The sequence below is a fragment of the Cupressus sempervirens genome, chromosome 4 (assembly GCF_028749045.1).
Source record: "Cupressus sempervirens isolate cs-2001-9-10 chromosome 4, ASM2874904v1, whole genome shotgun sequence".
Classification (NCBI taxonomy): domain Eukaryota; kingdom Viridiplantae; phylum Streptophyta; class Pinopsida; order Cupressales; family Cupressaceae; genus Cupressus; species Cupressus sempervirens.
The window spans coordinates 320,414,259-320,516,932 of record NC_143121.1 but is presented as its reverse complement, the minus strand read 5'-3'; the positions used below and the strand labels follow the sequence as shown (position 1 = coordinate 320,516,932).

Genomic DNA, 102,674 nt, shown 5'->3' with positions numbered 1-102,674 from the left:
GTTTATGTGAAATAGCAAATTTTCATTTTTGGACCAAAATTAGAATATGTATTTCAATTTTATTCTTACAGAAAATTCAAAGAAAATTCAAAGTTGCCAAAAGGAGTCGTGAGTACAACATTAGTTTTGTGCACAAGAATATCTATAGCACAGTAGAAGTATTGTTGAGACATTTATATTATTTTTATCATTCTCTTTTATATTATTTATTTTACTGTTCCTTTTTTAGTATTAGGATTATATGAAGCTATAGAAATAGGCCTTTTACGTTTTACATCACCACATCCAGCTACATACAGCTGCAATTCGCTTCGTCTCATGGCTTTGGCCAAAACTAAGATGATCTTTCAATTCTATAAATCGATAACTTTAAAACTTGTATACGCTTGATCATCCTTGATTTTCTTTAGTCATACGATTGATTTGATTTATGATTAAAGAGTACAAGATCATGTTCGAGCAAGAATGTGAATGTTGATAATAATATAATTTTTTAATAAAGATATAAAAAATAATAATTAAATTTTCAACTGTGTCCAACATACTAAATGAGCTTTTTAGTCATTTAGATGCTTTAAAATCTTCAGCATGATGATCTAGATGTCTCTTTTTAATTATCATATAAAATGAACTTAGTTTTTTCAATCATCTAGAATTCTCAGTATAAAATATTTTTTTAATTTTTAATCTTTTAATCTTTATTATTATTTAAAATGTTTCTAACATATAACATAAAATTTCTATTTTTTTAACTAAATAAACTTTTAATATTTTAATCTTTACTATTATCTAAATGTCTCTAACATATAACATTTTTTTAATAAATAATTTTTTTAATCAGAATATATAATAACTTTTTAACATAATATTAGTTTTGTGCACAAAGATAGATTATATAATAACTTTTTAACATAATATTAGTTTTGAGTTTTGTGCACAAAGATAGATTATATAATAACTTTTTTAACATAATATTAGTTTTGTCCACAAAGATAGATAGATTTTGTGCTCTTTTTTGTTATGGACTCATTTATCTTGCTTTGTGGTCACTTTTAAACATAATATTAGTTTTGTGCACAAAGATAGACAGATTTTGTGCTCTCTTTTGTTATGTACTCATTTCTCTTGCTTTGTGCTCACTTTTTAACATAATATTAGTTTTGTGCACAAAGATAGATTATATAATAGTTTTTTAACATAATATTAGTTTTGTGCACAAAGATAGATTTTATAATAACTTTTTAACATAATATTAGTTTTGTGCACAAAGATAGACAGATTATGTGCTCTCTTTTTTTATGTACTCATTTCTCTTGCTTTGTGCTCTCTTTGGTTATGTACTCATTTCTCTTGCTTTTCCTCTTGCTGCTCTCTTTAGTTATGTGCTCATTTCTCTTTCTTTTACTCTTGCTTTGGAGGAATTTCAAAGTGCAAAGGTCTTGCACTAAACTTTGTTAAATATGCTCATTTATCTTGCTTTTCTCCCTTTTGGAGGAATTTCAAAGTTGAAAGGTCTCTAGTGGATGCACTAAAATTTGTTAAATGTATTGTGCCAATATATGTATACTTCGTTAATCTATTGTTCTTGTCAAGGTACTTGTACTAGCATTAAATCTATTGTACTAATATACTTGTATACTTCGTCAAATCTATTGTTCTTATATACTTCGGTAAATCAATTGTTCTTGTTAGGGTATTTGTGATAGTTTTAAATCTATTGTTCCAATACATGTTTACTTCATTACATCCATTGTTCTTGTTAAAGTACTTGTAATAGCTTTAACATGGGGCATACACTCCTCTTAAATATATTGTTTTAATGCATGTAACTTTCTTAAATCCATTGTTCTTGTTAAGGTACTTCTAATAGCTTTAACATGAGGATAAACACTCCTCTTAATATTGTTCCAATGCATGCTAAATCTATTGTTCTTGTTAAGATACTTATAAAGCTTTAATTTGTGTGGTATACACTCCTCTCACATAATGTGATTCATTGTTCAAAAAATAGGAACAATTTTTTGTGTGCACTTTTTAATAAACCTTAGTAGTTTAGAAATTAGATTAAGAGTACTACATTTTTTGCATTTTACACATTTTCTCATTTTGAGTGCATGACCCATTTACAAACCACCCACCCATGAGCACCCCCCTCCTCCCCCTTTGCACACCATCTTGGTGTAGTTACCTTGTAACCTATGGTTACAAATACGTATTTTTCTTTTCTATTTTCTCTTGAAAATGCTTTTAGAAGAGTGCATTCATCTTAGGGGCTTGGCTCCCACCAAGGTTTTCCCTTAACAAGGTTTCCTTGAGAACATATATGGTGTTATTTGTTGTGGATATTGCATTATTATTTATCATTCATATATAATATTGGTTGAATTTTTAGTTATATGCATACAACCAATTCACCCCTCCTATCAGTTGTGCTTGCCATATTTTGGGCCCAACACTTATAACCAAATTATATTGGTAATGGTTACCAATTAGAATTAGGTTTGGGCTTGAATTCTTGAGCATAAGTATTTAAGTGGAGTTAGCATTTTAAATGTTCCTTATTATTGTTTGGAGGCAAGTGGATCTATGATTCAAAATGCTATGAAAAATGAAAAATAGGGGCTCAACTTATTAAGAGTTGGGTTTTCTAGATCTGCAATAAGGGATCAAAGGATCTTTTTTGGCTTGATTCTTGGGACAATGATCCTCCTATTCTTTCCACGTAGCAATACCTACAATCACTATGTGATAGTATTATTGCAACTGGTTGGACTAAAGTCACAAATTATAAGATTGTTTAGAATTTGGAGATAGTTGTTGGTTATAAATAAAAGGATTCTTATGGATGAATGTCAAATCAGATGAGGCTCACAAAGAATTGGCTTAGATTCTTGCCTCTTGTGAGTACAACTTCTTGGTGGGGCAAGAAATTCTAGCCCAAGGTAAAGATTCATCTATTACATGTACTATTTTTCTACATAGTACTTAGAGCTTGCTTGACAACTTTTTGGAGATATGGAGGTGCCTTGGTGGAAACAAGTGTGGAAAAAATTTCTTGCTCCAAATGCAACTTTTTCATGTGGTTTGTGGTTCAAAGTTGATATCTTCCTTGGGATAGTTTGTGCAAGTAGACTCTCCTTGGCTTCTCTGTGTGCATTTTGTATCATAATAGTGAGGAGGGTGTTTCTCATCTATTCATACAATTTTCTTTCTTTAAGGAAATTTGGCTATTTTGGTAGAGAGTCTAAATCATGATTTTAACCTTGCTCATATTTGGTTGAGTTTTGGTCTATTGGGGTGATCTTTCACTTATGACTTCTTTTCTTAAGGTTTCTTGGGTTCTTGGACCTACTTTCATTATATATCATATTTGGTTGGAGAAAAATCATAGGATGTTTCATGATGCTAGGATAGTTGTTCAATGCTTGTGGTGGAAAAGTATACATTCCCTTCACACGACTATATTGGCAAATAGTGTGACTTTGCTTGAGGTGTGGATCTTAGAGATGTTGATAGTTGCAATCGGTTTGACTTCCCTTTTCATAGAGATGATACTTCTCTTAGGGTGATGAATGGTAGGTTAGTTATGAGGAATAGATGCAAACATCCTTTCATGGAAGATAAATCAAAAGGGTTAATGGATCCCTCATCTTCACATAGTTTTGAAAAATAACATTGATGACTCTTCTCAGGGGAAGCTTTGTCATATTGGTATTAGTGAGGTAGGGCATGTGATAGCCTTGGGGATGTTCAATTTTTTTTTTTCCTATTTATAAAAGGCCTTCAAATGAATAATTACATGGAGTTTCTCGTCATTTCCTATGTTGTGGAATAATGTTGTGTTCTTAGTTAGAAAAATAGATTATTGTGAATTTGACTCTCAAGTGGCTGCGACTCTATTCAAAGAGCAATGACTAGATGATGTTAGTTGACACTTAACTTAAAATACTAGATAGATTCTTAGGTTTTGTGGCTCTTTGAAATTTTCCACTTTTATTCACTCCTAGGGAGAGGAATGGAGTAATAGATTATATGGTCAAATGAAATTATGATCAATTTGCATAAGTAAAATATTGTGGATAAGAGACAATTATCTTTTGAATTGTCCCACATGTTAGATTAGTTTGTGGATATAAATGAGGTTATTTAATGCTTTCTTCTTCACACAATTGACCTTTCTTGTTTTGCACTTCTATTTGTTTTGAATATTTTTCCACCTTGTTTTGATAAACTTAATGTTTCATTTCAAGGGATAAATTTTTTATGACTTCCTCAACTTCAAAGTGAATTATTTTGTATGTTTAAGATTTTGATATTTGTAATCATTATTTAAAAAAAAATTGTGTCAATAATATCTATATCCTTATTTTATCTTTAAACTTAAGTGAAATAATCAAACAACACATTTTCATATTACCACAATACATACATTGAACATCTTTACCAACTTTTATATATCTAATATTTGTATTGTAAGCAATGCATTATAATTTTACAAAAATAATAAATAACAAACAAATGTTAAACATAAAAATTTATTTAATAATGCTACCGACAATATTCAATAATATAAGATATATAAACTATTTAATATTGCCAATTTCTAAGAATCATGTACTTTAACATATATTATTATTATTATTATTATATAATGTACTATTATTGAAAATAATACAATTAAAAATAAACTTTATTTTTATCTCAATTTTTATGACAAACACTAATTGCAATACTTTAAGATCTCTTCTATAATCATCAATATTAATAATAAACTATAATACAATACTAGAATCCCTTTTATTAAAATAATTAGAATAATAAATTTTAATATTTAATAGAAATATTTAAAAATGCTATCAAAATAATTGAAAAATTAATATTTATTCTATTTGTTTAATGATTACTTAAAATTTCTAAACTAGATTGTGTAACATTAATTACTAATAATATTATTAAATTCTATACAGTCTGTTTTAATATGAACCCTTCTAATCACCAAAAATCAATGTTGAATCAGAAACTTTCAATCAATGTTGAATCAGAAACTTTCATGCATACGACACTCGTAACAAACGCAACTTCAGGAGACCATAAGAAAATAAAAATAAAAATGGACACATCACTGTTCAAGCAACCCAATTTCGTAAGACCATCAAAAATCATAAACTGGAAGCTGAGAATGAAATTGGAATTCAAAGGACATGGTTTAACGGGCAAAGAAGACAAACCAGAAGAGTGGAGGGGGAAATCCCATTCGAAGGGTTTTGCCAAATTTGCACTCCCCCAACATCACAGCACATAGATCCTTTCTTAGGGAGAAACCAGCGTTTCATCGAGTGTTCTTTTGACAACACCCATAACTACTTAATTGCAGCTCAGGTATGCTTCTCCACCGTGTCTTCTTATCATCGCAATTTATTTTTAACAGTTTGGATCTAAAACATAGTAGGGCTATATCATAATAATAATAATGAAAATGTAACAAGAGTTTCCTTCTTGACAAAATTTAAGACAGGATCTAAACACAGTAGGACTATAACACAATAAAAACCTAATAAGCATTTCTTTCTATTGATTGACAAAAATGGGGAGCGTATAGCTGATAGCGCAATTATCCAGTGCAGCGCCAATATATTTTGTTTCCGACACGATGATGAAAACTTTTGTATTGAGATTGGGGGTTCTTCCAAACCTGCGGATGATTTAAATCTGGGGGTTCACCTTACGTTTGCATGTGATAGATCCATGACGCATGCCTAATGTGTTTACCAAACATCTGGATCTCGACTGACAAACTTCCAGTTTTATTTAGTCATAAGGTTGTTTCGGGTGTCACTACCAAGGGACTTTAGCAATGAAACTCTGTTATTGCAGCTAAAGTACCTGGTACACCATAATTGAGGTCGCCTGGATTAAAAAAGCCACTGGCGGATTTGGATTCGGGGTTTTCTCTAGGGCATTACACATGATATACACTTTTTGTCAAAAAGTGCCCTCAAAGTTTACCTTAGGTTATTGAACAAGATGTACATTTTTCGTAAGAAGAGAAACACCAATGTTATTAAGGTTGACCCTAGCACATTGCTCGAAGTTTTCTGAAGAGAATTCTTTCAGCCATCCGTTTGGTAATTGTGTTGGGTTTGAGATCTTTGTTGATGGAGATAGAGTAGAGACTCACAATTTCTAGGTTAGCATAAGGATATTGACACGTATAATAAACTAATGCTGCTTTGCTATTAACTGTCTACAATAAGTTGTAATTTATCATCGACTCTTAAATTAAAAGAGAAATATCTAATAACATAGACTAATAGACTATTAAATTATAGTTTCTAGGAGACTTGTATCTTGATCCTTGGTATCTGTCCATTGTATTGGAAACGTGTTTCTGTCTTGGAGAGGCGTTTCTATCATGGAAACTTCTATGAAATGTATTTGGACATTAAAATATTTTAGATTAAGTTTGTTTGAATCTTTATACATCTCTTTGAAGTTTGAACCATCACTTGAAAGTTGCGAAACAACCTTTTAGAATTTTTTAAAATATGTTTTATATAAATCAAAGAAGCATAAATTGCTAAAATCTGCAGAATGATGAAATTTTTTGTTTCCAAAAAAAGAACATTTCCTTAAAAGATGAACCTCCTTAATTTCAAAATCATTGGCTGGTGCTTTTAACTGGTTTTTGCCCATTTTTTGGATTTTTATGCTTTAATCACAATTCTCAACTTTTTGAAGTTTTCTAGATGCTAAATTCACCTGGCAGTTGGACCTCTTACGCCAATGATTTTCATGTTATTTGACTTAGTGGGTTGAAATATGGCTGAAAACTGAACATTTATTTTGTTTTGTTTTATTGTTTTGAAAATGCAACTTTTTGCCTATAAGGAAGCACGGTTTAAAGAAAAATAAATAGTTAAGTGGTGTTTTTGATTGCTTTTCACTCATTTTTGTGCATTTTTCTGACTGTGATCACATTTTTTTTGGAGTTTTAGATGTTGGGGTTCACCTATGCATTGTTGATATGGTTTATACCAGCAGTTATTGTTTTATTTTTTATTCCGCGAGATGACGGTTGGCTGATGCAATTATTTGTTGGAAATCTTAGTTAACAGCAACTTCATTTTGGAAAATGTATATGGTTTTATTCAATTTTTCATTAAATACTGCACCTTTGTCATTATATGAAAACATAGTTGCCGGAAACTCCTCTGTCCTTCCTTGGGCGCTCGTATCTCCATATCCAATTTTCCAATTTGGAAATGTATCCGATACTGCCTGGATACATGTTAAATATCGTACCCATGTCTGCCTAAAAAAACTTGATTTTCCAACCATGTCAAATACTATGGGATTTGAGTTTTTAAAAGATTTGACATAAATCTTCCCAAATTTGATTTCAAAAAAACTTTATTAAAGCAATTTTAAAAAAAATGGTTTAAACAAAACCTGCACCAAATGAGAAAGACAAATAAAATGTTTATCTATTTCAGCAACCCATTTTTTGGGTTATCTTCTAATGCAACTCTAGTATCTTTACATATTGTGAAGTGTCAAATTAACTTATAAATATTTGTGTCAATATCGCTTTTGAAGTAATGAAGATCTCCTATAATAACACTTATAAACTATGTTAAATATATGTGTATGTTTTATTTATTAATGTTGTGTCCAGCCGTATCCATATTGGTGGTCTAAAAAATGGCCATATCAGTACCCAATACGGTATCCGTATCAATATCCATGCAACTTTGTATCAAAATGAATCATGCTACAATGAAGACTTTTTATGTGATGGTACTTTGAATTGAATTGAAGGTAATAATGAAAAAGCAAGAAATATTTCTGGGCTATCCAAAAAGAAATCGGGGATGCTTAAGGGATGTAGTGGATGGCTAGTTGTCCTCAAGACAATAAGGCCCAAGGGATATCTAAACTGTTCTAGGGATGCCTGTCTGTGCCTTATGTCCTAGGCATTGTTTTGGCGCTTTTGATTAAAAAAGGGTTTGGTGGGCCATGAATATTTTTTGTGGTTTTGAAGGTTGTCCTTTGTGATTGGTGTTATGGGCTCTCCCCTACGCTCTAGGAATTGTTTTGGTGCTTTAAAAAAACAATTTAGATTTCAAAATAGGGATGGGTGGGCCATGAAAATCTATACACTTTTGAAGGTTGCCTGAGAACCCCCCAAAAATTTATAAGTCTAACCAATTAATAGACCAATGATTAATCATGATCACAAGATCTACAAACTACATGTAATTCCCAATGTTCATTGTGTTCCACCTCTTTGTGACAAGGCCTATTATTCTCTTTAATGAGTTGCAAATTCAGGATCTTTGTTACAAATTGCTTGCTTTAATTGATCAAGCGTGCTATCAAAGGTATCATAAACCTATGCAAGGCTAGGAGAGTCTATATTCACATACCCAAGTACTCCCACAATAGGTGATATGATAAATAAGATATATCTACAAGCAGCATTTAATATTTTAAAATAAAAGAAACATGACATTAACACTATAAATAATGAAAATTGATAATTTAAAATGAGAAGTAAAAGTAAAGCAATTCACAACTTGCTTACCTGATATTGGACCACCGAGTGTCATCAAGCATTCTTTCTCTCACCACCATCCCTTTTCTCTTTTTCTTCGATTGAACCCTCTCAACTCTGCTCAATCTGCCATGGATTTCAAAGCATCCTGCACGTCCAGCATTCTTTCCCACAAAATTTAATAGCTAGCATCTCTAGTTTCAATTGGTTTGAGGAATCCTATTTTCAAATAAGATCGGAATAGAGCAAGTGAAGTGTGATGGGTACATACAAACATTTGTATGTCTCTAGTTTTAGTGATTGCTACTTCACCCAATCTATTTTTTCAACGTCTTTCAAAGTACTACTTGAAGTATGCACACATAGAGTTAAAAAAAGATATCTGTAAGCAATCTCAACCATCAAATTGATTAACTAATGGACATGAGTCTCAATCTGTCACAACATGCACAAAATTAGTGTTACAAGATTCAAGAGTTGACAGATTAACGGAGTTTTGGAGGATTGATTGATTAACAGAGTAACAAATGTGTTCCTTATAAAGAATTACAAGGACGTTGTTTCTAAAAGAAACAATATAGAATGAAGACGAAATTAGAAACAAAACTAAAGACAGGATGGGAAACATTCCTATCTGGACTGAAGACAAAAGAGACAGAATAGGAAACATTCTTATCTAGACTAAAAGACGGACTACAAACAAGTAGTTGACCATTATAGAAAGTATAAGATATTATCTTAATACCCTCCCTTAATGGTCAACATACGGATGTCAGAACATTCTTGGATTACTGAGACCCTCCCTGGATCTACGGAATGCTGAAACCAAGAAGCTTTGCTAGAAGAGTGCTATGACTCAAAACAGATTACAAAACTTCGTTTTTGTGGAAAAAATAGTAAAACCCAGAATCTCACGCAACCTTGCGTATTACAGACAACATGAAATGATTTTTGAGGAAAAAATCAACAAATCCAAAAAAACAAAAACAGATTCAGAAGGCAAAAAATACAGCTTCGCCTTGATCAGGAAGCTCGACAACTTGTGCTCTTGGCTGGGAAGCATTTTGCCTTGCTTGGGCAGCCAAACGTTTCCGACACTCGATCTTCATATGGCCAAACTTGTGATAATAATTACACTATACATTTTGCTTCGTAGAGCCATCCAGGGATTGAGCAGAAGGTTGGTGCTAGAAAGGTTGAGAAGGCTGATGGTTGCCAATGTTCTGTTGAAAGGATTTTGCAGCAAATACCTGCTCTGAGGAGGCTGTAGAAGCACTGCTGCCAAACTGTTGTTTCCAACGATCCTACTGCAGAAGTTTGGTGCATAATTTTGGGAACTTCAGATCAACATTAGTTGATGTAATGTTGAGTGTTTCTATGAAGTGCTCATAAGACGATGGTAGACTTTTCAGAGTGATGACTACCATATCCTCTTCCTCCATTTTCAACCAATAGCTTCGAGTTGATCATAGATGACCTTAATCTTTGTCAGATGCTCTTGCAAGGACATACATTCATCCATCATAATGGAGAACAACTGATTCTTTAGAAAGAATGCCCGACTCTTGTCAGATGTTTCATGCAACTCCTTCAGATATTACCAAATTTCTGCAGCTAACTTGCCGGAAGGAATCTGTGGCAGCTGATCATCGATAACAGAGAGCTTGAGAAGCATAACAGCCTCTTGATTGCGATCATCAAACTTGTCCTGTTCTGCTTGGTCGGAGGTCGGACGAGTCTTTGTGCCTAGAACAAGTTCATCCAAATGACGATACTTGAAGATGGTTAACATGCACTACTTCCAGTGGTTATAATTGTGGCAATTGAATTGTCGACTGCCCTCCAACATCAGATTAGTCAAAGATGCCATTTGCATGAAGTTCGAGGCAATGTTGAAGCTGACCCAGGAAAAAATGACAAGTACCTAGAAGAGTAGACGAAAAACCCAGATCAAATCTACAATCATAATGAAAATTTGCTGGCCCGAGAATCAAGGCACGGAAAACTAGGTACCCAGAAAATTCTGACAAAGACCTAGATAGAAGCTCGAAAAACCCACAAGGATAGTTATGCTGAGTTTCTGGATTAGATTGTGTAAAGATTTTTTCATCCAAAAACTCAGCATAACTATCATGGATTGTGGAAATCTGATCGCATTAACCCACAAGGAGTCTGTTATTGAAAAAGGAATCTGATTTTGAAAAGCTAGGGTTTCAAGCAAAAACGATGCCAGGTCGCTAGCTCAAGAGAAAAAAAATTATTCTTACTTCAACTCGGCTCCTATAGAATGCGAAATACCAGTCAGCAATGTGAATGCCCAAGACACGAATGTAAGACACAAAACTTGGATGCCTAACTGCGAACACGAGTTGTTTGAAGAGCCGAATGATATAGGTCGTGCTAGTAAAAAAACAGGTCGCAAGAAAGAAACAAACGAAACCCTTGAATAGGTCGTGTGAACAACATGACGCAACATGTAAGTCGTGAGTGGAAAAGGAGCGTAGCTTGGTCGAATGGAACGTGAACGCGAGCAGAGAACAAATATCAGCAACCAGAACATGAGCGTGAGTAGAGAGAGGACAAAACACGCGAATGCGAGCAAAGCGAGAACACCAATAAATCGCGATTTTCTAGTTCAAGATTTTTAGATTTTGAAAAAAACCCTAGTTGACAAAATGTGATGATCTCCAAGATTCGAATACCCCCAAGATTCGGACAGATGAAAGTCTTAACAACAAAATTGAAACCCTAGCCGGGTTTATGTAAAAATCTCAAAAATTTGAAGTATTTGTTCAATACTGATACCAAGCTTTGATACCATGTTACAAGATTCAAGAGTTGGCAGATTAACAGATTTCTGGATGATTGATTGATTAAGAGAGGAACAAATGTGGTCCTTATAAAGAACTACAAGGAGAAACAATGTAGACTGAAGACGGAATTAGAAACAAAACTGAAGACAGGATAGGAAACATTCCTATTTGAACTGAAGACAAAAGAGACAAAATAGGAAACATTCCTATCTAGACTAAAAGACGGACTACAGACAAGTAGTTGACCATTAGAGAAAGTATAAGATATTATCTTAATAATTAGAAGACCTGACCTCTTCTATGGTCTTCTTCAGAATGGCACTCTAATAATCAGCATCCTTATGTTTCCTAGAAGAACCAATAGCTCTAAGAAAGTATGAAGCTAGGACATGTAATAATAATATTAATGAGTGATCCATGTCGAATATCAGTGCACCCCTCCATGACAAAAGAACAACTAGTTCTAATTAGTGTTTGTCTCATCACCTTCATTGACATGTTCACATTTTGAATATTGCTTGGCAAGGAGGGAAGTACACAATCTATGTTCACTAGGGGGAGCATAAGAGGTCCAATTGCCATTGCATCTCTTAACATGTTTTTGCAGAGTCAGTGGCCCTATTACTGTCCTTTTTTCCCCTGCAGTAGAAGTGGTCTTCCTCTTCTCTCTATCGCAACTCTATAACTGATACTTTGAAATAGTCATGCTGATCAATAGATGACCATTTCTTATTGTGAGTAACACTAATGATTTTATCTTCCACTCGGTCCAACCAACTTTACTATTCAATATATTGTTTCTGTATCTTTTAACAACCTCTAACTTCATGTCCACTCTTATCCAATAGATGGTTTCTAACCCTAGTATAGCTCTAACACTAGTTAGTTTTTCAACCATGACATTGGAAGTAGGAAATAGTTTCCACAAAAGTCAAATTATGATATCACAATTATGACAATGCTAGTGTTTTCCACCCCTTGTATTTTTACTCTCGTTGACAATTAAATTGGTGGTGAGTTCAAGAATTGCTTTTTGGGGTTTAAAGGGCCCTTTGCAAATTTTTTGATGAGAGGGTGAAGAGCATGCAAAACAGTATTGTGGATCTCCAATAGACTTGTGTTTGGATTTATAGAATGATAAGGGTCTATTGATATTCTCTTTACTTCATTTTCTTCCCTCCCATCATTCAAAGAGCATTATTTAATTTCCACATTTGTTAACATACTTATTACTTGATTTGATTGTGTATTTTTTTTAGTATCTACGTTTTGGATCACACTATTCAATGCATTATCAGGATGAAGGAGTGAAAGATAAGAGATAGAAAAAGATGTCATAATTGACACTACTGTTGGTCTCATTTTGTCGTGATATGATGTGATAACAAACTCAAGCCAAAGCATTTTTTAAAGGTTTAAATAAGAATTAGTCACAACTTACAAATTCTTTCTAACAAGCTAAAAGAAATTAAAAAAGGGGAAATTGCATACCTTGATGCTACTCTTGAACTTTGGCTTCAAACTTGCAGCCGTCATTTGGGCTTAAAGCTTTTAAAAGTGTACTGGAGAGGGATCCTTAGCCTCACCTAACCTCCTCCTTGAACTAGCAAATCAATGGCACTAATAGTCAAGCATATCAAGCACAACAAAATGTAGTTGGAATATGTTCTTTTTTGGTCGTTTAGGGTGTATAAGGGGCATGTTGGGTTTGTGAGAACTACATGCTCCTTTACAGCTTAATAAAATATTAACAAATTTAATGTTTTTAATTAAAATGAGTCAATTGTGTTTGGACATTGTGGGGGATGCTTAACCGTACTGAAGACAATTAAGGGATGTCTGTGACATCCTCACTGTCTTGAGGATGGTCAGGTACGCCCCCTTTTTTGGCAGACTCAAAATTGGGATGTGTTTTGGGAAAAAATCACAGATAGAGGGGAACAGCAGGGTAACATGCTGCCATCCTCAAAAAGGCAAGGAATGGGGGGTTTGGGGATAGGGTTTGTTGGAGATATAGCTTCGAGAAACATCTTTCTCCCAATTTGAAATATGTAAATAATCTTTTTTTTGTTGAAGACATTAAGGGGTCCTCAATTTGAAGGGGTGGTGTGACTGTTGATGAGCTCTTATCTGCAGTGCCTTCAAGATTCAAATAATAGAACGGGCTGTATCCAATTCTTAAAGTGGGCCTGGCAGTGCTGTATCCAATTCCTCTGTTCCAATATACCAGATCTCTTGCTGAACAAATTTGCAGATAAGTCCTTTTATTTAATCTAATAATATGTCTGCTTTGAGAGTTGATATTTTGAATTGGGATATTTTGCACTTGAGCATTATATGTCCATAGATAGATCTGTGACAAGACAATGCGAGTTTATTATTAGCCACATGATAATTGAAAGAAGTATAAAAGATTACAGCTGCCGTAGTTTAATAATTATTATTGTGAAGTACTGAGATAATCTTTGATTGTTATTTTTCATATTGTTTGATGTTTTGCCAGAATATTCTAATGAAAGCTGCCTTCTATTATTAAGTTTAATGGTTGTTGTCGGTAAAGGTATAATGTAGCCGATGGGTAGAGTAGTATCCAAATGGGCGCGTGACGCTTGAGTCACCCCTTCGGAAAGGTATATGTATAAGTTCGAGATGGACTTTAGAATCATCATTGATCATTGTAGTCATTGTTATCGGATTGTAATCAGCAAGTGCATACATAAATAAAATACATGTTCTCCATTGAGTCGTGTTATATGTGTTAAACTTCTTACCCTACGCGGTAAACATTTGGCGCCGTTGCCAGACGTACCTGGAACGAAGAAATGATATGAAGATTAATGCCGAATTTGCCAAACAAGGATCAGATCAAGGTAAAAGATAAAAATGAACTAAGTATAGCAAAAGAAATTTTAATTTTAACACAGCAAGCAGAGCGCAGACAGAGACTTTAGCAGATCACCGAGGGGCACCGAAGAGGTGAAGAGGCACAGACGGAGGGAGTGCACTCACCTAGTAGGCTGAGGAGTGCCGAAGAATTGTTGGAAGAAACTTGACAACGCTTGAATTTGGTGGAGGAAACAAGGGAAGAATTCCTTAACTTGTATACACTGAGGGGAGAGTGTCTGAACGGAAGGGAAACAACTCGCACGGCTTGGAGTGCCGAGGGAGCACGAGCGTGGAGTGATCTCTTCGTTCCTGATACACCAGACGAACAGATACAGGCGGAGAATAGAACGTCGCTTGAAGACTTTTCACCAGACAACGCAGTTGTTGGGAACAAAACTGTTATCCAGAACAGCACGGAAGTTCAGAACAGCGCAGGAGTCCAGAACAGCACGGGAGCACAGAACAGTGCGGGAGTCCAGAACAGTGCGGGAGCTTAGAACAACGCAGGTACACAAGTACCTCAGAATCAAAGACAAGTAACGATGGCTGGCCCTAAAGAAAAGTTACCCAAGTTTCACGGTGATGGTTCAATAGACGCTATCAGACATTGTAAAACGTGTGAAACCATATGGACGGCAAATGGTGTGACGGATGAGGATGATTGGGTAAGACAATTTTCAGCGACCCTACGGGGTGTGGTGATAGATTGGTTTCCTCAAAAACTTAATACATGGGAGAATGTTAAAAAAGAATTTATAGCAGAATTCAGATTACTCCGAGATGATAATGAAATAGTGGCAAAAATCTACAACACCAAACAAGGAAAGAATGAGACAGTCCGAACCTATGCCAGGCGATTGAAAGAATTGATCGGAAAGATGGAGTGTCAACCAGCGGATGGGTTGAAAAAACGGTGGTTCGTGGAGGGGCTACGATTGGCTCTTAAAAAGAAAATGAAGATTGTACCACTGGTGTCGTACGCTGATGCATATACTCGTGCCATGGATTTGGAAAACGAACAGAAGACGAGTAAGAAGAAGCATAAATCCTTTGATTCAGACGATTCATCCTCGGAAAGTAGTAGTAGCGATGAGGAATCGAACAAGAAGGTGAAAGCGCTACAGAAGACATGCTTTGGATGATGAAAGAATTCAAAAATTTGAAAAAGAATCCAGATACAGTAAAAGGAGAACTGTGGTGCACAGATTGCAAGGAGGACAGACATACAAAGGGTTCATGCTCAAAGAAGCAGTTTTGTGACATTTGCCATGTGGCGGGGCATTCCTTGAAAGAGTGCCCGTTTAACTTGAAAGTAAAAGGACACTACCAGGTGTTACTCATGCAAGAAGCATCGAACAATAGTAATAACACGGGTAATGATGCAACTTTAGGTGGATATCGAAATAATAATAGACGCGGAAGGGGTGGAAACAATAACAATAACAATGGAGGACAGAGTAGAATACAATGTGATGCGAGTGGACGGCCGATGATACAGTGCGAGGCATGTAATCTTTGGGGTCACTTCGTGAGGGACTATACTATGAAGGAGATGCCGCAGCTACTATGCAGATGGTGTGGTCCGGGGGACCATGAAGATTCAAAATGTCCAAAGCAAGGAGTAAATTTATTAAGTATTGAAACATGTGATGAGAACGTGTTGGCGATCACGTGGGAGCAGGCGAGGAAAGCAAAATATCCAAATGCGGAAGAAGCAAAGGAGAGGTTACACAAAGCTCGAACAAAGATAGAAAAGCAGATGAGAGCGGAGAAGTCACAAGTAAAAGACATTGCTGAAATTCCAAAAAGCAATTTGGCAGAACAAAACATGGTGAAACAGATAATGCAAATGGAAGTGCCAATTAAATTAAATGATCTTCTCACCATGCCACAGTTGCGTACGGCTATTATAAATATGACACCGTCCCCGAGAGTGACGGAGGAAGCAAAGGATAGTAAGAAAACAACCACGGCAGCAACAACAGACCCGATGTTACTAGCACTTACGACAGGTAGACACCCAGCAGTGGTGGAGATGGGCATTCTGGGTACGGTGCTAACGGATACAATAGTAGATGGAGGATCGAGAGTGAATGTGCTACCAGAAGATATCTGGAAAAAACTTGGACAACCAACACTATGGCCACCCACCTTTCAGTTACTTATAGCAGATCAACATGGGATTAAACCCTTGGGCACTTTGATGGCGCAGCCGGTAACAATTGGGACACAACCATTTTTACTGGATTTTGTAGTCATTCCATTAAAGAGAAGAGGGTACGACGCCATCCTGGGATGGGGGTGGCTGGTGCAAGCTAAGGTAAAACATGATTGGAAAAGGAACACTCTGTCAATGGAGAAAGGAGGTAGGAGATTTATAATCGATTTGCATATACAGATGATAGGAGAAGAAGCCGCGTCGTCGGACTCAGAAGGTGAAGGTGAAAATAAAGACGAAGGGAAAAAAAGGATGGAACCAGATGATGAAGGGGTATTGAGATTAGGAGGGTCAACTGATGACGACCTAGATTTAGTAAACGGATTGCTACACTGGCAAATGGAAGATTATGAGGTCTTTCCGAGTTGCAATATTTTGAGTATCGAGGAAGGAAGAGAAGGCCATGAGTTTCCGAAGGAGTATAGTGAATTGAAGGAGGGGGAAGCGTAGGTGGATGAAACACCTGCCCATATGTTCAGTAAAGATAAACCAATAAAATATGAAGAGCCGACATTGAAAACAATGAACTTGGGTGATGAGGAAAATTCAAAGAACATTCTTGTAGGAGACGATTGGAACCCAGTATTAAAGGCGACAACATTTAGAATATTCATGGAGTACAAAGATGTTTTTGCTTGGACGTATAAGGACTTAAAAGGAGTACCACCAGAACTATGTGTCCATCGGATACCATTAATTGAAAGCGTGGTACCAGTACGGAAGAGACCGTACCGAATGAACAAAAACTATGCAGCGTGGGTCACGGAAGAGATTGACAGGATGCTAGAGGTTGGTATCATCTTTAAAGTGCAAACAAGTGAGTGGGTATCACCGATCGTGATATCCTTGAAAAAGGATACGACATAGATAAGAATGTGTGGATTTTTGATGCCTAAATGCCGTGACAATTAAAGACCCGTTCCCAATACCGTTTATAGATAGCATTTTGGAGGAAGTGGCGGGGCATGAAATTTACTCATTCATGGACGGATTCTCAGGGTATAATCAGATATCCATCGTTGAGGAGGATAAATTAAAAACGACATTCATTGTCAAGGACGGAGTATATGCATACAACAGGATGCCGTTTGGATTATGTAATGCTCCGGCGACCTTCAAAGTATTATCTTGTATAAATTTGATAAGATGATTGTTGGAAATTTTAAGGCATTTTTAGATGATTGGTCAATTTTTAGCACAGAAGACAAACACATAACGGCGTTAGGAGAGTGTATGGAGAGGTGCAGGCGAGCAAGATTAGCATTGAACCCGAAGAAGTGCAGGTTCATGGTGCCGCAGGGGAAGCTGTTTGGGCATATAGTTTGTAAAGAAGGACTAAAGACGGATCCAGACAAGATCTGCGTGATCTTAGAGATGCCACCCTCGACGGATGTGTCGGAAGTGAAGTTTTTGGGGCACATCGGTTATTATCGAAGATTTATTAAAAACTATGCAAAATTTTCTTATCCACTGGACAAACTCACTTGCAAGTGTGAACCTTACAAATGGGAGGCTGGGCAGAACGAAGCCTTTGACGGATTTAAGACAAGGTTGGCTACGGCTCCGATTTTGGCCTATCCGAATTGGGATTAAAGAATTTCATGTCCATGTAGATGCCTCAAATTATGCCATCGGAGCAACATTGGCACAGACTGGCGACCACGCGTTGGACCATCCAGTGTAATTTGCAAGCAGATTGTTGTCGAAGGCGGAGAGAAATTACAGTACCACGGAGCGAGAGGCGTTGGGGATGGTATATGCAGTACAGAAGTTTAGACACTACTTGTTGGCTACTCCATTTGTATTCTACGTAGACCATCAGGTGTTGCTATACTTGGTCAATAAGCCGATTATTCAAGGAAGAATAAGCCAATGGTTGTTATTATTACAGGAGTTCACATTTAAGATCGTGGTACAGCCAGGGAAGAGTCATGTGAGTGCAGATCACCTATCAAGAATAAAATCGGGGGAGCCACCTGAAGGAGTTAATGATGATTTTCCAGATGCACAACTCTTTCATGTTACAGTATTACCAACCTAGTACACACGCATTGGAGAATATCTATCGATTGGGCAGTTTCCAAGCGACATGTTACCGAACGAAAGATGAAAATTGGTGCTGAGAAGCTGAACATTTCAGTTAATTAATAGCCTATTGTATAAAATGGGACTGGATCAGATTCTAAGACGATGTGTCCTCGAGGAGGAAATTCTGAAAGTACTCAAGGAAGCACATGAGGGCCCGACGGGAGGACACATGGGGCCGAATACTACTGTGCGGAAGATACTTTTGGCAGGATGGTGGTCGACTGTATACAACGACGCCAAGGAGTGGGTCGTTGCGTGTGATACATGCCAACGAGCCATAAACCCATTGAAGAGAGACTTTATGCCTCTGAATCCCTCACACGCACAGGAACTTTTTGAGAGATGGGGACTGGATTTTATTGGACTGCTGAAGGTAAGTAAAACAAGGTGCCGATACATCGTGGTAGCAACAGAGTACTTAACTAAATGGGTGGAGGCACGTATGTTACCAGACAATTTTGCAGTCAGCACAGCAAAATTTTTATATGAACAAATTATTACAAGGTATGAGATCCCACTCCAGTTGACAAGTATCGTGGAGGACATTTTGTTGACCACGTTATTAGAGTGCTCACTATTGATTTCAAAATTTACCATTCATTGTCGAGCCCATACTACCCAAGGGCTAACGGACAGGCAGAAGCAATGAACAAGATTCTGGTGGGAGTGATTTATAAATCCTGTGCAGTTGAGGGAGAAGACTGGGAAGAGAAGTTACCATCGGCTTTATGGGCGTACCGCACCTCGTATAAGGTAACTACAGGACATACCTCGTTCCAGCTAATGTACGGACAAGAGGCAGTGGTGCCGACGGAGTTCATGGTACCAATTTTAAGGATAGCGATCGAGAATAAACTAGGCGACATGGAGAGCTTACGGGAGAGATTGTACAAATTGAACAAACTCGATGAGTGACGGTTGTAGTCGCAGTGGGCAACCGAAGTTACGCAAGAAAGGAGGAAGGCATGGCATGACAAGCACTTAAAATTAAACAGATTTCGACTTGGTCAGTTAGTACTAAAGTATAATGTACGAAATGAAATAAGGCGTGGAAAATTGGTTGGACCGTACAAGATACGGGAAGTTGGATATAACGGAGCAATTAAATTGTGGACACTAGACGGAAAAGAAATACTAGATGCCGTAAATGGATCAAAGTTGAAAATATATAGAGAAAGACAGGATCCTCCGCCGACAAACAACTGAACAGATGTTTGTGAATAATGTATATATGTAGGAAGTGTATATTTTGAAATGAAGTTAGGATAGTTAAATTTTTTTCAAAAAAAAAAGAAAAAGAAAAGAAGAGAAGGAAAAAGTGTGTGGCAGGAAATAAGAAGTCAGAGGTGATAGTCAGAGAACAAGTGAGAAGGTTGAAAATAAATTATGATAAAAGTGAAAAGAAAATGAGATGAGAAGTATGTAGTTGGAAGTGGGAGAGCAATAAAAACATATATAACTCGATTCTTTTATCCAATTTATATATTCATAAAAGAAGTGGAATTATAATAAAAATATATATATAGTTTGATTTATATATATAATAGAGAGAAATAGAGAAATATGAAGAAAATCACAATAATATAAAAATAAACATAATGAAACGCTGAGCAAATAAAATGAGGAAAAGAAGAACAAGGTAAGAGCTTCTCATGACCGTACGGCCCCCTAGATAGTACAACTCCTTTAGATGACCGTATGGCCTTAAAAACTCGTATATGGTGCAGATATAAGCCGTACAGCTACAAAAGATAAAAGGAATATGCAAATAGAGGAATGAAGACTGTACCACACATTGCAAGGCCTGTACTGTGATACCGTACGATAAAGAGACCACATTAGATCACCGTACAACGATGAAGCAATTAAACGAGATACTCTAGACCGTACGTAGCCCAAACTAGCATTCAAAAGCGAGTGTGAACACTGGATATAGGCCGAACAAACATTTACACCATTCATGAAGCCAGCATCGATATTTTTTTAAGCATTCAATAAGGTTTTTTGTTTGCAGCAAGTGATAGGAGGTTGATAGTATCCCAACCAATCTATGGAAGAGTATAATACTTGGGATCGAGAGAATCCACAAGCGTACCATTCATCTTTTTTTTGTCTTCAATTGAAACTGATGAAGTCGATGCTTATGTTTAGGAAAAGGAGTTACGAAAGTTGAAGTAGACAAGGAAAAAGGTCTTCTGCATATAAGTGGAGAGCATAAGAATGACCAAGCATAACATTGTTGGAGAAAGGGAGGAAGAAATTTCACAAAGCCCTCATACATATTCAGAGTGGAGTTAATAATCAAATAAGTAGTTGGAATTTTGCACCTGAAACGTAGACAAATCCCCACCATTGAGGCTGCATAGTTCCAAGTTATTGAAGCCGTAGGATATAGAGAAACTCAAAAGCTGTATAGATCGTACAGACGGCTGGAAAAAATGCAATTAAAGGACCGTACATAGGAAAGGGTTAAGCAGATTAAAATACGGAAGGGTGGACAGCATAAAGACTGAGAGGCATTGAAGCAGTGTCAAGAAAGGTAAAAAGAAATTCTTTTTAAGAGCCGTACTGTGGAATTTTTAGAAGCCGTACCATTAAAGGAGTAAGCCCTACTTTTCTAAGTCAAGAATGTTGTACTAAGAAAGCCGTACCATTACCTGGGAGGTTGAATCCAGTCAAACCGTACTCTAGAAATTGCTCACAGGATTGAAGAAGCCGTACAATACAAAAGCCGGCAAAAATTGTGAAAAGTAATTGCCATAATGGTGTGACATTTATTCACAAAACGACAAAAGGGTGACAGATATGTTGTCAGTTGGAAAGAGGGCTTGGAAGAGAAAACTGGACGAAGACATGAACAAGAACGCGAAGACACTACCATCTGGAATTCGTATAGCAGGAGGGACGTATGCAGGGACCAGTAGTGCAGGTGCAAGTAAGAAGAAAGCAAAGCAAACGAAGCAACCGATAGAACTTCCTACAGTACAAAGTATCACATTCGAAGGGTTAAATGGTGCAGAGTGTCGGAAATGGTGGCATGAGACCCTAGACAACCACCAGGTGAAGGCTAGTGTCCGAAGAGCACAAGTTGAATGGGTAGTGCAAATGCCTGTATTTTGCATCAGAGACCATGAAGGGTTTTTTCGCATTATGATTGAAACATATGATAGGTTCTCTAGAAGCAATACATTTGAATATCTTGGTTGCAAGTTAATAGTATCATTCAGATCGACGGATTTTACATGGGTATTTGGCATACGTGGTCATGCTTAGGGTGGGAGAAAAATAGAAAGCAAGCTGAAAAAGTTAAGCCGTGAAGTGAAGATGAAGTTGATACAGCTTGTGTGCGGAGACCTGTCACAGGTAGAACAGGAGGCTCTCTCAGACACGTCCAAAGGCAGAGGACTAAAGAAATCTAATATCCGGAGGGGCATTGGCATTGTTTGATAGACATAGTTAAAAGCCGTCTCACAGGTTCGAGCCGTGCTTCAGATATCTCTTTTCCCCACGTAGCCATGATGAACGGAATCTTACGCGACAGAGTTTATGATTGGGCAGCACTATTGGCCGAGCGGATGTCAGAGTTCATGACATTACAGCACAAAACATTCTATATGCCACATTATGCTATTGGTCTGTTTTTGGATGCGATGACGCAGATGATTCCGAATGATGCACTAGAGGCAAAACTGGGACCACTCGCGCCTGGCGAACCACCTATAATGTAGTGGAAGCACTTGGATACTCTTGGCACCAAAATAGTAGGGCAGAAGCGACCAAGGCAGGATGGTGGCGACACAGATGGTGGCCGAGAGGAGACATCTTCAGAGGAGAACGGGTTTGAGGGGGAAGAGGAAGATGACGAAGAGGTAGAAGTGATCACGGCTATGCCCTTGAGATTTCCATGGCCTGTGCTTTCGACTACGACACACTTGGTTCCGGTGGGTACACATGGTATCCTAGGGTTTGGACAATTCAGACAGCTGGTGGTGATGATGCTAGTTTCAGCTACGACGCAGCCCACCATAGAGACGAGCTGCAGCGGAGTCACATCTAGCACCGACGGAGATAGTAGCTTCGAAGGCACCAATGGAGCTGGCTCGTGAGACTCTACCAGATACAGGAGAGACTTTGGTACTGATCATGGAGATAGAGATAGACACAGAGATAGGGGTGTTGGAGGTACCTATAGGCGAGGAGTTGGGGGCATCAGGTGTCCGACTGGATATAGTAGGATTTGATGTGGTGGTCACAGTAGACACGGCACTGTTGGTATCACCTGAGCAGGACAGCGAGAGAGAGGATAGAACCCAGAGGGTGAGTGCTTTTCTGAGTACGAAGTTCCACCGAACTCCAGCACCTCGAGTGACATACTTGCCGACACCCACGTGGGAAGCAGTTTTGGAGACTCCATTTTAGGAGGTTGTGCAGGCACAGAGTGAAGGAGTACCGCATAGCCCTGTTGAGCATATGGCAAATGTAGTGGAGAAGGCTATGGGTATACAGCAGGAACACCCATTAGCGTAGGAGCTAGTGATGACGGAGGCAGTTTTTCTTGATGATGTCGCAGCTCTAGCATCTTGGGCTTGCGAGGTTTTGGCTTCGGCAAAGACGCAAGCATTGGAGTTAGTAGGGAAGGAGCTAGAGAGAGTCATATCCTTCATATGGACGGGATGTCCAGCTGCCTTTACGGTTTGTTTTGAGGAGAGGGGATGGCCCGATCTGGAGACCACGGAGATGCGACAGGATTGGTCCATGACGAGGGAACCTGAGATGGAGGGTCGGATTGAGATACTGATTCAAGAGATTGTGAGGTTAAGCTTTTTACCCTATGCAGTCAGCCCTAGAGCTCCAGTTGGAAGCAGAAGCAGAGCTGAAGATCAGGAAAGAACAGGTCTACAAGCTAAGGGAAGAGGTGAATGAGTTGCGGACGCAGACGACCACTTTGCCAGGGACGCATCCCTCTGTCTGGTACTTATGCATTGATGCATTTTGTTAGTAAAATTTTGTAATGAATTTTGTTGTACTGTCGTTCAGAGACTACTTTTCTTTTGGGGGGATTACGTTGTCGGTAAATGTATAATGTAGCCGACGGGTAGAGTAGTATCCGAACGGGTGCGTGATGCTTGAGTCACCCCTTCGGAAAGGTATATGTACACATCCGAGATGGACTTTGGAATCATCATTGATCATTGTAGTCATTGTAATCGGATTGTAATCAGCAAGTGCATACATGAATAAAATACCTGTTTTGCATTGAGTGGTGTTATACATGTGTTAAACTTCTTACCCTATGCAGTAAACAATGTTTTAATGTTTATTGCCCATACTTTCTAATGTTGGAAATTGGAAATTATATGCGTGTAGAGACACTGCAGTGGTATAATTGAAGAATTATTGAACTGATTATCAAGGAAACCTTGGTAGAATCAAGAGAGTCACCATTTTGGGCATTTGTATTGTGTTTACTACTATATCAGCTGCTAGAGATGGAAGCAAAGTCTCATCAATAGAGCCATTGAATATTCATCTTGCATGAGTTTTGGGCAAGAATTTATAGACAAGTGGGCTTGTATCTAGATGTGACTGCAATCTGTGGGTTCCTCCTTTGCATTGGGCAAAGCATGTCTAGTATATTGCTTGGTTCGAGTGTGCAAATACTCTGCAGGGACACACACTTCATATTGGGCTAGAGATTTGGAGGGAGCCAAGTCCTTTGCGGAGGGGATCAGCAAATTCGCGAAGCAGTGTGGCTTTGAAAGTTCCATGTTTGCTCAAACGTTGGAGCCAACTTTAATTTAGTGATAGTCAAAGCTGTGAGAATGCTGCTTTTGTTGAAAGGGAGTCTTAACTCTTACTATGTGCTAAAATGCATATTTCGCTGTAAGAGAGAAATGCGAGGTGAAAGCCCTTGCAGTGTATATTTCTTTCTGAGAGAGAAATATGAGGTGAAAGCCCATGTAATGCATATTTGAGGTTAAAGCCCTTGTAATGCATATTTGAGGTTAAAGCCCTTAAGAGATGTTGCTTTTCCACACACGGGAGTAGCCATGGTGGATGTTATGTTGAGAGATTCCATGACAACATCACTTTAAGTGATTTTGTGATGGGCAATTGTATGGGTGTAGCCATGGTGGACATCAAGTGGAGAGATTCCATTATTACATCTCGTTGAATGACTTCGTGTTGTGAGCTTGTGTATATGATTCTTTCCACACATGAGAGTAGCTATGGTGGACATCATGGTGAGTGATTCCATGTACATTATCACATTGAGAGATTTTGTGATAAAGCTCTTTTTCACAAATTGGTGTCACCATTATGGGTGTGATGTTGAGAGATTTTATGACATGGATATTTGGAAAGATACCTCCCTAGCTAAGAGGGAGTGTTGGGGATACAACTTTGGGAGATGACTTGCTCACAATTTGAAATTTCAAATATATAAATAATCTATATTATATTAAAGATATCAATAGGTCCTCAATTTGAAGGGATAAGACATTGAAGAGTCAAGACAACGAAGTGTCTTCACTTTGTAATGGCTATTTTTCAAGAAAGAATTTGCTGATATAGATTGATAGTCTTTGTTGAGTGATTGTATCAAAGTGGTATTTCATTTGTTGTCTATAGATTGTAGGGATGTTGATCATTGCTTCAGTTTTGGCCTAGTTTTTGGCATATTGTAAATCTGTTTACTGCTTTCATTAATAAAATGATTCTTGTGTGGCTGGGCTTTTTCCCCTCAAGTTGGAGGGTTTTCCCTGAATAAATTGCTATGTCTTGAGTTCATTATTTTTTGTTTGCTGTTTATTCAGATTGAGGGGAACAAGGTAACGTGCTGCTATCTTCAAAATGGTGAGGGAGGGGGAGTTTAGGGGTGGATGCTTCTTCGTGTTACACAACAAAATACATGTGTCGTGTTATAGATTTCAGCATCTTTGCAATCAAATTATCAAGGATTATGTTGTTTCATATATTGGATGACTTGTTCAATTTACAAGGCTTGTCACTTACGAAGTTGGCATGCTACAGTCATTATGCTGCTGAATACAAGTTTAATTGTAGTCGGCAGGAAATAGAGACACAAGTATGCCATTTCACTTTGAATCTAAGTCACAAGGTTTGAATTCGACAACTATAAAGTTCGGATGAAGTTCAACAAGGTTCAAAAAATTCAGAAAAAAAATTGAGATTAAATTCATCTTATATTATTTAAAAAAATATAAAAATTAAATAATAATAAATTAATAATAACAAATAAACATACCAAATATTAATATTTTACTAATAAAAAATATACTTATTATTTAATTTTTCTAAAAATAAACATAATAAGTATTTCTTTTAAGTAATAAATAGTAAATAAATTAATAGTAATACTAAATAAACTTACTGAGTTTGCCTAAAAACTCGCATATTCACCCTTGCACTTGAACAAAAAAGCAATGTATAGACTACAGAAGCAGCATGAGCACCAACACAGATATCTTGGTAAATTCTTTCCACACAAATGGTGTCCTCTGTGCAAACAAATTCACTCTGTTACAAAGGGGGAATGCATGCATCATCGTTAATATCAATTCGAATAAGGATTATATTTCCAAAACAAAGTTTGTAAATATATGTTTGATACAAATCCTAATAGGGTTTCAATGAACCATCGGCTGATAGATCCATCCTCAGAATGGCGTGAGGTCTGCTACAAGATATAGTGGGAATCCATCCCAGCTAGGCAAGCCTCCAATGATGGGCGATTCCTGTTGCAACCTCCACTCTTAAAATTTGCCATAGGGGCAAACGCCATTCCACTCAAATCTAACATTTCCACTCCATTAAAAGCCTTAACAAAATCAAACCAGAATGAATGGATTCAAATAAGAAAATGAAAGAATGATCAAGAGTGTGCATCGATAGGCTTAAGGAAAGAACAAAAGAACAATATATTGGTGATTCCTATCTTAGGGAATTCAAAAGCTACAGGAATTGATTTGGATAAATGAAAAGAAATCAAGTAGATCCGAAGCACAAATAAGTTGAATGCAATGGTAGAAGAATCATCTGCACAAATCAATGCAAAGCACTCAGCAAAGTCAATGATTGACTTTGGTGTTAACCCTTACAACCTCATATATGCATAACAAGTTCTGCACTTCGTGAAGACAAGATATGGACAAGCTAATTATAATCCAGTGAACAAAACTGTTACTAATTTACCCTGCAAAAATGGTTTCCAAGACTTAACTGGGGTTTCACCAGCGAAATCAATGTCTGTTGAAATGAATGGTGAACCAAAAGATAAATACATTTTGACTTATAGAAAAGGGATCCATATTCCACCACAACAGGCTCAGATCCACACCACACACAATGACAATAGATGCCACAAAAACTAGGGTTTCGACTAGAGTTGAAAGAAAACCAGGCAAAGAAACAAGATTCAGTGGCGACAAAGGAGTGGATCAAGGTTGGAAAAGTATTCAAAAGCGGAGATCTATGCGAGTCGACTGTAATCGATCGAAGAAGCAAAACAAAGATGATTACCAAGCTTGTCACAAAGAAACCAAGGAAAGAAGAGAAAAAATCACGATCATAAGCAATTATTTCTCATAAAAACGGTGTTTTGAATGTAAATCCGTAGGGATTTTCGTAATTTGAAATAATCCAAATCTGACAAAATACACTCTGACAGAATGGTTGAAGGTAGGCTGCGAGGGTCATGTAAGTATTCTATCTCTCTAATTCTTTAGCATACTTACATTATAATAAGCAAGTCAAAGATGTACTAATAGATTCTCAACATTTTCTTAAAGGACTTAGCACAAACTTTTGTAATTGGTATCGCAATTTCGATGAAACTCACATTAGTGAAATGAATAAACCAACTTGGATTATAATAAAAAATTTGCTAGTGGAACTTAATCATATTGAGATACTTAAGAGAACTAGTAATTCTATAGATGAATTTCACGGATTTGAATCTAGCTTTACAAAATGGAATGATATCAAAATCGTGGTTAGTATGAGAACCAAAATTCATGATTTAGACCCAATTGAAATTATCACCAATATATCTGTACACAAACTACAACCTAGTTTATACCAAAAACGAATTCAAGAAATAATGTTGTTTGATGCAGAATCTAGCTGTAATGATTACAATTTACTCAATGGTGCAACATCATCAGATTTGAGGAAACAATGTCTCAATGGTAAGAAGCAAAAAGAACTAGGTGTTATTTGTAAAAATCCAAGGGAAGATGAATATCAAGTTCCAGGAGATCATAGAGTAGAGGTAAATGCCTAGTAAGCATGATCCACTCTCGAGAACTAGATATTGAAGGAGAGATAGTGGAGGTGGATGCAACCCTAAGCCCCGAAAATAATCTAGATCAATACTATTCAGGCACAAGCAAACAAGAAGAGGAAAATAAAACTATCAAGATAATAAAATATGTGGCTTAGTAGAGAAGCGCAAGGATACAATGGAGAATGAAAGATGTTGCCCAGATAACTCAATCACAGCAGATAAGATTATGATGTTGGAACAATGTGAAAAATGTATAAAAAAAAATCTATTTATTGAAAACATAAGAGAAAACATCAAATTACACAACAAGTTGATGAAGGACATAATGTTGATACATAATGACATTTGCGATCAACTTAGTCTATGGGAAAAGGCTCATAACCCTCACAAAAACATAAAGAATCAACTTTTGGAAAATGATATGAGGTTAGATCTAGAAACATCGCCATTGGGCGTTACAATATGTGGAAGTCAAAAAATAGGTGATGATTGATTAGACATATAATCCCGAGGACAGATAATCACAGTCTACTTTCTAACAACCAGACAAGATGTATAGAGAGAATCTGACAGAGCCTCTGAAACATACATTGTATAATAATACTAAAACTAATTTTGAGCCAAAACTGGACAAGGCTCTACCTTTAAATTCAACTAAACAAGAAGAAGGTATTAATAAAGATATCATGAAAGTCAAGTAGTTAGCAGCCCAAGAAGGCACAAAAGGAAATAATTTAAATGGGGGTAAAATCAGAAATTCATCAAAAACAGAGACGGTAAGAAGGGAAAGAATAAGACATAAAAGGCCAAAAAAGAGAAAACAGCCTAGGGTGTTAGAATAGGAGATCAATATAGATGATATCATTCCAATGTTAGAAAATGTAGAAGTAGAGAATGCAGGAAAGGAAACTCAGGAAATAGAAAGGCAACAAGATAATGAAACTACTAATCTGAAAAAGGGAAAAATTATAAAAGAATTGGAAGTTATATAAGTTCTGGCAAATGCCAATAGGAGGAAGACATTTTTTTTTGAAGAAAATATGACTTGTAACCAGCAAGGAAAAGAAACAAGAAATGAGCAAAAGTTTACTTCTGATCTTGAAAAGAATGAATTTAGAACAAAAGATGGTCAAAATCAAATAACAGAAGCTTAGGAAACAACATTGAACAAAGTAGAGAATAAACTTCAATCCTCCATTCCTTTGGATGACGTTGACTTAGATGAAGAAGACTCCCCTGAGAATCTTGATGCTGAAGAAGAAGATGAAGAAAGTGTAGAAGCTATGAAGGAAAAAAGATGGTTAATTGAAAGAATCATGGACATGCACAAGGAAGAATTTGAAGAAGAGGATTTGGAGGATTATATATTAAAACACAACTTAATAGATACCAAGGGAAATAGTGAATTAATATCAGAAAGAAATAATCTTAGGCTCTTTAGTAGGAATAGGGGAAGATAAACAATTGGATATAATAACAATAAAAGAGTATAATATTGTAAAACAAAAGGAAATGAAATCTAATTCACCTTCTCGAGAAAAAGTGTAGAAAAGAGAAGGCGATTGTAGTCATATTCCTATTGAGGTGGACACATTTTTAAGGGAGTTTGAATTGATAAATCAAGAAGATATATTAGATAAATGGGGCTTGGATATTCTAGATAAGAACAAAGGAGGAAAATTCCAAAATTGGGAGGAGTTCGAGGTCCAGGAATTAGAAGAATTTCAGTAAGATATCTATAACATAAATGGAGAAAGTAGTCAAATTAGGGAAACAATAGGTAGAGAAACGAACAAGGATGATAGAGGACTTAGTAACAAAATTATGAAAGAATTAGAAAAAGAACATTCAGATAAAATGGAAGATGAATCTACTGCTGCAAGTGTGCAGAAGGCTAGTAGCAATTTAAACAATCTTGGTATCTTGACAAACTTACAAGGTTTAGAACATCCAATATGTGGAAAACAAAGCAGAAAAAGAGGAAGAAATTCTTTGGCTGAAGAGTAGCTATAGGACTGGCTAACAACTAGAAAATATTAATGTTCTTATAAAGGTAGGGAAGGAGAAGTTCCTTCCCACCGAGCCGTGAAGCTAACAACATGGAATGTTAGGGGCCTAAACAAAAAGCGCTTACTCAAGCGCAATTTAACATTATTTGAATCAGATATAGTATTAATACAATAATGGAAACTTATCAAAGGAGGAAAATTTAGAAGAAAACTAGGTTCTTGGAAAACGGAACTAGTTGATTTAGTAGGGGCCTCAAGTGGGACTGGTATTATATGAGATACAATTAGGGTTGATTTTGCTCCACTTGTATCTAATAATAATTGGATGGGGGGGGTTAGAGTAAAAAGCTTTGAAAACGAAATTCAATACCTACTTATTAATGTGTATGGGCCAACTCCAACAATGGATAAGAAAGAAATTTGGGACGAGATTAGCAATTATTTAGAGTTAAATCTACAAGAAAATGCTCTCATAGGGGGAGATTTTAATACAATTCTAGATTTAAGAGAAAAAGTAGGTGGATCTACAACCATTAACAAGTTATATTAGATTTCAAAGCAAGTTTGTAAAAGATAACCTTATTGATATTCCAACATCTAGCGGGGTCTTCACATGGAATAATAGACGAGCTGGCCTCTATAATATAGCATAAAGATTGGACAAATTTGTATTTAAAGGAAATTTAATATCTTTTAATCATCCTTTCAGTACAGTCACTCTACCTAATGCAGGATCTGATCACTATCGGGTTAGATTAGAAATAGGCAAATCACAAAAACTATCAATAAATCCATTTAAGTGTGAAAAAATGTGGTTTTTAGATAAAGAATTTCTTAACAATATATATCAATGGTGGCACGATGAGAAATTTGAAGGGTCAAGGATGTTTTGTTTCATAGCGAAATTGAAATCAACAAAAGAAAAAATAAACAAATGGAACAAAGATCATTTTAATAACATATTCAAAGAAAAAGTAGAAAATGAAGAAGAATTGAAAAACTTAAATGAGGAACTCATTAGGGTAGGATTGGATATTGAAAAATATACCAAAGAAAAAGAACTTCTAGCCAAACAGGAAAATATGCTAGCAAAAGAAGAAATATTTTGGAAACAAAAATCAAGAGAAACATGGTTGTTAGAAGGTGATAGAAATACCAATTTTTTTCATAATAGTACTATTAGTAGGAGAAATATCAATAGAATAACAAAAAATCAAGAATAATTCAGGAAGGGTAATTGAAAATCCAAATGAGATAGTGGAAACTGTTGTAAATTATTATACAGATACCCTTAAAAATTTTGAATCATCAAATTTAATAGCTCAGACTAAGATGTTAGGTTCTATTCCAAAAATAATAATTGCAAAAGATAGTAAAAATTTAAATAGGAAATTTACCAAAGAAGAAATTAAAGAAGCCCTTTTTCAATTTAATCTTGATATCTCCAAGCCTTGATTGCTTTCAAGCTTTTTTCTTTAAAAAAGGTTGGGATATTCTGAGAGACAACCTTTGGAAGGCAATTGAGGCAACTGGGAATACTGGATTCTTAGTTTTAATTCCAAAGAAAACTTAACATATGGATCTAGGAGATTTTAGGCCAATAGCCTTATATTATACAATCTACAAAATACTCTCAAATGTACTAGCCAACAGACTTAAAAAAGTACTACACAAGCTCATTTTAGAGAAACAAACATGTTTTGTTTTGAAGAGGTTAGTTTTCAATGTTATTATCATAATCCAAGAATTAATTCATTCTATACAAATTAATAAAGAATCTTGTATGCTAATGAAGCTAGATATCAAAAAAGCCTACGATAAAGTGGATTGGAGATTCTTATGTAAAATACTCAAAGCTTTTGGATTCTCTTGTCAATTGATCAACTTAATATATAAATGCATTTTGACATAAAAAATCTCCCTTCTCATAAATGGTACTCCTGAAGGTTTTTTTAGCATATCTAGAGGAATAAGACAAGGGGATCCTATATCACCTTTTCTCTTCATTATTATGGCAGAAGCTTTTGGCAGAGCTATAATAAAGACTCAAACTAAAAAGAAAATTAGAGGAATCAGAATAATTGAGGTCCCTAAAATAACACATCATCAATTTGTAGATGATATAATTCTACCAAGACAAAGCACTTTGGAAGAAGCTCAAAATTTTAAGCAAATAATAAATAATTAGATGGAAGCATCATGCCAAAAAGTAAACGCTAACAAATCAAAGATTTTCTTTATTAATACCAAAGAGGGTGTGGAGAGAAATTCGTAGAATAATGGAATTTAAAAAAGGCTCCTTTCCATGCAAATGCCTTGGTATTCAACATGAAAAAGGCATCAGAAAAAGTAAAACTTGGATATGGTTTTAGAAAATTTGGATAGAAAAAGGGGAAGTTGGAAGAGAAATGGTTAACTAAAGTTGGTAGAATGATTATGATCAAAGCAGTACTTTTGGCCATCCCCACATATCATGTCATGTCTTCTCTTGCCCAAAGGTGTAAAAAGAAATTTAGACCCGACTTAAAAATTTCTTCTAGTAAGGTATTGGAGATGAGAAAAAAAAAAGCTATGATTAAATAGGAAAAAATATGTAGACCTAAAGAATCTTGAGGCTTAGGCATAAAAAATTTGAGTTAGCAAAATGAGGTGCTTGGAGCAAGCAAAACTTATCTGAAGAATGTTTATAGAACATAATAGTAAATGGGCCAAAATTTTATATCATAAATATTTAAACAATAATGATCCTCTATCTTTGTTTAGAATTGAAAATCCTCCAAAAAGGTTTAAGAATTTGGAACTTTATGTTGAATTGCTGCCCAATTAATAGCTAATAACTTAATTTGGGATATCAGTTTAGGGCAGGATGCTTTGTTTTGGGAAGATAAATGGGATGGGCTACCTTGTCCAGAGTGTAAATCTACCTATAATTATCAAAAACACTCTTCCAACTCTGTGGTTAAGAATGTGATTGATTATAAAATAAAAATTAACAATAATTAGTATGGAGGATGGCAATAGGAAACCCTAGATGGAATTCCACTTTCATCACATGGAAAATACATTGTTAATCAATTTTTAAAAAGAAAGTAGACAAATTATATAGGAGAGAAATTAATTTGTGGAGCTTCGAAAGATGAAAATTACAAAGTCAAACTAAGTTATGAAAAGATAATAAATTCCCAACAATGGGATAAGATTGACATCCCTCTAAATCTATGTTGGGATCCGACATGTCTTCCAAAAGCAGGCATCTTCCCTTTGGGTTGCTTTTCAAAAGAGAATTCTAATAGCAGACAGGTTTACTAAGATGGGTTTTGAAGGACCATCTAGATGCCCAATTTTGCAAAAAAGAATCTAAAACATCTGAGCACTTGCTTTATGGCTGTCCTTTGCTATGAATTATTGGTATTAGTTATGTAAGAAATTAAATTGGCAAACTGCATTCTTTGATGACCTATTAGTTTTTTTTAAAAAGTTGGCTGAAAAATGGTTGTTCTAAGGTTTATAGTAATTTATGGAAAATATCCCCTTCCATACTCCTATGGGAATAATGGAAAGAAAGGAATAGAAGGATTTTCTATAATGAAAAGATCGATCTAACATCTTTTTTTAACAAATTGGAGGCTTGTATTATTGAGGTAGCTAACAATAATCTCAATAACTCATATAAGGAGGAAGGTTCCTTTTTAGACTGGGATGCAGAGATGTGTAGAAATTAGTTTAAACTAATCAATCCACCAATGCTAGACTCAAAATCTGACGAGATCGCCAGGAAAGAATGTAAATGGGACCTCTTCTTGCAGGATGGTCAAAGTTAAAATTTTGATAGAGCCTATAAAGAAAATCCAGGACCAACAGGCTTAGGATGTATTATTTGTTCAAATAATTGTTAATGCATAGCTAAATGTGCCTAACCATTAGGAGTGATGTCTAATAACTTAGTCGAATTAGAGGCCCTAATAGAAGACTTAACTCTAAGTAGAGAGATAGGCATTAATATATTAGTAATCGAAGGGGATTTGCAAATTGTCTTAAATGCGTTAAGAAAAAGAGAGCCCAAACTGGATCCTTAATTCTAAACTTGAATATGCTGTAGCCACTGTTGATCAATTCAAACAAACAATTAGGAAACATATTTATGGGGAAGGTTATAGAGAAGTAGATCATCTCTCCAACAAAGGAGCAAATGGAGAAGAGATTCTAATAAGACAAAATAATATAATAAGTTAGACTCTTATTCTTGAAGTGAAATTGGTTTAAACTTAAGACTTTTACTGTCAAAATAAACATGTTAAATTTAGCTCATATTGTGAAAGTTTAATGTTAATAAGTGACATTTATTGTTATTCAAATTTTTTCCTTATATGCTATTTGATTTTAAAATTAAATTTAATAGCAGATAAGTTTCATTTTTTATTATGAAGTATACTTCTTTTTGTTCTAACAATTTAATCGTAGCCAAGTTTAAATTTCAGGTTATATTCACAAGGAAGTATCAAGAAGAAAGTTATAAATTCGAAAAAAAAAACAGGAGCTAAAATTGGTTAATTACTTTGAAATATTTATGTAAGGGCTACACCAAGGATAAGTATCCATTTCTAATTTTTGGTGCCCAATTGAGATGGTTTTTAAAATCTAAACACAATCTTGGGCCTTATGGCCTTTTACCTATCAAAAAAGTAAAATAAAAAATAAACATACCAAATGTATTTTACAAAAATTCATATATAAAAAATATACTTATTATTATTTCTATTTTAGATAAACATAAATTTAATATAGACATAAACTATTGAAACCTAAAAATGAAATGAAAAATTTTCATTGACACTTGGTAATGGCCGTTGCATCTTGGGAGATTTTTGGAACTATAGCAAGTGAAACGACAGAACACGGAAGACCAACAGTGACGGTTTTAGAAACAAATGATTTCAGACGCTAGATGCCTCCCGAAAAAATCAGATGCATTTTTAGCAAAGGGAGGTTCATTTATAAGTATTTTTTGCCTAAAATTTGAAAAAACATGGTGATGAAATATGTTTTTTAGAATAATGACAGCCAAATTACTGCTGGAACTTTGTTTTATGAGTTCGCTGAATTTCGAACCTGAAGCCGAATATTCAGCGAACGCTGTGACTAAGCTTTGAACTGATTGTACAATAGAATATGTTAAGACTATTTTAACTTTGTGAGGTTTCTTTTAATCATTAGTTCCAGCTATGTCTAAAAACTCTTCTAGAAAATACAGCGAATATATCAGATAGTCCTAGATGTTCAATAATAAGCATGGTTACACCGCCCTGGGCTATGGGGGTGATGGCGCCCTAATCTTTTGAAATCTCTAGGGCTTCCATTTGAGAAATAATGATTGAAGAGTTTAATATATATATTTATTGAGGTCAAATATAGGGAATTTATTTTGACAGAAAACATAAGTACTAACATTTTCTATACTCAGAGTAACTAATGAATCAGTTGATGTAAGGACACAACAAAATATTAGCATACATGCATATTGATCCAACAATATGAAGAGACAAGTATAGAATTAACATGAAGCCGGTCTGGTTAAGGGATGAAAATATACATAACTTATTGAGCAAACAGATATAGAAATCATGAAGTGCTGCAGATAGGGAAAACGAAATTTAATGTCTCCAAGTAGAAGAAAGTTGCAATCAATTTACAAAACCTGAAATGCTCTATTGGGAAAGCATTGGGAGATGCAGTTTATTATGATTAACATTTATATCTGAATGCACTGGACATTTGTTATATCCTAAGTCACAGGATTTGCCGAATTTCATCCTTTTGATTCAAATTTTAGCGAATTTTAACTCTTTCCGAACGTTATCCGAATTTTATGAATTTTAACATAATATTGTAATTTAATATAATATTATTTAATTTTAAACTGATATTGAGTTATTTAGTTAAACTATTTAACAATGTTAAACTCTTTTAACAATTTTGTGGATATATTAGTAATATTTAAAAATATATAAATATATATAACTAAATTTTAATGTCGAATTTTTTTTCCGAACTTTTACCCTTGCCAGATTTCATTCGAATTTTATGATCGACGAACTCGAATTTGAATTCGAACCTTGTGACTTAGGTTATATCTATCCAATCAGACAGGCAATTCTGATGATGATAAAGAATTCCCTCTAATGATTTATATAATGAACTTCTGCTGAGGTCCTCACCAAGTTGATAGTACATTCAAAGAGAAATGTAAGTCAAAATATCAAATGTCTACAATACAGGACTGAATAATAACAGGGCCAGAAATGGACTACCACAAGTAAAAGCAACGAGGAAACTTCCGTCAACAAGCTTCACCTTCACCTCAGACACCCCGTCATTGGCTAAAATCAACATATGTTCATCCAGCTCATTCAGCATTTTTTAAATTACAAATTAAGTCATTATTTCCAGAACACGATGATGGAAACGTGGTTCTCATAAGAAGTGCACCAAGCCAACATTTGTGTAGAGATTTGTGAAGTTTCTTGTTGAGACATATTGGCAGAATAAAAATAATGAGCCTATCGAGCCATGGATTTAAATATGAAGACAAATACCATTGTGAGTTTGGTATACATAGAGGACACAAGGAGACAAGGCTTTTACGGCAAAGACATTGATATAATAATCCCCTCTCCAAGTGGTGATTTAAGACTTCTAGATCATACATTGTCAGGAGTTTTTATCCTAAATAAAGATTGCATATCATAGACAAGACAAAAATCACAGAAAAGTTTGAGAAATCCACCAGTTTTGCGCGAACACAAAGGCAAACTTGTGTGATTAAAATTCACAAGACTATTTATTGTTAAAGGGAAATACTAAAATGATTAGAGACCAAATGCGATACAGGAGAGGGCTCCTCTATAACTATCAAAACATTGCTATCGTATGCATCGGCAGCGCCAAGGGATTTGTATGTTGGTTTAAAACATACCCGATATGAAAAGATTATCGAAAAATGTTTGTTCAAACATAATTTGCTAAAGTCAGTATAGATGATTAAGAGCCCGTGCAATTAAATGAGGAGGTGCAATTATTTGTTTCCAAATAATATGACTTTTCAGAGATATCTCCATATTGTAGTATAAATAGGGAGGTATTTGATAGTTTGGAAGAAGACACATTTGAAAGACATCATTAAAAAGAAGAGATTCATGTATTTATTTGTATGGAGGAATAAGGGCTTAAATACGACTTGTAATATAAATTCATTTATTTTATTTTAATAATAAAATAAAAGGTTCTTTGTTTATTTTTAAATGGCATGGAGATTTAAACTACCGATGATTCATCCTTTGTAATTATTTTTCAAATTCTGTATGCAATTTAAATGTCAGATAAGTGGACATGGTCATTTAGCATCTTAAATTCAATCATCATAGATACAGAATAATATCGAATTGTTTCCGTTTCTGTGTCTAGCTTGTTTCCTTGCCTGAAGAGTTAAAGTTCAATCTGGACTAATTTAAGATTGCATATATATTTGATCTGTCGCATCGTGATTATTTAATTGTTGGCAATATAAGTGCATAGAATATTATAAAGTTGTACAAGAAAATCTTCATTGAAGTTGACTCTATTGCCTGAATGAGCAAAGGCATTGGTCTTTTCATTATTGAAGTCAGAAAATCTATATCTTCCTTCTTATAAACCTCAAATCCATTATTAAAAACCTTATACAAAACATTCAGTTCAAACATTCAACATTCAATCCCATTTTTGATTGAGTTCAAGGACCTTGCCAGCCGGAGAACTCACCAAAGCTTAAATTCTCTCTAGAAAAGCTTTGAACCAAGTGATCAAGTTCAAGGAGAATGTCTACTTGCCCAGGTGTAGCGGAGCCTAAAGTGCAAAGGAATCAAGGTGATTCTCGTTCGTTGGCCAAAATTGATTGCATAATCCTATCAGAGAAGTGGCAGGCTTTTGGATTTCAAATCTATGGTTTTGAGAACCAACAAGGGGGACGATGGAATGGAGGGACAAATTTTTGGGACAGGGGGACAGAGGGGTCATAATTTGGGGATGGTGGGGGTGGATGGGAGGTGTTGTATATACTATACATATGGTACTTAAAATGCTCGTTATGAAAAGATGTATTGCAATATAGGATATAAAGATGTAAAAGAATAAATACTTGAACATTGCATTGAATTGGAGCATCGTACATTGAACGTAAATAGTCAACATCGGGAGGTCCCCCCATCCTTGGCGGAGGTGGCAGAATTTGGTGGCGTTGTTGGGGACAGGGGAACGGAGTCCCCATGTCCCTAGTGTGTCCTTGTCCCTGGGACATGGGGCAAAAGGCGGGAGGGGGGGGGGGGGCGGGGGGCGGGCGTGCATCCCAGTGTTACTTTGATAATAAGGTCTCAACAACAGTTGTGAAACATGACATATATATAATCAAAAGGCGTTACATTATTTTTTAAAACTATGTAGATAATCTATCCATATGTTTCTCCTTATTGTGTCACCACGACTATTATTCCTATTGTTTGCTCAAGAGACAATTACATTTAGTACGAAGTATACATTGTGCAATGCAATGCAATCAGCAATATGAACACAACCGACAAAAAATTACATTCAATAATTATCTGCCAAACTCATCTCTATTTGCTCTCTCTATATCTCTATGATTTTGAAATGCCTTTAAATAGAAAAAAATTTAAGTTTTGATTCCCTTTTCTATTTTTTAACATTTTTCTTAAATCTATTTTTTTCCATTTAAAATCCTGAGTTTTTGAAAAAATCTTATACCTTTACGGTTTACCCAAAAGATTTTTGCTGCAAGTTAAGCTTTTTTTTTTCTGGAGTGTTGATATGTGGTTCATGAAAGATAAAAGATGTTAGGAATACTGCTAATAGGGTAACATAATCAATTTTTGCTTTTGTTGAAACTTGATATCTATTTGATTATTTCAAGTTGTTAATTTTATTCTATTTAGCATTTAGCATTCTTTAAAATTTCATGTTGAATGTATTTTTTTTCCTGAATATATATATATATATATATATATATATATATATATATATATATATTTTCTGTCTCCAAATATCTGTCTCCTAATATTCTTAATTAGAATTACTATACTAATATTTCTTCCTATCTCCCATACCAAAACCTATGTGTATCTCCTGATAACTGTGAAGTCTGTTATAATGAGTAATGCGGATAACTTTGATTCCTAATAAGAATCAGTAGCTACTTTAATGATCAGTTGGTTTGTATGACAACTGAATTTATAAAAATTGGGCTTTGTACACATTCCGCATGTAATGTCATGGGTGGTGGCCTTTTAGCCTCTGGGCTCTTTGCAACTTTCCTTTGGTGCTCTGTGCCCCTAGGGCTCATCTTTTGGTTCTTTAGTTCCTTTGTTTCTATTAGGTTTTCAAGGAAGTTGTGATTATGAGTTCTGATCAAAGTGTTGCAAAAGCCTTTCTGATTATTTTTTACTCTATTTTTTTGAGCTTCTCATGATTGATGTGGTACAATTGAAGCACTTTTTTACGCTGTTCCCCACTTTTTGGACCAAAGTTTTCTTTTTTAATTCTGCTTTTAGGATGGGTGATAATAGTGTTGTGGCCATTTTACACATCGCCCCATTGCAAATGGGAACCCTTTTCTTTTGTCTAGGGGTTGGTCATTTTAGGATTAGTTTTAGTTGTGGTAATTGTTTTGGCGTTTGGGGGTCTTCTCCCTATGAAGTGAGCGAGTCATCAATCCTTGGTCTAGGATTCATAAGATTCATTACTAAGGATTGGAAGCAAATTGTAAAAGGTGTCAAGCAAGTCACTAAGGAAGTCAACAAGCTGCCAAACTCTTGTGGAAATGTCAAGAAAGATTGTCAAGGTGAGTCACAAAAATGATGAAGTGGTGAACCAAATCAAAATGAAGGCATGGGTAATGATGGAAATACCTTACAGTTGTAAGTCAAGTGGGATAGAAATAGGCAAATGTTAAGGAACAAAATAAATTCCTTTAGAATCCTATTTAGATCAAGAAAATCCTTAATGATTCTTGCTCAATCAATTAAAAATCAAGTTATGTTCTTGAGAAAAAATGCATGTCTTGGTCCAAAACCTTGTACATGTCTATCTCATTTGAGTAAATTTGGTCAAGTCTTGTAGCACTTCCAGCTCCTTAGTAAATATCCGACATCCTCGGGAGTCCATTTCCAGCTCCTTAGTGAATTTCCAACCTCCCCAAGAGTGCATTTCCAGTTCCATCACTGAAGTCCCCTAACATAACATGTAGAGTAAAATTGCAAGAATCAAGTGGTTGAAAAATGAAGAAGTCTTTTCAAGGAGATGATACTTTTCGTTCACAAGTCAAGTTTTTAAGAAGGAAAAATGGATATTTTCATGCTTCAATGAAGAGTTAAAATTTTTGAAGGAAAAATGTGGAAGATTCAAGTAAAGCTGTTTGCTCATTTTCAGCTCTAAGCTGGAAATCTGACATTGATGTGGAGCATTTCCAGCTCCCTCATGGGATTCTGACCTTGAGGGAGGCATGATGTTTTGACACTTTTGAGATACAGTGGCCAAGTCAGGTTGAAGTCCATTTCAAGGTAAGACATTTGAGGAGATGGATTTGGATCCAAGGTTGAGGGAATTTTGAAGATAAATTTTGAAAGATGAAGTGGTAAATTTGAATTGCCCATTTCCAGCTTCAAGTTGGAAATCCAACCTGCTCCTTAACCATTTCCTGCTCTACTCCTCAAATCCACCTAAGGTTAGAATCCAATCAAAAGTTGCAAAGTTGTTGAAGGTGAAAACAATTTCCAGCTCCCCAATGAAATCCTGACTTGGGAGAAGCGGGATATTTTGATGTGAAATCTCAAGTGGTCAAGATTGAAATCCATTTCCAGCTCCTCTTCCTAAATCCAACCATGGAAAATAAAAGCATGTTGAAGATAAAATCGATTTCCTTTGAATTATCTTGGCTCTTGATCTTGAATTAATTTGAGCCATTGGTTATAATTGAGAACCCTATCATGCTCATTTCATTTGTAGGGGAGGATTTTATGGAATTGTTGCCAAAGTAATTGCAAATGCATTGAAGCTTGGTGAAGACTTGCATTATTTTGGCTGGTAGCATGCTTTCCTATTTCTCACTTAGTAAGAATTTGTTTATGTTAAGTAATTGAATGAAATAAATTTTTGTTGATTCATGGTGAAACCTCATGTTCATACCTTTTGTTACTCGTTGATTGCAAGTTTTTGCAAGACATAATTTCAATTGCTTCATGCACATTGATTTGCATATTTTATGGTTTCAATGTGTTTAAGTGATTTGAAAATCACTCGCATGTCCGTGAAAGATTTGCATAAACTTATTATAGTTGTTCTACTGGGGGAATTGAAGTTTGGTTTGGTTGCACTAAGTCATCAATAGTCTCTTGCATTTTTAGTAGATTAGATCTCTAGACTTAGTCTCTTTTGCATTTTATTTCAAACCCATTGTTAGGATTAGTTGAATAAACTAGCTTTCAAAATCATTCACCGTTTCAAAGTTTGTATGTTCATGAATGAATAGCGCAAGTTATCTTGTGATTACCAACAAATGAAATCATTAAACTGAGTTGTGTCAACATAAAGTTGCACATATGCATTGTAAACCTTTGGGTTACTTCATTTGATCACACATTTGTTACATTGTTTAGCATTTGAAGATTCCTTGTTCAAAAGAGGATAGAATACTCAGTATTTTATTCTACATGTTGGAGTGGTCACAAAATTCACATCAAGAAGTAGGGAGAGAGCACGGAGTGAAATGATTCCATACATTTTGTTGAACTTATTTTATTTTTCTTTTTTCTTTTTTAAACTTTAGAATAAGAAAATTGATTTTCGGTAAGATGGAAATGCTTTCCACATTCACTTGCCTTCAATTATTGTAAAATTAGATGTGCCTATAGGCCCATATAAACATATCAAGATTGGTAGTATACAAAGGGGTCAAAATTGTTGCATTCCTTAGCCTAACTCGTATAAATTATCTTCAACTATTCTTTGAATAATTTCATTCTACCATGTATTAAAATATGAAACTTCATTGAAGAGTAAAGTTTCCAAACTTACTCAGACTTGCTTGGACTTGAGGATGTTGAGGTGAGCCACACTTGTTGAGTACTCACTAGAATTGTTGAGTCTAGGCAAGTCTAGCAGGGTAGACTCACCATTGTAATTAATTTAGGAAAGAAAAATTTACTAGCTTTAAATACTTGTTTGTGTTGAAGATTATAGTTGTGACATAGATCTTTATCTCTGATATTGCTAGAGAAGAGATTTATGATGATATTTCTATCATAGTCATTTGTATCTTTCTTATAACCAAGTGAGCACGATGTGGCATTCAAGTTGTGCTAGGTGTATCATCCTAAATATTTGACATTTTACTATATGAAGAGATATGCAACATGAAAATAGACATTTTTGGAAATATGAAGAGATTTGCATTTGGAAAATAATGAGACTTTCAATTATGATATGAAGAGTCTCTTGACTCTCTCTCTCTCTCTCTATATATATATATGATTGCTTTTGGTAAAATCTATATTGTAGCTGACGAGTAGGATAGTATCTGAACGGGCACGTGACGACTGAGTCATCCCTTCGAGAAGGTATATATACACCATCTGGAATGGACTTTGTAAGCATTGTAATCATCATTATATTCGGATTGTAAGCATTGAGTGCATATTGCATATATAAATAAAGTCTTTTTCTATGTTATATCATGCTATACTACATGCATTAAGTATCTTTTACTCTGTACGGTAAACATTTGGCGCTGTTGCTAAACGAACCTGGAAAGAAGGAATGTTGTGAAGATTAATGCCGAATTTGCTTAACAAGGATAGGAACAAGGTAAAAGACAAGGATGAAATACGTACATCACAAGAAGTTTTAATTTGAGCACTGTAGGCGGAGCGTAGATAGAAGCTTCAATAGATTGCCGACGGACATCGAGGGGGTGAAGGGGTAGTGCATTCACCTAGTAGGCCGAGGAGTACAAGGAATTGCTGGGAGAGACTTGACAGCAACTGAATTTGGTGGAAGAAACAAGGGAGGAGTTCCTTAACCTGTATACATCGAAGGTAGAGCATCTTAACAGAAGGGAAGCAACTTGCATGGCTCGAAGTGTTGAGGGGGCACGAGTGTGGAGTGAACTCTTCATTCCCAATACACCGACGAATGGATACAGGCAGAGAATCGAACAACTTCACTCAAGGAAGATCTTCTTTCACCAGGTAATGCGGTTGTTGGAAGCAGGAAGGTTGTCTGAAGCAGCGCGGTTGTATAGAATAGCGCGGGCGTGCAGAACACCGCGGGTGTACAGAACAATGCGAGTGTGCAGAGCAACGTGGGTGTGCAGAACAATGCGAGTGTGCAAGAACAGTGCAGGTGCTTAGAATAGCGTGGGTGTGTAGAATAGTGCAGGTACACAAGTACCATAGAATCAAACGAAAGTAGTGATGGCAGGACCCAAGGAGAAATTACCTAAGTTTGATGGTGACGGAACGACAGAGCCGATCAAACACTGTAAGACGCGTGAAACCATATGGACAACAAATGGCGTGACAAACAAGGATGATTGGGTTAGGCAGTTCCCAGCAACCCTACGGGGTGTGGCAATTGATTGGTTTGCGGATGCCAACCCTCAGAAACTGACTACATGGGCGGATGTCAAAAAAGAGTTAATAGCAAAGTTCCAACTGCTACGGGACGATGAAATTGTAGCAGAGATACATAGCACCAAGCAAGGAAAGAATGACACAATTTGGGCCTATGCAAGACGGCTGAAAGAGCTTGTTGGGAAGATGGAAAGTCAACCAGTTGACGGATTGAAGAAACGATGGTTTGTTGAGGGGCTATGGCCGGCTCTGAAAAAGAAGATGAAGATTGTACCACTAGCATTATACGCCGATGTGTATAATCGTGCGATGGATCTGTAAAGCGAACAAAAGACGAGTAAGAAGCATAAATCATTGGATTCAGACGTTCATCATTTGAAAGTAGCTGTAATGACGAGGAATCAAACAAGAAAGTTCGAGCATTACAGAAAGATATGCTAAGAATGATGAAAGAATTTAAGAATTTGAAAAAGAATCCAAACTCAGTGAAAGGAGAACTATGGTGCACGAACTGTAAAGAGGATGGCCACACGAAGGGCTCATGTTCGAAGAAATAATTCTATGATATCTGCCAGGTTGCAGGACATTCCATAAAGGAGTGCCCATTTAACATGAAGTCAAAAGGCTAGTAGCAAGTATTATTGATGCAGGAAGCGTCTGCGGGAACAAACACAAACAACAATGCAACTTCGGGACAATATCACAACAATAATCGATGTAGAAGGGGTGGTAATAACAACAATAATAACAATGGAGGCCAGAGCCGAATACAATATGACGTGAGTGGATGGTAGATGATATAGTGCCGTGCGTGCAACCTCTGGGGGCATTTCACCAGCGATTGTACCACAAAAGAGACGCCGCAGCTACTATGCAGACAGTGTGGTCCAGGAGACCATGAAGATTCAAAATGCCCGAAGCAAGGGGTAAATCTATTAAGCATTGAAACATGTGATGAGAAGGTATTGGCGGTTACATGTGAGCAGGCGAAGAGAGCGAAATACCCTGATGCAGAAGAAGAAAAGGAGAGGTTACAAAAAGCATGAACAATGCTAGAAAGGTAGATGAAAACAAGAAAATCACAAGTAAAAGACACTGTTGATACTTCAAAAAGGAACTTAGCGGAACAAAACATGATCAGGCAGATAATGCAAACAGAAGTTCCTATTAAATTAAATGACCTCACAATGCCATAGTTGCGAACGGCTATTATGAATATGACACTGCTCCCGAGAGTGATGGAGGAAATAGGAAGGGACGGTAGTGGAATAATGACAACAGAGCCAATGCTACTGGCACTTACGACAAGAAGGCATCCGACAGTAGTTGAGATGGGCATTTCGGGCACTGTATTGATAGACACAATTGTAGACAGAGGGTCAGGTGTGAACGTGTTATCGGAAGATATATGGAAAAAGTTAGGACAACCCATGTTGTGGCCACCTACATTCCAGTTACACATGATAGATCAACATGGGATCAAACCATTGGGAACTTTGATGGCACAATCGGCAACCATTGGAATGCAACCATTTTTACTAGATTTTGTGGTCATTCCACTGAAAAAGAAGAGGGTATGATGCTATCCTTGGATGGGGTCGGTTGGTGCAAGAAAAAGTGAAACATGACTTTAAACGAAATACCCTATCCATGTGATGTAGAGGTTGAAGATTTATAATCGACCTGCACACACAGATGGTAGGTGAGGAGGCAGCATCGTCAGACTCAGAAGGTGGAGGCGTGAGTGACGATGAAAGAAAGAATAGAACCGGACGAAGGAGTATTGAGATTAGGAGGGCCGAATGATGATGACCTAGACTTGGTGAACGGCCTTTTCCATTGGCAGATGGAGAATTACGAGCTCTTTCCAAGCTATAATATTGTAAGGGTCGACAAAGGTGAGAAAGGAGAGCAAAATGAATGTCCGAAGGAATACAGAGAAGTGGAAGAAGGAAAGGCAATTACGGCATGGCATGATAAGCATTTAAAGTTAAATAAATTTCAATCGGGCCAGTTAGTTTTGAAGTATAATGGGCGGAATGAGATCAAGCCACGAAAGTTCAAAGTTAAATAGATCAGGCCATACAAGATACGCGAAGTTGACGATAATGGGGCAATCAAACTATGGATGCTAGACAGAAAGGAAGTAGCAGATGTAGTGAACGGGTCAAAGTTGAAAATTTACCATGAAAGAAATAATGCGCCTCTGCATTCGAACAATTTGGGAAAAATATGAAAATAACAGATAAATAATGTATATATGTTAGATAAGTAAATGTAGATGAAATATAAAGTTGAGTTTAATTTTTCGGGAGTGCAAATAGTAAAGTAATAAAGAACTAGATTAATAAAATAAAGGAGTATAAAAGGATCGTACGACCTTGGAGATCTTTACATTAGCATAGAAAAGGGGCAAAGTGAGAACCGTATGGCCCAGGGAGCATAAGAAAGCAGGTGTATGACATGTACGAGAGAACAAAGCCATCGTACAAACATGTGTAAAGAGAACGCCTAACCGTATGGTTGTATGACAGTAAGGGAGGGGGAAATTAGACATTGTACGATAGGTTGACAATACAGAAAAGCAGTGTACGGTTCGTATAGAGGACATAAACAGGGAAGGCATTGAAAAACAAACACCATGGGGCCACATGTGGAGGAGAATAAAAGGGGTTACGGTCACAGCAAGCTGAAACCGTACGGCCATTAGGGAAGGAACAATTCATTGTACAGCTCACGAGGAGCACTAGGCAGGCAAACCAATAACCATATGGAAGAAAAACTAAGGAAGGCACTTGAACAACAAGGTGGAAGCACTGACGTATGGTTCGTACGAAAAACGAGAGGGATAATTTGATGGATTGTATGACATTGTGAAGAATTGTACAGTAGCAGTAGAAGACCAACTGTATGGCATTATGAAGACTGTACGATAGCAGCAGATGACCAACCGTACAACATTAAGGAGACCGTATAGTAGTAGTAGAACACCAACCATACGACATAGGCATAGTCAGCTATACAACACAGAAGTCTGAGATCACCATACAGACTCACTTGAAGGGAAGTAGATTGCAGTACATTGGTAAACATAGAAGAAGGGTGATAGGAGGTTCTAAAAATGAAAAAAAAAAAACGACGAGAAATCAAAACAGTTGAGAATGGAAAACATATGGTACCGGAGTGTCTATCTGCCAGAGGTGGAGAGAGCACTGGAGTAAGCCTTTTGTGGGGTGTTACACTTTGAGGCACTCGGAGTAGGTGTTGGACGTGAGGCTGTCTTGGTGGATGCATAGAGAGCTCGGGAGGAGCTGATCATCCAGCTGAAGGCAGTAGAGCGACACTTGGCTCAGTGTACCTAGGAGTTGGAAGCAGAGAAGGCGGCACGGGTGGCTATCAAGGTCAGCTTGACTAAGGAGATAGTATTGTGTTAGCAGAGGCTATAGATGCAACGTGTTTTGGAGACCAGTTTGGTGCAGGCACAAGACGAATGTGAAATTGGTGTGATGGAAACAGATCTATCTTGTTATAGTTAGTCAGTTAATGTCTTCCGTTTTGTTCATCTGTCTCGGATATTTTGTAATTGTCGTCTGGAGACGACTTTTCTTTTGGGGGGATGATGTCGATAAAATCTATATTGTAGATGATGGGTAGAATAGTATTCGAACGGGCGCGTGACGGTTGAGTCAACCCTTCGGAAAGGTATATGTACACTGTCCGGAATGGACTTTGTAGGTATTGTAATGATCATTGTATTCAAATTGGAATCATTGAGTGCATATTGCATATATGAATAAAGTATCTGTTCTGTGTTATATCATGCTATACTACATGCGTTAAGTATCTTTTACCCTGTATGGTAAACAATTGCTTTGTGTGTTAATTATTGTATTCAGTTGAAAGAAGTGTACTTGAACTTCTATTATTTAATAAAAGAGATTTTTTTGGCATGGCTGGGTTTTTCCCCTCAAGTTGGAGGGTTTTCCTAGGAAAAATTGTTGTGTCTTTATATGTCCTTTTTGTTCTTCATTTTGTTTATTGTTGTTTAGCTTTATTTCTGGGCTAAACATTAACAATTTGATTTTATAACATGCCCCTATAGGGTTTACAGAAATATGTGAAAATGTTTTGTGCTATGAAGGTTTGTGTGCTATGGAGGTTCGAGCGGTTTTGAAGGACCTCATGAGGGGTGCTGCCTTTAGATCCCCAAAAGGGGCATTGCTTGACTTTGTTGGGATCGTTGCCTCCAGATTTTCGTTAGGGGTGGTCCCCTTGATCCCATGAAGATTGCTGGGCCCAAATTCCTACAAAACATACTCCCCCTTGACCCTGTTGGAGGTGTTATCCCGAGATCTTCATGAGGGGCATTCCCTATTGACCTTGTCGGGGTGTTGCTGCGTACCCCATCAACCTATAAGTCTAAGCAAGTAGTAGGCCATAGATGCTTATCATGATAAAATCTACAAAATACATATTCCTTGTTGCAAATTGCTGCATTATCACTGTCAATGCCACAATCAAGAGTTATCTTGTTTCAGTCCATTGTACTACTGAATACAAGTTGCTATAGTTGGCAAAAGATGCCATTTTCAGAATGCCAAAAAATATTTGTCATGCCCCACACAAACAACTTGGGACAATCCCATCTATAATTACTAGTGTTACCCCAAGTTTCAGGGATGAGGACGTAGGGGATGCGGAATGAGTTCTGGGACAAGAATTTTTTTGCAGTTTGGGGACGGCTATATAAATAAATAGAAAATTTAAAATATATAGGGAAATTCACATATATACATTACGTTCATACAAAAACATGGATAAAGCATGCCATTTAAACATTATAGAACCTAACATAAAACATTTCAACAATCAATCTCATTACTCAATATGCATTCATAATTCAGAATTCATTGTCAATATGCATGGAATATTAATTAATAACATACAAAATTGGAATACACCCAAGAACGTGATTTGGAATTCATTGTCAATAGCAACAAAAACGATAATCCACACAAAATTGAAATACACCTAAGAACATAATTTTGAATTCATTGTCAATAGCAACAAGAACAATAACCCACCTTCCAAATTGAAATACACTGTTATTTAATTCTCAAACTCCACCTCGAGCTCATTGTTAGTGGACTGATATGTATACAAACAGGTCTGCTAGACAGTTTTGATTACAATATAGGTCTGTCACAGCAAGATGCCACCTTGATGCAACCTCCAATATTTACCAAATCTTCCACAAAGGACCCAAAACCAATTCAGCACTGATTTATTGCCACAAAATGGCATAAAGATGCATTTTCTAGGTCTGTAATGCATGTATAGATTTTTCCAACACGTTGCAAACAGTCTGTTATATGATTCTGAGCATGTAGTATGACTGTAATAACATTCTTGATTTCATGATTCTCAATGTTATGCTGCCCAATACTTTTCAGAGGACCCCAAATAGCAGGAATTAACCACCAAACAGTAATAAGCACGTTAGGGTGAACTTGGAAGGAGGGGCCCACTTTAAAAGTAAAAAAGAAAGAGTTTAATAGGAGAAAACGGTGTATTCAAGTGCCGATGTTGCCTATCCCATTGGGGACACCCATCTGTCCTTGGGATTTCCAAGGCATCCCCGGCCATCCCCAAGAAGTTTCCTAACATTAACGAGTTTCTGGTATGCACCCTAAAGTTTCCCAAAATTTTTATAAAAAAGGGATGGGTTGGGGCCACTCCTTGGCCGTCCTCCCTCCCTATACTAGAAACATTGATTATTACCCTAGCTAGGGTTTAGCTACAACATAATCATTTATCTTTTTACTTAAGTATTTCTCTTTTTTATTGAGCTTGGCAACAAAACATGCAATTTTGAAGGCTTGAAGAAAACTTAAATAGTAATTCCTTACATGAATATACACACTATTCACTGAGACACAAGAAGATAATTTGGCTAGGTTATCATCTAGGATCTATCTTAAACTTCAGCACATGACTTGCCATGATGTTGGTATGAGTAATGCAGCTCCTAGCCATATACTTATATGTCTAGATTTGATATTTGCCTTTAATGCCATGCATTTCATATTCCATGAGTATTGTATACATTTGGCAATATTACACATCTCAATGTGTTTATTTCCTTCACATCTCAGTGTGTTTATTTCCTTAAGCTACAATTTGTGTGTATACTTATTTAGGCAATGTATACTCGTGTATGTGATTAAAGTAGCTTCTATTTGATGAGGTTATTGTGTCTCTAGGGTTTATTTATTAAAGGGTGCATGAAACAAGTTATAAATCTTCAAAATTGTTGAGTTTGGGTGCTGAGTTCGACTCCAAGTCAAAGATCAGCTTGTGGAGTCCGAGTCTTGTAACACTGTTGAAGAGTATAAATGCATTTTTATCAGTTGGAGAACTCCTTGAATCATGTCTGGGATAGCAATAATTTAATCTGAGTGAGAAAAACTACGTTGCCACCATGAACAGTGGGTTAGGACTTAATAACCATAATATGTTACTGGTTTTCTGGGAAACACCTTGGGGTATTTTTTTCATAGGTCAGATAGTCAATCTGAGTACCTTATCTTTAACCTTGAATTCCCTCCAAATAATAACTTATGTATATGTAGGTGGTTATGTGAGTTTTTTTAAACTTGTGTTGTGTCGTGTATATACCCAAAACATAGCCAGCTTAATTTTTTATATCATACCAACATACCTACACTTCCCGAAACTAAGCTTATAAATAACATTATAACCCTCACATGCGAAGATATTTTGTTGCACTGTCTAGTGTTTTTGCCTCTATCGTATATAGTCTCATCTTCTATTGAGCCACATCAATTAGTGCCCAAGATTTGTAGTCTTAGATGCACCCTGGGGAGGGATCTGGGATAGTTTCATTGTTTAAGGCATTTATATTGATCTATGGTTTATCCCATGTTAATATTTTTCTTGAGAATGATCATCAATGACCATGTAGAATATTTTCAAGACTATAATATCTTAAAAAGAAGCTTATTTGTGGACAAACGTAATTTTTTTGTTTGTTTGCTTATGGCAGGGACTAATGGGATTCAGCTTGTTTCTTGGAGGACCATGCTTTTCATGTAGAATATTGTGATATAATCAAATGCACTGATTTGATACTTTAATATAAGGTGTATATCGTGTTCGAGAGTTATTACATCATTGTTTGTCTTGGAAAGATATGTCAAAAAGTGAGAAGAAACTCTGGAACAAGCTTGAGAAATTTGTAGCGGCACATGCTCTAATTTCCCAACATATATCAACATCTTCACCAATTTCAAGGTTTTCAACATTATCTTCTCTGTCAGCACTTTCAGAATTCCTTGTTTATTCTGCATGGGTCGGCTATGGAAATTCAGTTGGCCTGCATCATGGTTTATTTCCCCAAGACCTTCAAAATCATCTACAAACAATACCAGTGAAATTGATTTAGTATTAGGAACTGAATCAGATTTCTTTCAATCAAAACCTTCATATGTGAATGTGGATAGGAAAAAGGTTTTCAAAGAAAAGGCTTCCTTTTCAACTGTATCTCTATTTGGAGGATGGATAAAACTGGGTTCATGGTTTTTACTTCTGTTACTATTTTTATGTTTTCTTTATTTGAGATCTGGATGGAAAAGAGACTTTTCGATTCTGGAATTGTCACACTTCTCAGTAATTTTTGACTGTGGAAGCACTGGCACTCGAGTTCATGTGTATGAATGGTCAAATGATAAGGATGAGGCTCAAGGAAGTTTTCCAATGCTGCTACATTCAAGATCTGAAGAACCTGGTGAGAATTCTGCCCAGCTAAATGAATATCCTATGATGCAAACTGAACCTGGGCTTGACAAATATCTACACAATGAATCTGGTTTGAGAGCTTCTATAGAGCCTCTTCTACACTGGGCACAAGAAGTAGTACCCTCTTATGCGCACAGTAGGACTCGTGTTTTCCTTCTGGCCACAGCAGGGCTCCGCAGGCTTCCAGTATCTGATGTAAAATGGATTTTGGATAAGTTATGGACCATACTATTGACATCCCCTTTCAGGTGTCAAAGGAGCTGGACAAGGGTAATTAGTGGGGTAGAAGAGGCTTATTATGGCTGGGTGGCTCTGAATTATGAGATGAATAGATTGCAAAATCTCCCCAGTCAGGCAACTTTTGGTGCAATTGACTTGGGGGGTTCCTCTGTAGAAGTCACTTTTGAATCTGGGAGGGAGAACCAAGGTGATAATGCAATGAAGGTTAATATTGGTTTAAGGGAGCACCAACTTTATGCATACTCTATTCCAGGTTATGGTCTGAATGATGCGTTTGAGAAGTCAGTCATGCTCTTATACAGGAGATTTTTAGAGAACAGCACAAACCTTTATTCTGCTAATTATCAATTGCAGCTCAGACATCCTTGTTTGCATGCTGGCTATAGGCAATCATTTTACTGTTCCAAATGCTATCCTCCACATCCAGATGGAAGTTCCCCTAGTGGTAAAAGAAGCACAGGAAATGAGTTCATTGTACCAGTGATTGAATTGGTGGGCAATCCCAACTGGGTGGAATGCCAAACACTTGCAAAGTCCACAATTAATGCTTCTTTATGGTCAGATTCAGCTATAGCTATGAACTGTGATCTTTATCCTTGTGCTCTTGACAAGCATCAGCCACAACCTCATGGGAGATTCTTCTTACTGTCAGGTTTCTTTTTTGTCTACAGATTTTTCAATCTCACTTCTACTGCTACCTATGAAGAAATATTAGAGAAAGGGCAACATCACTGTTTAAAAACATGGCAAGATGCTTCAAGAAGTGCAGTTCGACAGCCATTCATTGAGCAGCGCTGTTTTCATGCACCTTACATGGTAGCACTTCTCAGGGATGGTTTGCATATAAGAGATACCCAAATAACTGTTGGATCTGGCAGCCTCACTTGGACTTTGGGTGCCGCATTACTTGAAGCTGCAAACTTATTTCCAAGAAATGAGGCATTGGAAGGCCGACACCAACCCATGCCTGATAATTTAAGTATTGGTTATTTCAAACTAGATAAAGATACTCGTATAATATCAATCCTAATACTTCTAACACTAGGGTTGTTTGTTGTCATGGCTAGAAAAGTTCAAAATTTTAAACTGTGAATTTGGTCTACACATGATCTGTTTCCTTTTGAGCCAAATACTGCAACAGCAGTGGTGCCCTGAAGCTTTCATTATTTTATGTTTACCGGACACTATCCTATCAGTAATCTGTGGCAACTGTGTAGGGCTTCCCAGAATAATTTTTAATACTAACAGTTAGAATGCAAGAATCAAGACCGAGGTGATTGCTATAGCAAACTGGTATATCTTAAGAAGACATTTTACTCTCTTCTGTCTTCAGTTTAATTGATTTTATTATTAGGCCCATGATGCGTGTGAATTCCTGTAATTGATTAAGATTTTTATCCTATATGGTGATGGCAACATTGCATTTGTAGTTGTAGACTTTCCAAGGCCAGTGGTTTTTAAGCTACGTTGCTTGCTTATTAAGACTGTCATATCACGATAGATGCAGGCTTAAAATACTTGTCTCTGATTCTAAGTTTTGCTTGGAATCCTTAGAAAAAGGTTTGACTTCCAGATTTTTCAGTGATCGATGTTTTATTTTCACTATAACTTCATACTCATTATATCATCTCGTGTAAGTTTTTATCTAAATTCTATTATCTTGCTTTTCATATGAAGTTTCTTTTTCGCTTATATGTAAATTCTATCTTCCTTAAAACATGTAGACTCCACATGCATTTCAGTATGAACTGAGGACACGATAATATCATGGCAGATATGAACTGAAATTTGTAATCGCTTTAAAAGAAAATCTTGAAGGGTTTTGTACATTCAGCAGGAAATCTATTGCGTAGTCCAACTCATGAACTTTTTAAAATGAGAATTTAGGAAAAAGTGTTCGTAAACTGGAAATTTTAACCAAGATTTAAATGGAGTTTTGAGAAGGAATTTCTCTTTTTAAGATTTGGAGATTTAATTAAAAGAATTAGTTTAAGATGTGTGGGTTAGGCATCTCACTTCTAAGAGTAGACTTAGCAGTCCAAATTCTTAAGTCAATTCTCAGGCTAGATAAATCAAAAAAAGTAGACATAGAAGTTCTCACTCTATATATATCACTCCTAAAATAAATTATGTATTCAGATATCCGTGAAATTAAATCTTTAATTAAAATTTCAAATTGAACATTCAAATTGTCGAATTTATAGAATGACAAAAGCTAATTAACATAATCAGATTTCCACAATCCATTAATAATGTGAGCAATGTTTCTGGATTAGATTGTGTGAGTTTTTTTAGCATCAACGTTTCGGATCATACTACATGATCCATCATCATGATCTCATCCTGCTGATGGATCATGTAGTATGATCCGAAACGTTGATGCTAAAAAAACTCACACAATCTAATCCAGAAACATTGCTCACATGACAAAAGCTCCAAAATACAAGTGGTCCAAAGATAGCTGCTCATTGTTAACTACCTCAACTCTTGGATTGTCTCGATGAAAGTTGAGAAGACATTGTTTTTTTCTTTTCTTTCAATTGCTCCGATCCATTCTCTCCTATTTGAACTCCAAACATTATTAGATAAATGCAATTTTAAATTAATAAAGACATAATACTAGCCAAGCCCCAACTTGGACAAGCCCACATATCACTCATTTGTCCATTCTAAGTCATTATCTTATTTTAGGCATATATGATTGTGTTCTCAACACCTTACCTTATGTTACTGTTAGTGAACCCATCACCCCTTTTAAAAAGATATTAAATAATTGTTTTCCTAACACACCTTACCTCCTTGTAAATACATTATAAGTGATATTAGGAATAAATATTATGAAATATTTTCCCAATGTACTTCAAGTGCCGAGAACACTTTACAAATATATTGAATCCATGCCATAAAAATATAGCAACTTAATCTTAACAAGTTTTAAAGAATGTGTCTAATGTTTGGAATGAAAGTAACATGCACATGAGGAGGATTTGCACTAAGAAAAAGCAAATAAGAATGACTCTGAATTAAATTAGGTGGGTTGGCCAGCTTACTCCAAAGCACCCTTCAAATTGACTTTTGTTTAAACCTTAAATAAATAAACTTAATACTTGTTGACCTGTCCCTATTAGATAAATGTTGAGTCAGCCCTAGCCTTAATACTTGTTGGCCTGTCCCTAGACGACCTAAATAAATTAGATAATTGTGGAGTCAGCCCTAGTCATTGTAATAGGTTCAAAATCTCTCTCTCTCTCTCTACTGTTTGGGTTGACTTGGTCGACCTAACTTTGGAGGGCACCGACAACCATCATGCCCATACCATCTCATACCATGCTCTCCATCTGTGTATGTTAGACTATTAATATGCCATGATTGCCATGATTTCTTACTTCATGCTTCACAAGTATAATGTGTCAACTTTTAGTTATTTTGAAAATATTTATTTTATAAATTATTTGAGTATGTTTATGTCTCTTATTAATATATTTTTCTATAGGTAATATTATTTTTTCAAACTTAAATAATTAGTTTTATATTATTTAACTTTATTATAATTATAATTTTAATATGATTTATAATACATATAACATTAGCAATAAGTTAGTCTATTATCTTTCCCTCTTCAAGATTCCTTTGTCATTTAGATAAGATATAAGATCAAATTAAAAATATATCTTTTGGTCCACCATAGAGGAAAAATAAGGACAGCTATTGTAAGTTGGGACAAATCTAGCCAAAAATGAAAGGAGGTCTTGGCTTTAGAAAATTGAGAAATTTTAAAACAAAGCTCTCATGGGAAAGCTGAGTTGGTATATGATAAATTGCTCTAAAGGTTGGGTTAATATCATAGAGCTAAATACTTAGAGAATGAGAATATCAACAAATGCCTTTTTTCCTCTAATCTCTTAGATAGGTCAAATCTTTGGAGAAACTTGCTAAAGAACAAGAACGCTATAAAACATAGGGCTAGAAAACTAATTGGAAATGAAGAAAAACTTTATTCTGGGAGGAAGAACAATCACACAATGGAAGGACTTCAAAAGACAAATCAATGAAAACTATCTAATTGAAAAAGGAAGACATCAAGTATGGGATAAAGATGTTTCAACACTGTTAGAAAAAATTGGGGATTCTACCTTCTCCAAAGATAGAGAGGATAGGTAGATGAAAATAATCCTTCAGGGATATATACTCTAAGATCAGACTTGATCCTCTTCAAAATTGGACCCAAATCTCAATTAAGTGGAAAGAGGTCTGCAAGCCTAAATTGACTCTTAAGGTCAATTGCTTCTTGTTGGCTTTGCATGCATTATATCATTTTAACTCTAGATAATCTAAACAAAAGAGGATTTTATTTTGTGAATTGGTGTAATCCCTTCAAAGTGAGTGAAGAAAGCTCAATTTGTTGTTGCATTGTTCCTTTGTTAGGGATGTTCAGTCATCTATATGTTCTATCCTCATGATAGATTGTGCGATGCCTAATAATCTAAAACAAATAATGGAAGCTTGGATGTTTTGTTCCTTTATTCATCCAGTTTAAAGGAGCTTTGGATACAAGTCCCCACTTTTGTAGCAAGAGAAATATGGAAGGAGATGAATTATAGAATATTTAGAGACCAAGAAAAAAATAACAAAGATATTTTCTAGATAATTACAATATCCCCCTCTAGAATTGAGATTTGACATTAACATTACAAATAGATGAAACCCTATTCAAAATAATAGAGTAATGGACTAAATGATTATTTTAGTAATAAATTATTTACTAAATAAAATCTAAACATTTCATTATAGAACATATTAAGTATCTAAACTAAATAGTTTACTAAATACTTATCATTCAAATAAGTAATTATGAATGAAGTAAAATAATTACACGAATCTATATAGAATTAAATAATATAAATATATTTAACAACAATCTTATAAATAATTGAAGAAACCTATCTCACGTCAGCATGGCATAGACCATCACAAACCTTGATTGGCTGAATTATATATTTAATTTGGTTACCCGAGGATAGGAAGGCATTAGGGAGAAGAAAAGAAATAGAACGCAGACATATCAGAGAGTAGTAAGGTTCATCACAAGCTTGATAGACATGTTAGCACCAAGTTCGAGGATTCATATTTATGCGCGAACCCACCATTGCACAAACATATCACGAGAAAAGAGAAGGAAAGAATAATAAAGGAGTGATTTAGACCATAAGGAGCCCTTTGTAGCTCTAAAGAAAGATGTAGCTATGTTCTCACATCAAGGGGGATGTTCTCCTTGTTGGTGACTTCAATGTTAGCACAACAAACTACCAAGCTAGCGTATCTAGCTACAATGCTAACACCAATCTAATTTGGCTCACAGAAGAGAGTAAACATCGGTGGGAAAGAATATCAGGCAATGCTAGCGGATACAATCATTTCAGAGAGGAATTGATTTCCTTATATGGCACTTTTGAATTAATAATTTGCAATGGAGTAGCTAGATGGTCAAAATTGGGCATTTTCAGTTGTAACACCTACAACGACACTAGCATGGTGGATTATGTTATTTGTTCGCATAAGTTATATGATAGTATCAAGGAAGTGGCGATTGAGGAACATATATGGGATCTTAATTCAGATCATAGACTGCTACACATTACTTTTTAGTGGGCAAGAGCGGGCTAGTCAGAGACATAAAGTCTTTGTTCTTTTTAGACACCTTCACAAGGCAAAATTTTGCTGACTCAAGAAAACAGGGACATCCTTGAGAATGCGCTTGAGAGATTATATATGGCAGAGGATAGACATGTACATGATATCAACATCCAATTTTTATCCAAGATCATTCATATGGCTCTCTAAGTGCAAAAGATCAAAGCAAAGAAAATCTGGAACCAACTCTTTTCCAACAAATGCCTAGTTTGATCAGGAATGCAAAGTGGCTAAGAAAAAGCTAAGAGAGTCCAATAAAACTAGCCTTGACATTAAAGTTTACAAGAATACCCTAGAGAAGAAAAAAATTGACTTTATGGTCACAAGGAGAGAAGAGTTAATCTTTCTTAGCAAAAATAATCCCAAACTTTTTTGGAGAACTTTAGCCAAGTAACAAAGAAACTGAAAATAATATCACAACCACTCAATGGTTTGAGTATGCCAAACAACTTTACGAGAAGGATGATGGTGTGGGTTCATCACCTTTAGTCAACAATAACATACCTTTTTACTATACAAGAGGTCGACAGGGGTATTAAAAAGTTAGGTATCGGTAAGGCAAAAGACATGGAGGAGCTTTAAGCAGAGTATCTCAAGTGGTACATGAAAACTTTTTCACCTCTCATTACAAGAATTTTCAACAATATCTTCCAACACGGGTTTCCTAGTGAGTGGACGATTAGCCTCACTATACCTCTATACAAGAGTAGTGAGGTTAATAAACCCTCTAATGACAAGATCATAATGATCAACCCTCTAGTTGTAAAGCTTTTTGGCAACATGATAGAAAAAAAAAGCAAATGGGCCAAAGAGAATCATAAACATGCATGTGGTTAAGCGGGTTTTAGGCCAAAACACTCGACTATGGATCATAGCATCACCTTGAGGCACATTATTGAAAAAGCATGGGAGAGAAAATATGAGGGTTTTTGTTGCTTTGTTGACTTTTAAAAAGCTTTTGACAATGTCCCTAGGGACAAGCTTTGGGTCAGGATGGGAGAATTGGGTATTCCTACAAATCTTAGAGTCGTTGTTCATAGGATGTATGAAGAAGTGAGAGCTAAAAATAGAACTTTAGAAAGCATCTTAGAGTGTTGTAGGAGTGATGTTGGGGTCAAGGAGGGTTGCCTACTTTCATCAACTCTGCTCGACATATACATTGACAAACTTGAAGAATGGTTAGACATGCAAAATGGTGAGGGTATCCAATTTGTGATTCAATTGCTCTTGTATGCAGATGATCTCATTTTGGTTGCTAAATCTACATGTGATTTGCAAGAACATTTACTATCGCTCGAGTGTTTTTGCAAAATGGTTGATATGAAAGTTAATATCAGTAACTAAAGTTATGATCTTTTTAAAAAGAAAAAAAACATCAACATAAATTCTATTTTGGGAGTAGCGTTCTTGAGGAGGTAGCAAAATATAAATACCTTAAGATTGACCTCAACAAAAATCTAAGCTGGGATTACTATAGAAAGAAAAGAGTTTTGGGAGGTTGGAAGACACTTTATGCTTTGCAAAATAGGTGTCATGATGCTGAGTTTTGGGATTGGAAATCCAAGCAAACTTTTTTTGGGCTTCTTGTGCTACTAGTGGTTCTTTATTGTTGTGAAGTATGGGCCAGTAGCATTTCAAACTTAAAATGGAGACAAATCAAGATGATACAAAAGTGTTGGATTATCAACAAGTTTAAAATCAAATGCATGATCCCCTATGATATCATGCTCTGTGAAGTGGGAGTTATATCTATTGAGGCTCATGCTATGGCCCACCTCATTAGCTATCTTAAAAAAATTGAAAAGATGGAGGCAACTAGATGACCTAAAATGGTCTTTGAGGATACTTTGTGTAAATGCAAAAGAACCTGAATGTAGCAAAACATCAAGTGGATGAGAAAATGGGATATCCATTTCAACACGTGTCCCACAAGCAATAAATAAATACAAATATTTGTTGTGAAGAAATCTCATTAGAGAAACTGGGTAAAGGGGCTTGGTAGGAAAAATGACTTACTACATCAACGAGTTCAACCCCACATATGATCAATGCCAAAAGGAGTATGTAGAGGCCAACATACCTTGGAGAGCTAAGACACTCATTGCAGAACTAAGGACCAACTCCCATCAAATTTGATGCAAGACTGGGCGGTGGAAGAAGACCAAAAGAACATTAGGAAGAGAGAATGTGTTTGTTTTGCAATTCTAGGAAGGTGGAAACCAAACAACACTTCATTTTGGAATGTGAGGCATACAGGGACAACATGGTCAAATTTGTGGATATCTTATCTGACAAGTCATGTTACAACCTATTCAACAAAGAGAACATTGAGAAGTTTAGTGGTCTCATCATTAGCCTTCACAAAAAGCAAGCAAAATTAACAAAGTCCGTGCAGTGGGAATACTATCCCATAGGCTGTTTCTCAGCCTTATGGATGATAAAATCTCACCTATCTATCTAAAGAGAAAGAAATAATAATAAAGAGAGGACCAAAGAAATTTCCAAGCAATCCACATCACCAATTGATCAGGTGGGTAACATTAAGAACTAAGTAACATAGAACTCTTGTCAAAAATTTAAGTGTCACGTGAATGATCAACGGAAAAAGCCTAGTCAACAATGTCCAAATGATATTCAGAATTGAACAGTGACCACCAAATTACAATTTCCACAGTTCATGTTTTGGGAGTTGTATAGTAATCAGATCGCAGACAAAGGTTAGAGCATCGTGAGTAAAACATTAAGAAGAATCAAAGAAGCCAATCAGAGCATCACATATTGATGCAGAGCATACAACAGAAGGGTGAATGAGTCCAATCTAATATCACAATCAAATACCTCCATCAAAAAATCAAACATAATTCATTGTATAATAGAAATTCATAGTCTTCTGATATCTCAATGATGAGAATATCAACAATGTCAAATTACTAATCCAACTCACCAACAACCAGTTTGCATTCACATAATAAATCATGAATTTTAGAATAGGGAATTACAAATGGAAAGTGAAGAATTGAGTATATGGAATGGAAAATTCAATTGCTCTTTTATCATTTGTTTCCATCACATTATTTCTTCCTCTACCGATTCTCCACTCTTCTTCTATGCTATTCTACTCTCCTCTCCATTCTCCATTATATTGTGTTAGTGTAGTTTTTTATTTTTTCTATTTTGCTAGGTTTTTCCTACACTTTTAATAATCTCGCTTAGGTTAATAAAGCATGTCTTATTAGGTGAATGGTTGTGAGGTGTCACCTTCCTACATGTGAGCATCCATTAGCTATCTTGGGAAGATACTTTGCTATCTTTAGTCTGATAGATGGTTGCTCCTCATTGGTTGGTGTTGCCACCTCCTCCCTCTTCCTAGCCTATATAAGCATGCTACCTGGCTTGTATTTGCATCTCTTGTTTTTGCATCTTCTTAATGCTATTTTGCTTCTAACATTTGCATTACTCTCTTGGAGACTAACTTTATGATGCTATTTTGATTTTGTATCATTTGCATTCATAGTTTAGATATTTATTCTTTGCACTAGTTTTCTGGGTTATTAATCTTATCAGATTCTAACATGGTATCAGAGCTTTTCTATGTGCAAGAGTAGATTTTAGTTTCCTTATTTGAGAGATTCGGCCGGGGGGGGGGGGGGGCGGGGGGGGGGGGGGGGGGCAAATAAAATTTATTGTAGTTTTTTGAAAAAGAAAGTATACTCTTCTCTTGCATCTTTGGATGATCCTGAGAATTGGAATTTTTTTGACAAAAACGATTTTTCTTTGGGGTTTCAATCTCAAATTTGACAACCAACTTGCATATTTGGAGTTTTCAATCAGTTTTGCAGGTTCCAGCATGCCATTGATGGACTTAGGAAGCTGATCCAGCATTTGCATGTCATATTTTGGTTGCTGGGGTCTTTTTTGATTTTTGGAGCCATTTTTTACTGTTAAAGGCGTCTGATTTACACTACAGCAACATCTTCTGTACATCAACAAGAAAAACGCTTTCTAAATTTTGTTCGTAGCCCCGAAAAACCATTTGGGTATCTTTTAGATTTTGCATGCAAGCTGTATATTTTGCAGAATCGAGCATGCAAAGCTACAGCCATACCCCTCTCCATTGGCAGTCGTAGATTTGAACGCAGTTTTCAAATGTCTCATTCTTGCTCATACGGACTCCGATTTCGATGATTCTTGTTATGAAATTGGCTATTTTTTTGTGCTCTATCCACTAGTGGAGTTGTTTTTTGATTTTCATGCATGAATTCTTCAGAAATTGCAGATTCTCAACCATGACTGTGCACAGTTCTCGTTTTGAAAACTTCAGAGGATCATAACTTTCTCATACGACCTCGTATCAAGGTGATTCTTTTTTTGAAAGTGCATGATTTTTCGAGTAGATCACAGTGGTGCTATTTTTTTCTTGATTATTGTGCCCAAGTTTTACTTTTAGCATATGCTCTTCATGAGGGTTTGTAATGCATTGAAATCAAGACCACTAAGTATTTCTTTCTAGTGGTAGTTGTAAACACACTAAAATAAAGTGCCAAATCATATTTCTTTGGGGGGGTTCTTTGATTGAGTAAAAAGTGGGGGGCATTGTTGTGGCTGGGTTCTCTTCTTTTTAGCATTTCTTCTCTGCATTTCTTCATCATGGATCAAACAAATATGCCCATCCTAACTCCATACAATTACTTTGAGTGGAAATCACGCATGACAATTCACTTAAGGAAAGCTGGATTAAATAGGATAACTATGGGACTTGAAACTGAACCTGCTAAAGATGAAGATAAGCCTAAGTGGTTTAACAAATGTGATGAGGCATTTGGAACATTGTGTTTGTCTGTTTCTTCTGACTTGCTATTTCACATTGAGTCTTTGAATACACCAAATGAAGTATGGATAAAGCTAGAAACACTATTTGGCACACAAGATTCAATGAGGGGTCATATGTTGGAAAATGAATTAATTAGTTTGAGTCCAGGCAATTTCAACACAATCCAAGATTTCTTCACCAAATTAAAATCACTAAGGCTACAGTTAAAACAGTGTGGAATTGAAAAGAAAGATGAACAACTGATTCTTAGTATTCTCTCTAAGCTAAGTTTAGAATATTCTGTGTTTGTCTCTACCTTCTATGCTACTAAGGGTGCACTTGGTACTCAATTCACCATGCCATCTTTAGATGATTTTGCTATCAATCTCACTCGAGAACAGGACAAGATAATCCATATGAGCACTCTTAAGTCCTCTAAGTCACATGCCTTGGCTGCCAACCAAGGCACAAAAGAACAAGAAGGACAAAGTAGTAACAACAATGGTAAGGATAAGAAACTAAAGAATAGCGAGGAGAAGAAGGATCAGATATCGATTTCTTCAAAAGCAACTATTGATACACCATCTTCCAAGGGCGATAAGCCTAAGAAAGAAAAGGTCAAATGTGCCTATTGTGAAAGACCTGGTCATGATGAACATAAATGTTTGCAGAAACAACTTGATCACTTGACATACATTCTTGAGAAGAATAATATCAGTGTTCCTGAGTCTATCAAACAAAGTTCTAATGAAGGGTCTAACAAGGAAAAAGAAAATAGCAAGGGGAAAGGAAAGGGCAAGGCCCTTTTTGCAGTTGCTTCCTCACCATCCACTTGGGTTTTTGATTTGAGTGCTTCACACCACATGGCTTCATCTAAGGAAGAACTTGCATCCTTGGAGCCGTGTACTATGCCTTCTATTTTGATGGGTGATAACACTCTTGTTGAGGTGTGTGGGAGAGGGTCTATTGATGTGGGGGATGACACATTCCATGATGTTCCTTGTTTACCCTCATTGTCAACTAATCTCCTATCGGTACATTAGATCACTCACACAGGTTTAGGCAAGCGGGTTGAGTTTACTCCTGATTCAGTGGAGATACATGAGTTGCATAATGATTCTATAGTTGTAGTTGGGAGAGCAAATCATCAGTCACGACTCTATATGTTTTCTCACTTTGTTCCTGATCCTCCTTTGACTGTTTCACTCACTCACTCTAATGACGTGAGCAGATTATGGCATGAGTGGTTTGGCCATCTTAACTTCTACTACTTGCATCAGCTTAACTAGCAGAGCATGGTCACAGGGCTGCCTTCTACTTTGACATTGGAGTCACTTGGAATACATGATAGATCTTCTAATGGGTCAGATTCACTTGAGCAGTCTTCTACCTCCACTTATGATGTAGAGAGTGATTCAGAGGACTCACCTCCTTCCTCTCCTAGTCATCATTTATAGGTTGATGATTCTCCTCTAGATTCTCCATCTTTTGGTCCACTATGGGCTAGACAGACCTTGTAGTTTGCAGGTGATTGGGTTGGGGATCCATCAGACACCAAGCAAACTCGTTCACAATTCCAGGATGCTCTACATATCTTCATTGCTACCGTCTCAAATCCACAGTCCTTTCATGAGGCTTCTGGTATTTCTGAGTGGGATACAACTATGCAGGAAGAGTATAGTTCCTTGATGAGGAACCACACTTGGGATCTTGTCCCTTTTCCTAAGAGAAGAAAACTTGTTCGATGTAAGTGGATCTACCGGACAAAATTTGCAAGCTTTGCTGGAGGTGCGGGATGCTTCATCTTTTGGGGGGGCCTCTTCCTCTCACTTGGAGTCCTAATTTTCTTTGGGGAGTCTCTTTTCTCTCTCTTTTGGGGGAATTTTATGTACATGGGTACCTCATCAGGCTTGACTTGCTGGGACCCATTTCTACATCCACCTAAGCTTCGCTTATGGGGGGGGGGGTGTTAGTGTAGTTTTTTATTTTTTCTATTTTGCTAGGTTTTTCCTACACTTTTAATAATCTCGCTTAGGTTAATAAAGCATGTCTTATTAGGTGAATGGTTGTGAGGTGTCACCTTCCTACATGTGAGCATCCATTAGCTATCTTGGGAAGATACTTTGCTATCTTTAGTCTGATAGATGGTTGCTCCTCATTGGTTGGTGTTGCCACCTCCTCCCTCTTCCTAGCCTATATAAGCATGCTACCTGGCTTGTATTTGCATCTCTTATTTTTGCATCTTCTTAATGCTATTTTGCTTCCAGCATTTGCATTACTCTCTTGGAGACTAACTTTATGATGCTATTTTGATTTTGTATCATTTGCATTCATAGTTTAGATATTTATTCTTTGCACTAGTTTTTTGGGTTATTAATCTTATCAGATTCTAACACATTGTAGAGATAAAAAGACTTCTCCTCAAAACTACCTGACAACTAACTCTCATAACTTGTTTCTAACTTCCCTTACTTTAACCAACTCAACATGACCAATTACATCCATCTTTGTAAAAACATTTATAAATAAACATTTATCAAGCATGTGTTATCTCTAGTCTATGAAATGTCTAGAATCTTGTGATGCCCTTGCATTATACTCCCGAGGACAGAAAAATTCAAATCCCGTTGAAATGTTGTGATCTTCTTCTGAGTTCTCCAATTGTATATAGGTAATGTTGTCACCATAAGAAAGACTGAATTGATGTGGTTCCCCACAACATGTTGATTCCAAACTTTATAAGGAATACCCTTCATGGTATCTTTGTTGAATCTTGGAACAAATACATTTGATAGCCTCATATCACCCGCACAAAAATACCAACTCATCATACCAATTTGATCCATAATCTGATTGTCTTCTTGTTTGTATATCCCTAGAGCATCACAGTGATCATCAAATACTTCATCCATTACATCAATAGTCTTCTCCTCAGCAAGCATCTCTTGTACTATGTTCTTGTCTTCTTGATCATTTGTATCAACATTTCCATCATCACGGCAAATCATTCCTTCAAGCATACCTGCCACCAACTCTCCTTCATCTGCAAGAACCTTTTCCTTGCAAGGTTCAACAACAACCTCCTATTGTTCACTCTCACTCTCTATACCAGCATCATATATTAGATTTCATGTCCTACCAAGCACTAAATTCAATCACATTTTTAGGTATGAATATCTCGTTATTACTAAGAACACATGATATGTAAATAGCTCATTTAAGAGAGGGAATATTATATTCTATGGATATTTTATTAAAGAAGATTATTTACAAGGACAACTTAATGCTTAATTAAGGAAGATTATTTATAAGGAAGGCTTGAATATTATATTTGGGGAAGATAGTTGATAAGGAAGGTATAAATATTATATTTAAAGACCTTATGACGTACTGTTCATAAGGCATGACTATTTATTTTTTTGATAACCTTTACTTATATCTAAAGTAAATGTATAAATTAGGTATACTAAGAAAATGATTAATTGTCAAGATCAAGAGAGTCCTTTAGGGAAGAGAGTGATCTCAATAACTTAAGGTCAAGAGAGTCCCATTAGGAAGAGAGTGATTTTAATATGGTTTTATGGCTGGAATATTTCATAGATGTTAACGTATGCATATGTGAGCCCTGGATAGAGAATATCTCTTCCAAGAAGTACCTTAAAAGGAGCACTTCATAGTGTAATACCCCAAAATTGGCACATTTCCATGCTAAACCAATTCTAGTCTATTTGATCAATCCTAAGTCCTATTTTACTAGGCAATTCTGATTTTGATAATCTCTACTTGACCTAAGTGTCAAATACAAATTATCATTAATCTGTATTAATCACTTACTTTAATTAATTCCTGAATATTCATTGAATTGGCTAAATTAACCTTTTAATTATAAATCCTAATACTTAAATTAAATTAAATTCACCCCTGTAGCTAATATACATGAGAAATTAAATATATTTGATTTAATTAAATATTCTCATTCTAATTGTTGAATTTAATTATTCAATTTAGAATACTCAATTATGAGGTCATATTTAATTTCACTCAATTATGAGGTCATATTTAATTTCCTTAAATCAAATATCTTCTCTTCAGTTTAGAAATGGAAACTTTGGGTGAACTAAAATTAGAAAAGGAATTAAATCAGTTAACTCCTTATTCCACTCAAATTTAAATTAGTTAACTCCTTATTCCACTCAAATTTAAATCAGTTAACTTCTTTTTGAACTCAAAAGCAATTAGTTAACTCCCTTTTCATAAGGAAGTTTCCATTATGATTGAGTCTTCTCTTCAACCTTGATCATCCATTTTGATTAATCTTGATCTTTGATCGCCTCTTGGATTCTATTTAAGAAGCTCTCCATTCCTCGTTACAAAGGTTTCAAGTTGAAAGTATCGAACTTATTTTGGAATATCTACTCATTTGCTCTTGCATTCTTAGCTTAATTTCTTACATTGCAATCTCATAGTAGCTTAAAATGCATTCATTTAGCATAATATGTTTCCTTTATTCCTTAGCTTAATAATGCATTTCATATAGATTAATCTTACATATCTCATATAGCTTAAAATCCTTCGTTCTAGAGGTTTGGTTGCTCGCTTCTCATTCTGAGAGCAAAGACAAAATCCTTCTAGTTAGAAGGCAATAGGTCGAATTGTTGGATTACTCATATTCATTCTAGAATGATCTTTCAGATAATGACCGCATTGAAGTGTGTGTGAGGATTTGAGGCCTGCATTTCACATATACATTTTTGGCGCCCACCGTGGGGCCGAGAAATTAATTATTTTGGCCTTATTTTCTCTATTTTTTGCATTTTTAAATTATTCTATCACATTCATCCGTATAGGTTTCCAGATTTTTGTGCGAGAAATCTCACTTTCGTGCAAAGAATTGAAGATTTCTCAGTTTCCTCTAGACTTTCTTGTGCGAAAAAGTGCATAAGCGCACGATTTATTGCACGGTGCACACCATTTATTTATGCGGGTCTGTGCATGATTTCGTGTAAAATTTTGCAACAACATAGTTTTCCAGATTATAGTTTTTAATGATGTTTGACTAATAGTTTTCTCTGAAGTAGTTTCTTTTGGATTTCTATTTTTTTGCAGCATAACTATGGTTTGTAGGACACTTGACGAAGACACCTTTATCTAAACACTTCAAACATATATTGACTGTGTGAATGTAGGATTATTTCAAACCCACTTAAAACATCGTGTCTTATTTTATTTCTTTTTGCACATAGTATAAATAGGGCTTGTGAAATTCGTAAGGCACAAGATAAGGGAATAGGGGTGTATGCTCTTTACTACTTGGAAGTGATGCCCAAGAGTAAATCAAAAACCTAGAAGCCTTTAAAAGATGGTATCCAAGGGAGGCAAGCAAGTTAGTAGTTCTCCCAAACGCAGCCTTTAATGAAGAGATGATGATTTCCTTTTAGGGGATCAGAGTCTTGGAATAGGCTAAGGTGGGATTGATTAAGCTAAGTTTGTGATTAACAGGTCTTGCATGTTTGGGCAAGGTGATGAGGTAGAGGAGTATGCTCTTTCCCCTTGAGGGAAATAAAAAACTTGGACCCTTAGATCCAAACCACCAGTCCAAGTCAACCTTTAGAGGGCCTGCCAGAGCAATCCAACCTCCGAGAATGACCCAAATGAGCACACTTCTTTTGCTAAAGATTTCACCTCACTCTAATAAAGAAGCTTTGTTGAGTGAAAGACTCCAAAGCCATATTAATTTCCTCTCCTTCATTCTGATATCACATATCAAGAAGAGGCTCTGTAAGCTGCACTGGTCAATGCTGGCCCCAATCTTGCTAGTCAAGTGTGTGCACTTACAGATGCTGGTGTGGGCTGCTGGCCTCAACTTAACTTGCGAAGCCATTGGGGGTTAATACGAATGGAAGCCAAGTAAAAACTTCTTAGTTAGTTGCTACCCAGTTCACCTCCAAAAGGAGGCATAATCTCTATGCAAGGAGGGGGGAGAATTTCTCTTGTAGAACTCACCATAGACAAGTACCTAGGTGTTGGAAGGTGGGATACACGCTTGACCCCTACCACAAGGGTGTTAATTCAATGTATATGTTATTGAGCCCTTGGAATACACCAAAAACATGGGTGGCCTCTAGGGGGTGACATGGCTGTGTGAGGTGCACGCATGCACACAAGTTGTGGGACAAAGGTTTTGCCTTCTCTACCAATTTTTGTTTTAGGGATAAAAATGCATGTTTTTTATTGAGTCTTTAAAAATTGTCCAAACCTATCAAACAAACTAAAGGTCAAGACTCACCCACCCCTCTAAGATGCTTTCTCCTCGGTTGGATTGTTTGAAACTATTGCTTGCTTCTTGTGTTTATTTGAAAACAAACCGTCTTGTTCAACAACCAAAATGTTGTCCAAAACTTGAAAACAGTCTTATTACATGTCTGAAATTTATCAAAAAAACCAACAATTTATCCAAAATTGTGTAAAACTTGCAAAATCTCTTCAAAATTCTATCTTGTTTATCGATCTGATCCTTATTTTCACACCTAGTTTTTCAAAATTTTATGCGAGAACCTTTTTCTCAGCATTTCTTTGCGTGACCCTGTCCAGGTCTTCATGTGGTCCTACTCAAATCTCTATGTGAGATCTTGTAGATTTGTCCTATTGTCAGAATCCTGTACTTTTATCAGTATAGCACATCCTCGTGCAGCTCTACACAAGTCCTTGCATGAGAAACATTTACATAAATTGCTGTTCTAAATCTTCGCTTGGCTCTCTATATCTTTTCATGCAATTCCCTAGGAATCCTCATACGGAGTCTTGTTTTTGAACAATCAACTTTTTCTATCAGAGCTACTTGCGCTCTAAATTTGGTCTATTAACTACAACATTGTACCTCTTCTCTGTTCGTGAACAGTGTCAAACAACAACTTCTTGCTTAGCTAACGACTTGTGACCTACACACAAACTAGTCTTGTCTCTTGTTTATTTTGTCCTTGGTCTTTTGTGCTTGTCATACTTCATGTTATGATAGTCCTAATCTTGGGCTATTCTAGCCATTACTTAGACAAATTATACCTTAGTATACAATACACTTATCTTGCTTTTTGAGACTATGTTCTAGTGTGGTCCTTGTTTAAGCTTTCATTTTTTGTCCTTGTCTATGACTATGGCAACAAGAATTGAAAACGTGTTTTATCCCCTTAGACCTAGATGAGGTAGAGCTAGGAGTCATAATCGCGGTAGAGGTCACTTTTTAGTTCACACACGATCTATCTCTAGTTCATCTAGTGAGGAATCTTCACGTTCTCCCTCAACCATCAATCATCTCATGTTTAGAGAATGTTCTCTATAAACTTACAATGAACTAGGAAACCCTTGTATCGAGAGGATCCTGAAACTAGCAAAGGTCACACGTCTCCAAACAACACAACTAAAATCTTATTCAGACAACCTTTTCAACCAAAACACAATGAAACTTGTCACATTCCTACAATGGTTGATCAAGAAACTGAACATGGAGAACAAAATAGAGACCAAGATCAACATAGGAATGAATGACATAAGGAACCTCTCTTTACTGATGAGAATGAAGAAGAGGTAGAAATACTCCCTGATCATATCAAGAAATATCCTAAAGAAAAAAACTTCCAAAAGGTCATGGAAATCTTTCTTAACGAAGAGAAAGAGAAATAATTTCTCAAACTTTCCCAAGAGGGAGCCAAGCTATATATGCGAAATTGGGGGCCTCTGATCCTCACATACACTTCAACATGGTCATTACCTGTGAGATCATCCTGAAATAAAAATTGTATTATTTATTCGAAAAGTCTAACAAAGCGACCTATTGCCTTCTAACTAGAAGGATTATGCCTTTGCTCTTAGAACAAGAAATAGGCAACCAGATTTCTAGAATGAAGGATTTATGTAGCTAAATGAAAGTGCAATTAATCTAGATGAGAGATGAAATTATTAATCTAAGAAATGAACAAGCATAGTATGCTAAATGGATGCATATTTAAAATCTAAATGATATTACAATGAAATAAATAAAGCTATGGAAATGTGAGCAAAGTGAGTAAGAATTTTGGCATAAATTCGATGCAAATTCCAAAATTCATCCTCTGTAGTGAGGAATTGAGAGCTTCTTTTATAGAATCCAAGAGGTGATCGATGGTCAAGATTAACCGAAATGGATGATGAAGATTGAAGAGGAGAGCCAGTCATAAAGGTAACTTCCTCATCAAAAGAGAGTTAACTGGTTGTCTTTGAGTGATAAAAGGAGTTAATTGAGTCCTTTTTAAGTGATAAAAGGAGTTAACTGAGTCCTTTTTAAGTGATACAAGGAGTTACCTAAGTCCTTTTTGAGTGATAAAAGAAGTTAACTGAGTGCCTTTTGAGTGAATATTTAATTTAATAAAATAGAATATGACCTCATAAATGGATAACTTTAACTAATTGAATAATTAAATTCAATACTTAAAAAGAGGAGATATCTTATTAAATTAAATGTATTTAATTCCTTTGTATATTAGCTAAAGAGGTAATTTTAATTTAATTAAAGTAGAACACTTATAATTAAATTAAATTAAATTGATAGGTTTGTGTAGCTGATTTGAGTCGATATTTAGGAATTAAATAAATAATATGAATAATGCAAATTATGGTTTTCTACATTTGACACCTAGGTCAAGTAGCGATTATTAGAATTAGAATTACCTAGCAAAATAAGACTTAGGAATAGTTGAATAAACCAAAGTTGGTTAATATGACAATGTGCCAATTTTGGGGTATTACACAAGCTACCTCATCACTTTAATGTTGAAACTATTATTACACTTGAAGAGGAAACTGAAACTTCCAAATTGCAAAAACAACTAAAAATCATGCAAGACTAGTTAGCTCAAATGATGCATGATAAATAAAAACCTACAAAAAAATACACCTTAGATGCTCTTTGTCCATTCCCTTTTGACAAGAGTATAGACATGCCTCCTTTTCCAAGAGGAGTTAAGTTACTAAGTACAATAAATACTTTGGAACTACCAATCCCCAAGATCATTTACGGCAATTTGGTGCCTTGTCTATGGAATTTATGCATAATCAGACATATCTCATGCATCTATTTCCAAGAAGTCTAGGTGGTTAGGCTATGGAGTGGTTCTCACACTTTCCTATTGGAATCAAAACATTCGATGAGATTGCTAACTTGTTTATCCAACATTACTCTCACAATACAAGACCTGGTTAACATTCGAGATTTGTGTAACCTTAAACAAAAAGTTGGGGAAACTTTCCTCACATTCGTTTAGAGATGGAGACAACTTTACACTAAATAATCATGCAAAATCCTAGAAATAGAAAAACTTGATATCTTTATGGATAATCTTTTGCTTGATTTTGGGTATGGAGTTCAACTTCAAGGTCCACATACCTTCGAAGACATGGTCACACAAGCTATCAAGATAGAGGAATTCATGGTAAAAAAGGATGAACTAACTCTTTAGAAGGACACTAAATGAGGGTCAACCTCTAATAAGAATAGGTCCAAATATGTGAACAAAAACTAAGAAGTTGTGCATGACAGAGTTGTTGACAACATTACTTCTAAACCTGCCAAGGCAACTTTCAATCTTACAGATAACCTCAAGGCATCCAAGAATGTTGAGAAACCTCCTATTGAAAAAAAGACATTTGGAAAAAAATCAAGGAACTCATGGGCTAAATGCCCTAAATGAGATTTTACACCTCTTGGTGAACCTTTGGATGTGGTTTACAAGACCTTGTTACAAAATAAACTCATTTCTCCATTAGACAATTCTCATCCTTATGATCCACAACCACAACCACCATGGTGGAATGAAACTTCATTTTGCGAATACCACCAAAATAAAAGTCATAAAACCAACAACTGTATAAACTTGCATGACAAAATCCAAGACCTAATTGATGATGGTGACATTGTTGTGGATGGACATAACAAGAACTCAAATCACAAGGCATTGAAGGAGCCATTTTCTCACTACAAAAAAGGAGAAAACTCGAAATCAAAACCTAGCAAAAAGGTCAACTATACATACTCTAATGATGATGATGAGATAGTCCATATGGTTGAACCAGTAGGTGTTGAGTATTGTGATGTTATCACCATCAAGGGTAAACAAGACAAAGCTAAACCTAAGACACCATTTGTCTTAAGGGGTCCTACTTCCAACACATCTGATAATGAATCATCACAAACTTGTGCCAACGCTGTTACACATTCTTGTGCCAAGTTAGTACTCAAAGGCCTTGCGCCTTCTACTCTTGAGCTAGAAGAATGCAAAGACAAACCTCTTGCTGGTCCATCTGGAAAAGGAAAAAAACTTGCAACAACTTCTGTGGCTGCTAGCTACAGTATCCTTGATTAGTTATAATGAACAAATGCTCAAATTTGATCTTTGAACTGCTCAAAATCTCACCTGCTCATAGGTAGATTCTTGAAAAAGCCCTCACCGAGGCAAATGTTCCTCAAGATCTTGATCTTGAGAGGTTCCAATCTATGGTAGGTCATCTGACTTCACCTTACCATATGTCCTTATCTAAAGGGAATGACAATTCACCGAGTCATCTGCATAATCAACCTCTACACATTGAGGTCATGATACACCAGAAATGTGTTCGACATGTACTTATCAATGATGGAGTTGGTTTGAATATTGTCTTTGTTTCTCTACTAAGACAATTATAATATTCTAAAGAGTCGTTGACCTTTGACATAAGATAACTATCAAAGTGTATGATGAAGTCGAGCACAAATCTTTGGGTCTTGTTGTGTTACCTCTCCGAGTTGGTTCTATCGAAAGGGATGTCACTTGCCAAGTCCTAGACATTCCCTTAGCTTACAATATTCTGCTAGGAAGACCATGGATACATGAGATGCAAGCTGTGCCTTCCACTTATCATCAATGCATAAAATTCTTGTTTCACAGCTCTGAAGTCACCATACCTACAAGCACTAGCTATACCTGTAACATGCTGAAATTTGCTAAAAACTTCATGCCCGCTAATAGGGAGTCTATAGATAATCATGATAACAAGCTGAAGAAAATTGAGCAATCACTCAAGCTGAATGAAACTAGAATGGGTGAATATCACATTGAACCAGTTTTGTCATTGACATCTCTTCTTGAATCTCCCTGTCATTATGGGAGACCATTTAAAGAAAAGAAACCTTTTGCATTGATACCTAAAATAAAGTATAATGGTACATTTGTCAAAGCTACTATCACTCTCAAGGAGGAAAGTGAAAATAGAGCTATTGCTGCATGGATCTACAAGGAGGAAATTATAGTTGACCTCATAGAAAAATCTCATGAAAATACTCCTAAAAAGTATGGCACGAGTCTTAAACTCATGAAAAATTTTGGCTACAAGGGAACAGGTCCTATTGGATGCAACAAAAATGGTTTGATTGATCTTGTCAAAGCGATAGCTAGGAGTAACTAAGATACATCTAGTCCAGACTTCAAGAAGATTCCCTTCCATTTAAGGATCAACACATTTATACCAGAACCTGAAAGTTCATCTGAAAGTGAGTCACAAGCTGAGTTTGATGACCATGAAGACAATGTCGATGATGAGGATCCTTATCCTTATCCCATTCTTAATGATCTTGCTAAATTCTTTGTTGAACCTGATAATTTTGTACCACATGTCAAAACTATGGATGGTGATAGTGTTTCTTTCGATGATACTACTAATTCACAACCTACTCAACAAGAACAAGGCGAACCTAGTCATGCTTTACACATTGGGTATCTTTTTAAAAATCTAGATGATGAAGGATAATTTTTCCCTATCACTGTTGGGGAATTCTACAGTCTTTCACCATGTACCACAAATTCTAGGGAATATGAATTTGATTCTCTCAAAAGAAACTATGGACAAACATATAGCTCAAGTTCATGTCTATGAAAACCTCATCACATTAGGCGAAGCATCTAGGATTAGGTCAAATGAGTCTTATCCAACTAGTGCCATTGAGTCTTCGATTAATAACGTTAGAACTCAGAGGCATTCGAACATGCTTGTAGGAAAAGCCGCTTTAGGTCTCAAATTGCTTGTACAAGCATTTGATGATTATACCATGAACACTATTGAACTCACCACATCTCTTTCACTCACTTATCCCAAGGTCATAGAATAGAATTCTAATGCATCTAATGAAGTCCCTAGATTCTAGAATGACTATGCTCTTGTCTATTACTTAAACACTGTCAAACTTGTAATGTCTTCCACCAGTGAACAAAGTGTTAATATGATTGAATTTGATATCAAATATCTTAGTCATATAATCAAAAAGAAAAGAAATAAAAGGTTCAATGGTGAAAACCACATTGTGGTAGTGTCAAAACCTAAAAAAGTCAAAATAAAAGATGTGTCCAAAGGTGGAAACCTCTTTGAGGCACCTGCAGATGAGATATTTGATGCACTTCCTAGTCATTTTCAAGAACGATCATCAATGTTGATAAAGCCAACACATCCAATAAACTTAGGAACAAAAGAACATCCTCACAATCTCTATCTCCAGAAGAAAAAGAGGAACTCATTGCCTTCTTCCAAAATAAAAAGACAAACTTTGCATGGACATACTTAGACATGCTAGGATTAGATCCTGATCTCATAACGCATCACTTGTCCATTGCACCAGGAGTCAAACTAGTAAAAAAAAAAACTAGAAAAATGCATTCTCATGTTGTATTGCTTGTCAAAGCTGAATTGGAAAAGCTTATGAAGAATGGTTTCATCTACGTTATTGATTGTGCTAAATGGATATCAAACATTGGTTTAGTCTCCAAGCATGACAAATCTGAGTTTACACAGTTTCTTGAGATCTAAACTTAGCATGTCCAAAGGATGATTTTCCACTCCCCAACATTGATATGATAGTGGACATGATGGTAGGATATGAAATGTACTCACTCATGGACAAATTTTCTGGTTATAATTAGATCAAAATTGCACTAGAAGCTCAGGAAAAGACTGCTTTCACTTGTGCATGGGGAACTTTATGTTGAAATGTGATGTCATTTGGCTTGAAAAATGTTGGTGCTATATATTAGAGGGAAACTACTACAATTTTTCATGACATGATGCATGAGACAATGGAGGACTATGTTGATGATACCCTAGTTAAGAGTGCAAAATAGAATACTCACCTTTAAGATTTAGGACCTATCCTAGATCACATGGAGAAATTCAGTTTGAGACTTAATCCTAAGAAATGTGCATTTGGTGTGATGTCTGGGAAACTACTTGGCTACATTGTGTTTACAAAATGAATCAAGGTTGATCCAAAGAAAGTTCAAGAAATCATGGTCATGCCTCCACCTCATAGTATTAGTTAGATGAGGGGCTTATAAGGAAGACTTCAATCCATTTGTAGATTTATCTCACAGTTCGCAGATAGGTCACAACCTTTTACCAAGACACTGCATAAAGGTGTGAAATACAACTGGAGTCAAGATTGTGAGCATAGCTTAACATAGATAAATCAATACCTTGCTAATCCACCAATCTTGATGTCTCCTATTCACAGGAAGCCTCTTATCTTGTATATTTTAGCAATAGAATCATCTCTGGGTATCTTGCTAGCACAAGAAGGCAATAATAACAAGGAAAGAGCTATCTACTATATTAGTCATACGCTGATTTCTTATGAAATGAATTATAGCATCATTGAGAAGGCTTTCTTGGCAGTTGTCTTTGCTTCTCAAAAGTTGAGACACTACATGCTATCTCATACTATGCAACTAATTGCTAAAATTTATCCATTGAAGTACTTACTTAGCAAGGTAGCTCTAACAGGAAAATTGGCTAAGTGGGTCATGATGCTAAGTGAGTTTCACATTTAGTATGTTGAACGAAAGGCTATCAAAGGACAAGCAATTAATGATCAGTTAGCAGAAGCACCAATGGAGAGTCTTCTCCTACTTAACATTGATTTTCCTAATGAATCAATTCTAATGATTACACATCAAACTTGGGTGATGTTCTTTGATGGTTCCTCCACACAACAAGGATCAGGTTCTAGACTCTTGTTCATCACACCAGAAAGGTACTCATTGCCTAAGGCATACAATATTTTGTTTCCTTGTACAAATAATATCATAGAGTAAGAAGCTCTCATTAATGGCATGAAGGTTGTAGTTGAATGGAGAGTGGATCAATTGAACATCTTTGGTGATTCACAACTTATAATCAACTAGGCCAACGATGTATATCAGACAAAGGATGAAAAATTGATTCCTTATAAATGCATGGTGGATGAATTGAAGAAATACTTTACTCATATCACTTTTCAACAGATTCCTTAGGTAGACAACAAAGTGGCTGATGCCATGGCTACTCTTACTTCCTTGTTATAGATGCCAAAAAATGATCTTTGACACGAGTTCCTAGTGGAAATGTTACTCTACCCTGCCTATGACTCTCCCAAATCTAGGACGATATGTTCTATTGTAGGACATGATTTATCCTGCTACCACCATATATACTATTATTTATGTGACCAAACCATTTCGGACAATCTAGCCCAGAATGAAAAATGTCACCTTATTTGTAATGCTTCATGATATGTTATTATTGCTGACGACTTATTTAGGAGAGGTCTCGGTGGAAAACTCCTTAGGTGTCTTGAACCTGATGAGTCCAAGCGCATGTTAATAGATGTACATGAAGGCATTTGTGAATCTCACTCTAATTGCTTGACACTAGCTCATAAACTTATTAGAGTTGGTTATTATTGGCTGAATATAGAGCAAGAGGCAATGAATTATGCTAAGTCTTGCAAATAATGTTAGCTCCATGAGAATTTGATTCATGCTCCGGCTAGAGATCTAGTTCCATTTGTTACACTATGGCCATTCCAACAATAGCCCTTTGATCTTGTGGGTCAGATTCACCCATCCTCTTCAAATGGACATAAGATTATTATTATCACTACAGACTACTTCACTAAGTGGGTAGAGGCAGTCCCTCTCTCCATAGCAAATGGAAAAACTATAGCTTTGTTCATCATGAATTACATCATATGCAAGTATGGTGTACCTTCCTCCATTATTACTGACAATGGAGGATAGTATAAAAACAAGGATTTTAAGGAATTGTGTAAAATGTTCAAAATCACACAACATTGGTCTTCTATTTATTACCCTTAGGGTAATGGTCAAGCAGAAGCATCTAACAAGATGATCCTTAAGATTTTGCATCGCACAATTAGCAAATTTGGAAGGGACTGGCACCTTTAGATTAATTCATCTTTATTGGCTTATAGAACAAGTATGAAAACTCCAACGGGTACAACACCCTTTTCTTTAGTATATGGAGTGAATGTTGTGCTTCCAATTGAGGCTAAGATTCCTACTTTGAGAATCTCCATGAAAGGCCTCATTACTAATGAAGACTATAGAATATTTTGGCTTCAAGAGCTATAATTGTTAGATGAATGTCGACAAGTGGCATGTGATCATCTTCAAGCTTATCATTAGTGTATGTCTAGAAGTTACAATAAGGTGATCCCACAATATTGGGTTCCACTTTTTGACCAATTTTGACATTGAAATCAATATTTTTGAAACAAATCTCACGTTCGAGTCACTATATCTCTAAAGCTATGAATAATTTCAAGATGACATAAACTAGTGATTTCTAGTACTCTATTCCTACTTTGTAACCATATTTTTTAATTTAAAAAAAAAAATTTTATGTCAATTTTTTCTTCTCCTCCGAAAAGGGGTACATATTAAAATTCAATATTTTTAAAGAGTGACAGTCTGTTTGATACACACAACTTTTTTTCTAGAAAAGATAATGAGGTAATTCTTTTAGCGTTGGATTTGCAACATCAATATCTAGAGGATGCATTTGGTTTGATTCAATTTGGTTGAATTTTGTATAGTTTATGAAGTTTTGAAGTGACACCAATCGTAATTCAGACATACATTCCTTTGACATAGATAACTTGAACTCAATATATCATAAATCTATTTGTTTTTTGAATAGAAAGTTATCTCAATAACCTATTTCCTAGATATTTTTCAATTTTTTTAAACCTAATTTATTAATTTTCCCAAAGTGTCAAATTCAGTTGATGTTCAATCTATAATGAACCTATAATGAGTTAAACTCATATTTGAAAGTCTTAATGAATATAATATGTATTACAATTATAGTTATTGGAAAGCTTGCTCTGAGTAGCACAAATTGGCACTTTTTATTTTATAGTAGGAGATTAATCATTTTCAATTTTGGGTGTCAAAAGGACAATAAAATTTTATTTTTTTTTCCATAAAAGAGGGTAAAAAATTTGTAATTTGACATGTTCACTGCAAACGTACTGTTCGCTGTGAACATACATAACGGGTTCATTGCGAACATGTGTTCACGCGAACACACACCCTTAATTTTTGTGAACATATTAATGAGGTATTTTCATAGCGAACATGCCTAATATATGTGAAATATGTTCACTGTGAACATTATTATAATATATGTTCATTGCGAAAATGGTTAATACGTTCAAGCGAACAATTGATAAGTGCAATTTGCGGATTTTGCAATTTTTTTGAATTTTCTTCGTCCCAAAAAAGTGGAAGCCATTATTGTAGGTTCACCTAATAAGAAAGTTAAGTCACGTGACTTCCAACTAGGTGATCTCATTCTGAGAGAAAACCCTAAGAATCAACAACAAAAAGTACAAAAAGGGAAGTTCGAACCCAACTGACGTGGACCATACATAATCATTGCAATATTTGGATCTGGTGTTTACCAACTTTCTACAACTGAGGGAGAGGTACTCAAGGAGCCCATCAACACTCTCCACTTGAAGTGGTTCTACAGCTGATCTGATCTCAGAAACTCTCTATATATACTTAAAAGTCCTAAAAAAATTCTAAAAATTGCAAAAAGTCCTAAAAAAATCATTATCTTGGTGAAAACCTAGCAATAGACACCTTGGTAATACTTAAAAATTTGAAAAATTCAAAAAGTACAAAAAAAATCAAAAAAAGAGAAAAAATAAAAAAATTGAAAAATAGGAAAAGTGCCATTGGTGAAAACTTGGAAATAAGCATCATGGTAGCCAAAAAATAGAATCTCTATCAAGAAGATGAAAACCTGGTAAATAGACGCCTCTTATTCAAAATGTCATATCTCATTACACATCTTTTGGCTCTTGTACAGTTGCTTTCTTGCTTTAGTTTGCTGCTTTTGCTCATGTATCCATGGATTGAATTTGTCATAACTTGAAGGCAACCCCTACAGTGTCATAAGAATCACTCATGTCAGTCACCAGTTGTCCTGTGTCTATCTATTGTCACTAGTGTTACTTTAGAGATTCCTCTCATGGAACATCTCTCATGATAGTCACTAGTTGTTCTAACTGTGTCTGTCTACTATTGCTAGTATTACTTTAGAGATTCCTCTCATGGAAGATCTCTTCCGCATCAGTTACCAGTTGTTCTAACTGTGTCTGTCTACTATCACTAGTGTTACTTTAGTGATTTCTCTCACAGAATATCTCTCACGACAGTCACTAGTTGTCCTAACTGTGTCTGTCTACTATCGCTAGTATCACTTTAGAGATTCCTATCATGGAAGATCTCTCTTGCATAAGCCACCATTTTTTCTAACTGTGTTTATCTACAATCACAGGTACCACTTTAGAGATTCTTGTCATGGAAGATCTCTCTCACGTCAGTCACCAGTTGTTCTAACTGTGTCTATCTACTGTGACTGAGTTTACTATCAAGGTTCTTCTTATTTGAAGATTCCTCTTTGACTTCAGTCACCAGTTGTTCTAATTGCGTCTGTCTACTTTTTCCTTCTACTAAAGAGATTTCTTTCACATATGTTCAAAACATTGACACTTGACATCAATCCTATAACACAAAAATTGAACTAAAAAAGATGAATATGTTTGGGATATGCTAAATTTTTCTTTGTTTATTTTGCTTTCGCTTTATCATGTCTCCTCGAACAACTTGATGATGTCATTTTGAACTAGAGAAGCGAGGACTAGGGGCATAATTTTTTATTTGCTTTCTATTTATGATTTAGTTCTAGTGATCTAAAGTATACATATAAATGGAGTGTCCACTATAAGAGCCTCCATCTGGTATTGGATGGCTGTGTGTACCTCAACTCCTTTTATATGGATAAATTAGTGAGGTTGGTTCTTCTCCTCATTTGTTGGAGTGAACTCTTTATGCTATAGTAAATTTTGATACTCGTCCTACTAAGTGAACATAGAGGTCACTATGAGTATATACAACACGCTTCTATCTTAGGTTACAGATGCAAGGATTGTTGCAGATATAATACTTACTGACTACTTAGCATAAGAAGGATCTCTCATGTGTTTGGTGTGTCTACACACAAGAAACATTCTGGTCATCCTAGCGTTTATGCTTTGATGCTTATGTTTGCTTGCTATATTAAAAGGGACAAATGTTCTAGTCATTCTGGCTTCTTATGCCTCAAATGCTTATATTTAGTCTCGACAAAACTCAGTGGGAATTGTATGACATATGGGGTTTCGCTATATGCTCAGTGATGATAATTGTCAAAGTTTGGTAACCAGACCTAGGTTTGCATCTAGTGTAGGGTTGCATTGCATAAGCACATGGTTCAATGACTAATTCAGTTACATCCTTTGTGATGAGGGATTATTGGCTTCTTCATAGTATCATGTTTCTTCATGGCTGCACAAGCATTTGGTTCTTTTGTTCATCCTATCAAGCTTCATAGGATACCTATCAGTAACAGTAAAAACATAACACTACATGAGATGTTAGTTCATTCACATTTTTCATTTCATCCATACATCACATCATATCTACATTCATAATCATAATCATAAGCATCTCATGAACAATAGAAAGAAAGTGACACATGCGATGGTAATTGAATCAAAATCTCATGTATATATCAAAAGTGTACATTTAGGGCAAAAATGAATGCTACTCAAGCATTGCCAATATCAAAATGATACAAAATGGTGTTGGCACACCAATCGATACATAACCAGATCAAAATTAGAGAAAATCAAGCTAACTCTCTCCTGCTTGCTCATCTCTCGGTGGTGGAGGGGGTGGAGGAGGCATATCTGGTCTTGCTACAAGGCACGCACCTCCCGACTCTCAAGCATATCATCAAAATATAGGCACATGTTCTACCTCATCTGGTAGTACTGCCATATATGCTACAAAATAATATTTCACTTGGGCTAATTGTAGCTGGATCTCATCCTAGTACTACTCTAATCTCTAGGTGTCTCACTCTGCCTGCACCCATAGCCCATGGATCTCACGCTCTCAATCTGTGATTTGAGTGTTCCTCATAGCTACCTAGATCTATAGCTCTCCAAGTTGTTGCTGCATGGCCCGTATCCTCTCTCTGGCTCTGCTTAGAGCATCCTAGGTCTATACAAGGAGATCTCTGCCCTAGGCTCCCATAGTAGGCTAGTTCGACATCTCCTCATCCCCCTACTCATCCGGCTTCTTAGTTGGCTACTACTCCTCTATGCAAGCTCTCTGTCGTCATCTCTGACCTATCCCACTCCCACCAACATTTGGATCTAATCCCATCTACCTAAGAGGGATCTATACCTATCTGGTCCTGTATCTCACCTACTATGGTTGCTCTAGCTACTGTGGTGGTCCTTGTGGTGCCTACACTAGCTGTTTGGGAGCTACCATCCCCATTGGATCTACAAAGCATGGGAAGGAATGACTCACAAGACATGCCTTATAAGTTGGCATCATCCCTCCATTCACTACTATTGGTAGATAGTCCCACTGTGTTGCAACTAGGTTGCCTACATCTATCATCGATCCCCTTGGATCCAATCTTGCGGACCATCCACAGTCCAAATCTATACCTAGTTGTGTATAGGAGTAGTGCTCTTGTGAGATATCTATGCTCTCCCATACTGCCACCACATGCATGTCAAAGGAAATCTCTCCATAGTTTGTACTGAGTGACCTATTAGTGGTTGAGATGAGAACATATGTGCTAGCTCCTGAGGGCATCATCCCAATCCTTCGTCTCTTGCCATAACCATCATGCCACTGCTACCATGTCATCCAACCAGCCTCTTCACTGCTCAATCTTCCCCAGACCTATCTAGGTCAACTGGCCTCTGTACCTAAAAATGTCTAGCTCCATGGAGTATCACTTATCCTCAAAAATGGGCCTCATAACTAGCAAGTGCTCCCATGCCCAAATCTAGAGAACATATACCCTGGTGACCATGCTCTTCTTTTTTTGGTATACTAATGATACATATGTGCGAGCATGCATTGACCCCACCCATATCTCTCTGGGGTCTCTAACATCATCTGGAGCATCTTGCCTAATTCACACTCTAATTTGTGTTGGCCTCTATCCGACATCAAGAACCAGCTAATACATATCCCCAAAACTAATGCCAACCTATGAGTGGGACAATAGGTATGCATGAGCTCATCCCATGTGATCGCTCTACCCATAATCAAGTCCTATTGGAAGATGACCCTTAGTGCCTTTGTACCTACTCATGGGACTGTGTCATAAACCACTCTCAACCTATGGAATGGGATGTAGAGAATCCCGTAGATGTCCTCTGGTGTCACTATCATCTCCCCTTTGGGCAAGTGGAAAGTGTTCATCTCTGAATGGAAATGCTCCACTAGTGTTGTAAGTAGGTCGTTATTCACCAACACTGGTGGAATCCAGCAAATATATGACAGTCCCAATTTGTCAATGTGTGCCATGTCAGCATCATCAAGCTATCATAATAGGGTCCTATAAGGTGGATAGTGTGATCAAAATTTGATATCCTAAAAGGTAACTTACACACATGTGACAACAATAGGCAAATGATTAGTCATTACTGAACAAACATGACAAAAGAATTTCGAAAATGCAATGAAAAATCAAATTTTACACACAAAAACTTACATGTTACACTAGATTTTTTGTGCAAAATTTCAAGTTCTTACACGATATTGCACATCTTTGTGCGAGAACTCAACTCTTTGTGTGACGAGTGACTAAACTACTAGCGAAAAATGACATAAAACTAGGGTTCCTCACATGGAAAATTGGTAGTTGCCATGCGATGAAACCCACAGACCCATGCGATGAAGTACATGGCTGGTACTTGTTTGTGTGAGAAGTGGCATCCTCGCACAAAATCTGATAGAGCAAAAATTCAAAACCTCCTAAAATTGTGCTAAAATTACTCAAAAAGTGTGCAACTTAAAAGCAGAGCAAGGTTATCGACTACTCACCAGAGGTCTGTACTCCACTGGTTGACTCTGTCATTAGGAGCACTTGAATTGATAAGAAGACATGGGGGCCACCATTTTCACCTCAGAGCTCACTTCTCCACGAAAGAAAAAAGCACAAATGATTTGAAAATGACGCTTTGGGCCCTTATATAGGTTTTGACCTAATTCTTCAAAGTGCTCCAATTTGCACAAAAATCACCCCATGACTAATTTGACTACTCTAAATCCATTTTCGGAATCGAATTCAAAATTTAACACTTTTAAATAGCTAAAAATTGCATTTTAAAATTTTGGGACTGACGTGATCGAATGCTTCTGCAGTATAATTTTTTTCAATATTTTGTGAATCTTGGAATCATTTCAAATCACATTTTCTTCAAATTTTCCAAAATTTTTGGAAGAAGTCAAACTTGGTCAAATTTGGTCAACTTTGGTCTTTTATACCTCGAAATCACTTCAAATCGACTTTAAAACTTCTTCTAATTGATTTGATCTCTTTTATGTTCTTCTGAATCTTTGATTTCTTTAGTATCTTTCAATATACTGCTCTACATCACATTTTTAGTGAGTCATCTTTCAATTTTGCACCTGAGGGGGTAGGATGATTACATCATTGAATCTGAATTTCAACTCAATCTGAATCTTATGTCCTCATTACTCAAGGCATCTTATCACTAGGGGCATTTCACTCCCTTCTATCTAGCACCTATGTTATATGTCTCATCTTTTGATCAGTTGATCACATCTTATAACATTTTTGGTTAGAGTTTGGTGGATAGGTATCGCGATAGGTAAAACCCCGACTCCTGAGGATCAAGCCTCATTTTGAGGATGATTCTATGACTCATGATAGATCTTACTATCTTTAATGGACCAATATTTAGGTATTCTATTTGAACTCTCGAGGATTATGCTCTGTTTTAGAGATAATTCCAAAGTCTTGCTAAGGATTAAGCTTCGTTTTGGAGATAATCCTAACTTTTGCTAAGAATTAAGCCTCGTTCTGGGGATAATTCAGCAAATCATGATTAATCTTGTCATCTTTTAATGGACAAGTATTGGGACAGTCTAAAACCTGATTCTTGAGAATTGAGTCTCATTTTGGGATTAATTCTATGAAATTTGATAATCTTTGTGCTATCAACTTTGGTATCTAAGTGTTCTATCTAGATCCCTCAAGGTTAAGCTTCATTCTAGAGATAATCTTTAAAAGCTTATCAATATCAATATCTAGGTGTTCTATTTGGATCCCTTAAGGTTAAGCTTTTTTCTAGAGATAACCTTTAAAATCTTATCAATCTCAGTATCTAGGTGTTCTATCTAGACCCCTTAATGTCAAGCTTTGTTCAAGAGATAACTTTTAAAAGCTTATCAATTGGTCTTTGTATCATCAATTTCAAAACCAATCTCATTTCTTGATCTATGCTTCATACTTTTGATTTCTTTGAATTGAATATGCTGCTCGCACATTCATTCAAAGAGGGGCAAAATGTAATACCCAAAATTGGCACATTGCCATGCTAAACCAATTCTAGTCTATTTGATTAGTTCTAAGTCCTATTTTACTAGGCAATTCTGATTTTGATAATCTCTACTCGACCTAAGTGTCAAATACAAAAAATCATTAATATGTATTAATTACTTACTTTAATTACTTCTTGAATATTCATTGAATTGGCTATATTAACCTTTTAATTGAATTAATTTAATTATAAGTCCTAATACTTTAATTAAATTAAATTCACCCCTTTTAGCTAATATACTTAAGGAATCAAATATATTTGATTTAATTAAATATTCTCATTCTAATTGTTGAATTTATTATTCAATTTAGAATACTCAATTATGAGGTCATATTTAATTTCCTTAAATCAAATATCTTCTCTCTAGTTTAGAAATGGAAACTTTAGGTGAACTCAAATTAAAAAAGGAATTAAATTAGTTACCTCCTTAGTCCACTCAAATTTAAATCTGTTAACTCCTTTTTGAACTCAAAAGCGATCAGTTAACTCACTTTTCATAAGGAAGTTTCCATTATGACTAAGTCTCCTCTTCAATCTTGATTGTCCATTCTGATTAATCTTGACCATTGATCACCTCTTAGATTCTATTTAAGAAGCTCTCTATTTCTCATTATGGAAGTTGCAAGTTGAAAGTATCGAACTTATGCTAGAATATCTACTCATTTGCTCTTGCATTCTTAGCTTAATTTCTTACATTGCAATTTCATATTAGCTTAAAATACATTCATTTAGCATAATATTTTTCCTTTGTTCCTTAGCTTAATAATGCATTTCATATAGATTAATCCTTCATTCTGGAGGTCTAGTTGCCCGCTTCTCATTTTGAGAGCAAAGACAAAATCATTCTAGTTAGAAGGCAATAGGTTGAACTGTTGGATTACTAAGATGTATAATCTCATATTCATTTTGGGATGATCTTTCAGATAATGACCATGTTGAAGTGTGTGTGAGTATCTGAGGCCCGCATTTCACATATACACATAGAAGACAAAGAAGTAATTGGGGACCTAAGGATCCTCAAGAGGATTATTGATCCCGATATGGTGACGTCTTTAAGGTTAGGGTTAGGATAAAGGGTAGAATAGGGAAATATAATTTATTATTGTATAAATTCTAACATCGATTATGTACAAAGAAGTAATTGGGGACCTAAGGATCCTCAAGAGGATTATTGATCCCGATACAGTGACGTCTTTAAGGTTAGGGTTAGGATAGAGGGTAGAATAGGAAAATATAATTTATTGTTGTATAATTTCTAACATCAATTTTATAGGTATTAGTGTCCTAGTTAGTGGGGACATTACAATAATCACACCCAAACTAAAAGAGAGCATATAACATCTTTTGGCTAATTTAAAATCCTTGCAAACTACAAAAAACTAAGGGTCAATCTAATGGGGGAAATATACCAAGACCTCACTAATGGGAATTCAAATAGACTTTTGGCAAGGAAATGTGGACTCCTCCAGATAGGCAATGGATAAAATGTTACTTCATTGAGAGGAGTGATAAGAGATGGTAAGTGATTCCTATTGGAAATATATGGAAAAAGATTAGGTGTTACCACCAATAACAAAGTGGATGCCACAACAACATGGACAAGGTTTAAATTGTTATCAAAAGGAAATGCTCAAAAAGTCACAATTGAAGGAGATTATATTCTAATCATCTCAATTCTTAATGAATATGAATATAGTCTAAATGAGAGGATTGCAAGCTGAAAACACCACACCTGTAGAGAAGGAAATAAAGTTGTTGATAATATGTGTAATCTAAGTCTCTCATTCAATCAATGGAGGTTTCTTGACTTCAACCAATTCACACACAGGTTAAAATAAATTTTATCCAATGAAAGAGCCTCTTCAAAGTTCATTCAAATGCTAAGCACCTCAAGTTATAGTGGATAAAGGAAATGAAGGAGTCAAAAGAAGAAAAAAAAAGAGGCGAAGAGAGATAGATTCAAGGAGAACATGAAATGGTCTGCTGGAATGTTGTAGATAGAAAAAGAGAAGACAATTTTTTTCTTACTACTAATCTTCATTGACCTCTACATTTAGCAACAATGGAAGAAAAACTATCATGCCATAAACTACTAGATTCTTGCCTTTAGAGTTTTCTCAATGTGTTTTTTTGGGCTATTTAGTTTCTTGTAATGTGTTATACTATTTACTGGTTCTATGGCATGTGTGTCAAATATAGCTTAGATATTAGCTGGTCTAGAGTGTGTTTGACTCAAGTTGAATTTTTTGTAGTGAGAGTCAGTGATTTCAATTTTCTAGCCTTTTTTTTCGGATCTTTGGGTAAAGGTGCTATTCCTACTAACCTTATAAAAAATATTATTTTAAATATAGAAATATAAATTAACTTGATGATAAATCTAATCTATAATAATTAAATTATACAATATGTAATAAGAAATAAAATTCATATTTGATACAAATTTTCTTTGAAGCGTTCACCACATGCATGTAATAATAAAATTTAACTTGTAAAGGAACATGCAACAACAAATAAGCATCCACACAACATCAACACATGACACCAAGATTTTTCTTGTAGAAACCCAGTTTGGGTGAAACCACGATGTGTTGATGCCTACAAATTTGAAATGCACTATTTTACGTACACTTGTGAGGAGGTTAGACCATATAAGAGCTTACAAAAAGTCTGAGTAGGAACAAACCCTGCTAGGATCCACCTGGTTAATGAATTTCCCTCTAGGCTTGTTAGGAGCTTTACTCTATTAAGAGTAGCCTCATGAGAGAACTTCAAAAACTAGATTAAGTGTCACCCTGTTAAAGGATGTACAAACAAGATTTTTAAGGATCTACTTAGTTAAGGGATTGTTTTGTTGCAACTATTAGAGAACAATAAGTGAAATGATATGATGGATAACAATACTGCTTGCTGGTACATACCTAATTAAGCACATACAACTTCTTCACGATCTGACACTACCACACATAATCTTTTCCCTTCCCTTTTTCTTCTTTTCAAATACAAGATGATGTTAATATATTACATCAATTAGGGCATTTCCACTACCTTAACTTTGAGTCTAAAATTAAAATTCCCTTTTGAAAAGTCTGCTAAATGGATTGCATAAAATGTATTAAACTTCCCTAAGTACATGCAATTCTTCATAAATCTTTGATCAACTCAACCAATACAAGACATACATAAATTTCCACATTAACAAAAACATATCATCATCTATCCTACTATCACTGATTGATTACACAAACAAAATTTGCCTATACTGATCAACAATCTAATTGATTGTTTATCGTTGTTCTTGACTTCCAGACATCAAAATCATATAACATCATTTTTTGATTACAAATCAATATGTAGTTGTAAAAACAACTCAATAACATCATAAAGATCAAACATTTTCAGCCATAACATTGAATTCCAATTCTATAGACCATAATGATCAAATCATTTTCTCTATTCCTGTGGTGCTAAGACGATTTCCTATCAATCACCAATTAGTTTGTAACTTGCACTAAACTTGTCATGAAATTGTACGATCATAAATATATCATAATGAATATCTCTAGAAACTCTATGCACAATCGCACACCAAACATCTTAACATAGCTCTTCACTAATTCTATCAAGACTGAGTACATCAAAAACATAGACAATGAAGTACACATAATTTGATATCAATAACAACCAACATAACTGATAGATCATAGCAACAACACACTTCCTCATCTCATCAACATTAGTTATGCCAAAAATCTCCCCCTTTGACATTGATGGAAACACCTCAAGCATTACTAAAACATGTTCTTGAAATACCAATAAGATAGAAACAATCAAGCTCAAGTCCCTTGAAGTTATCCCTTTGATAATCTACTCTTCATATTCTGTGGATCCTTTTCAATTCCTTCTATTGCACTTCTCCTTTATTAGATTACTTCTCTCACTCTTTGACAACAATGACAAAGGTTTCATGGTTCTTTGACCTATTACTCACCGACTGCTCCTCTAAGGAGAGTCCTTTTTTACATCAATCCACTAAAAGATAGACAATAAAGCTAACTAAATTGATGTGATGAACACATCTTAGTTTTTTTTAAGTAGGAGGATGACCCCCAAATTACTTCTAAGGTACTCAAAATTATCCATAGGAAGTAATTTGATGAGTATATTTACAATTTTCTCTATTTTTGAAATGTACTCCCACTTCATCACCTTCTCCTAGACCTATTCTCTTCAGAAATGATACTTAATTGAAATGTATTTAGTCTTTGAGTGAATTAAAAGATTCTTGGAGATATTTATGGGATTAGTATTTTTATAGTAGATTACTACCAGTTCAAGTATCTTCTCTTTGATCCCTTCAAGAATCTCCTTCATCCAAGCTATCTGAGTGCAATTGATTGCTGCAACTACATACTCTTTGTTTATTGTTGATTGGGATATACTATTTTTCTTTTTCCTTGTCCAATACACAAGCATACCACCTAGAAAGAATGCACCTCCACTTGTGCTCTTCCAATCATCAATATTTCCTACCCAATCATCATTCGTAAAGATATTCAAAGAAAATCTCCATCATGAGTACACAACAACCATAATCAATAGTACCCTTAAGATATTTGAAGATTCTTCTATTTGTAACCATGTTAGATTCCTTTGAATTTTATTGAAATCTTATCACTAGCCATACCATCTATTCTATATCTGGTCTACTATATACAACATACTATAGCTTTCTGATCATTGACTTGTACAAAGTAGCATTAGTAGGACCCGATTCATCATCCTTAAAGAGTTTGTAAGTAGAATTTTATCAGGAACTTTAGTACAATTTGTAACCCTATGACAAAAATTATGGGAAGAGATCAAAAGACTTTCAAGTGGACACATGGATCACATAATACTTTTCAATTTTTAAAACAAAGTTATTGAATGACTAGTGTTGGCCTTACCATATTTCACTATGGTATTTCAAGTTGATTATGATGCAAGTGAAAATCCAATTGGATGCGTATTGAGTCAAGAAGGGAGAGCTATTTCTTTTTACAATGAAAAATTAAATGGTGCTAAGAAGAAATACTCATTATATGAATAATAATTCTATGCCACAGTCCAAGTTTTTAGGAAATGGAGACATTAATTGATCTCGAAGGAACTTGTGCTATTACAGACTATAAGGCATTACAATTAGTTATGTTATGATAAGTATGTAGACAATACAAGATATAGTTAGATAGTCTTGGTCAACAATGACAACAAATTTATTAGAAAAGGGTAAAATTTTAGGAACATGTATGTATAGTGCACATGATCTACTGGTATGGTCACTTGTGTTAATATGAAGCATGCATTTTGGTGATGCAAAGAAAAATATGTCTAGGATGACAAAGTCTTAGGATAATTTATGAGATCGAGTAATTTGGCTTAGCAAATTGAATTGTCTTGTCAATTCAATTTCTTAGCAATAGTGGGATGATATCCAAGGAATTAAATATTGGATAGCATGGTCCAATTTTGTATTTTAGTATTTTAATGAACACACTATGTGAAGAGATATTGTAGCTGATTGAATGAATAAATCATAAGGGTATAAAGGAGAGATATTTTGGTATGCAAGCATTTATGGATGGAATGTGATGTGATTTTGATTTAATGTACAAGCCTTGATGCTGAATTATAGATTAATGTAGATTCAAGCTATAGTAGAACTAATAAGGCTTTTTATATTCTATTTATGGTTCATTTTTTGTGTAATACTTTCTTTGTATTTTGGTAGTGAGTCTAGAAGGTGGATGTAACCTTCATTCTCAAGAAAGTACTCTTTCTTTTTGTTCTCAACTCCTAACAAGGTTGCAAACCTCTAACAAGGTCTTGTCTCCTAACATGGATAAATATACTAAATTTTATATAACAAATCCTAACAAGGTCAAATATCCTAACAAAGATACTTTTAGATTAGTGCAAATCTTATGGGTTTAATATGCACTAGGGTTCTCCCTTAGCTAAGGCTTCACCAAGAACAAACCATGGTGTTACGAGTACTTGGATGTATGGTTTAGTTTTGTGTATTATTGGTTATGTTTGTATAAGATTAAGTTATAAATTGTTGAATTGTTTTAAAAGTGTTGCAACACGAATATACCCCCCATCCCCTATCCCACTTAATGTTTCTTGATCCTAACAATTTGTATTAGAGCTTGGTACCTAAGAAGTCTTTCAACTTGAGGAAGATCATGATGGATGCAAGAAGTTTATAAAGCAATTTTAATGCATCTATTGAGAATTTCAATAAAGAAAATACAAAAAATAAAAGATTGAAATTGAAGCTCAAGGATGCATAAGATTAATCTTGTGGGTTTAACTCGCACTAGGGTTTTTCCTTAGCCAAATTTTCCCTGAGAAAGAATCATGGTGTTATGAGTACTGATTGGATGCATATTTAGTATTATGCATCACTGTTTATGTTTGTATATGTTAAGTTACAAATTGTTGAATTGGTTTAAAAATGCCACAACACGGATTTACCTCAGCCACCCACCACACCCACCCTAGTAATGCTTGATCCTAACAATTTGTATTAGAGCTAATCAGTGCCTAAGAAGAAGTCTTACAACTTGAGGAAGATCATTATGGATGTAAGAAGTTTATAAAGGAATTTTGATGCATCTATTAATGATTTGAATAAAGAAAATAAAAACATTAAAGATTGATGATGACAGAGATAAATTAGGTATAATACTAGTCAGGTATAGATGAAGATCCCTCAATCATCATCCATGCAAATGATAATCACTAGATCATTGCCCTTGCAGATCATGACAATCAATAGAATGTCATCTCTAGGGTGGGTAAAGACAACATGACATCAACAAAATTACTAACATGGGTTGAGATGATAAAGTATCATCTCTACTGACTGAAATCTTCATGGATTGGCATCTCCACTGATCCACGTCTCCATTGATTGGGATAAAATCAATAACAGATGTCGGTAGGTACTAATAGGGGGTGAAGGGGTGCTGCTACTCCTAGAATATGAGATCAGGGATCTATGATGCCCCAGACTAGTAGGGCGAACATTAGGATCAAATATTAACAACTACATTTCTATGTTGTAGGAGCCAACAATGGTATATTTATGGTCATGGTAGCACTATCCATCAACTATAGCCTTGGGAGAGAAATGGACAAAAATGGAGTGGGGATATTTGCATCTCTATGGGCTCAAGCATGTCCACAAGTGATACTGATAAAGAGGTGGCACAACCCCACCTCAACCTTTCATTTTCCTACTAGAGAGGTAGACATGAAATTGCTCAATGTATGGTGGACACTATGTGTCTCCATTAGAGAAATGTTGCCTATGTATCATGGAGGGATCAAATCCCTAGTTGGAGGAGTGTTTTAGGTGGTGGTAATATAAACTTCTTATTCTATGGACTTAGATATCATAGAGAGAATCCATCAATGACATATTGTCATGGCTACTATTATACATAGAAGGCCTAATCTAGGGGATGATTCCAGACCACGCAGGATATGAGTTCCCTATTGGCTAGGTATAGATGGTAAGTCATCTATTGTAGCATAGCAAAGAGACATGTTGTTGGGGTTACATTGTCTTAACCCATTTATACTATGACTTGCATATGTGTGCATATTGGAGACAACAAACAATAGGTCTTGGGATGACATTGCTTTGGTATGGGCTTAGGAGCACATTACCATGACCAAACTAGTTAGAAGGTAGGAGACATGATAACTCAATGAGCCATATGTATATAGATATAAATTATCAATTCAATATAAATCTACTGATTCTATTAGATTCTAGCATCAAAGTCTAGATGAGATTATCATCTTCAATTAGACACCATACAGAGACTATGAGTGATGGGGGTTTATAGACCCCACAAGTAGAGACAATGACACAAACAACTGGCTCTACCTCTAGTATGTATAGATAAATTGTTGGCTAATCAAACATACAACTTACATCGTTACACTCTATATGCCTCCTAGGGTGTGATGACAATTTTGGTAGTTCTAGGATGTTGTAAAAGATAGGTTTATCTATTTAGTAGTATCATAGGAGATTGATAGATTATGGGGTTGGGGGACTAGTATTTGGTTGGAATAGTCCTCATGGGCAGGGATGGCTAGGATTGATTGACATGGAGGACATGAACATGGTGATGTAGGAGTTACAATTGTATATGGATAATGGTGGGTTGCACATAAACCTATGAGGATAATAGTACTAGGACTAGCTTCACAAGCTAAGCAACCATGAGGAGACAAGGATGGTGAGGGTGGAGGGGGAGACAAAGAGGGAGTCAATGATGGTAAATAAGAGAGAAGTGGATGTAAGGTACAATAGAGAAAATGATAGGTAGTAAGGCAATGACTGTAGTGACAACAACCTCAATAGGTTTTGAATAATAGGGACAACAACCTTAGGTTGGACCACCACCAATGGGGCCACAACAAGGGAAACAACCGAAGGTTCCACTATAGGATATACCACTTCAAAAGGTTCCATAGAGAGCATAGGGACATCAACCTATCTAATAGGATAATTATGCCATAGTAGTAGCTAAGAGAGATAAGTTACAAACATACGTAGATTTACTATAGGGGGGATTGCATAAGAGGCTATCTAATCTTTGAGTGCATAGGTTGCAATCTCATGACTGCATGGTGAGGTAGCCCAATTATAGGTAGAGGTGCAGGGAGAGCATACCTAAGATGACAATGCACAAGAGGCCTTGAGTTTTATGCAAGCTAGGATAAATTCAAGAAAGTTTATATAAATCATAGTGCACACTGATGCTAAGTAGGGCGCAGAGATAGATGCCCTATGATAGGAGGTGGCCACCTTAAAAAAAAACTAAGATAGGCTACAATAGAGGGTAGATGAGTACCATAATTAATAGGATATGGTGATACAAGCCACCTGGGATAGAGGAATAGCATTAGTGATGTAGGAGGACCTCTCAATGTATTGAGGAATTATCTCTTAGAGAAGTTGGATACTACATGGCTCCATACTACGAGGCTATGCCAATAGAGATGTGTCAGCCAAATTTCTAGGTAGCATCCAACTCTTGGATGACTAGGAGTTGACAAAGATCAGACTGGTTAGTGGGGGCATTCAAGGTCTCCACTTGGGAATGACACAAGAGTAGTGAGATCCTCTCAGCTAGGAACTTGAGGTCATAAAGATGAAATTCAATACATGCACAATGTACTATGCATATGTAGATGCAAATTTTTGTATTTTGGATGTATCATGATGTACCTTTTGATGCTATATTGATGTACTGTATGATCAAATTTTTGGACTCTATATGGACTGTACATGGACACTTATTATTTTGATATATACATGATGACATGGTTTAGTGGCCCTACATGTGATGCATATGATTTATATATGTTATAGATATGATGATTTTATGATGATGTTACTAACAATTATGATGCAGGATGTGTGTGATGTTATGTGATTTTCTATAATTCTATATATGATTTTTGACATGTGTATGATGTAGGACCTATATGTTGACAATTATGAGATGCATATATGATACTTATGACATGTGGATGTATGGATGTATTTTACAACTATTTGGTATGTGATGTATGATGATGCACTGATGTATATGGATATATTTGACTTGAAAATGGATAATGAATTAACTAACGAATGATCTAATGATTAATGATTAATGAAAATTATATGATAAACAAATGAATATATAACTAACAAATATAGATGTAAGAAATGAAAAATGAAAAATGAATGAACCTAATGAAATATACAATGTTAGTAACATCAAGACTCACTTAAATGAATTCCATGTACAATGAAAGATAATGAAACCTAATGCAAAATCAATCATAATAACTAGTATCCAAGCTAAAATGAAAAATAAAAAAATTAATAATGAGACTCTAAATGAAATGTATCAAACTGTATCTTGTAGGAATCGAGTAGCTAGCGTAGGAGGGGGGAGGATGTGATAAACAAGGTCCTTGTCTTAAGAATTGTGTAATACATGAATTCTAACTACATGATACTGAGGGATTCAGTTGTGTTCATATCAGAGAGCACACTCTAGTTTGATTTTATAAAAAGAGTTATGCATTAGGTGACACATGAGCACATATGACAAGGTTGCTTTGTGTGGACTAGACTCTAAAAAGTAATAGAGACTTTAGGAACATAGATGTAGATTTCATGGCCATGATGGACAAATGACATATACACACTAGGGAGGTATGGGCACATTTAAATTCTTTTCATGGATCTTGGTGTAAAGCATACTAACCTATTGCCTCCAATGAGGCACACATAACCATAGCTCAAAAATTGACATAGATGTACCAAAGAATTAGGAAAATATATTACACTGCAAACAACATGTGTAGTTCATTTGAACTATTTAGGTGATACCAAGATATTAAAGACCGAGTAAAACCTAAGAAGGTGGCCACAGATACACAAAGATAAAATCAACAAAAATGACAACCTGACCAAGTAGTCATTCACTCAACATTTCTTGCAATAAAAGTTTTATTCTAATGGTGAAATATGTTGTGTTGTTGTAGGAAGGATTCATCCTGTAAGGCATTGTTTTGTTAGTGTTTGTCATGTGTGTATAGTGTGAATGTTTACTGGCAATTTCTATGAAAAGAATAAGGTTCTCAACTATTTAGTCTTAGTGTCCACTTGTTTAGGTTTTATTGCAATCGCTATCTGGGAAAAGCTTAGTGTAATGGAATTAATTGGCATCCTTATTGTGATCATTTGATGGAAAAGTTCTTGACAAACAAGAGGCCTTTGGTGAATGTGAAAGTGATTGAATGCCTCTTAGACTAAAGGTCTCTTATTGGATCCTTGAAAAAATCATGAGTTAGAGAGGACTCATACACAAACATGGGATGAATGGAGGAATTTATAGATGTGAGGTGAGCTTGATAGATAATGGATCCATTTTATTACACATGGCACATGAAATGATTTTTCACCATGGTACTTATCCAGAGCACTTGAATTGTGTCTTTTTTTGTTTCTCTTTTTGAATATTTTTGATATTACTGAGGCACTTTGTTTACTTTTTTATTTTTTCCTCATGGTCTTTTTGAATTTTGATATTTTATGTTTTTTTTTCCCCCTAATTTTATGACTTTTTAGGATTTTTGTGGAACTGATTTACATTGTATAGGGATTATGAAGCTCAAATATAGAATCACCTAAGATGTTGAATATCTATTAGCTCTCGGAGTGAATCTTCCTCTAAAGTTGCAATCTGATATGCCCTAGAACCAAACTTTGCTATGATGATAAATGATCCAAGCTAATTAGGTTCATGTATTCCTTTCTTTTCTCAGTTGTGGAGATTTTTCATGTTATGTTGCAACACTAGGTTACCAACCACAAGCTCCTAAGTTTACCCATCTTGTGAAACTAGAGTTGAAGGTAATGTTATACACACATAGGTTGTTTAAGGTAGTAAGGTTACTCTCTTTGAGGAGTTTAGCTCTTGCAAGTGAGAAACTCAATATTCTTCTTCAGACATCATATTATTGAGAGATATTATTAGGAAAGGGAGCTCAATTTCAATGGGTAAGACAACCTTGGAACCATAAACAAGGGAGAACAGAGTGACTCCTATGGGAATGTGGGTGGAGGTCTGTTAGGTATAAAGGGTAGGAGCAATTTTGAGGTGCTAGTCATGCCCAACTGCATCAATTATTTTCTTGAGGATTTTTCAAAATAGTTTTATTGGTAGCTTCAACTTGGCCATTTCTCTTAAGGAAGTACTTGGTGGAAAAATGTTTGAGTGGTTTAAAAATTCCTAACATTGTGTGGCGACCTTCTATTTCTTGAAATGATTCCCATTATCAGTCGCGATGTCCCAAGGATTGCAAAGCAATAGATAATATAGTTCAAGATGAACATCAAAAGTTTTTTTTCCCATAGTGTAGGTTAATAGAATAGCCTAAACCCACTTTGTGAAGTAATCAATGGTGACAATAATGTACTTGTGACTATTTGAGGATTTTGGATATATTTGACCAACAAGATTAGAACCCCAATGACATAAAGGCCATGGTGTGATGGTGGGTTGAAGGTCTTGGGTGGGAGCATATGTCAAATCTCCATGCCTTTGAAAAGGAATGCAATATTTCACAAAGTGATATGCATTAGCCTCCATAGTAGGATAGTAATTTAACCAATTATGAGAAGCTTCTTTGCCAACATAAGTTCACTGGAATGTGTTCCATAGATTCTTTGGTATAACTCTTCGAACTCCATTTAGGCTTCATATAAATTGAGAAATTTGAAGGAGGTTTCCATCAAAGTGTTACCAGAAAAATGTGTCACCTAAGATAGTATATCAGGAAATGCGATAGATGAAGGTTTTTCTTTGGTTTATGGAAAGGTCTATGGGGATCATTTTATAATAGAGGTAGGTAAAAATTTTAGAGTACCATGGAGACTCAAGACTAATAATTTCACACCCCAACTCAGGTTTAGGTTGCACATAAGAAGGAAGCAAAAGTTTCTTGATAAGAAATTCCCACCTCAGATAATACTCTAGCATGGAGATCATGGAGGGAATGGTAGCCATGCCATCTACTACTTTGTTGCTTGTCCTTGGTACTACTGGAAGATTATCTTAGTGAAATGCTACTTTAGATCCTTTACAATTTTGTGATATGGTAAATATTTTTATCCTTTGTTTTATATTCATCTATAACCTGTCTGATGACCAATGAAGAGTCCCAAAAGATACGTAAGCTCTTGATATTGCATCAAATAACTTGAAAAATTATTGTTACCAATCCGTCATAATTAGCTATGTTGTTTGTGCAAGGGAACAAAATTTGGTAAGACCTCATAATGAGGTTTCCTTGCAGTGTAATAAACAAAACTCCTACCCCTGATCCTTTCTACATGAAAGAGCCATCAAAATAGAGATTCCATTATGTACTAGGGGTGATGTTATTAATTGATTCATCTATAAAATCAACTATGATAGGATGGTCTCCTTGAAGAGGAGATTCTAAAAGTTAGTTAGCAAAGGCTTGTCCATAGCCTTGCAGTCTTTGTAGACAATGCCAAATTCACTAAGAATCAAGATCCATTTTGCAACATAACTAATGAATGCAACTTTCGATAGAAGACATTTGAGAGGATCCACCTTGGCAATGAGTTGTGTAGTATGATTAAGCATATAATGGCACAATTTTTTTATGCAAAAAACCATGGCCAAGAAAGCTCTCTCAATTGTAGTGTAGTTCAACTCATAACTAACCAATGTTTAAATGAGATAGTAAATAAAATTTTCATTTCCAGTGCCAACCATTTACTAATCTATAATGATAATAGAAATGAACAATCTATTTACTATCTAATTCAAACAATGCTAATCTACTAGTGGCACTAGCTAATCTACCAGCTAATCTATAGTTGTAGATTAGTAAATGTGTGGCACTAGCTAATGTACCAATGCCAACCATTTACTAATCTACAATGTTTGGTCACATGTCTTTGATTTACCTGGAATGTCTTTAATACCGTCTTCTATAATCACATGTAGAAGATCGTGAAAAACTATAGTAATTGCACATTGATAAGCATCACATACATTCTTCAAGCCAAAATGCATGACTTAATAACAAAAATTTCCCCATGGGGTAGTAAATGTCATTTTGTGTTGATCTTCATATGCAATTTTGATTTGATAATAACCTAAGAAACCATCCATCAGAGATAACATTTCATGTCTATGATATCTCCACCTTGAGATATGATTCAATAATAAATAACTATTAGATATAATATTTATAAGATTAAAAGGATAAATAATATTTATAAAAGTAAATAATTTAATATTAAGATTAAATATAAATTATAATATATTTTTATATGTCATAATATTACTGCAAACATATAAATATTAGAATAGTAATACTATAAAAAAAATCAACTATTTTACTATACAATAATAAATAGTAATATATATAAAGCATATAATTTAAGAGTTATTACATACTATTTAATATGTAAAAAATGAAGTGTATGTGACAAATTGATATTAACAATATTATATTAAATAATAACCTAACAACAATAATAATATAATATATGAAAAAATATATCTTTTTCTTTGATATTTTATAGAAGAGAAGTATTAACATGGGAAAAGGGATATAAAAATGAATCTAAAAATTCGAATATATAAATTTAAGATAAATTGAGTAATGTCCGGGTTGGGGACATTATAACTAGTATCAGAGCTATGATTTTGCCATCCTATGGAAGGAATTTATGATAACATTGACAATATTAATGAATTAAAAAACATAGTAATAGTGTTGAGAACATGCATGGTAATTTGATACCCAAAACAAATTTAATAGAAGAAAATGTGAGATAATAAAATGAACAGGTACATAGATAATGTTCAAGTAGCCAAGGACATATAATTTTGTAATGGTGAATAAAGTTGGCACTTTGACTGTTTCCTTGAATTATCTAGTATGTCAAACATGTTTATGTAGATATATATCATACTCTTAAAGGAGAAATCACTAACGTGTTATTTTAGCCATTTGGGAATGATTTGCTAACACTGTCAAGGACATTCATTAGACTTATAATATCAAGGTGTAGACAATTGCAAATAATCATAATAATGGGCAGTAGCATTAGATGACATTATCAATAATAAAAGTTTATAGGATTGCAATTGATTGCAAGGCAAGAATTAAATTAGATGCACAAAGTGAATCCATGAGAAGAAAATGAGGGATACCACTCAAGACATACAAAATAGATAGTTAACAATAAACATATTCAATCATGGAGCAAGTAATGATCGTTACATAATGAAGAAGATAACCATTTATCCACCATATAAATCGGTTTCTATGTATTTGGAGTTAAGAAGTATGTATGAAACAATAATAAAGGTGGAGGTTAATATTGTTAATGTTTAATCATTTACAACAAATATAAAACATAAAAGACAAACATATTTTAGGTGACACCTTATGAGCTCAATCCCTCATGAATGGATTGGAATGACAATTTTATTATGTATTATAAAAAATAATCATAGGTGGTCAACAAAGGAAGCCAACAAATTGCCTTAGAAAAAATACTAAGATACCATAACCAAAAATACAAGGGAAGCTATTCAAGCTACAACATGCACACTATTGTGAAGATGAGAAGATTCACTGCTAAGAGACACCCAATCATTGCGATCAGGAGACTATCATTACATTTAAAGTTCCACCATTATCCACACCAGACATTGCAGCTAAAACCTCCTCAAATAACGATAATTTTTAAGGGAAAATAACACTTGAGCTGGCTTATATCAGTTACGATGGTGGTGACAATAGAGGGACTAAACAAGACAATAAGTAAAATTATTTTTAATAGAAGAATTTTCCCCCCTAATTACTTGACTTTTGTGGTCAGCGTAAATGATTAGAGGAATAAATCGGATAGTGGAGAAAAGTTATTTGAAAAATGTAATTACATCAAGAAAGATGTTGTGCGGTGATCAAAATCTTACAGATTTTATTGGATTCATTGCCAAGGTAATATTGGAGGTAAAACTATCATAACTACCCAAAATTATATCACCAATCTAATGATTGAAGGGTCCCTTGGTGCACATACCACGCAAGAAATGGCGGGCCCACCATTCAGGTATGTAGAATTATGTGAATGTTTATCATTATTTAATAATCTAAATTGTTAGTGACATTGTGAATCTTAATATTTCAGTTAAGAATATAATGGAATGAAATTTAATATGATCATAAACATTGAACATAATTAGTAAATAGGAATACTAATTTGAATAGGGTAATTATGTTATTATGATGAAAGGAATTATTATAAAGATAGTATTATATATTAATATAAATTCTAACATTATTTTTATTTTGATCATTATCCCAAGATAGGGTAGGAGTCGGCGATCTATGATTCTTCAAGATGCGGACTTGGACCTATAAAATTTAAGGGAATCCATTAGAAATTTGGCATCTAGGCAACTTGGATAACACTAATACCTTCCAGTCCTGAATTTAGGTAGTAACAACTACTCTATCCTTCACTACTTTGAACTATTAATATGACCAAATATATAAGAATTAATGTTATTTCCTATATGGCCAATAAGAGAAGGTAGTGATGTTACTAAGGAGGGACTTGTCTAAGTCTAAGCACTTGGAGCTTTGTCCCAAGATAGGGTGGGGGTTAGTGACCCATGATCCTTTGAGACACAGGCTTGGCCCTATAAACTTTGATGGAATCCATTGCATATTTGGCATCTAGGCAACTTGGATAGCATCAACTCCTATCCTTTGAGGTTTATATGAGTGTTAAAATATGAAAAAAAAATAAATCTTTTAGAGAACTAGGTTGGAGTAATTTATCATGGCTCACATTTTCTTTGAAACTTATATATACACATATGTAAGTCTAATGATCATTCATGGTTGCAGGATTCTATCGAAGAAGTAACGTTTGTAAATCTTCTTCTTCACTCTAGTGAAGTATAAGACATTATTCAAGAATGCATGTGTTATGTGTCTACATCGTGTTTGCATCATGATTTCATGCATTCATGTGTCTACTCCGCATTTTCATGTGTTTTCTTGGTATTTTTATGCATCTATATGTCTACTTCATGTCTACTTTGCATTTCCATGTATATTTTATAAATCCTTTATTTCTTATTTGCATCTAAATATATGTTTTCTATGTTGGATCTATAAGAAAAAGTTATACATATGAACAACCTTTCCTTGAGGACAAGCAAATTCAAGAGGGGAGGACTATGATATCCCCACTTTGAGATATGATTCAATAATAAATAACTATTAGATATAAAATTTATAATATTAAAAGGATAAATATAAGTTATATTTAATGTGTAAAAATTGAAGTGTATGTGATAAATCAATATTAATAATATAATATATGAAAAGATATATCTTTTCCCTTGATATTGTATATAAGAGAAGTACTAACACAAGAAAAGGATATAAAAACTCTAGTATATAAATTTAAGATAAACTAAGTAATATATGGATTTAGGACATTACAATGTTAGATAATCAAGCCCACTATAATGTCTATAGTGGGTAGTGGAAAATCATCCATAGGACATGTGAGACTAAGATCCCAGAAATTTGAATAGATGCATATGCCCTTAGAGGCTTTTCCTAAGGGTACAATATTTGAAATGCATTTGGGATAATTAATTAGTTAGATGAATTTTGCACCTAACATCTTATGCAATTCATCTTTTAACAAGAGTGCCACTTTACGATGCATCTTTGTAACTTATGTTTAATAGGTCTAGCCTTTAGATCAACTGCTAATTGATGTACAACCAAGTCTATATCTAAGCCAGACATCTCCTTGTAAGTCTAGGTGAAATTAATTTTTCTTGTAGGCACTGAGTCACCACTTCTTGTTCTTCTATATTTAGGGTAGCAAAAATGTAGGTGATTTGTGGACTCTCTGCAGTACCCAAGTTAACTAGAATAGTATCTTCAATGAGTATAGATGACTTTTTTGGTATTAGAGTTCTGAATGGAATGTCAAATTCTCCTTCTTTTGGCACCTCAAGGAGGTTTTCACCAGAAGATGCATCATTTATTTTATCTGTTTCTTCATCTAGAAGTGCCTCAGAAGGGTTTCTA

At 35.5% G+C, this 102,674-nt stretch overlaps 1 protein-coding gene and 1 pseudogene across 2 annotated transcripts; both read left to right on the top strand.

The window, feature by feature from the left end:
• The first annotated feature begins 5,005 nt into the window (after positions 1-5,005).
• On the top strand, positions 5,006-52,971 carry LOC149561324 (putative apyrase 7 pseudogene; annotated as a pseudogene). Its single transcript, XR_016363797.1, has 2 exons — positions 5,006-5,379; positions 50,621-52,971. The product of XR_016363797.1 is annotated as a putative apyrase 7 pseudogene (transcript).
• On the top strand, positions 17,084-19,765 carry LOC149561325 (uncharacterized). The gene is made up of 8 exons (XM_089827797.1): positions 17,084-17,288; positions 17,410-17,591; positions 17,639-18,021; positions 18,085-18,241; positions 18,363-18,497; positions 18,651-19,063; positions 19,168-19,312; positions 19,484-19,765. Exons 1-8 carry the CDS (start codon positions 17,084-17,086, stop codon positions 19,763-19,765), a joined length of 1,902 nt encoding a protein of 633 aa, XP_089683923.1.
• Positions 52,972-102,674: the final 49,703 nt, after the last annotated feature.

Bases quoted from the DNA above. Each gene is read 5' to 3' on its own strand.
- LOC149561325 (XM_089827797.1), top strand. From the start codon at position 17,084: ATGGAGTACAAAGATGTTTTTGCTTGGACGTATAAGGACTTAAAAGGA. The intron at 17,289-17,409 runs GTGAGTGGGTAT...TACCGTTTATAG, and splicing joins CATCTTTAAAGTGCAAACAA to ATAGCATTTTGGAGGAAGTG. The intron at 18,242-18,362 runs GTTTAGACACTA...TTATTATTACAG, and splicing joins ATGGTATATGCAGTACAGAA to GAGTTCACATTTAAGATCGT.